General features: G+C 45.3%; 3 protein-coding genes across 3 annotated transcripts; 1 reads left to right on the top strand and 2 right to left on the bottom strand.

Annotated features, from left to right (window-relative positions):
* Positions 1-13,226: 13,226 nt before the first annotated feature.
* Dkk4 (dickkopf WNT signaling pathway inhibitor 4) lies at positions 13,227-15,906 on the top strand. The gene is made up of 4 exons (XM_038324628.1): positions 13,227-13,337; positions 14,296-14,446; positions 14,898-15,050; positions 15,656-15,906. Exons 1-4 carry the CDS (start codon positions 13,227-13,229, stop codon positions 15,904-15,906), a joined length of 666 nt encoding a protein of 221 aa, XP_038180556.1.
* A 1,159-nt stretch (positions 15,907-17,065) lies between these two features.
* Polb (DNA polymerase beta) lies at positions 17,066-44,372 on the bottom strand. The gene is made up of 14 exons (XM_038325989.1): positions 43,705-44,372; positions 43,463-43,520; positions 39,050-39,116; positions 35,051-35,125; positions 34,158-34,216; positions 32,385-32,434; positions 29,636-29,687; positions 27,221-27,275; positions 27,068-27,140; positions 26,700-26,770; positions 24,295-24,381; positions 19,871-19,935; positions 18,874-19,013; positions 17,066-17,208 (listed from the first exon to the last, which is right to left on the bottom strand). Exons 1-14 carry the CDS (start codon positions 43,763-43,765, stop codon positions 17,114-17,116), a joined length of 1,008 nt encoding a protein of 335 aa, XP_038181917.1. The 5' UTR covers positions 43,766-44,372; the 3' UTR covers positions 17,066-17,113.
* Positions 44,373-51,036: 6,664 nt separating this feature from the next.
* Positions 51,037-98,717, bottom strand: Ikbkb (inhibitor of nuclear factor kappa B kinase subunit beta). The gene is made up of 22 exons (XM_038326907.2): positions 98,604-98,717; positions 98,219-98,341; positions 88,812-88,906; positions 87,487-87,604; positions 84,627-84,696; positions 78,309-78,397; positions 77,206-77,295; positions 74,056-74,180; positions 69,899-70,006; positions 67,127-67,256; positions 66,446-66,640; positions 65,780-65,894; positions 64,387-64,510; positions 63,705-63,856; positions 63,470-63,531; positions 62,013-62,122; positions 60,789-60,838; positions 60,593-60,692; positions 60,295-60,442; positions 56,393-56,520; positions 53,308-53,398; positions 51,037-52,369 (listed from the first exon to the last, which is right to left on the bottom strand). Exons 2-22 carry the CDS (start codon positions 98,321-98,323, stop codon positions 52,301-52,303), a joined length of 2,274 nt encoding a protein of 757 aa, XP_038182835.1. The 5' UTR covers positions 98,324-98,341; positions 98,604-98,717; the 3' UTR covers positions 51,037-52,300.
* Between the last annotated feature and the right edge of the window lie 23,179 nt (positions 98,718-121,896).

The following is a 121,896-nucleotide window of genomic DNA, read 5'->3' as shown; positions in this document are numbered from 1 at the left end:
AGTGCTGGAATTCAAGGAGTGCGCCACCATGCCTGGGTAATCTCAATTATTAATGCTAACTCTTAAATCGTGTATCACACAGTAAATATGTCCATATATCATATACATTATGTGGTTTTCGGAATGAATACAAGTTGAGGCTGCAGCAAAGTTCAGGTTTCATGAGGAGGTGGTGAAAGATGCTCCGCTGAGAAGATAGTGAGCTGGACCAGTGCTGGGAGGGAGGGAGCTGCTGGGGTCAGGCTTGAGAGCAAAGCAGTAGACAGCTGAGCTGAAGCTCAGACCAGGAGACCACAGATTCTGCTCTACGAGTGAATAGGTGGATGGGCAGACAGACAGAATCAACCACAGGAAGCCATGTTAGTTGAAGCTCCAGGGACCACAGGGGTGTTCACGGCTACCACAAGCCAGGTGTCAGACAGTAGATTGGTGTGAGGCCATACCATGTCAAGGTTGGGTCTCCATCACTTTATGGGGTCCATTCAAGGGATCTATAAGGCTTTCCTTGCTCCAGTGTGTGTGGTGTCAATGCAAAAACACAGGGAATAAGGAATTCTGGAGCTGAAAAATGGAGTGACCATGGCCCATAAACATAGATTTAGGTCTCACCCAAATACAATGTTCCAACATGGAAACAGTTTAGCAGAGTTTTTATGGTAACAGAACAAAGAAAGTAATCAAAGCCTTCTTAAAATACGTTGGTGGAGACATCAGAGAGGTGGGTACTGCAGGTGGGGAAATCTTAGATCTAGGTCTCAGATGTTACTCATAGTATTCTTAGCCCTTCCAATTGGTGGAAGATTTAGCTATGTTAATACTTCCAAAGGTTTTTTTTTTTAAAATAGTTTTTAATGAGCTATATATTTTTCTCTGCTCCCTTCCCTTTCTCTCCTCTCCCTTATATTCCAAAGGTTTTTACTATGTGTATCGAGATGTTAGATCTGGCACATGGCTCTTTGCAGAACCAAAGATAGTCCAAGAGAAATTGTAATCAGGCTTCCAGGCCTACGGTAACATTCCAAATTCTGCACAATCGTGGACGTTCCAATTAGACCTTGTAGACACAGCTTCTGTTCAGGTTCTTGTCCACACTGGTATATTCTTAGGTCTGATCTCCTTGGTATGGTTTTAACATACCCACGTGGTCCTACCGTCTCAGTATACAATATATTTCTATGGTGGCTTCCTCTCTACTCCCAGGAATAAATCATTTACCAGCCTGTGCTGAACAGACTGGATGGGACTAGACAGGTGGCGTGGTTATGAGGCCACTAGAGAGCCATGTTTATCCTCCTCCCTCAAATGGGCTCAAAAGCTGCTTGTAAAACGGAGCCTCCTAGGGCAAGGGACAGTCTTAAAAACTATTGTTTGGGGGCTGGAGAGATGGCTCAGCGGTTAAGAGCACTGCCTGCTCTTCCAAAGGTCCTGAGTTCAATTCCCGGCAACCACATGGTGGTTCACAACCATCTGTAATGAGGTCTGGTGCCCTCTTCTGGCCTGCAGACAGACACACAGACAGAATATTGTATGCACAATAAAGAAATAAATGTTAAAAAAAATATTTAAAAAAAAAACTATTGTTTGATACAATATGAAGTAACTCAGGGTAGGGCACTGTCTAGCGGCTATACCAATCCTGGCTGTCCTGCTTGTGAAACCCACTCTCCCAACAAAGCTTGTTAGATAACAGCCAACTCCTTGTTAGTGCTTCCCCAAACTCCTGTCTCTTTGTCCTTAATAGGAGCACTGTCAAATTATAGAGAACAAGCTGGGTGTGGTGGATCACACCTTGAATCCCAGCACTCAGATGGCAGAGGCAAGCAGACTTGTGAGGCCAGCCTGATCTACATAGTAAGTTACAGGCTGTAAGACCTTGTCTCAAAATAAATTTAAAATATGCACACATATATACATACATATTTCAAGAGGATATAAGAAAAATAAGAGAATAAAGAGAAATAAGATAAAAGAGAGGGGACTGGAGAGATGGCTCAGAGGTCCTGAGTTCAATTCCCAGCAACCACATGGTGGCTCACAAACTTCTGTAATGAGATCTGGCGCCCTCTTCTGGCCTTCAGGTATATATGCAGGCAGAACACTCTACACACAATAAATACATTTTAAAAAGATAACAGAGAAAGGCTCAAATGATGGAAACAAATATGGGAGATGAAGTCATGAGCGCAAGACAATGATAGAGAATAAGCAGGAACTCCGAGTTGTGTGGCTTCTGTCCTTCCAGTCCCCTCTCCTTCCTGCGTGGTGTTTATATTCTTAACATACAGGAGGTGAGGGATATAAGGTCGCCAGTGCTATAGAGGACCCTAGGGCACATTGAGACTACAGTTTTACTTAACACCAGAGAAAGCATCAGGACTATAGAGAAAGGATAGGATTTCAGATCACCCAAAATGAGTAAAGACGCCTACTGTGACGCTTTGGGGAAGGGAAGGAGGAAGAGAGGAGGGGACCTTGCTCACGTGCGGCTTAGAGGATGGGAGGGGAGCTGTGGAGGATTGCCGCACACTATGCCCTTTCCTCCCCCCCCCCCCCCCCCCGTGTCTGCGTTCGGTGCGCTGGCACCCAGTTCGCGAGATTTGGGCAAGGGGCTGGAGGTTAAAATACACAGACACACAGACAGAGAGACAACGACACGGGTCATCCTTAAATTTCCCAAGAATGCCCCCTTTATTGTGTTCAAGGGCAGATTATATAGAGATAGCCACGCCCAGCCAAACCCACCAGAAACCACTCTTCTGCCATCAGGAACTCCTGAAGGTCTCGTGCTCAGAGCAGCTGTAGGCACTCAGATCAGGGGATTACATGAAATTCAGGATCTGGGGTCTCACTGCTCCCAACATCTCCCCCCTAAATTTTTTATAACATCCCCCCCCCCCTAAATTTTTTATAAAACAGAAGACCCTCCTGACCACACAGCCTTTTGGTTACTTTGATTAAACCTGTACTCAGGAGAGAGTAACATCTCAGGAGAATACTGGCTTTTAGGGAACACAAGAGAGCAACTTAAGCCTGTAAGACAGGTAGATTCAAGTATCCCAGAGACTGTTGGTTCCTCATACTATTTCCCACACACCCTCTTCCCCTCAAGTGAACAGAGGTGTGTGACCATATCAGACTAGGGACTTTAGGAGTGGCTTTGCCATGACCCCAGGAGCAGTCAGAAACTACTGCTCCTTCAGCAGTCCCCTAAATAACATACCCCAGCTGCCATACCCCCATGGCACTTGTCAGCTGAGTGCATGGAAGATACCTTCTCGCTCGTGCACCTTTTTGGCTTCCCTAGCAACCCAGCTGATCCTGCTTCTGCTAAGTGACCATATGCTGCATTCTCATGGGTTGTCTGATATTACATAGGATTTAAAGATGAATGCCCATGGCAACAGGCCTTAAGATTGCCAGCAGTAGGGTCCCAGTCACCACTGGACCCAACCTCCCATTTGGGCTATGGTCTTCAACCATCCCTTTGGCTAAACGGTACAATCTGGTGTGCTAATTGTAACATTTCAAAGGCTATTCAAGTAGCCATTGAGTTGTTTCACCACATAAGAGGTGTTAGCAATATTAACAGACGTCACACAAATGGAATGATAAGTGTAAGTCCACCTGCTCCTACAATAGGGCAGTCTCTTGATTTAAATTCTCTCTGCTGCAGACTCTTCAGCGTGCAGAGCCTAGAACTGCCACTCCCTTTTCCTTGCCAGCTGCTGCATTCTCGGGCAGCCCAGTGGGGTCTGTGCTCCAGCTTGTCTCAGCTCCAGCACTTCTTGTTGCTCCTGGCACTGCTGTGGCATCCGCCAGGCTAGGCACCGACTGGGCTGAAACAATGTGCCTTCCACCACAGCCACCTAGCAAAGCTCTGCTCCAGCTGCCTTCTAGCCCCAGCTGCATTCGTTCTGGGTCCAAACTGGTGCATGGAGTGGAGCGGAACTCAGGAAAGCAGGCTTGCTGCTCTGCAACCACTGAAGGGGCCCCACTTAGGGAATTTGGGCGTTGTCAATCTGTCTGGCTACTTCCTGCTGAGCAGGGACGCTGCATTCTTGGGGGTATTTACTACAACATTTCAGGAGGTCTTGGTGAATCAAACCACATAAATCTCAAATAAATCCTCAGGTTCTCATCGTCTGTGGAGACAAAAACAGAACCTCCTATCCAAAACATCAAATTCTTAAGGCCATATTTTAAAGTCAAGATACCTTTCTTAGCAGTTCCTAGAATCAAATGTCTTTCTCCAGTCCAGAGCACAAAAGACAACACAGTCAACATATCATACATCTGTACACATTTATTTTTTAAAGCTATATACATTCTATCTTTTCCCAGTATATACGTCCCCTCCGGCCAGGGACAACCCTGTTCCTTTACCCCTCTTTCTCCGTTGGAGTTCCACTTGCTGCCAAACCTAGCGAAAGACGTCAGTATTAACACATATACCCCAATCCACCCTCACCTTCTGAGGGCGACCCCTCAGCATTCCCTAGTTCCTGATATCTCGGCTGGGACCTCCAATTGCCGAAATCTTGTGGAGACCTCCAATTGCCGCGCACCGCGCCCCCGTGTCTGCGTTCGATGCGCTTTTACCCAGTTACCGAGCTTCGGGCAAGGGGCCGGAGGTTAAAATACACAGACACACACAGACAGAGAGACAGCTCCCCCGCGGGACTTGGGAAGCCTGTTGGAGGAGGACAGATTCACAGGCAGGCTCTCAGTGTCTTTTCTCGCCAGTGAGGTCGGAGGCCGAGGGGATTCCTGCAGCCTGGTGAGGCCCGATTGGCCCCTAGCCTACGTCCTAAATCTAACGAATCAAGGGACCATGAAGATGTCTCCTACGAGGATCTCAGAAGACTGAGAGGTCCTCGAGGACTCAGGCATGGGGCAGAGCACGGGGTCGCAGGCCTCAACCATAGTCCTTGGGAGGCAGAGACGGTGAAATGCAAACCCAGAAATGTCCTGGACTTCAAGGCCAAACAGTTGTTAGGATTCAGGATTATACTGGTCTTCCCTGTCATCTGGCGGGATGTACCCAGGCAGGGTCCTAGTCTGTACTCAGGTGCAAAGGTCCCCTTAAAAGACAAGCTCCGCCCACTCCCTTCTCTCTTCCTTTCGGCTGTTCTCTCTCTACCCCCTACCCTCATCTCCTCTCAATCAAGTCCACACTCAAGCTCTGTCTGCAGGGCGTATTCTGTCACCAGCGGAGGTTTGGACCCACCTGCATGGGACACCACGAAGATCCCAGCTCATGCTGTATCTTCACAACAGTGAGGTGCTGTCTCAAAATAATAATAAAAACAACAACAATAATTGAAGAGGAAGAGAGGAGACAAAGAAGACACCGTGGGTTACTCTTGAAACATTTTTTTTTTTTTTCTGGGATGCATGGTGACATTGGTAACAGGACACTAGAGAAAGAGCCAGGTAACAGTCCATTCAGATGAACAATATCCCTGTCTCAAGTCTGGCCTTTCACCAACCAAAAGAGAATTGTTGAGATATGGCCAGTTTCATTTTTCTCTTTTCTTACCTTTCCTAGGGTCTGTTGTCACCTTTGCAGGTACTTGGTACAGTGTGTGTCACTGTGGCCCGGCATGGCCCAGAAGAGCCAGACAGGAGAGAGTGTCCATGATGAGGGAGGGGCAGGTGAGGCTCAGAGAAATCTAGAAATGGTAAGAAATAGCATTGGGCGTTTTATATCAGAACAGAAGAGAGTAGGAAGGAAGGTGCAGGGAACCCAGTGCTACTGACCGTGGACCCCTGTGTGAAGACAGGCAGCTTAGCATTGTCTGCTGGAAGAGGGGGGCCCTTAGCAACACCCCTTTATTTCATAAGTCCAAAATCATTGTCTACCAAGAGCGTGAACTGGACAGTGTCTGCTAGAGCTGGCCACTGGAGAGCCAGGGCAAACATGCCGTGATACCACAGAAGATGGGTGTGAGGAGCCTGGGGCTCAAGAGGAAGTGAGGTTGAGCGGTAGCCAGACTTCCCTATTACCACTTAACCTGAGGAAGGAGCTGTCCTTGGATGCTGTGCTCTCCGGTCCACAATGGCCGGCCACACCACACTCAGCTGTGGCTTGCCGGCCAGCTCCTCCTCAGCGTTCTCTGGAGCCAGCTTTCCTTTCTCACCAACTAGCCGACCAGGGACACTAGAACCGCTCACGTTTTGACTGTACCATCAATCTTGCTTGCCGCCCCCCGCCCCCGCCCCCCGCCCAGCATGCCTTTTCTCATCTCTGATTTTACTGAGCATTTCCTGTGAGATGCTGCCAAAGGCTTGCCCACTTCAGTTCCTTTGATTTTCTTTTGAGAAAAGCAAAATTTATGGCAGTAAAACTGGCTTCGACACAGGAACCATAACAAAGATCCTCATTCGTAACTGAACATAAATCATGCATCCACACGCTGCCTTCAGTCTGAACTTCCGAGGCTCGAATTTGGGAGAATACAGGTGTCGGCATAAATCTGCAGTTCTCCCCGGGTGAGGAACGATCAGGCCTGAAGTGCCGAAAGAGGAACCTTTGGAAATTTCTCCGGGGAATTCTCCTTTCCCCTCAGCTTACTCAACAGCATTTCACAGGAGAGTTCTTTGGATGCAGGTGTTTACTACAAACTAAGAGGGATAGCTTGATCTTTTCAATTAAACCGTAATCCTTGCCTTGGGGCATGACAATGACAGCGTCTCAGGCCAGCTGCGCAAAAGGCTTGCTTTGTTCTGCAGCTAGCGGGTCCTGTGTAGTGACTCTTCAAAAGACTAAGTTAGGGAGGTGCTTGCTGTTCAAGGTCCCGGCAGGGCCATGCAAGGATTTGACTGCTGTAGGCCTCATGTGATCTTCAGTGGACTGACCAAGGACAGGAAGGCTCCTTTGTTCTTGCAACAAAATACGGGGCCAGAAAACACTCAAGGGGAAGGTCTATTTTTGCTGGCAGCTTCAGGAGACAGAGCGCATCACGACGTGGTGCACCGTGGCTTGCGACACTGGGAGTTCACACCGCCTGGCCACCCTGTGGCTCAAACTGCAAGCTGGGTGGGCTCTACCTCCAAGATTTGTCCCAAGTGAGCCACCGTTGCGTTGCGAGTCACACTGAGGCAAAAGAGAAAGATAGGGAATGATAGCGACCCAGGGAGAACAGGCTGGGAGAGGAAGGGGGGTCTGTACCCCAGACCTGATGTATTTTTACCGCTGACATAGTCAGGAGATCTCCGGCTACACTGATAAGAGCCTAAGGCTGGGTTGGTGAGGTGTCTCTGCGAGTACAGCCACTGTTGACACTGGCACCCACAGTGGTGGAAGAAGACACAGGTGTGGCCCCTCGCCCACCCTAGTAAATAACTAAATGTAAGCCTCTCTCTCTATATATATAAAACCTAATGGCTCACAGAGAAGAATGCGTTTTCCCAAAGGCATCTTGTCAAAGATCATTAATAAATTGTGCTCACTTAGGGCCAGATGCTTCATTCTCAAAGACACCTCCGCCTAGACTATCAAGGGCAGTAACTAGACTGTACTCACTTGTGGCCAAAATGAAGCGCAGCCTTGAGTTTTTAGGATCTTTCCCCTAAAATACAATCAGTGCCTCTCCTAAATGCACTTTATAATCCCGTTTACTCAGAAAAATTCTTTAGCTTCTAGCATCACTACAAATTACCCTCTGCAGGCAAAGCCAGAAGGCAGAGGTCAGAAATGTTCCCCAGAAACCATTAGAGAGGCAACCTGGGAGCCAGAAGCATCCACTGTAGAGGAACTCACCCTCTGTGAGGCAGGGGGTGGCTCAGTGGGTAGAGGGGGTTGCTGCTAAGGCTGATGACCTAAGTTCAAGCCCTGGGAGCTACATCACAGAAGAAGAAAATCTACACATGGAAAGTTTCCTTTGACCTCTACACCCAAGTAATGGTGTGAGGCACCATGTGCCCCCCCCCATTCGTGCGCATAAATGTAACTTAATTTTTTTTGAAAAGCCCAGATATATTGGTGCACACCTTTAATTCTAGCACTTGGGAGGCAGAGGCAGAAGGACTCTGTGACTTTGAGGCTAGCCTGGTCTACACAGAGAGTTCCAGGACAGCCAGGACTACGTAGACAGACCATATTTCAAACAACAACTAACAATTAAACCCAACTTGCTTCCTATTTGGTTCTCCCAGAGATTCATTTCTTTGTGGTAGCCATGAGTCTTGGTTTGGCCTGGGTGGAGGTCTCAAGATGAACTTACTCCTTAAGCAACCATTGGTGTGGCGTGGAGCCCTTGGCTGGTGACAACGTCCTCCCTGTGGAAGCCCCACAGCCACCGCTCTCTGTTGACCAAGCGTCCAGCTCCACGAGCCTTTGAGTCTATTTCAGATCTGAACTATAAGACAGCAGGCCCTTTTAAATCTTTTCTTGCTCTCTTTCCTGTCTTCTCCCCACTGCTCCATTTCTAATCCTTACGTGGTTGAGACGGTCTCCCAGATGAGGAGCACCGTGGTTTACTGAAGGGCAAATGGCCTTGGCAGATTCGAAAATACCCCAAAGTCATTTTCCAAATCACCCTGCCCTCAGATTTCCCCTCTTCTGACTTTTCAGAGCCAGAAATGGGAGCCTTGTTAGAAAATGAGGCCTGAGATCTGCTAACTGCATCGAGCTTAGTAAAGCACAGTGCTTACTAGCTGCTGGAGTTTACTAGGTGGTATGAAGCAGTGGCCTGGGAAGTGGGGAGCCGAGGCATTTCTTATCAGCGTGACCCATTTTCACTTGGTGAGAAGCAACTTAAAAGAGGGAGGGAAGGTTTGTTTGTGCTTTAAGGATAGATAGAGTCCACCACAGTGGGGAAGGCACAGTGAAAGAGCATGCAGTGGCTTGTCACATTCTGTCCACAGTCAGGAAGCTGAGACTGGGCAAGACACAGGGCCATGCTACCAAACGTAAAAGTCCATCTCCAGTGGTTCACTTCCTCCGGCAAGGCTCCATCCACCTCCACAGTTTTCCAGAATAACACAACCAACTAGGGGCCAAGTGTTAAAACACACGAACCTGTGGAAGACACTTAACAGTCAAAACCACCGTTTGAGGGATGCAGGTATGATGGTTTGAATCAGAACTATCCCCCACGATCTCAGGCATTTGAGATTTTGGTTCCCAGTTGGTGTTGCTCTTTCGAGAGGGTTGTGTGGCCTCTCTGGAGGAAGTGTGTCTCTGGAGGCAAGCATTGAAACTGGGCACAGACTTCTGGTTTGCTCTGTGTCGGGCCTGTGGCTGAAGATGTGAGGTCTAAGTTTTCTCTTCCTGGCTGCCAGGCCTGCTGCCTGCTGCCAGGCTGTCCCTGCCATCAGGGACTCAAGGAGCCCTAAACCAAAATAAACTCATTCTTCTGGAAGTTGCCTTGGCAACATGCTACATCAAAAAGATCACATAGATCTATTTATTTCTGCAATTGTGTGCCACATAAAAAGTCTCAGAGCTTTGTCAAGTGCAGTGGTTCATACTTGCAGATCCCAAGCGAAGGAGGCTGAAGATGCCAGTTCCCAGGGCAGCCTGGACTGTTGTGCAAAATCCTGTGTCGATTTGCTTTTGAGCTTTTATTATGTGCTTAGTATTCGAATCTAAGGATCCAAAGATCGATTAGCCTGACCCTCTCAGGGCTCGCCACCTAGGTGAAAACCTAAGGAAGTAGCCAAGCAGAGGTGAGTTTTCTGAGTGCTGTTTGGAGGAACAGAAAGTGGAGCCGGGAAGCCAGGGTGGTGACCAAATTGGGTCTGTCTGACCCTGAAGCCAGCATTTGTTCAGTTGTGTGTGTGTGTGTGTGTGTGTGTGTGTGTGTGTGTGTGTGTAGACAGAGACAGAGATGAGACAGAGAGACATGGAATGACAGACAGAGACACTTTCCAGTGTTGGTCTGGCACCACAACCTCTCCATCCAGGAGAGTGGAGGGTGTTTTTCATGGGAAGCATAGTTAATCTCACATCTTGATATTAGACATCCTACCAAGGTGGAGAGCTTTCCCTGAATCAAATCGTTATCCTGATGCCCCTATCTCCTTTCCAGCCTAGAGTACTTATATCCAGAACCAGAACCCATCATCCATCACTACTGTGAGCCTTTCATTCCGTTTTGTTTTTTCAGACAGGGTTTCTCTGTAGACCAGGCTGGCCTTGAACTCACGTAGATCTGCCTGCTGGGACTAAAGGCGCGCCACCACTCCCTGACTGCCATGTGCCTCTGCTATATCCCACAGAAATCAGCTCAAATATTAGTTGCCTGATGTGGGAGTCCCCTCTGTGTGCTGTGATTACTATTAGTGAATCAAGAAACTGCTTTGGACCTATAGCAAGGCAGCACTTATGTAGGCAGAGAAAGCTAAGCTAGGCTGAATGCTGGGAGAAAGGAGGCGGAGTCAGGGGAATGCCATGGAGCCACTGCCACAGTAAGACATGCCAAAACTTTGCCGGTAAGCCACAGCCACGTGGCGATACACAGATTAATGGAGATGGGTTAAATTAAGATGTAAGAGTTAGCTAATAAGAAGCTAGAGCTAATGGGCAAAGCAGTGATTTAATTAATACAGTTTCTGTGTGACTATTTCGGGTCTAAGCTAGCCGGGCGCCTGGGAGCCAACAAGTACCGTACTCCAACAGTTGTCCTGAGAACCTTTTTCTTTAGAAGGTCTATATGGTGTCCCCTCTGAAGTTACGCCCACACTAGACTTCAGTGCTTGTCATAATGAAAGGACACTACCCCTCCATCCGAGGCTCCTTCTCTGGACTCCACATCCCTGTTTTGTAGTTTATTTCCGACAGTCAGTCGCAAGAACTTGGCGTTCCAGGATCTCCTTTCTATCTGTCTTTCATGTGTGGGTACCCTAAAGCCTTGTGTTCCCCCACACTCTCTGCAGTTCAGGCAGGGGCAAGAAGCAGAACCGCCACCCAGAAAGCAGCTGGAGTTCTTTCGCGGCTCATATTGTTCTACCTTCAAAATGGGCTCTGTAACTCCCCTACACCCCATGCTTATTGAATTGCCTAAGGGTTTTGATGTTCAGCAGTGCCAGAACAAAACGGGGAAGAGAACGCCCAGTGCATACATAGGAGCATCGCTGAGCTACCTGGAAGGGGGATGGACAGAAAGTCCTTCCCTCCTCCCTACTCCCTTCATAACCCCACCCCATGTAGCTTGAGAGCAGAGCCCTGCTCGGGAGCTCTCAGCTGAGAGTGTCCAGTGTCCTCAGCATCTCAGTGTGTCACAGGGGTCCCTGGCAGGGTGGGTGCACTGCAGGAAGACCCAGCAAAGCCACGGAGTCCTCCCCACTTAACAGAAAATATTTATCTTGTTAGATTTTATCTATGTTTTAAAGACTTTATTGCCTTAACGTCCAAGTGGTTTGCCTGTGTCTATGTTTGAGCACCACGTGTGTGCCTGGTACCTGAAGAGGGGGCATCCAATTCCCTGGTCTGATTCCCTGGTACCGGAGTTACAGATGGCTGTGAGCCTCCCTGTGGGTGCTGGGAATTGAACCCAAGGTCCTCTGTAAGAGCAGCCAGTGCTCTTAACGGCAACTCTCCAGCCCTCTGACTTGGTAGGTTTTAGACAGTCCTAGGCTGAGTTCACCCTGAAAAGAATGACAGCCATGTGAAGGACTAAAAGGCCTTTCCCTCCCACATCGAGTTTGCTTCTCTTTAAAGTGTTCAGAAACGGGGAGAAGCACACACTTCAATTACCCCATTCACTTCTCTGGCAGCCCCAGGTGGTACTTTGGTCCTTGCTACTCCGAGGTGGAGGCAGAGAGACGCTTGAGCCAGGAGTCTGAGGGCAGCCTGCAACACAGCAAGACTCCATTTCAAAAATAAAATTTTTATCTGTGAGAAAGGGCAAAAGCAGATATTTAAAAAATTCCATTTTGGAAGCCAGGCAGTGGTGGCACACACCTTTAATCCTAGGACTCGAGGAGGTGGAGGCAGGAGGATCTCTGTGAGTTCAAAACTAGCCTGGTCTACAGAGTAGGTTCTACAGGGCTACCCAGAGAAACTATGTCTTAAAAAACTAAAACAGAACAAAATGAAAAATAACTCAATTTAGGGTTTGGAGAGATGACTGGGTAATGAAAAACACCCATATTTAGGCAGCCTACCTCCTGTTCACCTCTCTCACGCCCTCTTCTGGCCTCTCCTAGGCACTGCACCACATTCAAAACCCCTCCCCAACGTGTGTGCATAATTAAAAATAAAATCTTAAAAATCGTTATTATTTTTTGTTACAGAGTCAAACTTGCTATGTAGCCAAGACTGACCTTGAACTCTGGATCCTTTTGCCTCCACTTCCCAAGCGCTGGAAGTGTAGGTGCCAATTTATGCTTTTCTGTATTTAAACTTAAAAAGGAGTTAAGACGTTTGAAAATAAAATCAGATATTTATGTACCCCATTAGTTTCCTAGGAAAACAACTCTGACTTCAAACCGCTCAGCTTTCATTGTAAGAAGAGTGATTCCCCAAGTGACACTTGTCTTAACAGGGCAGGTGATGGATGCCACAGTCACAATTCGGAAGCTGTCGGGACATTTGAGGGCAGACGTCAGGGCTAAGGAAAAGGCACCCTTCTCTATTTTAGACTTCAGGGTAGATTCAGTGATTCATTAGTTTTATTTTATTCCTCTTAAGCCTCTACAGCATGTGGGCTAATGTGAGTCATTCTTTTTTTCTTTGAGTACAGCTAGCTGTGAAAACACATCTTAGTCTGCCCCTCCCCCCAAAGGTTTGAGGGTCGGAAATGCAGGTGATTATCAAGGACTGCCTTTGATATCGACGTCCTTCTCTCCCGGGAGCCCTTTGAACTGACTTTGATATGCATGCGATAATTAAGAGGGATTCCTGCCTGGAGGAGCAGCCACTGTGGCCCTGCCTCTGGTCTCCTTCCACTGAGTCCTTGTTTTGAACTATTGATCAAAGATTTGAAGGGATCTGTTGTAGCCTGTGTGGGGTAAAGAGGAAGGAAACGAGTGGGCTGGAAGGGAGAAGAGGGGCCGCATCTGGCTATAAATAGTTTCGGAAAAGCGTGCTGGTCACACCCGGCCTGTCTCATTTAACACACAGTCCTTGGGCAGAATCGCTTCTCTTTCGCGACTTGCCGATTGCACCCCGCGTCTGGCAGTTTGCCCGGCAGGACCACTCAGCTCCGGGTTTGCAGTAGCCCAGCCTCAGAAGACGCAAGGGGTCCTGGGAACTTCCGAGAGACCTGACTGTCTGAAGGATGGTACTGGTGGCCTTGCTCGGACTCAGCTGGTTCTGTTCACCCCTGGGAGCGCTGGTTCTGGATTTCAACAACATCAAGAGCTCTACTGACCTGCAAGGCACTGGGAAGGTAAGTTCGGCTAGAGCAAGGCAACACTGAGACCTGCAGTAACCAGGACGTGTGTCAGGCAGGACACCCTCACCTCTAAGTCAACTGAGCTTGCACGTGAAACCCAGTTCTCTCAGGTGCCATTGACTTTGACAAGAGAAACCCGCAATCCCATCACTTGGGAGGCAGGGAAGGCAGAATAAGGAGCTGACAGTGAGTCAGAGGCCAGTCTGGACTGCAGACGAAATCTTTCAAAAAGCCAGGAAAACCAAAAGGCCATAGAGTGGTTTTCAGGCCAGGGCTCTGTCTTTGCCTACCAGTCAGTGTCTAATGAAAGCGGTACCACAGGCTAGGCCTTTAGTCATTTGCCTTCCTCACATCTCGAGACAGGCACAGCTTTCTATTTAGCAATGAGGAAGACAGGAATTCGGACCAAGGCTACAAAGCATGTACATAGGAGTTAGGGCTTAAAAGCATCAGGACACGACACATTATTGCAATAATCTACTTTACAGAATTGTTTAGGGGTCATTATCATTCATGTATACTATACATCATACTCTATTCTACATGGTGTGCACACTGCATACAGAATGAAGGATAATTCGGGGGGAGCTGGCACAGCGGACTTACAATTATATCTGTCATCTCTAAGACACACAAGAAAAACTGATTCTCCACGGAGAGTATAAAAACATTAAATTCTGAGTTTTGAAGTAAAACGGGTTGGAGGTTGGCTGGTCCATAATTGATTAAAGACAAGTTTTCAAACACAAGCAACCAAGGTCTTCTCACGGGGAGTTTGATGTATTCTTTTCTGGGAGAAAACCAATCATGCTGAAAAATTGAGATGGTGCCCAAAGCTCACCACAACATCTCAACAGCATCCTCCTCCCCACTCTACCCCAACCCATGCGTTGGGTGAAGACCTCTTCCGTCTCACTGAATTTCCTAGCCTGTGACAAGCCTGTCTTTGCAGGGCTCACAGTGTGCATCAGACAAGGACTGCAGTGTAGGAAAATTCTGCTTCACGCTGCACGACGATAGGTCGCTCTGTGCCACGTGCCGCAGAGCTCGGAGGAGGTGCCAGAGGAGCGCCATGTGCTGCCCAGGAACCATCTGTGTGAACGGTGAGTGACCCTGGGGCTCCAAGCTGTGGGGGCTGCCGTTGAAGGCACCCTGGGAGTCACACAGGCTAAGGCAGTTTGCGGGAGGCAGGCCCTAGGGTGTTCTTGGGGCTGGATGAAGGAGATCTGTGTAGCTGTCTGTGTTGAGGAAACAAATTATTACCTGTGGACACCTTTTACCGGTGGCATGGGTAATAAAATGATTCTGAAGGAGAGAGAGTCAAAGTAGGCTGGTTTGGATCTTCCCATTTACACTTGGGTCTTTATTGATTACTTTATTTGCTGTATGTGAACATATAAGCATGCTTACATGTGTGTGTGTACATGTGTGAGATACAGTGTATGCATCAGAAATATAAAATAGCAGGTAGAAGAGCTACAAATCTTTAACAATACAGTAACCGCACACCTGTGCTTGTCTTAGTAACACTGACTAAAGCTGGCTATCCCCCAGATGTTTGCACCGCTGTGGAAGACACAAGGCCAGTGATGGGCAGAAACGCTGATGACCAAGAAGGCACCTATGCAGAAGGAACCGCCAGACGGCCCACAGAGGAAAACAGACCGCAGGGGAAGCCCAGTGTTAAGAAATCACAGAGCAGTAAGGGTAAGGACATCATTCTGAGCACATTTTATTTGAAAAACAATTTTCTTGCTTCCAGCCTCACAGGCTGACACTAACTTCCTTCTCCATGTCTGTGAACTCTTGGAACAACTCAAAAGACTCTGCTGGCCAGGGCAGGACAAGACCCTTGTAATAAGTGCTTAGGAAAAAAATTTTCCAGTGTTCAATTACACACACGCATCCGTGCGCACACACACACACACACACACACACACACACACACACACACCCCTTTCACGATGTTGGGGTGTAACAAGTGCCATTTTCCCTTTCTCTAGCCTCAGCATACACAGATCAAAGTAAATGCATTCACTCCAACCTTGTACAAAATACAAAATGGATTTTTGTTGTTGTTTTGAGTTAGGGTCTGTGCAGCCTTAAATAAGACAAACAATAAACCCTATTAGGAAGGCTAGAGTTTTCCCTCATTGTGTGAGACCCATGGGTCCTGGTGGCTGTTGCTATTTTTAGGTTGTAGCCTTCATTCCTAGATCCATTAGAACAACACACACCCCCTTAACCCTTCTGCTGCCACAAGTAATGAATGCTGCCCACCTGCCACTAAAGTCGTGTCTAACCTGTTACAGGACAGGAAGGAGAAAGCTGTCTGAGAACTTCCGACTGTGACCCTGGACTTTGCTGTGCTCGCCATTTTTGGACAAAAATTTGCAAGCCAGTTTTACTAGAGGGACAAGTCTGCTCCAGGAGAGGGCATAAGGACACTGCCCAAGCCCCAGAAATCTTCCAGCGTTGCGACTGTGGTCCTGGACTAGTGTGTCGAAGTCAGGTGACTGGAAACCGGCAACAGACACGGCTAAGGGTATGCCAGAGACTATGACTGTAACACGGTTGTAAACCCGGGACTCACAGCCAGGCACTAATTTTATTATTGTTATTTTTTATTTTGTTTTTTTGAGATGGGGCTTCACTGTGTAGCCCCGGCTGGGCTGGAACTTGCTGTCAACCTGTCTATCTTGAACTCATAGAGATCCGCCTGCTTCTGCCTTTTGGGTACTTCTTTGGGTAGAGGGAGGAGTTCTCAGACAGGGTCTCAAAGTAAGCTATGTAGCCCAGGCTGTCCTCAAACTCACTGTCTTCTTACCTCAAGCTCCAGGTTGGGATAACCAACGAGCACTATACCCAGCATAAATATAGAACCAAACCTAGCAACTGAAATACACAGTAACCAGAGTACTATGAGATGCTTTTTGTCTCCTGTCTAGAATACTGACATGATTCTACAATAAAACGATTCTGATACAGCCAATTCAATCTGTCCAAATAAATCTTTTCTAAAAATTGAAATCGTATGTGGGTGTACCATGTGATCTTTTGTATACAGTGAACTGCCAAGCAGACAAATATGAATGTGCCCATCCCATAATTCAAGTGTCATTTCAGGTGAGGGGCTGCTACTTCCGAGAAAAAGCACACGCCTGTTCTTCTAGGTATTAGTATGTATTGCAAGCAGAAAACGGGTCAAAGAAAAAGTTTACATTGATGAAGTCACCTCGTTTTTTTCTTTTCTATCTTTAGACAGGGTCTCACTATGCAGCTCTGGTGGGCTGGTGTTCTGGAACTGACTCTGTAGACTGGTTTTGAACTCAGAGACCTGCCCATCTCTGCCTCCCGAGCCTGGCAGTCCCTAATCCCTAGAACACACTGCACCAGCATGCGGGGCAGCCCCTGGGAGACCCGAGTGACTTGCAGAGTAAACAGGAGACAGTAAGAGGAGGACAGGGCCGCAGTGCAGGGCAGAAACAGAATCCCCATTAACCTTTCCCCCATCCCAGCTTGCACTTATGTCTGCTAAACCCACGGTGAACTGTGCTCATAAATGCCACACTAAATTAAGTACACCTAAGAAAATAAGTATTCAATAGTTCAAGAGCTTTATTGACTACAGTACATAGTAAGCCTGGAGAAGAAGCAATCACTTAAAAACACCAAAACCCTTACATAGCAAAGGTTAAGAAATAAATTAGGACTCCTAGTGGGAAAAGCTGGGGTGGGAGGGTGGGGAGGTTGGGGGGCTGGGGCTGGCGTCATTCGCTTCTATCCTTGGGCTCCCGGTAGCTCCACTGGATGTAATCAAAAATGTCCTGCTCACTGTCCACAGGAAGGGGCTCCCCAGCAACTCCTGCAGGTGAGAGCAAAAAGAAACAGTTTGGGAAGTTAATTACCGCAGATTGCGAGCTGGTTCCCTTTCCAACACAGGGGAGAGGAACTTAGCCACTTGGAAGTTCCTGCCTGCCTGCCTCACTTTCTGATAGAAGCCTGCATGCGTGTTTTGTCACATGTTACCAGTATGACAGACCCTGGGTACCCCAACTGTGGCCAGGAAAGCCGCCCTAATTCATGATTTTCTCTCTCTCTCTCTCTCTCTCTCTCTCTCTCTCTCTCTCTCTCTCTCTCTCTCTCTCTCTCTCTCTCTCTCTCTCTCTCTCTCTCTCTCCTGGATCTCTATTGTACCCATCATAAACTATTTTTGAGTTTTTCTGCAACTCAGACTGTGGCTCTTAAGCTAGCTGTTAGGACATCACTTAGAAGTCAGGTGTGGCGGTACATGACTAGGTCAGCCTGGGCTGCAGAATCAAATTCAGATGCTTGAGTGCCCATGAAATTAGAAACCACGTTTAATGAGGACCCAAGTGAACTGTATGATGTTTATTTTATTTTAATTTTTATTTTTTGGTTTTTCGAGACAGGGTTTCTCTGCAGCTTTAGAGCCTGTCCTGGAGCTAGCTCTTGTAGACCAGGCTGGTCTTGAACTCACAGAGATCCGCCTGCCTCTGCCTCCTGAGTGCTGGGATTAAAGGCGTGCGCCACCACCGCCCAGCTGATGTTTAAATTGGAAAAGCATGCTCCAGTCTTCGTGAGACAGAAGTCCTGCTTTATGCAACACGTAGGGACAAAATGGCAAAGCTTCATTCTCCCCATTGACACTTCCAGTAAACTATGCAGCAGGTTGTGAAATCTTAAACAAGATCTCTATTGGTTTCATGTGCGGTGTAAACATGCGCATGTCTACATGTGGTATGTGTTGCCACAGGAGGTACACATGGAAGATAAAGGATTTCAGGGATCAATTCTTCTACCACATAGGTCCCAGGAATCAAATCTGCTGTGGGAAGGGCCCCTACCTGCCGGGCCATCTCACCTTACTCTTTAAATCTTAAAGCATGAAGTGAGAATAATTACCCAGGAATTATTTTGTAATTTTTGTTTTATTCTCCCCTGTGAAGGTGGGGTGGTGGGGCAGCACCTGGTCTTATTACATGCTAAGAACATGCTAAGAACATGCTCTGTCGCTGCCTCAGGCATCAGTTGTCAGCGACACTGGAAGAAATGACACCCAAGCTCTTCACAAGTCTCAGAGACAGCCAAACAGAACCTCGTCCGTCAGTGTGACCTTTTAATGAGCATACTAAGCTAGGAAGGGTTTCACCTTTCCTCCTGCTCTGCGGGGTCAAACCCAGGGCCTTGAGTGTGCAGGCAGGCACGGTACCAGTCAAGCTATGTCTATTCTCACAGAGCTGGAAATCACTTTCGCCTGTGCACCATCAACTGAGGCCTTAAAGACAGCTTTAATTCCCGCGGGATTAACATGGAAGAGCTACAGTTAAATGGCGGGACCACTAAAAAGTCTTCTAAGAAGCTTTATTATATTAAAATGCCTATTTTTTGGGAGGGGGCTCACGTAGCCTAGGCTGCCCTCAGACTTGCCGAGTAGCCCAGGCTGACCCAAGGCCAGCTGAGCACCTCTGGAAAGCACTTCCTCTGCTGAGGCAGTCAGGATACTCACCAGTGACCCCCAGGGGGCGGATGGTGTACTCATTGATCGTGAAGCCCTTTTCTAGGGCGTGCGCTCTCATATTCTTATTAAAGATGTCGCTCCCAGTGAAGTAGAGAACACCGCAGTAATACTGATCTTTGGGGATCAACCTTAGGGGAAAGAATTTTAACCACATATTTCAAGTTTAGCCAAGGTTTTCCAAAATCAGTAAAATCAGAATACCTAAAGTAAGTCTACGTGGTCTCATATCCTAAGAAAGCAGGTCATTAAGTTGCAACTGGTCACTCGGCTGCTACCAGCTGCTGCTTTTGTTAACTTCCACTACTCAACTAAAGCGGGCTTGCCCCTAACCTTCCCCTAACCTCCTGGGTCACCTGGGGTTCCAGAATGGGGGACCCTCAAATAGTGCAGGTCATCCTTCTGTCAAGGGCAAATTACTCGTGAGGCTGAGGCTGCACTCACGAAGTGACCATCTCTCAAGAACACAGGGACCAGTTTGCAGGACAGAGCAGACAGTGCGGGGTCTGGGGTCACCCTTTCCAGAGCTGCCCACTGCACGCCTCACCTTAGCTCTGCTCTAAGTCTTCCCTCTTAAGTCGGGGATGTCAGCAGCTGTTATCTGTCCTTCCCAGTGCAGACCCATGGAACCCATCTCTGAGCTTCTTACCAATTCTTGTCTTTATCTGACGTATGAGGACAGGCAAGTCCGGCCTCCAGAGCCCAGGCTTTTGCCTCCAAGCTCCAGCTACACACGCAGTGAGGAACGCACGAGTGGAAAGGTGCCCCGCTCACGACAGCACGGCAGACCACGGCATGTCTACATGTGCTATGTGCTATGGCTGCTGCTCTACTGAGGGGCAAATCTGGAGAAACTGACACCTGGGGACATTCACCATCTGTGCGCAGCTCAGCCAACCCCATATTCATAGAAATTTATCATCCCCACATGTCTGCAGCCTCAAGGACAGGAGTGGAAAGGATTCAGCAAACACAATTTGAATCATACCTGATATCAATTCTTCTGTGTGGATACTCCTTTCCATCATCTTTACTGGGAAGCTGGCACACACCCTACATGGATATTTTAGACAATGTTTAGATGGCGTACACACTCCAGGCTTATTTCTCATCAAACGTTAAAGGTGAAGCGGCGGCGCGAGGCCTCTGAGCACTTTCATCGTAGCAGCTCTAAGCTCTGCATGGAGACCAGGGGCGTCCTGTGCAGGCGCTGCGCTGCTCTGCGCTGCTCTACGCTGTGTGTGGCTTTTGGACGCCTTGCCCAGGGTGACTCCGTGTTATAGCCGCATTTGGCTCCATGCTGAGTACAAATGCAGAGGTGGCACAGCTGTGCTCCGCTGTGCACTGAGAGACCACCCACCTGCCCAGCACCACCTGCGAGGGACAGACCAAAAACTCCTGCAGGTGAAAAGTGTCATTTGTAAACCTATCAAAGGAGACTGGAAAACTTAATCAACCTGAAGCCCCCATTTAAAAGGAACATTGAACACTGTGCAGTCCAGAGTCCCAGGGACTTGTTGCGTCTCTACTGGGCATGTGTTGATCACTGAAGGAAGTGAGGACAGGACCTCAGACAGGGTAGGATAGGGTACTGAGTCTTAGGAATGTGCTGAGAGCTCCTCACATGGAAAAGGAGGAGGCAGGGGAGAAGGAAGAGTAATGGGGTGGGTTGTGACGAGTTTCTAAGTGGAAGGATGGCTGGGCCTAGAGAAGCCAGAGGTTGAGCGGGAACTGGAGTGTGTGTGATGGGAAGGTCATTAAGGATGTCATCTAAGGGCTAAGTTTAGGGGAGACGGACACTACTGTAGGAGGACCTAGAAAGGTACATGTGATGTCTTTTCACAGTGTGGGATCCTGCTAACAGCCATGAACATTTGGATGTACAGTAGAGACTGACTGTAGGATGCAGGAGCTCACTGTGCCATGAGGCACCCAGAGCTCTTAACCTGGGGTGGTTGTAAGAGACTGCTTTCGTTACAAAGGGGAAAAAAGCTTTTTTGGTTTTGTTTGTTTTTTAATTGTGAGGATCAAATTGAGAAGATCACTGAGGAGACATCAGTGTGTCAGGAGTAGAAGTGTGACGCACTCACAAGGGCAGTGTTCTCCCAGAAGGTGTCCCTTGAAGGCAACAGACCTGCTGTTGTCAGGAGTGACACCCAGTTTCACTGCACTGACTCAATGGATGTATGCTCTAGCATGGATGTCCCCAAGAATGGAGTCCATGTGACTCTCAGGTAAAACCTAGTTTCATTCTAGAATCAAAGCTGACCAGTTGGTCAGAAAAAGTTTTACAAACCAAAACTGTCTGTGTCTTTGTTAGAAGGGATTTATTTTCCTGAAGAAAGCAAAAACTTGGCTACTTTTAGGTCTCTCAGATCAGGAATTCTGGCTAGGAGGGGAAAGGGCAGGCACGGAGACTGCCAGCACTCGCACGTGTGGTCTTGGGTGTGCCGCCGCCGCTGCTTGTACCACGCATGGAGAGTGAGGTGGCTCATAGAGGGAGAAAAATGGTCTTTTACCCACGTAGACTACCGTGGGATGACTGCCTTTTTCCATTGCCTTCAGGTCCCCTACCAGAGTATAGCCTTGGCCAGAGCCCTTCATTTCCATGAGAGCCTGACAGGAACTCCCTAGCTCGTACTTTGCGGAGTCACAGCCTTTGGATCTCACTGGAGAGGCTTCTCAGCCAGATCCCGTTGGTTGTCAGTGGTCCAGGCAGCTGGCCACAGCACCAGAGTGAAGACGAGCCAAAGAGGAAAGGGTGACATCAGGGCCACCAAAATGTCACGCTGGGTACTGTAGTGACCAGCCTGAGTTATAGAGGTAAACATGTTTACGAGTCCGGGACAGTTTGTTTCCATTCAAGTGACAGTACAAGATATTTTGACTTCTCTGAGGACATGAAAGGGTTTTTTTTTAGGCACTTGGCATGAAACCAAAATCTATGCAATCTAAGAATTTTACAGCAACACAGGAATTCTTCAACATTAGCACATCAGAAAATAAAACTAGCTTTGAGGAAAAGAGCAAAAGCAGTTGAAACCCATTTCTACAACAGACGACAAGCCTGTGAATCCAGGCACCTTAGCTGCCACTGAGCACCTCGTGATAATTCCAGCTGGAAACTTGCTGATGCCAGGGAAGGTATGTTTCATATTATGAAGATGAGTGTTTCATTAAGCTTCCAGCTAGAAGAACAGTTAAGGAAAATACCCACTTTAGATCAGACTTTTCTGTCTTGCTGAGACAGCATGACTTTTAGTAACACATAAGCTTGTACGTTAGATCCACGTGTTGTTAGAATATGACAGGAGGCACTTGTAATTGACGTATGGTGGTGTGGGGCTGGAGATGGCTCAGCACTGTTCTTCCAGAGGACCTGAGTTCAATTCCCAGCACCTATATTAGGTGGCTCACAATTTACCTATGACTCCAACTCCACGGGGCCCAACACCTCTAGCCTCTCTGTGCCTGTACACAACACAAAAATATCTTTTGTTAATTTTAAAGTGATATAGTGAAGTGTGGTCGAGTTGTCCAATGCAGTTCCACTGGAGAGCACTGACTTCCCCTTTCCCTGCAAAGAGCTCCTCTCCTGGGGGTGGGGCTTTGTGCCTGTCCACTCCCCCTTCTCTGTGCTGGGATGTGTATGGTCTGAACCCGTGCAGATATCGTGTGTGCTGTCACATTCTCTGTGAGTTCATGTATGTTATATGTTATATCTGGAAGACATGTTTTTATGTTTTAAATGTTTCTTAATGTAAATTACATTCTGGGTGAAAATCAAACTAAAGATTTAGAGAATGATCCTTATGCAAACCCTATTTCTATTTACTTTAAACTATTTTATTTATTGTGGTATGTGTGTGTATACAAGCACACTGGTGGGGGAGTATGGAAGCCAGAGGAGAACTTTTGGGAGCCGGTTCTCCGCACACCTTTACGTGGATTCCAGGAATCAAACTCAGATCATAGGCTTTCAGAGCAAGCACCTCTGACTGCTGTACCTAGGTATGTACATGTGACTGGTCCCCAAACCCTACTTTCAATGCCATATCACATGTGCATATACTTCTGGACACAGTAAGTTCTCAAAATCTGACACATTTAAGATCCTTGTTTTCAAGTAGTTTATAGTTAACTGACAAGCACGTTTTAATATATTTCTCAAAGTTCTTTAGAAAATACTGTGGCTAACTTAAGCAATACATGGTCATAGCCCATTAAAATCACCATAGTTAATGACACATTGTGTTGTGGTTAAATATACGTAGCAAAAAAGTTCTTAGGCCTGGGGACTTTACACTCTGTGCAGCCACCACCCGTGTCTACATACAGTGTTTCGATTGTCATCTCTCCTAAACTATGTAACTAAACAAGGCTTCTCCTCTCCTGGGCTCGAAACCAAATCACCGTTCTGTCTTTCTCAGTCATCATCCTGTGCTTCAGCTAACATCCCTGTCAGATCCCAGTGTCAGGCTCTTACAAAGTTTAGAATGCTCGTGCTCAAAAGGAATGCTTTCCTTTCAGTCATGTGACATGGGAAAAATGCAGCACGGAGAAAAAGAGACCACACGAAGTAAACAGCGTAAAGATAAGTCAAGAAAACACAGCAAGAATATTGGACCTAGATTTCCATTAGCATTCCTGTTTTCTTATTCAGAGATATACACCTGTTTCTAGTATATTTGCTATAGCTTGCTTTTTTTTTTTCCCCCAATAAGGTCTCACATTGTAGCCTGGTGTGGCCTGTAATTCACTATGTAGCCTACGCAGGACTTGAACTCATGTCAATCTTCCTGCCTCAGCCTGAGTACTGGGTTAACATCTCGATCCAAAGTCCACCGAATTTTGACAGCTCAGCATGGTGAATCTTAGAAATCTTTCTCCCAGTGTCCCTTCTACCTACTCCTTGCGCATGGTTCTTCTCCAGTGTGTCCTATGATAAACCTGGATTCCCTTTCTCCCCCCACTGCTGGAACAGATTACTAATAGGCAATTCTGGCCTCTCTCAAAAATCTTCTGAGAGAATATGAAATCACTTACTATTTTAAGAAAGTACTGCGTGCCAGTCATTATGAATATTTTTAAAGAGCAAATTCTGCATAATATTTATTTTGAAGATTCAAATTATTGACAAAGAGTTTACAAGAAAAATCCTGATATTACTTTTACCAAGCTCTCAGAGTTATGCTATTTGTTTTTTATTCTTGTTTTGAGGCAGCATCTCTCTAGGTATGGAGCCCTGGCTGTCCTGGAGCTTTCTATGTAGACCAGGCTGGCCTCAAACTCACAGGTATCTTCCTGCCTCTGCCTCCGGAGTGCAGAATTAGAGGCGTGCAGCTCCACACCCTGTAGCTGTCTGTGATGGTAACAGAAAACTACAAGTCACAGATAAATTTGAACACTTACCATGAACTTTGTTTCGCCCTTTGACAGAGTGTCTGTAATGAAATGGACTTTCTGTAACTGCTCCACAACACGATGTAACAGCTTCGGCTGTATAGTTACAGTCAAGAAATAAAAAAGAATACTGTTACAACAAGAAAACTTTCTTTGGTGTTGGAGACTTAACCCAGGGCCTTAATCTCTGCCACTAAGCCATGTCCCCAAGTCCCTAATCTGTTTCTGTTTTTCCTTTTCTTTTCTTCCTTTATTTGAGAAGGTCTATCAAGTCTGTGTTAGAAATATGTAGACCAGCTGGGCAGTGGTGATACATGCCTTTAATCCCAGCACTTAGAAGGCAGAGACAGGTGGATCTCTGTGAGTTCTAGGCCAGCCTGGTCTACAGAGTGAGTTCCAGGACAGCCATCTATACACAAAGAAACACTGCCTCAAAATAAGTAAGTAAATAAATAAATTAAGGAAGGAAGAAAGAGAGAAAGAAAAAGAAATACATATATCAAGATAATCTGGCTGCTGTACCATCATGGCTGTTTTATGTTGTGCTAGGGATCAAGGCCCCTTTGAATTCTACAAATTCAAACATTCTACCTACCAAGTTCCATCCGCAGTCCATGCTGTTTCTTTTAAAAAGATATTATTTGGAGTTGGAAAGATGGCTCAGTGGTTAAGAACACTTGTCGTTCCTCCAGAGAACCCCAGTTAAATTTCTAGCATTCATATCACGTGGTTTACGACTGTCTGTCACTACAGTTCTAGGGGATCCAACACCCCTGGTCTCTGAGGGCACCTATGCACGTATATACACATAATTACAGACATCAGTCTCCAAAATTACTTATTTATATGTGTGAGTACCAACGCATGCACGCTGCAGTGTTAATACCAGGGAAGAGCACTTCAGAGCTGTTGTCTCCTTTCATTCTATTGGGGGCTCTTGGCTCTGCTCAGCGTTTTTTAGGATAGGTGGCCTGCAATCTTCTGCTGATTGTTCTGTCTCTACTGTCCATCTTCCCATGGGAGTGCGGGGCTTCCAGATGCATGCCCCAGCCACATCTGGCTTTTAAAGGGTGTTTTAGGCATTCAGCTCAGGCTGTCAGGCCTATGCCATCTTCCAGGGCCCTGTTCCGAATGTGGAGTACATTTGCCCTCTAGTAGAAAACTCACCAAATTGAACTCTTTTGCTTTTTCTTTCTTTTCTTTTCCTTCTTTCTCTTGGAGGCAAGATCTTGCTACACAACCCTGATGGGTCTGGAGCTAACACTGAACTCAGGATGAACTTCTTGCCTCTACCTCCAAATGCTGGAACTATAAGCAGATGTCACCAACTCTGACCATCAAATGAAATAATCTTTGTTTCTTAGAAACCACTTATGCTTCCAATGATAATAATCATAATCTGGTTTCACAAAATCAAAGAATTAGCTCTATTTTTAAAAAGCACAATATTCTAAAATTTAATGTATTTGCCTTTATACATTTTTCAATGAGTAAAGTTTCACAACGGTTTATTTGCATTTATTTATCTAGTGTGTACATGTGTACACACATGCCACTGTACACATGTGGTGCTCAGAGAACAACTTGAGAGAATTGGTTTTCTCCCCCAACCATGTGGGATCCAGGAATTGAACTCAAGCAGTCAAATTTGGTGTCAATCATCTTTACCTGCTGAGCTATTTCTCTGGCCCTACTGTAACAGAAAAAATAGATTTCATGCTAAGTATTTCTGAAATCAACAGTAAATAATTCTGAAAATATCTTAAATTTCATCTTGTTCAAATGTAAGGATATGCTCAAGAAACTGTGAATCTTTCTTTCTAACTCATTTTGCCGCTCACAGAACTCGATCAGTTTAAGGGACAATCAGGTGACAGTTAGTGGACACCAGTGTACCCACTGAGAAGGACAGGGACCCTTCCATTGCAGGAACCTCCAGTGTCCCAGCTTATGCAACATCAGAGACGGGGGTGTGGGGGTGGGGTGGGGGGGCAGATTCTGTACTACAGGACCAGCGGCTCACAGTAAGTGTGGTAAAGAATAAACAGGTGTTCACATCTCAAGAGTGGAATCCCGGCCCAGGCCTACTCGCTATGTAGGAGCTCCTCCACCCTAGTTCTTTGCTTTACACAGTGTGGAGAGCATTAGCAGACTCTGCCCCAGTGACTCATTCATTCACTCACCCACTTATGTGTATTTAATAGTAACTGCTTACATATATGATATTTCATAGAAAAATTAAACTTAAGGGTTAGGGTTACACTTAGTGGTAGAGCCCTTGCTTAGCATGAAGGAGGCCCCAAGTTCAATCCCCAGCACCATCAACAAGCATGGTGAAAATATCAACTATCAATTAGGAAATGATACTCCCTCACTGTAAGATGGATCACATCTGCTTAGATATTCTGAGGTACCTGTTTGCTTGACTCTGAGGTGAAGTTTGGGTGGGTCAGAAGAACATCCATGTCTCCGCTGGACTCTGCCCCTATGATAACAAAGAACAAAGACCTACTAACTAGGCCAAGCTAGAATGAAATAGAAGACACACATACACAGGCCTTACTTCCAACTCATATCTACTCAGGTGTACTGACAGAAACAACAGAATATGGGATAAACAATAGTTTTACATATTTCCATTCATGAATAAGCAGACTTAACTAATACTATGGGTTTTAGTCCACAAAGTGACACAAATTACATATTTTTAATTCACATTGTCACATATACTAGCGACTTTACCATCCAGTCACGAATAACTCAAGACTATGAAGTATGTTACCTCGTCTGAAACTGCCACAGACTGTAGCAATGTATTCGGGATCCACTCTTTTAACTTCGCCAAGTACAATATCCTAACAGGAGAAAAGCTAGGTCAGTGCTCCAAAACCAGCAGGCACCCACACGCAAATGGAGAACACATAAGGAGCCGTACTTGCATCTGCAGCATCTCTTCACGAGGAATTCTTTTTTCAAAGTCCTCAAAATATCTAGGAAGACAGAGCAAGTGGAGAGAGATTTCTGTATAATTTTAATTTCTTTAAAAATTGCCCCCATATAAACATAGAAGCAGATCATACTCAGATATCAAGACTAGAATTCACTGAAAAGAAAGCCAGGGCAGGTGTGGAGAAGGCCTCTATTCCTGTCTATTCTATCAGTTTAAGTCCTGAACAGAATCATTTGTAAATTTCAGACTTTGCAATCACACAGCAGGAGTGAAGAAATGGGGCTGAGAACGCAACTTAGTTGGTAGACTTTTTGCTTAGTATGCACAAAGCCCTGGTTCAGACCTGAGTTCCCAGGTCTGCATGAACTAGGTGTGGTGGCACATGCCTGCAATTACAGCATTTTAGGAGGTAGTCATTGCTCTCTGGCTTGTTACAAAGCAATTTCAAGGCCAGTTCAGAAGACACGAGATCCAGTCTAAACAAAGCTAAACAAACAACACAAACTACAGTAATTATATATAAATTATTGCTTCATGCTTCCAAAGTAGACTACTCTCTGCTGGTAAGATAAAGGTTTAAAGGTCAAAGTACCTAAAAACTAAAAACATGACTAAGGCTCTGATGTGCTCCTGCCCTGAGGGTAGCTAGATGCTAAAGAATCTATGTGTGGTTTTATGTACTTTCTAAATAATGATAACACACAGCATCAAAAAGTTAGAATGTATTTTGAATGTTTACAACATGTAAAAGATAAATGTTTAGGATATGGGTATATTTACCCTGATTTAAAATATTATACAATGTAAACATGTAACAAAAGATGTTGTAACAAAATGTTATGCAATATACACATGTAATAAAACATGATATCCCATAAGTATGTGCAACTTTTGTTTTTAGCCCCATAAATATGTGCAATTTTTTTGGTCAGTTTAACGTCTTGATTTTTTTCTTTTCTTTTTTTTTTTTAAAAACAAAATCTTTATTCATTTTACATACCAACCCCAGTCCTCTCTCCCTCCCTGTAATTTTGTTTTTATACATCAGTTGAAAGTTATACCAATAGTTTTCAAAATTTTTGTATTTTAAATGGTATCCCACAACATGGATGAACCTAAGACAATAAGATGCTGAGTGAATAAGTCAGTCATGAAAGACTGGTGTGAACCACCCAGAACAGGAAAAGTTGTAGAGGTAGAAAGACTACTGGTTCCAGAGCTTGGAGAGAAGTGTGTGAGGGTCAAATGGGGAAGAACATACTAGGCTCCTTTAGGGTAAGAAAGACGTCCTAAAACTGACTGGAATAGCGCTTGCACAACCCTGTAAATATATTAAAAGTTATCCAACTGTGTACTTTACACAGGTTTACTGCATAACATATAAACTGTATCTGAGGAAGGCCAATAGGATGGTATTTTAGCTTGAAATAGTGTCTACACACATGCCTAAGAATGACTGTGCATGTGTCCAGAACAGTTCTGGGTTCCCAGGCTCTTCAAAATACCTCAAAAATCCCCTAACTCTCAGGTTCTCCATAGAACTACACAAATGCAAGGAATCCAAAGGCATCAACAAGAAAAAATGCAATTTGGAACAAATCAAAATTATAAATCACCAGAGACATAAACACAGTGCTAGTATACTAACACTGTAAGCAACACCTGCTACACAAAACCATTATGATGCTGACATACTACACTTTCATTCGTATTTGAAATCTTTCTTATATTCATGTAAACATGCCTAGTGTTCTTCTCAGACTGTGAGTAAGCTCCTGAAGAGTGGTTACCTGAGCTGGATGCAGCTCTAATGCTTGCAATCTCAGGTCTGGGTAGTCTGAGGCAAGGGAACCCCAAGTCTGAGACCAGCCTGGGACACAAATAACAACTCCCCCCCCCCACACACACACAGAGCCACACCTCACCACTTGACAATTTTTCCCTAGACCCGGCTTTGCATGATGTAAACAGGAAGTGAACACCCACAGGCTATCTGATGCACTCAGATCTCAGCTCTCCATATTTAAAAGGAAGCTCCCCAATTAGAGTTGAGAGAATGAAAGGAATTCTCAAAGTAAAAAAGAAAAAAGCTAGAATATAATAATAAAATATATGAACATAAGCAAAAACTTTACAAGACTTTGCAACAAATTTTAGCATTTCTGAATAGAAAAATGGTTGACTTTAGCTACATCTAAAGATTATGACAGAATGTCTACACATGAATATGTAATATCTGTTGAAAAAAGAGGCTAGGAATTCGAAAGAGAGCAAGGTGAGGTTTGTGTGAAGGAGGGAGGAAAGGAAATGGAGAAATGCTAATATCTTATAATCTCAAAAAGTAAAATACAATGTCTCTGAAAGTTTTTACATCTCAAGTATCAAAATTAGCTATCTTACTTTAGCCCAATTCGTTGATGATGGTTCAATTTATCTTCATTTTTCCTGAGATCTGAACAGAAGATAAAGTTGAGGTGCTTAGTTTGAATACATTTTAGAAAAGATATTAAACCTCATTACCTTTTCTACAAAGAACTACGCTAAAGAAAAAGATATTGAAATGGTTTTCAAAACATGATGGAAAAACCCCACAGACACTAAGAACTAAACCCCACAGACACGGAGAACTAAACCCCACGGACACTGAGAACTAAACCCCACAGACACTGAGAACTAAACCCCACGGACACGGAGAACTAAACCCCACGGACACGGAGAACTAAACCCCACGGACACTGAGAACTAAACCCCACAGACACTGAGAACTAAACCCCACAGACACTGAGAACTAAACCCCACAGACACTGAGAACTAAACCCCATAGACACTGAGAACTAGTGATAACACTTTTCAAATCAATGCTGCAAACAGCTGGTTTTAAGATCATTTTTTATGTAATACGTCAAAATTTCAACTTGAAATTCATGAAAGAATATACAAAGCAAACAAGGGATAAGAGGCAATCTTACTGGCTATAGTTAAAACATGGCAAATAGATCTAACATTGCTTACTATAGCAGCAACAGTAACCACAGTTTCTTAAGGTTTATAATTGACTTTTTTTTTTTTTTTTTTTTGAGACTGAGTCTCATAATTAGTTCTGGCTAGCCTTGAACTCAGAGATCAGCCTGCCTTTGCCTTTCCAAGAGTTAGGTTTAAAGTCCGGTCTACACTCAGTCTTCTTAAACGTGCTGGCTCCCTTATTCAGCTAGCACTGAGATGAATTTGTGAAGACACGTGCTAAAACTCCTAAAGGAGAGAGGGGCATTATCTTTATCTTTTACTCAGCAAATGCTGTCATATTAATGTAAATGGCATGAATGTAGTAGCAGCTCTTGTTAGAGAAAGTTTCAAATATAATTTGTTTAATCACTAGTATATTGATACATAAGTTCCCTCGGAAGAAATGGAGAATATTTATGACACATGAACATATACTACCTCCCAGAGAAAATACTTCCAAATATATCTGACATGCAATGGAAAGGATTACAAGTCTGTACACAGTCACCATTATATTACACATCACATGTGAATTATGAAATATAAAAACTAGGAGATTCTAGACTTTACTAGGTGGATAACTTTGTCCAACGCACAAGTTCTTGATCCTTTTGAACAATCATCTCACTGACTGACAAACAGTTTATGTTACAAGCGAAAAAGTACAAAATCCTCCTGAGACATACAGGCAGTTTATTTTCTGACTATTTGGCTCACAAGTAGTATCACTAACATAAAATTCCCACAAGTATGTTACCATCCTTAAGTGTTTACTACTCACCAAACACTCTAAGGGCTTTTACCTTGTTATGATGTCGAACCTATGAGTCAGAAACACCTACCACATGGTCCAGAAACGGAAGAACTAATTCACTCACTGAATTGATGTATCAGAAGTGGCATTCAAACCTCCATCAGTTTCCAAAATCTGTCCACCTAACCTATCTGCATAGCTTAAAAGTAGCCAAACCCACAAATATTTCATCCCGTGCTAAGGGTGGCACAGTAAACATCCCACAGGTGTGCTAATGATCCACTCGTACTCTCAGGAAAGCACGAGGAGATAAGTTACATTTAAAGGATGCTTACATTAGGCTAGAAAAATGTACTGAATTGTCTGGTTTAGGCTCTAATCCCCCCCTTTTGAAAGCAAACATTCCTCCAACAGCACTATGCATCTCCAAAAGAAACACTGTCAACATATAAAATCTAGCTTTTAGTCTAAGATGTCACTGTCTAAACACTGTTTAGAAGCAAGCAATTTAGAACTTCTAAAAATTGTCAAATAATCACTACTTAGTTGTCTTTAAGCTGAGAAGTCTGTCACGTGCTGTTACCAAGAAGCTAACTTTCAAAGCAGGGATGTTTCCCCTTCCCCTGGTCCCTCCATTTCAGACCAAAGCACATGCATCTCAAAGAGTCCTTCAAGGCCCTCTTAACTCTGTGACAAGGGGCAAAACAGCCTGAGAGTAAGAATACAGCCCTGATAGGCAGATCGCTGCTAACACAGGTCACTGTCCCTTATCCCTGACATAAAAGCACCTGCAGTGGGAGCGAGAAGCTGGAGGTTCAGCCATGGGAAGCTCATCCATGCAGAAAAGGCTCCCCCAGGAACTCCAACTGACTGCTTCAACTTCTTCAGCAGACTCTGCGGCTACTGTGAGGCACCAATCTGATGATGTCATTTGTTGCTTGCTAGATTTGTTCTTTTACTCAGAAGACTCCCTAGACGGGACACTGTTCTCTTCAGGACTCTCTCTGCTGGGGACTTCACCTGGCTGCCTTAAAAGGGCTTCTCCAGCTGATTTGGGCTACATGTGCTAAGCTGGGGTTGGATAATGTTTTATCTATCTGCTACTTATCGTTTTTCTTTGGCTTGCTATTATATTTGCTGATTCAAAACACAGATATGGCTTTAGAACTCATTTTCCAGCTCGTACAGCACAAAGCAACTTCCCACTTGTCTCAGATTTTTGTCGCAAACCTAAAAAAGCCTAAGACAAGAAGGTGGATGTCACCCTAGCTCTGCTCTCTACTGTGCGGTGATGACCAATTCCTTTATTTGCATTTGTTGACCGAGAATGGGACTTTCCAGGTGACCTTGTTGGAGATTGGAATTGGACTTAGTGACGTGTGTGATACTTACCGTCTAATGTTTTAATTCCTTCATCTACAAACTTCCTTGCAGCAGATGGCCTACAACAACAAAACACCATCTCAATATCAACAAAACTCAAGGTCTTTATGATAATCAATTATGCCTTTTATTGTCAGGTACAGAGCTATTATTAAGGTAAACAAGACTTGCTAAATGCTACACGGTTTCTTTGCTAATGTTCATCTTACCCAAAGACTTTTGGATCTTATGTCAATTGATGGACAACCATGATCTTGAACATAAAAAGATACCAAAGCAGCCAGCTATCATAATGGTCACACAAAAATATGTGGGCCCTTGAACACTCATTAACTCAACTGAGTCCCACACACACTGCTGGAAACACTGCGTAAACAAGACAAATAACAGCGCCAACATTTACCCACTTGTATGCCAGCAGGTAGATATAAATATAAACAAGAAAAATGTCAGGCAGATGAACACAGCATGACGTGACAGAGCAGAGCATCTCAATGTAGACTGGATAGGAAGTCCAGACTCTGAGACGCTGAGCTGACACATGGATGACAAAAAGCCAGACGTTTGGGAGAGCAAAGGGAAAAAACTCAGATGAAGAAACAATTCATGAGAGCCCCACAGGTAAGCATGAGCTTGGCTTGCTCAAGAAGGAAATTAGTACAGCCGAATGACACAGGATGATTCGAAATACCAGCAACCACTACGCAGGGGTCGCCCGCGATAGCACTCCATAAACCATGGTGGTAAGTTTGGGTCTTCCTGTGAGCACAATGAATAGCTTTTAGAAACGAGGAAAAGCCAGCCATAAAACCTATTTTAGGTTTATAGATTATCACCGCAATAACTGGGCTCACCAATAAAGTGATGTGTTATGGTAAACTATTTAGCTGGCAGTGGCAACAGGAGCAACACCTCTATCTCCCAACCCTCTTACACTGTGTCAAGTTTTGGTATTATAAAGTAAGAGAAAAGAAAAGGAGAAATGTGCACGTGCGCACACACGTATCAAGCACACTGGTCTGGAAGACTCTGCAAACATCGCACGTGGTGCAGAAACTGACACTGGCGTTAGGAGGCACTGTGACGAAGACGACAGAACTGAACAGCGAGCCAGAAAACAGTTTTTAACTCTGGCTTTGCAAAAGCTGCTTACTTCCTATGTGTGTTCCAGTTTTCTTTCCTGAAAAAGAAGGTAACATACCAAATGTTCCCTAAATTACCTTCAAATAGACATTTTTAAAGTAGCCTCAGATCTCTGAGGAGTCACGCTGATTTTCAGTTTATTATGAACTTGAATAAAGGTCAGTTAATGAGGCAATTATTACACAGCTAAAGGATGTCTTGATTCACAAGGATGAAAGAATAAAGTACCACAGGCCTAATATTCCATGCTAAGCTTTCATGTGTTCAGTGTTCAAGAAGTTCTCTTTGTTGCTAGCCCCAAATTAATTTTAAGATGAAACCCTTAAGATAAACATGCAGCAGACACAGTCTACATTAAAAAGACTCAGAAGCAAGTGCTGGGTTGGGGGAAGAAAGCACTGTCTGGGAACCAGGCTGGTTCGGGAAGGTGCCAACAGCACCTGCCCCGGGTGGGCTGACAGAACAGCAGCTCGAGGACCAGCTGCAGGTCCCTGCGTTCTGCAAGGACGAACTGAATGGGCAAAGGCCGAAGGCAGGTGGAGAAGTGCAAGTTCTGAAGGAAGAAGCATGTACTTGAGTTTGGGTGATATCATAGTAAGACTGATCTACAGCTCTGACTGCTTAGGAATGAGTTCTTACCCAATGCCAGTAACCCGAGTCAGGAAATTGATGGACGAACTTGTATCATCCTGACGAATCTTTAAGAAAAACAATCTATTACTGGCTTAGCAATGCTCTGTGAACTGAAATGATCTTATTGGAAATACACCAAGATGCAAAAAGCAACGCACAAAATCATTGCATTTGCAGAAAACACATGTGACCTGAGTAGCTTGTGGGTGACAACAGAGTAGCAAAGACATCTCATCTCTAATTTATTCAACACACAGTATTTGGTTTTGGTTTTATACATGTGTTGTAGAATGATAAGATCTAGTGAATTACAAACGCTACCTTGCGTAGTTACTTTTGTACTGTGAACATTTAATACCCACTGCACTTTCAGTTTTCAATTTTCTAATACTTTTAAAAGGACTAGTCATAAAAGACAAAAAAATATATCATAAAAACAAACAAAAACCATTAAAAATGCTCAGAAGAATTCAGGCATAGACTGAATAAATGAGTGATAATGCTTCTTTTCATCAAGACATATCACTTTGAATGGTACAATGAGAGGCAACTCTACTAGACAGTCTCTCAAGGGCCACATACGCTAATGGGAGAAGAGGTTCTTTTTTCTTTTGAGACAGTCTTACCATGCTGCCCAGGCCGGTCTCAAACTCGTAAGATCAAGATCCCTTCTTTGCCTCAGCCTGCCCACCAGTCCTGCCGGTGCCACAGGCATGCTCCACCAGTCCTGCCCACCGAGTGTTTCAGAAGCAACACTTGGGCATTTTTAAAACAGGATGTTTAACGCCAATTATCACTTTTGCTTCTGGGTCTCACTAAGGTGAATTACGTCAATTATTCTGGTCCGTGCCATAAGGGGGGATACTGTGATCAAACAAAGAATTAAATTAAAATGTTACCTTTTCAAGTTTACGCAGTTTTCCAGTTGCCAAAAATTCATCGATCTTTTCAGCAATTTTTGTTCCTACTCCCGGCTATACAGAAAATTAAAAATAAAGAAGTCATAAAAATATAACATCTAACAAATTACTAAAAGATAATGCTGAGGAGTAAGGAGCAAGGGGTTGTTGGACAATTTTGAAGCAGAAGGTATGGAAAAGTAGTCATTGGGAAGAAACTCCCCAGAATAAATTGCTTAAAAGACTGACAGAGAAAGACTAGTAAACAACTCTCAATGACTCTTGTTTATATAGAATTGACTTCTGGGGGCGGGAAATGCAGGTTGGTGGGAAAGTGGTTGCTTGGCTCATGAGAGGACCTGGACGTGCTCCGAGTACCACACAAGCACCCTACTTTTACTATGAAAAACTGGGAAAACAGGGCTGGCAAGACGGCTCTGTGGATAAGGGCACCTGCTGTCAAGACGGCTCTGTGGGTAAGGGCACTTGCTGTCAAGCCTGACGACCTGAGCTTAACCCGTGGAACCCACATGGTGGAAGAAGGGAACAAGTTGTCCTCCGACCTCCACGTGTGCACCGCTGCACACATATTCACACACACAACCAAATAAACTAATGCAAACAATTTTTTTTAAAAAAGAGAGGGAAATGTGAAAATAAAGTTACATACAGTGTTAAGATTGCTTATTAATCTCATGGCCCTGAAAATTAAGTGGGGGGAAAAATCACCTGTATGCCCATCCTTTAACATTCATTTGTACTATTTATTTAACTGAGACTCTCCTAGAATAGGGTTGCTCATGGTACCATTATAATTTTGTCAAATATTTGAAAACCAATCTAAGGTTCACAAGTAGGATATTTGTTAAATAAATTCATAAAATGAACTAATATACAGCCACAAAACTGCAGTATTTATTGGTAAAATAAATCTGTTTAAGTGTATTAAGAGAAAGTAGATATATTGGGTCTAGAGAGATGGTTCAACAGCTAAGAGCATTTACTGCTGTTGCAGAAGATCAGGTTCAGTTCCCAGTACCTACAGAGTGGCTCACAACTGTAAGTAACTTTAGTTCCAGGGACTCCTATGTCCTTTTCTGGCCTCCATAGGCTCCTGTATGCACATGGTGCACATAAACCCACATAACTACATACACATAACAAAATTTTCTTTTTAATTAAAAAAAAAAGCTGGATAGTGGTGGTACACACCTTCAACTCCAGCACTTAGGAGGCAGAGGCAGAGGCAGGCCAATCTGAGTTTGTGGTCAGCCTGGTCTACAGGGAGTGTTTCAGGACAGCCAGGGCTACAGAGAAACCCTATCTTGAAAAACCATCACCACCACCAACAAAAAAGCAAATACACTATTAAAACACAGAATACCAGGTCTCACCCTAGAGTTTCTGATTTGCTATGTCTTAGGTAGGTAGAAAGACCAGCAACCTGCACGACTACGTTGCCACAGAGCACTGAGGCTACTGCTCTAGGACTCCCCCAGTGAGAACCACATCCAGACTGACACATCCACGAGGTCTTGCTAGTATTACACTAGTCACATGACAATTTAACTGTAATTGAGACTTTGTGCTCTTCAGCTCCAGTAACCGCATTTCAAGAATTCAAGGGCCAGAGGAGGCTCATGGTTGCCATACTAGACAGCAGTCATCTCAAACGTTAACCATGAAATAATAAAGATCCCGTCTTTTTACTGCATTTCCCCAGTGCTTATGCATGTACTTGCTCAAGGTTAAGAACTAATGAATTCTTGTTACTTATTAGCTCCATTAGGACAAAGTCTTTGAAGTGAACATCCTGGTCAAAATACACACATTTCATGGAGCCACCTTTAATGCCAGTTCTGCCAAGGCTGAAGCAGGGGATCTTTGGGAGTTCCAGGCCAGTCAAGGCTACATGAGATCTTGTCTCAAAAATGGGGGGAAAAGATATATACACTCTGTCAAGTGATGCATCAGAAAGACTGTACCTTAAGCAGTAAACACTTCTGTCCACATGTCATATCACACTTGGTAATCTGATAGGCACAACATCGCATCTTGTCTCAATCTAACTTTATTAATGAAGTTTTGTGATTACTGGTGAGAGTGTAAACACACACAACACAATGTGCACGTAGAGGTCAGAGGGCAAACTGCTAGAGTCCCTTCTCTCCTTCTACTATGTGGTCCCAAGGACTAAATTCAGGTTCAGCAGGCTTGGCAGCAAGCACCTTTATCTACTGATCCATCTGGCCAGCCCTGTTTAAACCTTCAGTATGCACAATAATATGGCATGACTCAGTTTCTTGCTTTCTCCCCCGCACTCCCCAAAACTCAGAGTTCACTACCGAGTTCTGACTGACCTGGAGCTCACTATGTAGACCAAACTGGTCTTGGGTTCATTAAGATTGGCCTGCGCCTGTGTCCTGTGTGCTGGGATTAAAGGCATGTGCCATAACGTCTGCCCCTACATCCACCTTTTTATGTTCTGTATTTATTTGATAATTTATAAAAGCCTCAAAAACTACTGAGAGCATATTAAACTTCTGAAAGGAACACTTACCAAGAAGTGTAAAAAAGATTTAGGAAGATTAGATATAAGAAATTACTCAGGCTTCTCATTTTCTAAACTGGGTAGTAAAAAGAAATTGTTATCAGACAGTAATGAAATAATTTTACTCAGTAGCATACTGGCCACCAGCAATTCAGAGCCTGGCTATTTCTATACCTAACATGACAGAATAAAAGGCAAACAACTCAATTTGGAAATCTCAGATTTCTAGAATTATTCAGAAGCATCCACAGGAGCCAGACAGCAGATAGATCTGAGATTGCTAGATAGCAGATAGATCTGAGATTGCTAGATAAAATCATAAGAAATAATAGTATTTTTATGTTAAGTTCAGTCATAAAAGTTTTAGATTATTTTTATTGCTTTGGAGGCTATATTCAGATTGGAATAACCTATATCATGTTTTCAAGAATCATTATAAAAATCACTGGGCTATTTGCAACAATGACCTACAAAGATTTGTCAGTGGTGATAAATGGACAAAAGGAAACAGGAGTGACTGTTTAGATTTACATCAAAACAGAGACAAAGAACAAGAACTAAAGTCTAGTGCATTTATAACATGGTTGCTTACTGTATTTAGAAAAGATCTCCTGATGCTGAAAACAGCTTACAGCACAAAGGATTTAAAACCCACACACTGGAGCATTGTTACTGAGTAACAAATTCAAGGTTAAGATGTGACATGTGACTGCTGTGAAGTTTCTCATTCAGCTATAAGAGCATTTACGGTAACACCGAACAACGAAAATATAAGGACAGAGATGGTTCATAATCCCAAGGCTCTTGCGAGAACGTCAAGGACAACCACATCACAGTAGCTCAAGTCCAGAGAGCTTTGTGAAACATAAATAAACGATGGGGAGAGGCAACACTCTCAGTACCCGAACCATTCAAAGATCATGTCAGCTTGGCCTCGTCAACAAAAGAGAACAGCTTACTTTTGAGGCTTGGATGAGAAAGAACATCAATAGGCAGATGCCCCGGATATTCTCCATGAGATCACAAATCACCAAGACATGTGGCTCTCTAGGAACCATGACACTACTGGCTTCACAGAAATTAGAGAACAGTGCTACCCTAACACAGGGTGTTGTTGGCTGGCTGGTGAGTTCTACTAGAGAGTACTAACCCACACAAATTCCTGGGAATCACAGGATGGCTGAGGGACTCCGAGAACTAGACTAACAGCATTCCCTGTGACCACGGTCGTCTGAAGGACTCACATTTAAGGTGAGCTTCAGCTTGAGAATGAGTGTGTGTATGTATGGCAAAGTACAGAAAGGAAACAGACTGCATAATGTCTTCTTTCCAAATAAAAGTATTTGAGCTCAGAAAAACCAGGAGCAGTGAAATTGGTCTGTGGTGGTCAAAGGCACTTCAGATGTTTACACGTATGAACTCTTCAACTACATACTCATTAAGCTTACCAATTTCTTAGCTTCTGCTCCACTCTTGATTTTGTGTGGGTACTTTGCTATAACAGATGCTGCTTTTCTATACAAAAAAAGGGGGGGGGGGAGAAAAAAAAGAAAAATGATTGAAAATCCAGCAAACAATTTTTTTTTCTTAACTGAAATAAATACACAAATACCCATTTTTTAAAAAAACAAATATAGCTGGTTTTCTACTATGTAAAAACTTAAAACTTAATCACTGGATGTTCAAAGACTTGTGAGAAAAGGATCTGGGGAAGAAGATGGAGGCTACGCGTGGGCTGACAACATGGACCGCCATGGCTGACCTGGCTACAGCCGCTCGTGAGTGCCAGGTGTGCCAACAGCAGAGACCAACACTGAGCCCCAGACACGGCACCATTTCCTAGAGTGATCTGCCACAGACCTGGTGGCGGGCTGACTACACTGGACCACTCCTTCATGGAAAAGACAACACTTTGCCTTACTGGAGTAGATACTTGTTAAGTTTACAAATTTGCCTTTCCTGAACGCAATGCTTCTGCCAAAACTACCATCCATGGGCTTACAGAATGCTTTATCACAGTATTCCACACAGCATTGCCTCTGTGACAGTGGGCCCACATCCACGGAATCCACTGGTCTTACCGTGTTCCCTACCATCCTGAAGCAGCTGGCCTGACAGCAAGACAGAATGGCGATTTGAAGACACAGTTACAGCATCAATTAGATGGCAGCAGCCTGAAGGCTCTCCAGAAGGTGGTGTAAGCTTTGAATCAGCATCCACCATATGGTTCAGATTCAGAAAGCATCCTCAGCCAATGCTGCTGGGAGAGCTGGATGTCCACAAGCAGCAGAAGGAAAACAGATGCAACTATCACCCCGAACAAAACTAACTCCAAATAGAGCAAAGACCTAAGCCTGAAGTCGGAAACCCTAAAACTTCTAGAAGAAAACATAGGCAGTCCCCTCCAGGATAAACGTGTAGGAAAGGAATTTCTGAGTAAGAATCCATCTGAAGCCGGGCGGTGGTGGCGCACGCCTTTAATCCCAGTACTCGGGAGGCAGAGGCAGGCGGATCTCTGTGAGTTCGAGACCAGCCTGGTCTACAAGAGCTAGTTCCAGGACAGGCTCCAAAGCCGCAGAGAAACCCTGTCTCGAAAAACCAAAAAAAAAAAAAAGAATCCATCTGAACAAGAATTAAGGCCAACAGCTGACAAGTGGGACTTCATAAAACTAAAACTTCTGTGCAGCTAAAGAAACAATCAGGTGAAGAGGAAGCCATGGAATGGGAGAGAATCTTTGCCAGCTATACATCTGACAGAGGATTAATACAAACAAAAAAAGAAAAAAAAAGAAATAATAATAATACTAATAAACCAACCTAATGAACACAACAAAACAAACCAATAAGTTATTCAAAAAATGGGCCAGGGATCTGAACAGAGAGCTCAAACAAAGATAAAAATGGCTAAGAAATATCTCAAAAATGTTCATTATCTCGAGAAATTAGGAAAATAAAAAACAACTTTGAAATTTCATCTTAACCCAGTCAGAATGGCAAAGGTCAACAAAACAACCAACAACAAATGCTGGAGAAAGTGAGGGGAGACGGGAACCTTGCTCACTGTTGGTGGAACTGCAAACTGGTGCAGCCACTCAGGGAAGTAACCTGGAAATTTCTCAAAAAGCTAAAAAGGAACCTACCATATGACCCAGCTACACCACTCCTCGGTACATGCCAAAGAACACTTCCCCAGTCATGTTCACTGCTGCTCTATTTACAATAGCAAGGGAACGGAAGCAACCTAAATGTTCTTCAGTGAACAAATAATGAAATTGTAGAATGCTATTCAGCTACAAAAATGATTAGCTGGATGTGGTGGCACACACCTTTAATCCTAGCACTTGGGAGGCAGACACAGGAGGATCTCTGTGAGTTTGAGGCCAGCCTGGTCTACATAATGAGTTCCAGCACAGTCAAAGGTATATAGAGAGAGACCCTGCCTAAAACAACAACAACAAAACAAACAACAAAATAAAATAAAAATGAAACCACTAACTTTTCAAGTAAATGGATGTAACTAGAAAAGGTCATACTGAGTAACCCAGACCCAGAAAGGTAACTATCACATGTCGTTTCTCACTGGAGGCTCCTAGCTCCAAAGCTTCAGATGTGAGTGCACACCCTGGAGTAACTACAAACCAGGAGGACAGAGGCTTTGGGGAGCAGTAGGAGGGGAAGAGCAAGGCGTAAGTGATGACAGGTGAGGAGCGAGAGAAAGGTGGGGCTCGAATTAGTGGGGAGAGAAATACAGAAGGAGGATAAAATAACAGCGCATGTCTGAAAGTGCCATAAGGAATCGTATTATTAATATGTTTCTAAAAAACACCCACAATAAATGTAAGTCTGTGCATAAATATACACACATAGTTTAAAATCTGGGCAGACAATACCCCCTCCAAGTGCCAAAACACACCTAACAAAAACCCAAGGCCAGGCACGAGAAGCTCTCTTTTGAGTTTTTGGCCAGGGCTGTCCTAGAGACTCCCCAAACATACAGGCTATTGCTATTGCCTTTGGCGGCACCCCAGAGGTAGAAGGAAAGTCCCTATTGCTGAAGACACCATGCACTTCAGACACAGGCCTCTGAGCTGGAACTAACGTGAATGTCCCTTCTCTGAAGACTAGCTTTCCTGGTCCCAGAAGGCAACCAGGCAAGCTCCCCACACAGCTATGACACCTACAAACCACAACGACTACCTGCATGGCAGGACAACCCTAAGGGTGCAGCAGAGACACACATATCTTAGTGCTAACCAGCAGCTCTCTAATTGGACGTAAGAGTCACTCATCAAGAGGGAAACCATGCCTGGTACTGGAAACATAGTCAACTACCCAGGGCTAGCGAAGACCCTACAACCACCACCTTCCTAAAGCAGCATAATTCCCACCTATACCCACATCCTTATGTTCATCCTTATACCCACAGCTAAGTGTAGTCTTTTCCCCTCTCTTTGCAATAGACAGAGACCATTAGAAAAAAAAACACAACCAATTAAAATGCAGAGTTATGGAGCCAAGTCCTAATGGATTTGCCAACAAAACAACTCCTAAACCCAAGGCTCAGGGAATGTTGTGGATTTGCCAACAAAACAACTCCTAAACCCAAGGTTCAGGGAACGTTGTGGAAGAGGAAATGGAGAGACTGGGAGAGCAGGAGGATCAGGAAGTTTGCTATGAGATTTATTGCATAATAATATCAGGAGCTACACCCATAAAGTCTCACTAACATGACTGCCTAAACATGAGCTGAAAAAGGATGAAAATAATAGACACGCCAATGTGGCCAAGACCTCAGCCCTACACAGGAAATGAAGGAACGTTGAGAGCAGAGAAATAGTCTTCCCCGGAGAAGAGTACACCAATCGGTTATTCAAGACCAAATGGTCAGCCCTAAAACCATACATACAAATAACATTATATAGACCGAATAGGTTATATTTATGTATTTAGAAATATATATGTATATACAAATATGTACAGTTATAACAATAATTAATAAAGAAGGAGGCCATGGATTTGAAAGAGATCAGGTTTACCTATGGAAGGCTTTGGAGGGAGAAAAGGGAAAGAGAAATGATGTAATTATAATCTCAAAAGTAAAATGAATAGCAAATATAATAATAATAAAGAATGACTCTAGAGTAAATTCAGGCATGGGGTAGACTATTAGAGCACAATAATTGTAAGGTGGTAAAAGAGCTAGCTTGGGAAAATGAAGATGGTTTGTTTTGAAAGCCAAGGGCTTTGGGCATGTTTATAGGCTAAGTAGCTGACATGGGAGAAGTAGATGACTGGGGATACAGGCTAGGCACCTCACAGGGTGCCTGCTGAGGTCTGTGGTGATGGCAATGCTTTTCAGAAGGTGACAGGATCAGTCATAGTCCAAACAGAACAAAACGTGATTTCTTGAACCACAGCTATTTCTTTTTTGTTTTGTTTTGTTTGAGACAGTGTTTTCCCGCGTAGCCCTGGCTGTCCTGGAACTAGCTCTGTAGACCGAGACGGCCTCGAACTCAGAGATCCGACTGCCTCTGCCTCCCTAGTGCTAGCCACAACTATTCCATAAGACAGATCTCATCTGCTGCTGTTCATTGTTTTAAAGACACATTGTATGTCCAGTCATTGAAGATAAAGGTGAGAACATACGTATCAGACTATATCTACTTTCAGTCCAAATTGCAAACTCACTTGAAGTAACTCTATAAGGCTCAGTCAAAATTCTGTACATGTTAAACAAAGTTGCCATTCGGTTTTTCCTTTTTTAAACCCTCCCTCTGATCGTCCAAAAAGTCCCCTGGACACCCGTCCCCCCATCCCGGCTAAATGACTACCTCAACCAGCAGCCCGAGCTAACAACCTACCTGTACGCGTTGTACTTGTGGATTGCCTGGCTCACGTTCTTCTCAAAGTTTGCGAGTTCTAGAAAAGACAACAAAGAGCTCGAGTAAACAGGCGCACAGCCGGGAACGGCGGTCCCGGGAAGGGGATGTGGGTGGGTTCTTCCCGGGACGGACGTGGCTGGCACGGACGCTGAGGCTGCGACCAGGGAGACAGCAGCGAGGCCCGGCTGAGGAGAGGCACTGGAGGGCGGCCCGGGACTCACCCACGAGCATGTCTGTGATGCCGCCGTTGAGGGTCTCCTGCGGCGCCTTGCGTTTGCTCATGGCGCCGGGAACCCGCACCTGGGAGCCACCGGTGGGACAATGGCGGCTCCTGACAGAGCGCAGCGCGGTGACGTCACGCGCCAGGCGCCGGGGCGGGGCGGGGCTTAGCGGGCGCCCGGGCAGAAGCTGGGAATCCGTCGGCGGCGGGAGTGGGGAGGTCAGAGTTAGCCTTTTAGTGGGTTAACCTGAGATCAAATCTGCTCTCCGGCCACGAGAGCGGTCCGCTTTAGAGCCGGAGGTGCAGAAGGCGGTGGACGTCGGCCGCTGTGGGCAACAACCGTGGAAGGCGTGGCCTGTACTTTATGTGTGGAGTACCAGCACCAGGTCGGCTGTCAGGATCCAAGAGATGCTCTGTGCTCTTGGGCACCGGGTAAAACAGGGAATGAAATATGCCAACCAAAACTTGGTCAACCAATGGCTGGAGATGTTTTTTGTCTTATTAAATACCCATGCATTTTGTGGGAGGCGCTAAAGTTACGAAAAGACCACAGGAAGTGTCTGACCTGGATGATCAGCAACGGAACCCTCGTACTGTACAGCTTATATGCGAAAACCTTACAATTTGCTAGAATTGAAATATAGCACCTGCGCTATATTTGTAAGTGTACCTCATGGGGTTCATAGTAACTGCAATTGCAGCGAGTGATTTGAGCACAAAGTTAAAATTGTTATGGTACATACTTGTGTAAGTAAGTCTGAAAAGAGAAGGAAAGGAAAATTAAAATCAATTGTCCTCTAGCTTAGCCATTATTAGCATTTTGGAACATACACTTTTATTTTCTGCCCCAATCCTAACTTTAAAATTTCCATAATTGTTGTTGTGGCTTGTTTAGTTTTAGTTTTTATTTTGTCCTAAGATGGGATGTCTCTATGGAGTCCAGACTGCAACTATGTAGCTCACTCAGGTTGGCCTCGAACTCACAGAAATCCCCCTGCCTCAGTCTCGTGGATGCTGGGATAAGTATGCACCACCAGGCCCATCAACTCATCATTATTATTTTCATAATACAGAAATGCTTTAGATAAACGACTTACTTTTATTACGAAGGACAGGGCACTGCTTTGGGTGTGGGATACACAGTAATGGCAAATCAAGTCGTGAGCACTTTCCATGATAGGGAATGATGACGTGGCCTGAAAACGGGTCAAGAATATGAGTGATTCACTGTGAGAGTGCATGCTTAGCAGAAATGAGGTCCTCAACACTGCGCACCCACAACACTGCAGGAATAAACAAAACCAAGCAAGGAAATAGGACAGCCCTTGGGAAGAGAGAGATAGGGTCTCGTTAGAACACTGGTTCTCAACCTGGGGGCCAAACATTTTCACAGGGGTTGCCGAAGACCATTGGAAGACACAGACACTTACATTGCAATTAATTAAATCACTGCTTGGCCCATTAGCTCTAGCTTCTTATTGGCTAACTCTTAATATTAATTTAACCCATTTCTATTAATCTGTGTATTGCCACGAGGCTGTGGCTTACCGGGAAAAGTTCTGGTGTCTATCTCTGGCAGGGCTACATGGCTTCTCCTTCTTTCTTTCTCCCAGCATTCAGTTTAGTTTTCCTTGCCAATAGGTCCAAAGCAGTTTCTTTATTCATTAATGGTAATCACAGCATACAGAGGGAAATCCCATATCAACAGAGTTTCTCTGTATAACAGCCCTGGCTGTCCTGGAACTCACTCTGTAGAGCAAGCTGGCCTCGAACTCACAGAGATAATCCCAGCACTCAGGAGGCAAGGGCAGGCAGATCTCTCAGTTTGAGGCCAGCCTGGTCTACAGAGTGAGTTCCAGGACAGCCAGGGCTACACAAAGAAACTCTTGAGGGGAAAAAAGTACAAAGCCAATATTCTTAAAAGTGTTCAATATCCCTAGTCATCAGGGAAATGTAACTAAAACTGCTTTGAGACCCGCCTCACCCCAGTCAGAACGGCAAGCATCGGGAAGTCTTATAACAAGTGCTGAAGAGGATGCGGTGAAAGAGGAACCCTTATTCATGGCTGGAAGGGTGCAAACTAACACAGCCATCATGGAAATCAGAGGTTCCTCAAAGATTAAAACTGGAACTATATGACACAGCATTTCAGGCCTAGGCTTATACTCAAAGACTCCTACACTCTACCCTTGAGATATTTGCATGCCCATTTTTGTTGCTGCTCCATTTACTATAGCAAGGAAATGGAACAAACCCAGATGTCTATGGACAGATGAACGGATAATAAAAATCTGGTAAATATATAAACTGGGATATTATTCCCCGCTATAGAAAAATGAAATCACAAGCTTCAAGAAAATGGATGGATTTAGAACGTGTAATATTAAGGGAGGATATATAACCTCAAAAGGAAAACAGGCTGCATGTTCTACTTGATGTGTATTCTGGCCTCTAAATCATCTGGATATACAAATGTACACATGGGAATAGTGCAACATTTAGAAAGGAAAGCAAGAAAGATATTAAGCAATGAGGGTGTAATGCAGGAAAAAGACAGATAAGTCAGGGGAGAGGATGGATAGAAAGCAACTTGCTGTTCTGGTTTTACCACCCACACTGTCTGTCCTGCCAATCCTCACATCTCTGTCCCAGTGAACTTGTTCCAGTTTGTGCAGAACTTTGTGGTTGATGCTTTGGGGTGGGCTTTTCTGCTTCTACAGGGACTCCACCCCAATTGTCATGCCCCCTTTGTCTTCACCGTGGCTCTGCATGGTCCTTTTTATGAGAGAGATGTTTTTAAACATTCTCTCTAAATCAGGGGTTCCCAGTCTTCCCAATTCTGTGACCCTCTACTAGTTCCTCATGTTGTGGGTTAAATTAAGATGTAAGAGTTAGCCAATAAGAAGCTAGAGCTAATGGGCCAAGCAGTGATTTAATTCATACAGTTTCTGTGTGATTATTTTGGGGTTGGGCAGCCGGGAACCAACAAGCGGCCTCCTCCAACACCCTGTTTCAAAAAAAAAAAAAGGAGGAGGACTTTGCACTTTGAAAAAACTGTTCATCCAGTTCATTAGACCATTTGTTGAATGTAAGTTTTATTTCCTTGGTATTTAGTGTCTTTTTAGATTTTGGATATTAGCCCTCATCTGAAGTATAACTGGTAAAGAATTTCTCCCTTCTGTAGGCCATTAGCTTTACTGATAGTTTCTCTTGCCATGTCAAAACATTTTGATTTCATGTAGTTCCATCTGTTGACACCTGGGTCTAGTTCCTATGCTATTAAAGCTCTGTTCAGAAAGTCCTTGCCTACCCCAGTATCTTTTTTTTTGAAACAGGGTAACAGTCCTAGTTGTTCTGGAACTCATTTTGTAGACCAGACTGGCCTCAAACTCACAGAGATCTGCCTGCCTCTGTCTCCCAAAAAGTATATAAAGAGTGTTCCCTAGGTTTTCATCCATCAGTTCCAACATCTTAGGTTTAAATTAACGACTTTCATCCATCTTGAATTTTTTTCTGTACGAGATGAGAGTCTAATTTCATTCTTCTTCGAGTGGAACAGACTCTCATTTTTCCATTGCATTGATTAAGAAACAAGATTCAGGCCAAGGCATTGTGGCACACGACTTTAAACCCAGCACCTGGGAGGCAAAGATTACAAAACTGATGCTGTTATGGTCCAAGGAGGCAAGAGTCCATCCCAAGCTGGCATCCAGATTTGGAGTTGTTGTGCGTGTGGTGGTGGTTTTGGAGACAAAGACAGTGCCAGATTTGATTGAGGGGATCACAGACTGTTTCTCCATGGTTTCAGAAGGCCGTAGAGGCCAGGTAATGTGTAGCAGGGTTGGTGTCCACAGGGGCATTGCATAGAGTTATAAAGGAGAAGTCTGGGTTGTGTTGACGACCCCAAGATGCTAAGAGATTTCAGAGCCATGACTTGCCAATGAGAACTGCATCATACATGGAGTGGAACAAACCTGTGCGAGCAATGTCTATACAGAAAGCAAAGTTGGAGGGGTCAAGCCATGTAAGCCCTTAGAAATCCAAGCCCCAGAAAACAGACATGGAACCACAGGAACTGGATGCTTGCCTTCCTGGGATTCAGTCTTGTTTTGGTTCAACCTTTCCACAGTGTGCCCCTAGTCTTTCCCTTTTGCAATAGAAATGTATATTCTGTGATACTGTATGTTTTAAGTATGTAATTTGCTGTTTAATTTTACTGGGGGCACAGTTAAGAGATTGCTTTGAGTTACAGAGAGGCTAGAATTTTGAAGTATTGAGACTTTTAAAGACTATGGGAGATTTTGAAGTTGGTCTAACTGCATTTTACACCATGAGTGCCCGTGAGTCTTGAGGTAGGAGCCTGAATGTGGTAGTTTGGATGAGAAATGTTCCCCAAAAATGTGTGTATTTAAATACTTGGTCCTAGGTTGGTGCCGCAGTTGTGTGTGTGTGTGTGTGTTTGTGTGTGTGTAACCTTTAGAGAGTGCTCTTGCTAGAGAGGTGGGGTGTGAAGGTTTATAGTCTTCCCCATTTCCTTCCTGATCTCCTCCTACTCTGCTTCCTGTGTGTGGAAGAAAAATGTAATCACGCAGCCCCCAGCTCCTGCCATCAGGCCATGCCTTCCCTGCCATTATGGAGTCTAACCCCCTGGGACAAAATAAAGGCAAAATACACCTTTTATAATTGAGGTTACTGCTGGTTAGTGTTTTACCAAAACAACAGAAAAAGTAACTAACACAGAAGGCAAACACAGGATTCTACCCCAAAGGACACTGGAAGGCCAAGTTGTGCCTTACGGCACATGCACTCAAAACTAGCTCAGCCCAGATGGACCTTCTGTTCCTCAGACCTGGATACACTGGGAACAACATACCTGAATAAATGCTTATTATAACAAACATCTATATTTGTTACTGGGGCGGGGAAATTCATACTATTTTTCAGAGAAGGGAGAACACATAGCCTGATGCAAGCCAGGGGGAGGAGGGGCTTTGAGGCTAGGTGTCCTCTTAGGAGAGGGTCGTGTGCTTTGTACACACACCGGTGAAGAGACTAGGCTGCAAAGTAATGGCAGGGTCTCTCTATAGCTCTGGGAAAGTACATTATTAAACGTGTGTGGCGTACAACCCCAAAGCCAAATGGGGGTACCAAGCTAAACTTTTATGCCTCTCTGCCTCATCTCTATGGATGGAGTCATAGCCTAAGCAATTAGTATAGGCAGGGGACTATGGTTTGCTTAGAGCTGATGCAAAAGTCTGCTGGATAGCCATGAATCTTGTAGACAAGAGTCTCAAACCAGGTGATTATCTACGGAATTTGGCAGCTACTCGAACTTTGGAAGGAGAACATCCATCGTGCTTTTTTGAATCATAGTGCCTGGAGCAGGTGATTTGTGTTCTAGGTTCAAAGACAGGAAATCTTTTTTTTTTTTTAAGTACTTGTATTTATGTGTATGGGTGTATTGCTTGCATTCATGTATGTCTGTATCACATGCATGCCTGGTGCCAGCAGAGGCTAGGAGAGGGCATCTGAACCTCTGGAAGTGGATGGGTCTGAGCTGCCATGTGGGTGCTGGTATTCAAACACAGGTGTGTTAAAAGAGTAGCCAGTGCTCTGAGGGCTGAGTTCTCTCCCCAGGCCCAAGGCAGTGGAATTGTGTTCACACGTGATTGAGATGATGCCATTTAGGACTTTTGAGCAGCCGGCCATTCAGATGAGATTTTGGTCTCAGGGTTGATGGTGCACTGCTTCAGCAGTAAGACTTTGAGAAGTGGGTATGTAGGAAAAGTCTTGTTGGGGCCGGAGGTTAGACTGGATTGGTAGTGGCACTAGGTTATGTCTACACCCTAATTTCTAGAACCTTGAATGTCACCTTATATGGCAAAATGCACGACTGTATTCACGTCTTGAGAGGAGGTACTTACCCTAGATTTTCCAGACTGGCTCCAAATCAAATAATATTTCTATGAATCATGCAAGGGTAAATTACGGGTTAGTGTGAACTATCCTCCACAGCTCCTATTTGAACATGGCATCTATTTGGTGGTGCTGTTTGGGATGGTAGTAGAACTTTTGGGTCAGGGTGCCTAGGTTAGGGCCACAGAAATGGGTCAGAGGTCATCTTCACTTCCCACTCCCACCTCTGCTGTCTCAGCCAGGGGCCAGTCCTTTGCCACAACAGAACACACCTTTAGCTACAAGAAAAGTAGGTGATCCAATGACCCCTAAGAAGAGACACTATCCCGAGCTGAGGCTTATCTGGAAATAATTACTGAAATGGGACGAGGACGGCAAAGGTTCCCTTCTCAAACCTTTAGGGGAAGTACAGTCTTGCTGAAATCTAGATTTTAATTTCTTGCCTTACATGCTAAGAATAAATTTATTTTAGCTATGTCATTTGTTATAGTTGGAGAAAGAAAGTTTTCTCCCTGCATGGGTTTTTTTTGGGGGGGGAGAGTCCACTAGTTGGCTTAGAACAGGCCCCCCAGGAACTTGTTGTCAGTGTCAGTACTCAGATCCCGGCATAGTCTGCCCTCTCTCTGATTCATTTAGTGCAATGTTCCAGAATTTTACCTGTACTCAGAAGGGGAAAAAATGCATTTATTTTATGGTGCTGGCTAGCTAACTTAACTTAAGCTAGAGTTATCTGAACATAGGGAACCTCAATTGAGAAGATGCCTCCATAAGATCAGGTTGTAGGACATTTTCTTAAATAGTGATTGACAGAAGAGGGACCAGCTCATTGTGGGTGGGGCCAGCCCTGGGTAGCTGATCCTGGGTTCTATAAGAAAGCAGGCTGAGTAAGTCCTGGGGAAGAAGCCAGTAATGAACACCCCTCCATGGCCTCTGCAACAGCTCCTGCCTCCAGATTCCTGCCCTGACTTCCTTTGATGATGAACTGGGATGTAGAATCATAAGGCAAATAAACTCTTTCCTCCCCTGCTTGCTCTTTGATCTGGTGTTTCGTCACAGCAATGGAAACACAAACTAAGACATTCGTCTTTTGTGGAAACAAAAATAACCCTTGAATTTTACCTTGTTATAAACTACGAAGGTCTAGTGACAAACTTTCCAAATTAGTGCTTTGGGTTAATGTCATTTTCTTGCATAAAGTTTTCCTGTGACTCCCAACTGTTTATTAAACCACAGCTCTTAGCCCAACATTCATTCCCTTCCCAATCTCATCCCATACTTTCTGGTCTTATTCCCACTATGCCCTTTCCAGGATTCCTAAAATCATGTTTTCTTGACTCTAGTACTTTTGGATGTTAGTAGACCTTGAACATCCAGGAGAGGCGGGGCTCAAATGACATTACTCAAGGATCAGTTTACATTAAGTTTAAGCCTGGGTCTTTATTATGAGTTTTTAGATAGTTTACCAGTGTACAGTTTGACTCTCTAAGAAGCAATCAAAGTACGAAGTCCCTTCTGAACACTTGATCATTGAGGCTTCATGCCGACTCTGTGGTGGCCACTTTGAAATTCCTCTGTTCCCAGTTTGTTTCTTTTCTAACCAAATATACCTGTTTATGATAACCTGAGCCTGTTTTGCTTTTATACATGCATGTACACACACACACACACACGCACACGCACACACACACACACACACACACAGATAAAGACATACAAGTTTTGTTGAAATGGCTCATGATCTAGACATACTCCATTCAATTTTACAGAATTTTCTATGGTGTTGAGTTTTGAGCTCACAAGAACTAGTGATGGTATACTGTAGAAATACACATTTGATCCTAGAATATATATCTGAGTAATGTTACAAAATATAGAAACTATTTATAAAATAAATCATTTTAATGATGCTCCTAGCTAATGTAAGGAAGGCAGCAACATCCCATCCTAAACACGCACATGCACACTCATGCACACACACCTGACAGGTACAGAGGAGTGGCAGAGTATTCAGTAGGGTAGCAGAAGGCACAAACCCTTCGTCTGCCTTTCTTCTTCATGACAACTGATTTCGGGTAATCTTTGGGACTCAAGAGAAGGTAGCTGCATTTCCAGTCTGCCTGGCTCTGTAAGTGGCACACTCTGTGGCTTGGAGGACCAGAGACAGCAGGGATCTTGGCATCACTACAACTTGGTTAGAGATCAGTTGCCACAATGAGCAGCACAGAAAGCAGAAATGATATTTACCAGTGGGGAGGTGAAGAGGAAGAAAGTCAGGACCGTTAAACTTATGATTTGATCTTCTGGATCCAGAGGAAGCCCGAGCTGTGGGGTGAGGAAGGATGGGCAGGGCAGGTCTCTCTCCCTGCAGTGGTCCAAAGGGGACAGCTTGGCTGCTGCCTGGAAACAGTCAAGACAGACATTTGCCATATGCTCTGGGTGGCAAACTACTGAACGCTTTCTTCTTAATGACAGAGGAAGCAGCTACGAAGCGTCGATGCTGTGGATGCCCATAACTGGTACTTCCTGTGCCTCTGCGGTAGAGGACGTCCAGTGTGCAGACGGGGCCAGCAGGCTACTGAGGGCAAACGTCACAGCTGCTGGGAGAGTGAGATCTCCAGCTGGGTGCTGGAGACACCAGAGCATCATCACACCCAGAGCCATGGGGTCAGTCCATAGGACCCTCAGTCACAGGCCTGCTCCAGGCTACCCCTTTCATCGTTCTCCGTCTGTAACCAGCTCCAGTTTAGACTCTGAAAGTTAACAGGCACATTAAATACTCAGCAGCCATGGACATCTTTCCTCTTCAGGAGGCAAGAAACACAATCTAAAAGGATGTTCCTACATTATCAGCATCAGTCCTGGTACTACAGGACACCTGTAAGCCTAGTGAGTTCTATATTCAAACGTGCAGATGATCTTTGGACTAGCTGGAGTTCCTGGAACTCAGTGCCTGTGGAGTGTGGAGGTCACACAGAGAGCTCACTCACACACCCTCTGCAGGAAGGTGGTACTCAGCTATGTTTCCATGCCAATGGATGAGGCTTCCCCTTTCTCTGGTTAAAGTGCAAGCAAGTAGTGAAATGGAAGAAACAGTACTGGGAGGTAAAAAGCAGCAGGAGTTAGGGAGGCTGGCATGTGACAGACACGTGAGCAGATGAGAGACGATGGCAACTGGCAGCAGGGTTTCTTCTGATTCCCCCACGTTAGAAGTTAGAAGCAGGGAGTAGACAATTGCGTTAGCCATGTAGACACCGACCATCATTTATGCTTTGTCTGAAAGCACTTGAATCACAGCTAGATTTTCTTCAGGTCAGTTCCTCTGACACTGCCTGTGGCTAAACCGTGAGTCCCTGAGCCTCAAGGCTATGTATGACAGGTTCCTCTTTTGTCACATAGCTCAGTACTGTGCCTAACACAAACAGATGCTTTGCAGTGGTCCCAAAGATAGGGAAGGGACTTCTGGGAACTCCACTGCCTTCTGATTGGGATTAATTCTCATAAGGAATAAGATAACAGATGCACATGACATTTCTAAGCATGAAATAATTACAAAAAAACTTAAAATGTATGAGACAGTCGTGAGTCTCTGCTGGGCCAAGGCTGACACCGAGTCGCTTTCCCTCCTCCTCTCCTCTTTTGCTACAGAAAGGAAGAGAGCAGGCGATCTGGGGTCCCCGAGGGTTGTTACCGTGAAGCTGCGGTCTTGCTCCTTCATGGTGTCTTGCAGCGTGCTCTCTAGCCGGGTGCGGAGGGCATGGGCTTCAGCCACCAGTTCCTCACTGAAGACAAGGGTCAGATTACCAGAACAAGGTCATCACGATCTCACCAGAGCAAACATCCTGCTTTCAAACATGCTAAGGAACTGGCGCACTGCTCTAAGAACAATGTAGGAAGCACTCATGTCTTAGAGCACAGGGTTGCTGGCCGGTGATTTCATGGGTCTAGTTAACCCCTTCTCAGATGCTTACATCCCATGAGTAACAGTAAACACAGATGAACAGTAAACAGATCTTCGTATAAAAAAAAAGGCAAAAGACTTTTTAAAGGGTTTGTTTTTGTTTTATGTGCTTAGGCATTTGCCTGCATGTATGTCTGTGCACAGTGCACATGCAGTGCCCATGGAGGCCAAAAGAGGCCATTGGATCCCCTGGAATGGGGTTGCAGATGCTTGTGAATTGCCATGTGGGTGCTGGGAACTCACTCAGGTCCTCTGCAATAGCAGCCAGTGCTTTTACGTGTTGTGCTGTCTTGGCTGTTTTAGCCCCAAGACTTCTTTTTGATTTATGTATCACTGAATTTCTCTCCATAGTGCCAAAATCTAAAAATGTTCCCCATCAACTGTGTTCTGAGGGGTTTTTTTTGGGGGGGGGTGGAAGAGCAACCAGGAATTGAAGACATCCTAGTCAAGGGCTCTGTCACTGTGATATAGCCCAGCTCACAGGTTTGGAAAGGGATAACGAGTGTACACACTGCAGAGGTCTGGGAAGGCACATCTAGACTGAATAACTGGTCTCCTATCATGGGTTGTCTTCATGACATGGGGGCAAGTCAAACAAACTATGTTTCCTTTTCCAGCCACAGCCTGTGACACAGGGAGATAAGGCAGTCACCCTACCCCTGCCCCTGTTCATAATCACCCCTGCCCCTGCCCCTGTTCATAGTCACCCTGCCCCTGCCCCTGTTCATAGTCACCCTGCCCCTGCCCCTGTTCATAGTCACCCCTGCCCCTGCCCCTGTTCATAGTCACCCCTGCCCCTGCCCCTGTTCATAGCCTGACCATTCTGAGCGCTGTGGGTATCGCTGGAGGAAAAGTACCAAGACAGAGCCCCAGACTTCCCTTCTCCTTTAAACGTGACATTCTGTGTGGGAAAGAAGAGCATAGCCACAGAGCTCCTAGCCAGGCTAAAGGCTCAAGTCAGCTCCAGAGATAGCTGAGAGTCCATGACCCCGTGTCTGACCCCCAGAAGCTTCTAAGAGATGGAAGCATTAATTAAGACTCCGTAGTAACATACAATGAAACACCAAAGACTATATACTCCCTAGGATCAAGAATAGGAGTTTTCCAAACATCTTTATTGTCATGTGATTTATGTTATAAAGCTTGCCTGTTCACATTGTGACAACTCATGGCTTCAGCATATGCAGAGCTGCACAACCATCACTACTGACAGCTACTTACAGGAAGTTTTTATCATCCCCCAAATAAACCTTATACCCTCTACCAGTCAGCTCATTCCTCCCCACAGTCACTGTAGGCCATCACCCACCTCCTTCCTATGCCTAAGACAACTAGAGCAACAGGAACTAGACCAACAAGCACTGCATAAGCACCTGTCGTGCAAGAGGCCCAGTATGCAGAAGAAATGAGCAGTGTCAGTGGAGCTGAACAAAGCAGCCCCCAAGTCGGGGCCGTGAGTGGGTGTGCAGGACGGGAAGCGGCATGCCTTGCAGAAGAAACCACCACAAGGGACATCTGAGGAAGAAGGGTCTGTCTTGTCAGTAAGCAAATCTTTGTACTCCAGTGTGTAGCAGAACCGGTTAGAAAGAACTGCTGGGTACCACCCCAATTCAGAGGGTCTCCAGTAGGACCCCAGAGCCTGTATTGTTATTGTTGCTGCTGCTGCTTCAGGGTGAACTAGACTAGAGCAAGCCATTTGTAAGAGACAGCAGACTAACCCAAGAACCACACTGAGGTGTTCGCAAATGCTTTAAAGAGTTTGAAGCTCGTCTAGAATGGAGAAAAAACTCACTATTGGTTACTGATCAAATAACTTGGTCAGAATGTCACCCCAGCTAAACAGAGGACTTGGTTAAAAGTTAGGAAGCAGGGGGCTGGAGAGATGGCTCAATGGTTAAGAGCACCACCTGCTCTTCCAAAGGTCCTGAGTTCAATTCCCAGCAACCACATGATGGCTCACAACCATCTGTAATGAGATCTGGTGCCCTCTTCTGGCCTACAGGCAGACTACTGAGAATACTGTATACATAATAAATAAATAAAAAATAGAACGTTTACCTTTTAAAAAAAAAAAGTTAGGAAGCAGGAAGCAAAAGAGAAGCTAAAAGTCTTGCCAGGGAGGGGTTATAGTGTCTGCCAGGAAAGAGAAAAGGCCTATGGTGCCAGGGAGGGGTTATAGTGTCTGCCAGGAAAGAGAAAAGGCCTATGGGATGGCTCAGCAGGTAAAGGTACTTGTGGCCAAGTCTGGTGACTTGAGTCCAATCCCTAGGGTTCACATGGGGGGAGAAGGGAACCAGCTTCCACAAATGGCCCTCTGACCCTGGCGGTGTGCCTTGGCACATCCTCCCACATACAGAAATAGAAAATAAACCAAAAATTTATTTTTTAAAAAAGGAAAAGAAAAGAAAGGCTGAAAAGCAGGATGAAGGGAGATGCTGGGTGGGAACAGCAGTCCGGTCACTCCAGATAGAGGGGCCTGAAAGGGACAGGGACAGGGACCCAGGTGTGACAAAGAGGGCACACCTGAAGTGGTTTTTAAAGAACAATTAGCATCGATGTACAGTCTAACAATTTCAAAATTATCATTAAACAATATGAAATCCAACTCTTGGAAAGGGAAACTAGTTAGCAAGTGACAAGGGACTATAGGAACAGAATTTAAAAAGCATGCCTGTGTCCATAGGACCCGGCAGACACGGAAACGAGAAGCATACAAGATCCTCAGGCGGAAGTGATTGGGGACAAGCATGCTTGTCCAGGCCTGGTCTCCCCGTGTGCCCTTCAACATTACACTTGGCACTGTTACATAGCTTACCTTTTCTTGGCTGAGTCAGGCAAGCTGTCACAGGTACTGGATGGCTGGGACATTAGCTGACCAGGGTGACTAAGCCGAGACACATTCATGCTATCCGGGCTCCCACTGACTGGACCTCGGACTTTGCTCTGAATGACAATAAAAAAAGACAGTCAATAAAATTATAGAGTCAGTGGACTGAGGTAGCTAAGTGACTACTCAGGTTCTTGTAGAGAATCTGGGTTTGAATGCTAGCACCCACACTGGCTCACAAATGTCTCTGACTCCAATCCCTGGGGGATCCAATCCTCTGGCTCCTCAAACATCTGTACAATACCCACATGCAGACACATTCACATGCACACAATTAAAAATAAAATAAATCTAAGAGAAGAGAAAGGAGCCGAGCGGTGGTGGTACACACCTTTAATCCCAGCACCTGGGAGGCACAGGAAGACAGCTCTGAGTTCAAGGCCAGCCTGGTTTACAGAGCAAGTTCCAGTTGAGCCTCTGGCCATAGTTGGCCAGATATCTGCTCCCTCCATTTCTACCCTAAGCAATTCGGCGTGGAAGGTCATTCCATGTGGACCAGCTCCCACAGCTGGGGTAGCCTACTCCCCACTGGAACCCTTAGCTCCTCTCACTGCAAGGCCTGTCTCTTAGTGCTGAGACCCAACAGAGGGTCGCAGCATTCGGTCACTAGCTACCACCTGAGTGATTTCATTAGGAAGGGGAAGGGTGAATCCTTGAGGGTTTTCCCTTATGCTATAAGAATAAGGGGTGTCCCACACAAGCCAGTGTTAGTCGTGTCCAGTCTCACTCTCAACGGAACCCTAGAGCCACTGCTCCAAGTCACTCTCACCATCCAGACAGCACGCACCCTTCTGGAATGTGCTCATCACACGTAACTCCAAGCTCCCCCACTTCCGAGAAAGCTGGGGTTCCTGCCCTGAATTCACAGGCCGCCACCCTGACACTCCAGCGTTGTACACTTCTTTACTCAGTCTAGAGTGTTCTCTTTTGAGTCCTTGTCTGCAGCCCTCACCAGCCTAGAGTGAATGCCATACTCAGCCCCCGCATAGCTCTGCTTCCACAGTGCTGGGCACTCAGTGAACGCAGGCGGCAGACCACGGCAGCATGCATTATCTCAGATTTCCCCTCCCCTCTCCGTTCTTACAGGAGGAACTATATCCCCCAGCTCCCATCCCCGGGGAAATCTGCCGGTAATGCTCCTGACTGGGGCTCCTTCAGTTCTCAGCAGTGACAGTGAACTGTGCCTTGCCACTGTGACTTCCCCAGTACACCGTCTCCCCACTTGGCCTACAGGGAGGCTCCAGTCAAGAATCCTTACAAAGGGGCGGGAGAGATGGCTCAGTGGTTAAGAGCACTGGCTGTTCTTCCATAGGACACAGGTTCCATTCCCAGCACCCACAAGATGGTTCACACCTGTCCATCTCCAGGGCTTCTGACACCCTCACACAAACATACATGCAGGCAAAACACGAATGAAGATAAAATAAAAATTAAAAAAAATATTTACACGGCACCATTTTGTATCTTGGTTCCATAGTAAGTCGCCTCCCTTTCTTTGCCCTTTTGGGTTGTTTTGTTACCCGAGGCAGGGTCTTACTATGTCGTCCCAGCTAGCCTTGAACTTCCTGCTCCAGACTCCCAGGTGCTGGGATGTGTGCGCCACCATGCTAGGTGCTCTTTGTTCTTGAAGTTACTAATAATTGAATTTTTCTTTCGCCATCTTCTCTTACTTCCTGGTATATAACAGGTCCCTCTCCTAGCAGCTCCTGTATTCCAAGGCATGCTATTATAACTTGGTTCTTTCCCTTTGCTGATGTTTCTTCCTTCTGTTTTACTTTTTCTCCTTGAGTACCACCATAGCTGCGTTAAGCCGGGTGGTGGTGGTGGTGGTGCACGCCTTTAATCCCAGCATTTAGGAGGCAGAGGCAGGGGATCTTTGTGAGTTCAAGGCCAGCCTGGTCGACAAGAGCTAGTTCCAGGACAGGCTCCAAAACTACAGAGAAACCCTGTCTCGAAGACACAAAAACAAATCATGAGGGGAAAGGCAGTCTCTTCAACCAATGGTCCTGGGAGAACTAGAGATCTGTATGTAAAAAATAAAACAGGGTCCCTGTGTTGCATTCTGCACACACACACAAATCAACTCCAATGGATCAAAATCTCAATTTAAGATCTGAAATGATTAGAGGACAGGATAAGGAAAATATTTCACAGGCACGGACAAGGATATTTTGCAAAGTTCCAAGCACTCAGGAGATAACAGCAAGGAGTAGGTGCATGGCTTTACAGGGAACTAGAAAGTTTCAACACAGCAAAAGAAGCACCCCTCTTCTGACAGTTAAAATCTAGGATATGCAAAATTGAAGACCAAGAAAACCACAATCCAATGGGCTAGTGAAATAAACAGACAGCTCTCAAAAGATAAAAATAACAAATGGCCAATAAACATAGGAAGAAATGTTCCACATTACTAACTACTAGAAAAATCAAATTAACACTACCTTGAGATTCCAACTATCCTAGTAACAGTGGCAGTCATCAAGAAAACAAGGAACATCAAATGCTGGCAAGGACACATACAAAAGGGGACATTTACACTCTGTGGTAGAAATATGAAATGGTGTTGACTACCATGAAAATCAGTGTAGTGGCTCCTCAAAGAAACACGATAGACCTACTGTAAGATCCAGTATACCACTCCTCAGTATTTACCAAAGGCTCCAAATGAACACACGAAAGAGACACTTACATATTAGTGGTATAGGACTAGTCACAATAACAGTTATGGAAACAGCCTAGGTGTCCGACAACAGAGAAATGGACAAAGAAGATGTGGTCCACAGACACAATGGGATTTATTACGGCCACAAAGGAGAATGAAATTATGTTTGCAGAAAAATGGGGCTGGACACAATCTTATTAAATTAAGCCATTAGAAAGACAAGTATCCCATTTGCTCTCATTTGTGAAGCCTGGAGTCTATATAAATACCCACACATGACGTAACAGCAGAGGGAATGAAGGAAAGCAGGAGAGCGAATGGTTAAGAAGGAGTAGTAGTGGACTATGGAGGAGGAGGTCAAAACACATCATGTATTTGTGTGCACCTGTCTCCACGAAACCCAATTATTATGTACAATAAATATACACTAACTGAAAATCAGAAGTTGTGCATAAGAAGGTCTGGCTACAGTGCCAACAGCAGTAGAGACCTGGGTGAGGGCCAGCCAGTGCTGAACAAGAGATGTCCATGTTCTAATTCCTGGAACCTACAAATGGGGTCTTCCAGATATAATTCTGGGCCCTGACATCATCGGGTGTTTTCAAGCCAGCGACACCTCTTCGTCCGCCCCTAACACATTGACAGGATTCACAACATAGCTTCGGCTGGCCTCAGCTCACCATCCTTCTGTCTCAGTAAGTGCTGGGATTATAGGTGTGCTACGGGTGTGCTACGGGTATGCATGTGTGTGTGTGTGTGGTGTGTGTGGTGTGTGTGTGTGCGTGCACGTGTGTGTTTTGCTAGGGACTAAACCCGGGGCAGCTGGGGTAGGGGGCCTTGGTCCTTTTTTTGGTTTTGTTTTTTGATTTTTTGAGACACGGTTTCTCTGTGTAGTCCTGACTGTCGTCCGCCTGGCGGATTAAGGGCAGGTGCCACCACTGCCCAGCAACAGCTGGATTCTTAACTTCTGGCCTCTGACACTCTGAAAGAACAATGCCATTTGGAGCGCCTCTACTTGTGGTAGTTACAGTAGCCACATGGGTAAACAGAATCACCTCACATAAACCTTCCCTTCAAAGAAGACTTCCTGCCCACTCCACGTGCCTCTTCAGAGAGCAGTGGCAGCACAGTGGGTGGGACCTGAGCGGTTGGAGCAAAGGCCACTCACACAGGCAATCTTCAGAAGGTTCCAGAGCTCCTTCTGCCGCTTCTCCTGGAGCCGGACCACGGTCTTCTCGTCCTCATTCATAAGGCTCACCACCTCTTCCACCTTGGGCAGCAACTCCAGTGCCTTCTGCTTACAGACCACAGTTTTACTGTGAAGAAGAAACGAGCCACACTCTGTGAGATCTGGGAGGGCACAGCGTTGCTCCCGACTATTAGGGATCCTACCAGCAATCAGGCTGTTTCTTCACTGTGTAGGCTAATTCCACATCCTGTCCCGCAGCAAGAGAGGGAGCACCTACCTGAGCTGTGTGTAAATCACTCGTACTTTTTTCTCGAAGCTTTGGATTGCCTGGAGTAGGAGCCGTACCATTTCCTGACTGTCACCGTCTGTCCTCTGGTCTGCAGAGGAGAGGGGCATAGTTCTTCCTCCTGGCCTCTGGGGGAGACCAGTGTCTCAAAGGCAAGACACAATGGGCCAGGGCCACAACCACCTACCTCTTGGCTTCTCCCTTAGTCGTCTATAGAGCTCCCTCGCTTGCTCCTCTCTGGAAGAGAGAAGAGGCTAGACTCAAGGTCCACCAATGACATTTAAAGCACTGGTCTGCTAATTCTTACCAGCAGAATATCTATCTTTTAGACAATTGGTCATACATTCTCAATGGGGAAAAAAAACCGCCAGTTTTGGTACTATTTAGAAAATCCAAATGCTCCAAACAAGAACAAACTTAAGGATTATATTCCTTCTCTGCTTGGCTACAAGTGTGATTCAAGGCGCCATTTCTGAACTCTACTAAGAAAATACTTGCCTTCAAAACTGTAAGTACAAGACTAGATATAAACTCCTGTCTCTTCCCTGATACAGGAAAATGAGCTGACCCTGGCTCCACACACATAACCCGAGTACCCAGGAAGCTGAAGTAGTGTCTTCCTGTGAATTTGAGGCAAGTCTTTCTTGGCTCTCTAGCAAATACTGGATCAGCCAATATATAGTAATACTCTGTTTTGGAACAAACAACACACATATGCACACACACACACACACACACACACACACATGCTGAAAGAGAGAGAGAAAGAAAGAGAGGGAGAGGGAGGGAGGGAAGGAGGAGGGAGAAGATTCTTATTTGGAAACTTGAAGAGAGTAAAGGGTTAAAAAATAAAATACAATGGAGAAAAAATAATTGGTTGTTTTTAGGTTTCTCACCCTAGAAATTCTAGTAAGAGCACCAGGGGACACTGATCACTCAGGTGACAGAGCCCTTGACAAGCTGAACTCCCTGCCTGGAACCCCTCTGCCAGCACACAGGGCTGCACGCTAGGTTCTCCAGGTAGGTGGATCTGTGTGGATGCATTGACCCCTCTTGGACACAATGCCAAACTTCAGAACTCAGTTTTACTACCTGCTCTGGGAGCCACACCTAGACAAGGGTGGCTGGATGAGCAAAGACGCCTGCTGCCATAGGGAAGGTCTGCATGCTTGCGTGAGTGAGTGTATGCATGTGTGTGTGTGTGTGTGTGTGTATTTCGCATAGTCTGAAAGGTGCCTTACACTCCGTGAGGTCACTTTTCCTTGTCATTTGACAGACTGAATGCCAAGGTGATACACCAGGAGACATGCCCCATAGAAGGAACCTCCTGAGGCAATCCTCCCACATCAGAAACTGTACAGGGTGTCGGTGCGTTCTGGGGTACAGTGCAGTCCTCCCTGGTGGTACTCACAGGTCGTCCAGTGTGCCCCCCTGCTTCCGACCCATGGGGCTCCTCTGTAGGTCCACGATATCAGTCTGCAGGGCCATCATCCGCTCTACCAGATGCTTCACGTCGTCTTCCTGATGGGAAAGCTGTGCTCATGCCAGCTGATGTAACCAGGGCATCCTGAGATGGCCGGGGAGGGCCCTGCTAACTCACAGGAGACTTTCCACTGACTGACTAGAAGGAATGTGGGCTCACAAGGAAGATGGTCTGAAGCTGGATCTTCCTCGTTGTGAGACCCTCGGCAGTCACTTAACCGTAAGCCACAGTTTCCTTCCATAAAACAAACCTCTAGCAGGGCCTAACTACAGGGTTAAAAGCAGGAGTAAGCACAGTATCTGGCGGAACAGATACCCAGCATGCATCACTTCATCTTTTCTTACAGAGGCAGGTGCTAGGGCTGAGTGTCAAATTGGTGAGGATCAGTCAAGGAACCATGAGTAGAACACACACTTTTAATTCTTTTTTTTTTTTTGGAAGATTTATTTCTGCATGTGTGCATGCTGGAATGCGTGTGCCACAGTGCCTATGTGTGTAGAGGCTAGAGGACACTTTCAGGAGTGGGTTCTCTCATTCTGCTGTCCGTGTTGGTTCTGATTGTGTATTCCAGGCTAACACTTGGCCCGTGCGCTTCCAGGCAGTTCTCTGGTCTCTGCCTCTCAGTTTGCTATAGAAGTGCAGAGATTACAGATGTGTGTTATTACCAGCTTTTAAAAAGTGTGTTCTGGACATCAAACTCAAGCCAGTAGGCTTACTGCAGCAAGCCCCTCTGCCCTCTGAGCCATTCTGCTGGCCTCATGTCCATGTACCTTTAAGTATACATTAACCTGTTAGGTCTCACTCAAAAGTCATCCACAAAGTGGCACAGGCGAAGTCCCCTGGCCAGCACACAGGGAGTGAAGACAGGAAAAAGCTCTGGCAGGCAGGGTCTTGGATCTGTGCATGATGCACCAAGCTACACTTCCTTCTCTGGCCTTACGAAGAGCGGTTTCCAGTGACATCTAAAGTACACTGTGCTGAGCTTTTCCGTTTAAACCCTTCTTCCTTACAGATTTCATGTTTCAGTGAATTCATGCGGAAACCTCTGTGAAGAGGGGGCACTGATCTCCCATCCATTGCCCCTTTAATTTAATTTAATATTAATTTAATATCAGGCAGCTTTGGTTTTCCCAAGGGAATCTGATATTTTGCTTTTTTTCTTAAATGTGGACAAACTCTGCCCATCTCTCAAGCCTGGTATCTCAGGGCTCCCCGCAGCTACCACTTCTGTTCCCTTCCAGCAAGTCTGGTTAAGGTCAAAGGATGTGGTGAGGAAACCTTCAATTTTGACAAAGCAGCTCAAACCAGTATTGGACGAGAAAGCGGAAAATGGCAGAACAAAGCTCCAGACACCACAGTACGGAACCCTAGGGTGGGTCTCCTACCCGCCCACACTGCTCCACAGCCTGCTCCATCTCCTTCCAGGCCAGCAGCAGCTTCTCTGATGCTAGAAAAAAAAATATGAAAAACAAAACATCATAAAACTGAAAACAGAAGTTAAAAACTGAATTAAAAAAGGCCAGAGAAACGCCAGGAAGAAAGGAAGAGAGGGGGAAGAGAAGGGAAGAGAAGGGAAGAGAAGGGAAGAGAAGCGTCCAGCTCACTGCGGGGCACACTCACTGATCCCGAACTCAGTCTGCTCTCGGTACTTCTCCAGGTCAATCTGGATGCTGGTTTTGAAGAAATCCAACTTGGCCTTGAGTTGCTGGGCCATGGAGGCCATGGCGTTCTTCATCTTGGAAAGGCAGCTGTTGTTCCGAAGGAGATTCATCCTGCGGGGATGGTAAGAAGCAGAAACAGAACCTTGGGACACACTTGGCAGCTGGGAACACTTCCTACATAGTAACAAAACCCTCTGCCAAGAGAGGCTTGGCTGTAAGCACTCACAGTCACCGAATCACAAGGACAACTTCCTAGCCTGCACCAACACATAAAGGTCTATGCCAAAGATGGAATTAGCTGAGGTACTACACACAGCCCAGTACATTCATCCTAATTGGAGACTCCATCAGCAAGTCCCTTGCACACCAGCCAGGGATCACTAAGCTTCTCCAAGTTCCAGACTGCACACGGATGAGCTGCCCAGGCCTAAGTTCTGCACGCCTGCCCCATTTACCAACCCCTGACCTTAGGAAGTCCAAGGGCCTCCTTCCAGTCAGCCCACTCAACCACTCCCTTTCATCCAAACCAGAGTCTCCTCCTGTCCCACCTAAGGGTTGCTTCTGGATCCCTGCCTCAGCCACCTCTCTAGAGCCAAAGCCACCAGGCAATTTAAAATACATTCAGTAAAGCAGCACCGTACATGGCGGCTCGCTGTCCCTGCTGCAGCCGGTTGCAGTCCTCCTTCAGCGTCTGGATGCTGTGCCAGACTTGACCCCACACTTTCCTCAGCTGGAAGAAAGAGAGGTTCCGCTTGGGCTCCTGAACTGGAAACAAATAGCTGTCAGAGAGTACCTCAGCTCCAGGGAACCACATCCTGCCCCACGGCATCGCATCGCTGGTGTTTCTAGAGTTATATAATCACTATACTGTTACATAATTCTGCAGGCATTGTGGTTCATTATTAGTTTAAACATTTCGGTGTTCCATTAATCGTATAGAGGGCCAACTAAAAGCTACTGCCAATTCGATTTGAAGAAATCCAATGAGTCAAGCATGGTGACACACACCTACAATCCCAGCACTTGGATGGCTGAGGCAGGGTGTGTTTGCTGGGAGTTTGATGCTAGCCTGGGTTATTTTCAGTGGATGCTCTTGTCGTCACCACACTTAAGGATGTATGAAATTTTCATGAAAACACACCATCAGGTGAGATGGCTCAGTGGGTAACAGTTCTTGCCACACAAGCCTGTTGACCTGAGTTCAATCTTGGTACACACATAAAGGTAGGAGAGATCTGATCCCACAAAGTTTTCTTCTAATCTCTACATGTGTGCTGTGGCACAGATGCCCTGCCCCCAATAATAAAGAAATAGATGCAGCATTAGCCAGATGTTCTACAAATGTTTAATCAAGAAGTCCGGGAGCTCTGTAAGAGAGTCGATCTTTGATCTGTTTATTCTAAGTATGTATCTGTGAGACAGGGGCCCAAAATGTCCACTAAACAGTCATGCAATAAAATACTTTACGGTCATTCAGAACAAAGCAGTTCTGTGGTTCCCAATATGAGGAAGATGAAGAGAACATATGAGTGGAAAGGGGGGTACAGAGCACAACATTTTTTTGAGGGAGATGTCCAAGTATTTGATAACAACAGTTTTGCTGGTAGGCGAGCTTACTGGCTGGAGACCAGAGCCAAAGTGCTTTTCTTCATTGTATATTCTTTGGGGTATCTTTTGTGGTTTTGTGCTCTGTTTTTGTATCAGGTACCTTCATTAATTTTTTTTTAAAGAGTCTCATGTAGCCTAGGCTAGTCTTCAACTTGCTATAAAGTTAAACTCCTGATCCCCTCACCTTTCACCTCAACCACACATTTGTTATTTATATATATCAGTGCAACTTCAACAACACATCCCAGGAGCAGGTGGTGGTCCTCTGGGTAGCACTCTAGTGGGAGCGCCTGGACTATTCTCTGCATATCTCAAATACAGAAGGCTACCGAACCCCAGAACCAGCAGAACGTTTCCTTCCCGTCTCCCCCTCCAGCATTACCCTAAATATCACAGCTGGTGGATTTTAATAAACGATGCACTTACGGATACAGCTGACGCTCTCAGGTTGGGGTCTGGGGGTGATCTGAGTCTCATAGGTGATTTTACTGTTGTCAAAGAGAAAAACAAGGTCCATGTCCGATGTGAGGCCCTCATTTGGCTGCAAAGGGACAAGAACAGAATGAGACCTGGCGGTTCCACCCTTCCTTCCCAGCTACACAGGGACAGTCAGAGTACTGCCAACTGCCTACCAAGGATGCCACTGAGGCCTGGGAAGCCATGTGGCTCAGCCTGCTTTCCTCCCTGATCTCTTTATCTGAACCTGCCCCTCACGTCAGGTTCTATTTATGCTGATTGCTTTTCCTGTGCAGGAGTTCCCTGTACATCCCACAGTTCCCTGCGCAAAGTCTGGTTCTCATATGCTAACGTGAGCTCCGTCCGCTACTCCATTAGCACATTGGGGCAAGCGCCGTGTCACACACTGATGGATGAGCTGAGCACAGGTGCCCTGTACAGCTGTGTGGTCACTAATAGCTTGGTTGACCGGAAGGACAGAACATGACTGTAGCAACAGAGGCACAAGAAAGCACTAGAGGTCTGACCCATCAAGCAAGTTGTACACTGTACAATTAACTGCTTGTCATGCTGATGGTCTCCTAGGAGACCAAGTCAGAGGGAAACAGGGTAAGGTGCAGGAAACCAGGAACTCACCTTGCTGTCTGAGATGCACTGGGTAGCGGGCTTGTCTGGGAGCAGCACCAGCCCCGCCTCTTGCAGCAGCTCCTGGTCTTTCTCCAGGATTCCCGTGTCTTCCCGGATTCTGGTTTTCAGGCTCTGTAGACTCTCATCCTCTGTCACAGGGTATGTGTGAATGGTGCCTGTGACCATGTTCAAGATATGAACCAGCTGCAACACAACCCAGACGGTATTGGAAAACAATTTTCTTAACACATATGTGCCTTCTCTGTCTGTGTACTGGGAGGGGGCGGGGAAGCACATGTACATGTCACAGTGCATGCATGGAGACTGGAAGACAGTTTGAAGGAGCTGGTTCTCTCCTTTCACTATGCAGGTTGTAAGGGTTGAACTCGGGTTGTCAGGCTTGGTCGCAAGCATCTTTGCCTGATGAACCATCTCACTAACCCAGAAAGCAAATTTCTTTACAAACAAACCCATGTATTTGCCAAGATCCTCTGCTGCCCCCAGTGCTTGCCAGTGAAGTGCTACTCTAAGTCCCATCTTCCTCAGTAGTGAGCTGGTGGCAATGTCGGTCAGCTCCGCTTTCCTGTCCTCTATTTTAGCCCAAAGACTTGGAGCCTGAATTTCCTGCCAAAGCCAAGTGTCCCTGCTATGTCCCACTGGGGACCACAGCGGCCTTGACTCTACTCTCACCTTCAAGTTTAGGATGTCATCCAAGGCTCTGAAGCAACCATTGGGACCATACTGGGGGTCCGTGCCCCTTTGTCGAGGGTGCCACATGAGCATGAGCTGCAGCCACTTCTCTAGACGTTCCACCAGGACACTGCGGGCAGCAAAGGTAAGAGAGGCCTGAGCTAGGTGCCTTCGTGTGCAGATTCCAAAGCACAGTCTCTGGCTGACAGCTCATACTGAGTGAGGCATTTGCTTTGCAAACACAAGGACCTAAGTTTGATCCCAGATCCCATGTAAGAAAAAAGCTTATATCAGACAAGTGAATCCTTAGAGAATCAGCCAGCTTAGCTTGTTTGTTGAATTCCAGAACAATGAGAGACTCTGTCTCCAAAAAAAAAAAAAAAAAAAAAAAAGAGGTGTACAGGCCCTGAGGTTGTCTTCTGGCTTTCAGAGAACACACACACAAACACACATACATAAACATGTTGTGGGATATTAGTTGAAGATGTTACATTTGTTTATGCTGTGGAATATTTGTTTAATGTGACAAAGATGTGTTGCATTCTTTTATGTTACTTTTGTTTAACTCTGTGAAGCTGTGTTACTTTGCCTGTCTAAAACACTTGATTGGTCTAATAAAAAAGCTAAACGGCCAATAGCTAGGCAGGAGAAAGGATAGGCAGGGATGGCAGGCAAAGAGAATAAATAGGAGGAGAAATATAGGAAGAGAATAGAAGAGCTAGAGAAGGAGAAGAGGAGGACGCTGGGGGCCAGCCACCCAGCCATACAGCCAGACACAGAATAAGAAGGAAAGAAAAGATACACAAAAAATAGAGAAAGACGCTGGGCGGTGGTGGCGCACGCCTTTAATCCCAGTACTCAGGACAGGCTCCAAAGCCAGAGAGAAACCCTGTCTTGAAAAACCAAAAAAAAAAAAAAAAAAAAAAAGAGAAAGGTAAAAGTCCAGAGGCAAAAGGTAGATGAGATATTTTAAGTTAATAAAAGCTGGCTAAAAAAAGCTAAGCTAAGTCTGAACATTCATAAGTAAGACTAAGACTCCATGTGATTATTTGGGAGCTGGGTGGTGGGCACCCCAAAGAGCCAATGAGTAAAAAAAACAACAACAACAATATAAACACATACAAACACATTTTTTAAAAGCATGAGACAGGGTAGTATTCAGTCATGGATGCTGGCTGTCCTAAAACTCACTCTGTAGACCAGGCTGGCCTTGAACTCACAGAGATCCACCTGCCTCTGTCTCCCCAGTGCTGGGATTAAAGATGTGTGCCACTATTTTGGGCTCTGAGTGGAAGTTTTAAGCAGCCTTGGTCTGGAACCTGAGCTGCTGATTTGAGAGCATCTGATGGATGTACATACCAATGCTCAAAGTCCTCCTGCTGCCCACACTGCTCCCCTAGGCTCCTGCTGCCCACACTGCCCCCACCCTAGGCTCCTGCTGCCCACACTGCCCCCACCATAGGCTCCTGCTGCCCACACTGCCCCCACCCTAGGCTCCTGCTGCCCACACTGCCCCCACCCTAGGCTCCTGCTGTTCACACTGCCCCCTAGGCTCCTGCAGCCCCACACTGCTCCCCTAGGCTCCTCCTGACCACACTGCCCCCACCCTAAGCTCCTGCTGCCCCACACTGCCCCTAGGCTCCTGCTGCCCCACACTGCCCCCTAGGCTCCTGCAGCCCCACACTGCCCCTAGGCTCCTGCTGCCCCACACTGCCCCCTCAGGGCCAAGCCCACGTGTCTCTCATCTTTCCAGTCAAACCTCCTCCTTCTTCATCGGCCCATGTCTTCTCAACTCCCCTCCCCCAAGTCCCCAACTATAGCACACCTGGTGTCGCTCCACACTGCTCCTTCTCTGTCCCCGAATATGTGAGCGGTCATCAACCTGGAGCTTTCTTCTGTATTATGACCCAATTCTGATGCACTAATTAACCCTTGTATTCTAGCTCTAAGACTAGACCACAGTGCCATTCAAACCTCAAAGCTTTATTTGTTTGGGCCTGACAAGGAACACAAAGAGGGATAAAGTATAACCCCTGCCCTTAAATGACTTCCTGTGGAGTAACAGACAAAGACTGTGCTGAAATGAATATATTTCAAAGTAGAGACATGTCATAGTCATGTCATAGTCAGCTTCAGCTGTCAATGTCAGACCCGGAGTCAGCTGGGAAAAGGGAACCTCAAATGAATTGGCAGGGTTCTGCTCCAATCTCTACTCTGGGTCCCTGCTTTGAGTCCTTGTCTTGGCTTCCCTCAAAAACAATACGATATACAAATAAATTGTTATGTGAACTGAGCAAAGAGATGGTTTGGGAGCTGGTGGAGAGCTTGCTTTGCATGAACAAAGACAGGGATTTTACCTCCACCATAGCAAAAACCAACCAACCAATTAATAACAACAACAACAGCAGCAACAAAGAAGATTTTTAAGGGAGACGAGACACGAGAATCCATCCTTTGTCTAATGCTGAGAAGGACCGTCAAGTTCTCAGTCACAGGACAGTATTTTGCTATCCATCCAAAAGCCCAGAGGGTCTGGAGATGGCTCACGGTCAAGAGCACTGGATGCTCTTGCATAGAACCTAGGTTTGGTTCCCAGGATCCACATGACAGCACACAACTGTCTGAAACTCCAGTTCCAGGGGACCTGACCCGTCTTCTGGCTTCCACAGGTACCAGTCACTTAAACATATATTATGAAAATAAACAGACAAATGTATCAGACCTGTGTTCTATAGAGAGGAATACACACGCAATGAACGCCCGCGGCCTTACCTGTTCAGATTGTTGGGGAAGGGCAAAGAGCTGGAGAACTTCACAACTCCGTTCACGTCTTCACTGACAACAATGTCCACCTCGCTCTTCTGCCGGACTTTGGAATGCCTGCAGATGCCATTGTAAGATGCCCTTTACAGCACTCACGGCAAACACCCAGTTTACACTTGTATCTAACCTCAGTACAACTGCATACCTGAAATAATGCTCCGTATGCTGACAGGTTTATGGGTTTAGCTCAGGGGCAGTGAGTCCTTAGCGTGGGGAGACTCTGCTTCAGCATTAAACAAAACACGACAAACTAGCAAAATGTGGGCAGTGCTGTGCAAACTGAGGGTGAAGGACAACGTCCAGCAAGGGGCTCATGACCTCCGTCCTGCATGCTACAGGAAGCGCTGCTGACCTCTGTCTCATCCTTGATTATTTTAGTTTTTTTTTTAAAAAAATATTTATTTATTTATTATGTATACAATATTTTTGTCTACATGTATTCCTGCAGGCCAGAAGAGGGCTCCAGACCTCATTACAGATGGTTGTGAGCCACCATGTGGTTGCTGGGAATTGAACTCAGGATCTTTGGAAGAGCAGGCAATGCTCTTAACCGCTGAGCCATCTCTCCAGCCCGATTCTTTTAGTTTTTCTACCCTTCATTTATCAAACACAAGCTCTCATTTTTCTTTTCTTTTTTTTCTTTTTTTTCTTTTTTTGGTTTTTCGAGACAGGGTTTCTCTGCAGCTTTTTTAGAGCCTGTCCTGGAAGTAGCTCTTGTAGACCAGGCTGGCCTCGAACTCACAGAGATCCGCCTGCCTCTGCCTCCCGAGTGCTGGGATTAAAGGCGTGCGCCACCACCGCCCGGCTAAGCTCTCATTTTTAAAAAGACTTTATTTTCCATTATACATATATGTGTGTGGACAAGTGACCCCTGTGAGCTGCCTGATGTGGGTGCTGGGGATCAAACCCAGGTCCTCTGGATGAGCAGCCGGCTCTCTTACCCGCTGAGCCATCTCTCCAGCCCAGCTCTCATGTTTTGGTCGAGGATAAAATCAGAGTCTGAGCCACAGTCATCGCACGCACATCACAGTAATTTGAGATGTAAAGTATGCACATGTACATAGCTACATTTTAATTACACTTATCTATTTGTGCGAGGATTCAAGTGTGTGCATGTATGCTCATGTACATGAATGCACACATTCACCATGGCATGCATGGGGCGTCAGGGGACAACTTAAGGGAACTGATTCTCTCCTTCCGCCACTGGGGCTCCAGAGACGGAATTCAGGTTGTCGGGCTTGGTGACGTGTGCCTTCACCCACTTAGCTACCGAGTAAGGGAAGGAAAGCCCGTATTTCCCTTCACAAGTATGTGGCTAAGCATATTCTAGGAGAAATGAACTTTCATATTTCCCAGAGTGGGGAACTTCCAAAGGTATCCGAGGCGGTTCAGGACAGGGAAAAATTAAACCCAAGTGGCTTCCAGTCCTCTTGGTAATGAGGACAACTTAAGTTGAAATACCATTTTATAAACAACCTAGTACTCTGCCAGAGTTCCTTTGGTTTCAGTGGCAATCCTGTGTGGTGACATTATTTTTAGTCTGCCACTTAGTGGTAAGAAAATGAGTAGGTGTTGTTCAATATTAGACAGAACAAAGGACTCAAATTCTGCTATAATTTCTAGCGTATAAAATTCCAGATGCGTCTTTCTCTTAAATAGGATGATCCAAATGAAAAAGAAAATGCTTCAGCCTTTCACAGTTACCATTGGCAAACAGCAAGCTGGCCTCTCCAGGGCGAACGGGAAGCAGGAGAAGGTGGGACATGCACGGCAGAGGCTGCTGGCATGCAGCTCCAGTAAAGCTGAGAAGTGGGGGGCTTCAAACTAAAATGGGGTGCTCTCCTCCAGAAAACAGAGTCTTTCAATAGGAAACTAGACACAGATACACTAGGCAGAGCACGGACTGCCTGGGCTGTGCGTCTTGTCACTTGAGGGCAGATGACTCTAGAGGCAGAGGCAACAAGGTCTTCTCACAAACAATCCACAGCAATCGGGTTTCAGTGACACTGACTCCTCCTATCTGACTACCAACCAGGACTGACCCTGCTTAGCTTCTGAGATATGACGAGATTGGGCGCATTCAGGGTGGTATGGCCGTAGACCAGTGAAACTGACTTCTAAGGAGCCAATAGTGCGGCCTGTTCCAGGGAAGAGATTTTTGTGGACAGTAGACATCCTGTGAAGATGCCGAGCCATCAAGGGCGTTTTCAAATAGCATTTTTTTCCAGCTCTAACTTATCTTGTTAAATGCAAAGGAAGTTCAACGTTTGTGATGTTTTCCTCCGCTCTAGAGATGGAACCTACCAACTTTGAAAAAGTGAACATTTGAATTGAAAACAAAACAACCAATCACTTGGTTAACTAAAACCAACATAGTACAAATAATTTAAAGCTACTTTACTTTATGGTTAAATTATAATGTGTGACTATAGGCTACGTAGCTAATTCTCCTATATCCCAGAACCCACGGGCTGAGAGACCAAAGCCTGGTTGTAAGTAATTATCGTAGGACAGTGGGCTTTCTTGGATGTTTTCTGCCTCTGCACTGCCACCATGTAGCTCTAAATGTGGAACTGATTTCTGTTGCCACCACCCAAACTTTTCTTCTAGAACTGCCTTCAAAGGTCATGGTTTGTTTTGTATCAGAAGATATTTTTAAGAAGTTGTGGCTCGGTTGGTCAAGTGTTTGTCTTAGCAAGCAAGGAAGTTTTGGGTTCCATCCCCAGCACTGAGTTAAACTGTGTGTAGCACATGCCTGTGATTCCAGCTTTTGGGAGCTGGAGGCAGGAGGACCAGAAATTAAGGCCATTTTCTGTTAGAAAGTTTTCCTTGGATAAGCACTTGTCCTTTGAAAAGTTACTGTTTTTTACTAATCTTCAAGGTACTTAGGAAAATGAAGACCTTGGTGTTAAGAACGGCATAGGGAAACGGTGAGATTGGTGTACCCCTGCAGAAGTGTGGTTTTGTATAGCCTTTTCTGGCAGCTGGCATAAGACACCTCAAAGCCTTTAAAATGTGTGTACTTTGTAAATCTGTTGATTCTATTCATAGGAATGTATAAATAACCAGATAAATAGCTGTGTATGAGTGACGGCTTACCTACAAGGATGTTATTTGTGGTATTATTTTAAGAAGTACCAATTATGAACCACTCAATCTTCCAACAACCAACTGCACTACAGTGATTGAGTAGAACACCAAACAGCACTTTTAGGTGCTAGACAAGGATTCTCTCTCTCTCTCTCTCTCTCTCTCTCTCTCTCTCTCTCTCTCTCTCTCCCTCTCTCTCTCTCTCTCTCTCCCCTCTCTCTCTCTCTCTCTCTCTCCCTCTCTCTCTCTCTCTCTCTCTCTCTCCCCCTCTCTCTCTCTCTCTCTCTCTCTCTCTCTCTCTCTCTCTCTCTCTCTCTCTCTTTCTCTCTCTCTCTCTGTGTGTGTGTGTAATACATTGCTCTGAAGGGAATTCTGGTGTAAAAGGCTTTCAGAGCACACACAGAGGAATGCTCAATTATGGTTCCACTCGAGTACAACGAGGATAGGGCAAGGAAGGGCGGGAAGGGCACAGGCATCCATAAAGGACACTAAACTGTGGCTATCACATCCGGGAGGGAGACCAGAAGGTATGGAGACTTTCATGAGACAATCTTTTACACTATATATATATTTTATACTTTTGAAGTTTCAAGCATTTATTACGACTACAGAAACTACTTTAAGGAAAAACTCTGCATGAAGACGCACACTGATGAATTTTACTGCACATGTAAACAGTCCTTCGCTACCGGTCATGTGGGAACCTCTGTTCTTGTCACTAATGACCTGCTAACACTTCACTGTCAATGCAGTGGGGCAGCGGTCTAGGGTGGACCACCTTGTCGAGGCTGACCACGTTAGGACCAATGCTCCATAGACAGGTGCTGCCAGCAGCTATTCTTTCGTTCGAGGTTGAGAAGCTTAACCTGCCACTGCTAGGCCCTAAGGGAGAACAGACCACAGACCATTTGGGCCTAACCTGGGGCCCAGAAAAGGACTGGGCGACAAGACACGGAGCCAGGACAAGACGTCTCCCCTCAGGCTAACTCTCCACCAGGACCAGGTGCACTCACCACTGCACGGGCTGCCAGTTGGGAAGAAAGGGCCGGAAGCCGGTGATGCACTCGAAGGCCAGGGTTCCGAAGCTCCAGTAGTCGACGGTCACGGTGTACTTCTGCTGCTCCAGCAGCTCTGGGGCCTGAAACACACGGCGGCTGTGCTGCCCTCTTCCTGCTTGGAAGAGCCCCAGCTCACAGAACCTGCCTCCGCCTTCACCACCAGGCCAGAGTTTGTCCACTCAGGAGACAGAAAAGGAGCACCCAACAGGTTCAGCTGTGGGTACGTAAGATTTTCTTGTGCTTCATATATTTTGTTTGTTTTTGTTTTTCAAGACAGGGTTTCCCTGGCTATCCTGGAACTCACTCTGTAGACCAGGCTGGTCTCAAACTCAAAAGATCCACCTGCCTCTGCCTCCTGAGTGCTGGGATTAACAGCACGTGCCACCACGGCCTGGCTCTGTACTTCAAATTCTTAATGAGACTGTGTTAATGAGAACTGTTGGCAGGAGAGCTGAGGGGGTCAGGATCCTGAGGAAATCACTTCAAAGCAGACCAGAGTAAATCTATTTTGCATTACACAGTTATTTAATTTTTCCCTATCTAAAAATGAGGGTGGTAGGGGCTGGAAAGATGGCTCAGTGGTTAAGAGCACTGGTTGCTCTTCCAGAGGACTGGGGTTCAGTTCCCAACACACATAGGACGGCTTATAACTGTCTGTCCTAGAGGACTCCGTCAACCACCAATGTATATAAAAAATGAGGGTTATAGTATGCCAAGGACTTGTTGAAGATCACATGCAGGCCCCAGTCCCCAGGAGACAGAGAGATAAGCTATGCCCAACAGACAAACGACATCAGCTTGTACACGCCAAATGCAAAAGCACATATATTAAACCAAGTAACCCCGAATCAAGTAACATACAGTCATACAGAGAGGCGGGATATTTATAATCAAACAGAAAAAGCCAAGATGCACGATTGCTGCCTAAGTTAAGAGTGTGGCCCATGAATGTGATGAGGCCCAGGAGTGTGACTAAGCCCAGACAGGCCACGTACTGGGCTCAGAAGGCTTGAAGGAAACACACCGAAGAAACATCCCAGGAAGGACTACCACCAGCAGAGGCTCAATGACAGGGCCATGACCTACGTGGACATGGGAGACTTACAGAAGGGTCAGGGAGTCAACACCAGGAGGAATTAGGGTTAAAATATGATTAGTTCAATCTTCAGGTGTGGCTATGGGTGCACACTTTAATTCACGTACGTAAACAGCTCCGTTAGCACCTTGTGTGGGAAGCAGAGGGGGCCTTGGGTGAATGACGTGTGCTGGTGACGTGGACACCACCATGGCAAAGGCTACAGTCTCAGACCCGTGGGGAAACGGCGAAGCCTTCTCCACCAGAGTGAGGGTCCCAGAGAAGGCCAACATTTCCTAGGGGGTCCGGGTATGAATGTTGACGGTGTGTGCAGAAACTGTCCACCATAGCTCTCCCTACCTCCAACATCTTTGGCTTGAAGATTGCTCCTAACTAAACCCACCGCCTCAACCCACCTCCGTGACCAACTATAACCTTGCCTCTCTGTTATAACACAATGAGCTTCCAAGGTGCCATCGTTTCTCCACCAGAGAGCTCAGTCCACTCAATCCTGGCGTTTCTGCCAGTCACTGCTTCATTCCCTTGCTACCTCTAGTCAGGTCAAGTTCCTGGAGCCATACAAGCAGTTACCAATCATGGCCAGAGCATGGGCCCGCCTCGCTCAATTGTTGCTGAGCTACTGGGGACTTGAGAGGGTACTTTGTGGAATGTGTATAATCACAACACCACATGGACGCACTGCCTGAATTACATCCCACAGTCCCCATGGGGAAGGCTGCGCTCTGTACAGCGGAGGAGAAACGGGGTCCCTGGACTCTAACTGGTAGGCTAGATAGGAAACATTAACAAATTCAGGAAAACAAGACACAATTTCTTTCTTAAGAGATAGGATGTTTATGCTCTTTCAGCCCTGAGACCCGCAACCTTTTTGTTTATTGAACTCAGATTCCATTATTCAACCACAATCTGAAGGCCGCTATCACCAGTAATGAATCTATCACTAAGTCTTCCCTAGTGTCTGTTATCTACCCCATCCCTGCTCTATTTAAGATAGGCGCTTGCCGCTTAGTCCAGGCTGGCCCCAAACTCACTCTTGTCTTGTCTCCGCCAGCCCAGTGCTTAGATTATGGGCAAGAGCTGATTACAGCTATGCCAAGCAGTGTCCCAGTAGAGTAAACACTTCTTGCATTTACTCATTCGGTGCCTCCCTGCTCTACTTGCACAGCTGGGAATGTGTCTAGTCCAGCAGCCACCTTAGTCATTCTTCCGCGCTGTTCCAGAGGTTTTACGATATGGTTTAAAACCCGTAGAGTCAGTAAAAGGATAACAGTTTGTCCCTTCCTTCTTCCTCCCCAGCGCCTGGACCACACTATTGTGCTTCCACTGTGCTACGCTTTTGCCGGTTTCTCCTCTCTCCATCCTTGCACTGCCTCCCCCCTACTTTGGCCCTTCACCGTTAGGCCCAGACTTAGCTAGGCCCTCTTCACACACAACACATCCTCAGACACTGTTCTTTCACCAGTGACGCTCATGACAATGGTGGTTTCTGAGTTCTGGATACCACGGTGACTAACGCCTGCTTTCTTCTTGAATGGTAAGCTCTCAATGAGCAGCAAAATGCTTATCTCTTTTCTCACTGTACTGCCAGCTCCGAGCACAAGGTCTGGCGCACAACATTCCTGAAGAATGAGTTGATCAAATATCACTCCAGTATTCAGATCGCATAGCACACAGGAGAGAAGTCACGGCCCCACCTCTTCCTCACTGGTTCCTGCGACCCTCCAGGAAACTCGGCCTCTGCAGATAATCAGATAGAACGCTGGCACAGGGAGGTTCCGGGATCTGGGTAAAGGCCCACAGCACAGCCCTTCTCACACCAGGGCAGAGACTAAATCTTTCCAGAGGGCACAACAACACTCACATGTGTGAACTAGCGTTTACGCGCTCACACAAAAATTCTAGACGTCCACGGAGCCAGCAAGCCTGAGATGCAGGCAGGAAGGACAGACAGACCCACAAACATGAACATCACAGGGACTGAGAAGAAAGCCCGTGGGCTCATTTCTTACCAGGTACTGCAGGGTCCCCACAAAGGAAGTGCACAGACTGCCCTGATCGAGTTCCTTGGCATATCCTAGATCAATAATTTTGTGTATTAACTGGAAAAAAAAAGGGTGGGGTGAGGAGAAGACTCTGTAGGCTGCAAGAAGACCGTCTCCTTAGCAACGTGAGTCGGTCTGCCATTAGAACAAAGATATTCCTGCACTCCCCAAGGTGGTGGTTCCTGAACATCTTCGAGCCACTATAGTCACAGGAGAATGTCCTCAACCAGGTACCTTTTGGGAACTATAAAAATGTTGGGCAGATGTTTTTCTTGGTTTGCCACTAATCAATTAAGAACCTACATATCAGACCTCAGGATCACTAAGCCTGGGTTTGTAATGTGAGAGGCCAGGCTAGGCCCTGCTCAGAAAATAGGCAGAGTTACTGGAAGAATGAGTGTTTGATGAGTCTGCCACAGTCATGGGCTGGGCTAGGAATTGTGAGGGAAGCCGTTTCAGGAGGGATGGGCGACCCCTGGTTGAACGGAGTTGGGAGACAACAGTATCTAAGCCCGTGAGGAGGTTACCATCGCACTCGAACAGGGCAGCCATTGGCAGAGGCCACAAGTAGCTTGTGTGTAACGGCAAGCTGGACCATGCTCACGATGGGCTGATGCCACCTTTGCCCGTCTCTTCTCAACCACATCCACAACCAACTTCATCTCATTTTAATATCCAAAGATGAGGCTCACAAAACAAGTGAAAAAGAAAAAGTCTGTCTCAAAGAGGTGTTTGGTTGAGGGCAGAGGTGGAATAATAAACATTTTCCTTATCAGATTCCTGCAACTTGGGCAATTAACAATGTAATACACTCAGTACTGGAGAAAAAAATAATAAAAAAATAAAATGCCAATGTGATATAGCCAAGCTTGCCTCAATCTGCCAGCAAGAACAGTTTGCACTGTTGTTCCAAAAACGGAAAGAAATCCCAAAAGAAGAAATCCTTACGAGAACCAGAGGGTGACTCGAGGAAATCCAGAAACAAACAACTTACAATGCTGAGTGCTCCCTTGCCAAAGCCGTCTCCCAGCAGCCCCGGAGACTCCCTAAGTCCCAGGGAGGCCACTCACCCGTTGCTCTCCTTGCTGCAGAACGATGTTTTCTGGTTTCAGATCTCGGTGGATGATTCTGTTTTCATGGAGGTATCTAAGTGCTGATGCTGAGGGAGTGTAAAGAGGAACGATATTTTATTATGTCTAGAAAGTGCTTTTTTCCTTCAGAATTTGCTAGTCTGTAAAAGACAATATAGTGCTGTCTTGACACATTTTCTGACTTCTGTCACATAAACTCAGTAGACAGAAGCAGCAGCCTGGGGCTGACACTGCTCAGGCCAGGTGAAGGGGGCCAAGCCAAGAGAGCAGAATTTTAACTGTGAGATGTGTTTCCCCAGCATCTGTGAGGCGCTGAAGTACCGCATAAAAAGACTAGCCACGGTGGTGTATGGGAGCAGCTGGGAGGTGGAGGCAAGATCAGCAGTCTGAGGTCGGCCTCTAGGAAGCCGGCAGCCCAGCCCAGGCCGCAGGAGCCCTGATTAACAAAGGGGACGTAGACAAAATACATTTGGAAAATTCATGGTCAAAGACGGCACAAACAAAGCTCAGGCAAAGGGCCTCAGACTCAGGTGTCTTCCTCCATTCTTTCCTAGCCTGTCCCCGCCCACTTTATTTTTCTTCCAAATAGGGTTTCTGAACCTGGAGCTCAGCAACTCATGTGGACTGGTTTCCCAGCAGCCCCAGGGATCCTTCTACCTCTGCCCCCACCCCGGGATGGGATCACAGGTGCAGGCTTCACCCTTCTCCCTCGGGGTGCTGTGCGGGTAACTGAACTCGGGTCCTCACGCTTGCACAGAGTGCTGGCTGGTTTCACATCACCTTGAAACAAGCTGGCATTGTGTAAGAGGGGACTTCAACTGAGAAAATGCCTCCAGCAGATTGGCCTGTGGGCAAGCCTGTAAGATATTTTCTTGACTGATGACGAGTGGGGAGGGCCCAGCTCACTGTGGATGGTGCCATCCCTGGGCTGCTGGCCCTGAGTGCTTTCAGAAAGCAGGCTGAGCAAGCCACGAGAAGCAAGCCAGTAAGCGGCTCATCTTCCCCACATTGCTTTTCCTCATGGTATTTCATTGAAGCGATAGAAACCTACCAAAGACACATGCCAGCACTTCACCAACTGAGCCATCTCTCCAGCTATAATAGGCAACTTCTTTAAAACAATTTAGGTGCACAGCTGTTGACTTAAAAGGATGCTGATGATGCACTGACAAGAGGACAGTATCAGACCCCACCACTTTTTTTAAAGTAAAAGTTGGCATATGCCTATTACCTTGGCACGAAGATGATCATGAGGTGAGGCAGAGGTCACCTAATCTAAATGTCGAGTTCTAAGCCACCCTGGTCTACATACAGACCCTGTCTCAAAAGGGGCAGGGGATAAAAAAAATCAGTAACGACACTGATTTAATAATACCAAGCCCTTTCTGTGACACATCACAAGTGTACAAGCATATCCACATACTAATCTATACCTATACATAAACATACAACACACAGATACCGCACCTATCAGGATGGGCTGAGTCATGTGGAATATCTGGCAAACTGAGGAGGAGGTGGTCAGTCCAGGAGGCAGGGAGTGATGGGTACCTTGGCCTGCTGTCATATGGATTCTGCAGAGAGATTCAGGTGCAGTACCCGAAGCAGGCAAAGAGCATCACTGTGATTCTTGTCAGGGTGGTACCCACATCTACGCCCAGGATCTCCCTGGGCTTACAGGAAGAATACGACCTCAATTCTAAATCATATTCTTCATGTGATAAACTTAGAAAACAGACAAAAACAGCCAGGCTTCCAGGTAGGAAAGAGGTTTGGGAGGGGCGTGCCCATGAAATCCCGATATTCATACAAGTCTTAAGAGTCTGGTAAGCTCTTTTCAGGACAGTTGTTTGAGATATGTTCCACTGGGAAGACAATGGACAAGAAGATTCGAGGAGGGTAGAGATCAGAAGGAAAAGAGACAGCGAAAAGCAGGTAGGGGGAGGGGTGTGTCTTAGTGGTGGACTGTTTGGCGGTGAGGCAGAAGGAAGAAGAAAAGAGAGGGAAGGATGGAGGGAGGCCAACCAACGGGTGGTCCAAGTTGCCACTGAGTAATAAAGTAAGAGATGTCTGTGCTCTTAATTAAAGTGCCGAGCCTACTAGGAGCTGCCCAGTTTGCTGCCGGACTTTCCAGGCAAAACAGACTTAGCCTGGCTCAAGGTCTCTGGGCTAAAATGGGTTCTGTGACTAACAAGCAGGGCGGAAAGCAGCAAGACCAGATGTTAGGACGAAAGTGCAGAACCACTCTCTCACTTGCTCAGCAACCATGAAGAGCAGGAGAATTCTGTGAGGGAAATCAAGAGTGACGGGCAAAGTCCGAGGCTAACAGACGGGAAGGCTGAGGGTCCTGGATGAGGTACAGGGACAGTACCCCCAGGGGAAGGAAGGACACAGCGAGCAGGGGAATGGAGGAACAGGTTATAGGAATCCCGAGTGCAGTAGGCTAGCGACCTCAGTTGTTCCTACTCCCCGACCCTCACCCCCAGAACTGGGACACATGCCACCATGTCCAGTTTATGAGTCACTGGGCATCATACACGCGAGGCAAGCATTCTACCAGCTGAGCCACATGCCCAGCTCAACCTGGACAGTGTTTTTCTGTCCTTTAGTCCTTCCAGCCAGGCAGAGTAAGAAAAGAATAAAGGGAGATTTAAAGATTTATTTCTTTTTATTTCATGTATATGAATGCTGTGTCTGCGTGCATGTGTACTATGTACATGTCTGGTGCCCAGGGAGGCCAGAAGAGGTTTTTTAGATCCCTTGGATTGAGAGCCACCATATGGGGACTAGGAACCAATCTGGATCCCGCATAAGGGTAGCAAATACTCTTAACCACTGACCCAAAAGATAAGATTTAAACTTGGCACTCACGTCTGGATATGCAGAAAGACAGGTCCAGTGAAAAGGAAGGTATCACAAAGGGATGGAGTCAAAACAAGTTTAGGGTTCAATTTGGAAGTGACTTTGGGAGAAATATTCTGCAGACATGGATCCAGAGCTCAGGCTAGAGCACAGACTCAGGGAAGGTACAGTTGGTAGAGATGCCACAAGACACGAGACGGACAGCCAGCAATACGGTAAAGCAGAGCGCGGCTGGTCCAGGAGAGGAAGGTGAAGGGGAGGGGGCGAGAATGAAGAGAAGCAAGGAGAAGACAACATGGAAGATGAGATGTGGTCTGGGCATGTACAATTCTAATGTTCAGGAAGCCAGTGACAGCCTGGGTCACTGACCCCCTCTGACCTGACTGTTTGGGACTTCGCTGCTTCGCTGGCAAGAAGCAACACTCTTACGTTTTCTAAAGGAGACTTAGTGTAACTGTGACTCCCGTGGGCTATTTTGGGGTCATGTGATGGGGAGGTTCATACTGTTACCACTGCCTCTGTCTATCCCAGGATGGTTTGCCAGGATAAGGCCATGGTGGGACAGGCTAGCTCTAGGAGGCTGCCAGGCATCTACCTGTTTTCTCATGTCTACTCTCCTTAGAGCTGCTGGAGCTGCATTTAGCAACTTAAAACCCACTGGAAGAATCCTGCTTGTTACCTGATGATGTGCTGTGCGGGGCCCCTAAGAAATCAGGACCCAGATATTAGGGGCAAATAGATTTAACCCAAATGAGAAGGCAATGAATGTGGACTCTGACCGGCAGCATGGCTCAGCTAATTAACTGGAATCAACCAGGCAGGGAACAGCGGTGACTCCAGCAAAGAGAATATTGCACTTGGGATGAAATATACTCAGGCACTGTTTCAGAAGACAAAATGGTTATGCGTCACTCTAAGAAAAGCTTCTGAGCTGACTTAGTCGTGAGACTAAATTTGATGGTTTCATACACAAATCAAAAATGGGGCAGGGTATGCAAATAAAACATAAATCTATCAGCAACTTCAACCAGAGTTAAAGGATAGGAATGCATACCAGCAATGGCTGGGTTCGAAATGGGTCTGGGGAAGATCAGGCATTTCCAGGAAGGGCATCTCACAAGACTCCCACCTATGGGATTTGCTGGCTCCAACCTCATTAATAATCCATAGTAGCGACAGAGGGTTTTAGGGTCTGCAGGGAGGGAAAGGGAAGGGGACCATACTGGTTTACTGTACAGCATTCTAGGAAGAGCACTGTGCCAAGAGCTATGTACAGCATCTCATTTTATGTTCAAGGATTCTAACGAGGTGAGCAATGTTCTCACTTACAGCTAATGAGTCAACGCTCTGAGAATGAGTAACACACTTCAGGCCACTTGGCTACTGAGTGGAAGGGCTGGTTTATAAGCTGGGTATTAATACAGGGATGTCCAGATTCTCTTATTAAAGAATGAGTCATTATGTATTTTAATTCCTTTCGGGGCATTTGATCCTATAGATACCCACAGACAAGGCGCCATATACCAGCTACTACTTCTCTAGATGCTGAAGACAAAGCAGTGACCAAAGGCTCTGGTTTTAAGCAGTTTGGTTCAAGATTTGGGTAGAGCTCATGGTAGGATGCTTGCATGTTTGAGCCCACTGCTCCACCCGCACCAAGGAGGCCCTAGAGTAGATAATACTAAAGTTACCGCACCCAAGGAAGTAAAAGGGCATAGCAGTAATTCAGTTAGCATACATGGACCAGTCATTTAAAGAGCTTTTTATTTTTGTTCCTTTGAGACAGGGTTTCCATTGTAGCCCAGGCTATCCTCAAATTCGCAGCAATATTCTTGCTTCTATCTTCCAAAAACTAAGACTACAGGCATGAGCCACCAGTCTCCATGTAGAGGCTTTTACTACCTATATGACAGATGTATAAATAATCTAATGAGTAGAAGAAAAATATTTGAGAGAATGACATCAAAGAAAAAGCGGTGACCAAAGGAAGCAAATGTCACCCAGGGAGAACTAAAGAACCTCCTGCCTCCCTCCCTCCTCCCCACCCCCTGCCTACCAGCCTGCCTTCAACCCAATCCAACAGGAACAAATCAGTAATTTGGCTGCTGGTTTTAAAAGACAGAATCAGGTGAACATCTAAGCAAAACATGGGTGGGTGGGACAGGAAGTATGGTGTCGGGAGAACACGTGAAAGTCTAGACCTCTGGAGTAGACCCCACACGTATATAGACAGGGCCCCTCCCGAAGACACACAGGAAAATCTGAGGCCAAGAGGTGGCTGCGGCTTACCCATGAGGTAAGACTGTAAGTAACGTCACCTAGGCCTCCATAGGCACCATTGCAAAGGAAACAGTAGGATGCTCAGGAAGGTGGATGCTGTACATATCAGACTGCCTGGATCTCAGCCTTAAACACATGGACGCTCAACTGCACTCCCCACCCCTCCACCACCCCTTGGCCTCCGCTCTACCCAAAGAAGCAGAATAAGAGGCAGCAGACCCGCACTGGCAACGTTCCTGAAAGACGAGAGGCCCCTGGACTGCAAAGTTAGAGAATACAGCTGTATAAGTGGGGTAAATGCTAATGGCTGGAGAACCCAAGAAAAGGACGCGTGACTGCACGTCAAACTTTCTGTACAACTGGAAAAAAAAACTTGGAGTGAACAAGTCATCCATGTATGGGTTGAAAGGATGAAGCAGGGGAGGGCTGAAAATAGGCCATTCTCCAAAAACGGGACACAATTCAAGGATGAACTCTAGATAACTCTAGAACCCAAACTATCAGTTTGTACCAGCCTTGGATGATGGCATCACCATCATCACCATCATCATCATCATCATCTTTAAAGCCCTGAGCAAGCTCTGTGGCACTTCTCATATCTGCTTCTCTAGGCTGACCGTGAGAGCCCCACTTCTGTAGGTGGGAGGCAGAGCTGACGGTCAGAGCCCCACTTCTAGGAGACACCACATACAGGTGTCTGCAGGCCCACGTGACTCTCCTCCCTGATGCCAGCCTTCTCAGAGTGCCACAAGCTCCGGCATCGAAGGACACTCACAGTACCCATGTATTAAAGAGCGGGCTTTTCTATGCCCATGGTTGGCCAACACCTGCTGCTGTGAGAGTAGAGAACCTCCCTACCAGAGGGCAGCGCTGTTCAGACGACCCTAGCTCACCCGCCCCTAGCTCACCCGCCGTTCCAGGAAAGTAGGGAGTGGAGCCCTTTGGTGGGAAGGGAAACCTCTTCTTGGGAACAGTCATTCGCACCATGACTTAGGAAGGAAGGAACTCTATCTGAGCCCTGGCTGAACTCCTCACTCACTCCACAAGGTTCTCTCCACATCTCACCACACCCTCTGCAGAGGCAATTCCCTAGGTGCCTGACTGGACTCACGTCTACCCTGCAGGGCCTGGCTTTGTTTCTAGGGCGGGACTTACCAATGTCACTCAGCAGGGTAAGGATGGCTCCTTCCCGCAGGCCACAGCAGTTTTCGAACTGGTTCAAGTACTAAGGAGAAGATGAAAGGCGGGGTCAGTCTGGGTGGTCAGAGACCCCTGAAAAGCCCTCCAGTGTCTTCTGCCAGTCAGACCGCTGAGTGCTGGTACTATCCCAGGGTTCAGGGGGGCTGGCTGGAGGCAGCTGGGGCAGTAGGACTTGCTCCAGGGTCAAAGCGAGGCAGCAGCCTGCAGTTATCCATGTATTCACCTCCCTGGCCCTGGCAGGAAGTATCTGAATCAACTTCACTACTGCTGCAAGTCTGAAGAGAGCGGCTGGGGTCTAATGTCAATAGCAACTGAGTTTGCTCTCGAGATTCCTGCAAAAGGGGCTGGCAGAGAGTGACTCACCAAAAGCCACCCTCTAGCTGCTCTGCTAACAGGGTCTTCCCTGGACAATCTAATGTGGGGGAATGTGCACTTGCTACATACCTGGCAATGCACCTAGTACTTCATGGTGAATTCAGCAGACTCTCCCTGCTCCACCCAGCATCACTGCCCTGAGTCCCACGGCTCCCTCTACAGGAAGAGAAGCTGAAATCTCCATGTCAGAGGTGAAGAAACTGAGACCGGGGAGTCTAATATCAGCGGGAGCTGGGCTTTGAATGGCTCTAAGTTTACCAAGTGGCTCCACGTGCTGCTATGAGTCAGCTTGTGGTCATCCACATTCGATTCATGACCATCCCCGACTGGTTATCGATACGCCATATAGTTCATTCTTTTCATGGTTTAGGTTTTTGTTTGTTTTTGAGGCTATGCATTTTTTTTTTTTTTTGGACAGAGTCTCACCATACTTTGTAAGTTGATCTCAAATTCTTGAAAAAAGAGTCTCCTGTCTTCGCTACAGGGTCTCTCTGTGTAGCCTTGGAGGAACTCACTCTGTAGACCAGACTGTCCTCAAACCCACAGAGATCTGCCTGCCTCTGCCTCCCCAGTGCTGGGATTAAAGGCGTGCGTAACCACTGCCTGACAAGTCTCCTGTCTTAAATTTCCCCCTAGCTGGACTACAGGTACAAAGCAAGCATGGTAGACATAAGTCTTGAAATTAACTCTGAATCTGAAATTTGCTATCCGCTATTCAAGCTTAGCACTCTAGGACAGTGGTTCTCAACCTGTGGGTCACAACCTCTTTGGGGGGCATTAAACCATCCTTTTACAGGGGTCACCTAAGACCATCAGGAAACACAGATATGTATATTATGATTCACAACCGTAGCAAAATTATAGTTATGAAATGGCAGCACAAATAATTTTGTGGTGGGGGTCACCACAGCATGAGGAACTGTGTTATAAGGCCGCAGCACTAGGAAGGTTGAGAACCACTGTTCTAAGAGATAATATAGATTTCACCCACTCTTTTTTTTTAACTTTTAAAGAGAAGGAAAAGACAGGTTACCTTATTTAGGAAATGAAGAGAACAAGATCACAAAAGCTCTAGGCAGCAAGACCCTCCTCCCCCAGAGCCATTTCAAGTGACAGCAAGGACAGAGGTCCTTTTAAGCAACCACATCCCACCTCTCCCTAGATCACCCCGAAGCCCAGGCCAAGAGGCATCCTGAGATCTCCATCCCCTTTCCCTCGTCTTACGGGGTCTCTGCTGCCTGATGGGGCAAGTGTTCATCTCCACTGTGCTTCTGGTCACACCACCCACTTCTCTCTCCAGCCTGACCAGCTTGTCACTTGATTCTGACAGCTTACAACAGCATGGCTGCCTTCCCACCCAAGGTCAGGAAACAGGAGCATCACGGTGTTGTCACCCTATGTATGGGAACAGGTCATATCCTGTGCCCTAGCTACACCTCCGTCAGGACTTCCCACCCCTAACGGGAGACTCGCTCACAGAAACTTTTCTTTTATGAAGGGGAAAGGGCCCCGCAGAACAAAGGCCACAGCACATGACGTATGTCAGGGGAACTGCTATGTAAAAGGAGCCCTGAAAGAGCGCTTGGGCCCCATGCTGTGAGTCTTTATAGTAAGGAGCTGAATGGAGTTATAGTCGGAGTACATTTGAAAACAACTCACTTGGAGCTTTTATTTTTTTTTTTCCCACACTAAATGACATGACCCAGGTTCACAGACAGGGAGTTCCACCACAGCCATGGTAGGCAGCTGGTGATTTATCTAAGTAACGTCTCTAGACCATGGCATCTACCTGCAGTGCAGGAATTCTATCTAGGTACCAATATGTTGAAACCATAAACCAGGCACCCTATAAAAGCATAGTGTCTGGGTGGCACACAACTGTCCCTGTGACCCGGGAGAACTGCCACTGCCCTCTGTCCAGTGTGGCTTTGGAGCGGAGAAGGCAAGACAGCGAGCAGGAAAGTGGAAAGGCCGCAGGTTGAGTCGGGAGGACCTGGAACTGCGGCCCTGACTCCCTCCCACCCTCCGCAGTTCTGTGCAACGCTGTCACATCTGTGAAAAAAGTCTCTCCCCATCGGACAGCAGTGACACTGACCCCAAAAGCATGCAGTGGCCCTCACATGCCGAAGGGGGAGGAATCTGTGTTGCGGCTTCCCTCTTGCTTCCCTGGTCCAGGTCTGATGGCAAGTTTTCCTTGTCACATCAGTGATCACGTGACACGGCCCATCTTCGGCTTTCTTGCAGGCATTTTTGACTAAGCCTTCTGATTTACACTTATGGAAACCACCCCAAAGAAGGCACAGAAGAGGGTCTTGGCATAGGTGAGGTTAGTCCACTGACTGCTTGGGCTTGCTGGATGATGGTGAATGGTCTCTCCATTTGTCCCCTCCCAGCGTCCCAGACTACATGGACCTAAACCCTACAACCCTGGAAGACTCACCCTTCGGAGATCTCCTCCTTGGCAGTACTCCATGGCCAACAGAGGCAAATCGTTGGGTGCCAAGTTCTGCATCCCCTCGGGGACATCCCGCGCAGCCACCACATTGGGATGGTTCAGCCTAGAAAGAGGGGAAACCAATAAACATTTGAGCTTCAGCTCAAATCCATCCCCCTTGTTCCATATCTCAGCTGCCAACAAAGGCACAGAATAACCAGTCCTCTTGGGAACGAAACAGAAGTAGTCTACAAAGTTAACAAAGTTAACATGTTAACTCAGCCTTCCTCAGCCCTGGAAACTCAAATACCCTGCAAGCATATCATGTATCATTTCATTGTTCTTAAAGTGTCTGATTCAAGTTTTCATTGTGCTGCAAGGCTGCTTCTAACAGTGACCTTACGCCATTTAAGGGGACCGGTGATGAGAGCATGCGTGTGGATATTCAACGAGGGAGCAACTGCTCTCTCTCTCTCTCTCTCTCTCTCTGCTTTTTAAGAAAGGAGCAGAGGACTGGAGAGATGAATCAGCAGTTGAGACTGGGCTCTTCCAGAGGACCTGGGCTTGAGTCCCAGCACCCGCGTGTTGGAGCACAACTGTCAACCGGCTTGGAACTCCAGTCCCAGAAGGTCCAACTCCACTTTTGGCCTCCTCAGCACCAAGCATGCATGTGGTACCCAAATGCAGGCAAGACTCATACATGTAAAAATTAAATCATTTAAAGAAACGAAAGAAGTGAGCGGAGGGAGCATCTTCTTGGTTACTTCAAGCTAACTCTTATAGCGCTTACTTAGAGATCTCAGCAGTGGGAGGAGAGCATCCACCCAGGACAGAAAGATCCTGTCCCCACACTGTGTAGGTATCCACAGAGGGCAAACAGCAGCAGAGGGTCACATGCCACTCTAGAATTAGAAGCATAGGGAAGACAAGGATATTTTTGCTGAAAAATAAAAACTTATCACGATTGACTTATATAATTTTTGACAGGGTCTCATGTTGCCTATGCTGGTCTCAAATTCCTGGGCTCAGCTATTCCTCCTGTCTCCAGCCTCCCAAGTTGCTGGGCCTATAGGAGCACACCACCATGTTTAGCTGTGATGGCTATCTTAAATTTAATGTAACAGGCCTGACCACAAACTCAACGTAGTGTTTAAGCACTACTCCTTTAGAAGCCCTGAGGACAGTCGCCTCTCTGGATAGCCTGGGCAGTGTCCTGATGGAAGAGACTGAGGGTTCTTTTCTAGTATGACAGGGAAATCGTGCTGTGGTTTTCATTCCGGCATCACAGGGCTGTGGAAGTGGCTTCCCCAGATATGGGCGCAGGTCCTCACCTTCTCATGATCTGGATCTCCAGGCACCAGCGATCTCTGTTCTTCGGGCTGAGCTCCTGTCGGCACTGCTTGATGGCAATCTGTTCACCTGTCGCCTACAGAAAGGGCACACTGGGCATCAGAACAATTAATGACCAAAGAGACGACCCCCCACAGAGCCCTACCAGCCACGTAGGTAGCCTAAAGAGCACCTGGACTGTCTGGCTGCTCTCCCCACATTGCTCATCTCCTGTGTCTCTGCTCATCTAGGGAACACAGATCCTTCAAGCCTTGCTCTGTCCTTCTGTCCTCCACAAAAGCTCTATAGCAAATTCCTGTCCAGGGACGACATCTCTCTCCATACCCCAACCGTTGCCATATTAGGTTAAGCCATACAGCACTGTTGGTCACATGTGATTCAACTTGACATTGGCACAGTGGCTATCCCCATGGTTTCATGCAAGAGTCTCTCTCTTCAGAGACGAGTATAGGGTAGTCAGTGGGTCACAGGACAGCTCAAACTCCACTTCTTTCACCAGCTATGCAGAGATTGTGTCTTTACTTAAGAAAAAGGAGTACTAGCCTGCCACAATTCAAAGCTGAAATGAAGATGAGGGTGGAGCAATGCCGACCCACAGAGTGTATCCGCCAACTCTACAGGAGGACGCATGTACTCTTCAGAAGCTCGGCTTCATTGTTAATTGACTCCGCCAACTCTACAGGAGGACGCATGTACTCTTCAGAAGCTCGGCTTCATTGTTAATTGACTCCACCAACTCTACAGGAGGACGCATGTACTCTTCAGAAGCTCGGCTTCATTGTTAATTGACTCCGCCAACTCTACAGGAGGACGCATGTACTCTTCAGAAGCTCGGCTTCATTGTTAATTGACTCCGCCAACTCTACAGGAGGACGCATGTACTCTTCAGAAGCTCGGCTTCATTGTTAATTGACACACTTCTTTACTTTAGAATGATCTAGTGAAGCCAAGGCTGGACTGATAATCACTATGGCTACAAGGATGTCATCGGATTTCTGATCCTCCTGGTCCCCCCCCACCCCAAGTGCTGGGATTACAGGTGTACATGTACCTCTGCGCCAAGTTTATATGTGCTGGGGATCAAACCTAGGGCTTTGTGAACCTAGGGCTTTGTGAACACCAGGCAAGCATTCCACCAATTGAACTACATTCTGTAGCACAAATAATAAAAACACAGAGACAGATATTGGGGTTTGAGAAGGAGATCAGAAAAGCAAAGCAGTCAACCCCTAGAGACCTTTTACTGCAACCAAATCTTCAGACCAAAGGGTGAGATCCTGTCTCCACAAATCCTCAGACTAAAGACTCCAGTGAGTTTCTATCTCTTCCCCTTTATATTCCTCTGTCCAGCCATATCGCTTCTGTCTCCATCTCCCTAGTGCTGGGATTAAAGCTGTGTGACTTGCAAACACTGGGATGAAAGGTGTGAGCCACAACCATCTGGATCTTTTTCTGGATCTTGTGTAGCCCAGGGTAGCCTTGAACCCATAGAGATCCATCTGCATTCGTCCCCCAAGTCCCTGGCCTCTAGGGGCTTAGTTTTGCATTCTGATCTTCAGGCAAGCTTATTAAAATACAAATAAAATATCACTATAATATTCTTAACCTCACTGTGGTTTCTTCAATGGAAAAATCAGTATTTTGTGACTTAGCTAGGTGACTAATTCCTGAGGCTAACAGATATCTCTTTGCTATATACAGTCCAGGAGAACATGAAGGATGGAGGAGCTCTGAGCCTGTGGTTTTGGCGGCAGCGGCAGCGGCAGCGGCAGCGGCAGTGGCAGCAGCAGCAACAGGGAGAAGCCCTGGTGTGAAGTGTCCCAGAGTCAAACGTGGCAGCCTCAAGCAAGGCTGAAGGACAGTAGTTATTTGACTCCCTATTCACAGTGACACCGGCCAATTCACTGAGAATAGCTACAGAGAGAAATCCTTTCTGACTCTCTAGTCTATTGCTCAGTATAAAAACGCCTACAGTGGGGGCAGGAAGGCAGAAGTTTATCCTGCCTGGAAATCTCTCATCTGGGAACCCTAGCATGACAGTTTCAGCAGGGGCTTTCCCAGTGGATGTCTGAGGGTTGATGTAAGCAGCTACCTGAAGATGCTTTACTATGCTCTGCCAAGGACCACTCCGGAATGCTCTCTCTGAACGTTCTAAGCGCCCAATTTGATGGCGCTCTGCTATCTACCTCTATGTTATTTCTATTTGTTCTTTCATTTTTGCTTGCTACACACATTAAAAACCTCACTCATTCAACACTGATGGTGGGCTATTTTCCATACAGAACAAGATTTCTGCTTCTACATATAGAAGGTGAAGGACTGAAACCTCTAAAGACCTTCAAAATCAGCCACGGTCAACATAGCTAAGACTGCTGGCCCTGTGAAGGATGTCCTAGAGACCCCAGAGACCATTCTCCTCACTTGTACACTTTATGAAAAGGATTCTGTATCTTCTAAGTGTGAAATTCACACAGTAATGAGTGTGGGATTGGAAATGACAAGAAGACTGTAGCAAGACTTCCCAGTGCCCAAGTCCTTAGGAGACAACTTGCCTCATATTTACCCAAATGCCCAAAACTCCTGCAAGGGCCTGGGACTACCTGGTAATGGAAGGAAAATGGAAATCTCCAAACACAACGGGCAGTCATCTAATGTGATCACGAATCAATAAATCAACCCTAAAACTGTGGTTATGGCTGAAAACTTCAGAAATGGGATTGGTCATAACCACTTTGATGCCAGAGCACAAATATTACAAAACGTCTAAAACAGTCTCAGATCTATTTTGACTCTAAAACTAGGGCTTATCATGTCCAAGATGCAATTATTACTTGCATGCCTAGTTTTCTGGTATGTTCTAAGTATACAACCAAAGTCACAACTAATGCTGGAGCAGGGTCCCCACTTACAAAACCCACGCCACTATAGGAGTCACTTCCCATCTTGCCCAGAGTCCCTCTACCCCCTAGACAAGACCAATCTCTTTTCTGCCTGTATGGATTTCATAATTTGACATTTCATGTAAACCGACTCACACATGTATAACTGTAGACAGACTTTCTCAAAGGTCTTTAAGACTTCTTAAAGAAGTGAGATGCATTTCGTAGTGCATTTGTGCTGCAGCTACGTAGCCACTTGGGTGATGTCAACAGCCCCTCCGGCCGGCCCACGGGAGGAGGGGTCATTAACTGCCCCTGCATCCCTCTTTCCTTTTCTTCGTTAAAGATCCTGATTTTAAGCATGGATTCTGAGGCTCTCTCTGAAGAGCTGACTTCTTTTATATATTGTAGCTCCTACTGATGCTGAATCAATCACCGTGGCTACACAGTTGAACCAAGGGTGAAGTCCAGCTATGGTCTTCAGGAGTGAGAGGCCATGTTAGAAAAGCATTTCTCTGGTTGGTGTACATTCTCAGAAGCCACAGCTTGGACAAGCCATACCTCGAGATCATGAACCCCCAATTTGTCTCAAACTGACTGGAACTTAGTTTTCAGTTTCACTTCCTATTAGTGTTTAGATTCTAATTTCTTCTGTTTTGTCAATTTGATGTAAGCTTGAGTCATCTGGGAACCTAACTGAAAAATTTCCCCCACCTAATTGCCTACAGCGAAGCTGTGGGATATTTTCTTGATTAATGATTGATGTGGGAGGGCCCGCCCACTGTGGATGGTGTTGCCCCACAGAAAGGTGGTCTTGGGCTTTATGGAAAAGCTGAGCAAGCTACGGAAAGCAAGACAGTAAGCAGTGTTTCTCCGTGGTCTCTGCTTCAGTTCCTGCCTCCAGGTTCCTGCCTTGGCTTCTTTTCATGAAGGGCCTGAAAGCCAAATAAACCCTTTCTTCCCCAAGTTGGTTTTGCTCATATGGCTATCATAGCAACGGAAACCTAGTTAGGAATTTCTCCAACTTGCTAGTAAGCAGACTCATTAAATAGAATACAATTTAAAAATTGTCAATATTCTCAATAAAAGGGAAAGGGCCAATCGCATTGGCTATATCGAACATAGCTGATTTCTGAAGGTCTGTTTTTTGCCTTTTACACAAAACACAAACCTTGTGTATGGCCGTGTATTATAAAGTTTGAAGAGGATGGGGGGTAAGGAGAGACATGTTCAGGAAGCTGGCAGCCACCAGAAGGGGACTGCACAAAGGGCACTAGAAGGCCAGTCTATAAAGAAACAGAAGGGTCACCCAGCGCCCTGTAGTTAGCTTCCTAACAATCCAGGGGAAACTCACAGAAAGTGCAGAACTTCCCTTAGAACTTCATTCCAGGGAGCCCAATCACTTACAACCACCCAAGTAGCAACAGCATGATAAGGATATAGTCGGAAGCCAGATCCTGCCCAAGATCAATGTTTCAGGAGGGAAAAGGTGTGAAATTGAGCCCAGAAAGAGCCCATGGATGGTACCTAGCCTGGAGAGTCAGAAGGTATGAAGGCACTAGCTACCACGTGTCCTGGAGACCCAGAGTGGTGTACTGGGTGTTGTTCAACCCTCATCAGAGAAGTTTTCACATGCAGTGGATGGCAGTTAACACAAAGGTCCACAGCTGATCAACGTCAAGAGCCTGGAATGCTCAGCCCTAAACGAGACACCGACATCACATACCTTTTCCCTAAACTCAGGAGTCATCCTGGAAAGACTGTAAGAGCCAGAGACTACAACAAAAGAGTATTTTCAGGACCAAGGAGGGCCATTTCATGTATGAACTCACAGCAGTATGAAGCACGCACAGGACAAGAAGGGTGTTCATGTATGGACTCACAGCAGTAAGAAGCACACACAGGCTCAAGCCAGGGAACATCCAAGCACGGAGAGGGAGGTAGGCAGAAAGTCCCACCCCTAGTTATTGGCAGTGTATAGATGCTGAGAGAGGCAGAATGGGTTCTCTGTAAGGGTGTGTTCTGTGGCAGCACCCCACCTCAGTAAGACACAGCACACGTTAGACTGGAAGGTTTAAAAAGACACAAAGCTGGATTGTTAGGGAAGTGGGAGAGAGCTGGGGGGAGTCAGAAGAGAGGAGTTGAATATGATCAAAATACATTGCACAAATTCTCAAATAAGCACTGGAAAGCAGAGGCCTGGGATACATCTAACAGCTCCTGTACCTAAGGCTCGGGGATCATTCAGAAGAGGGGGAAAGCCTGTAAGAGGCAGAACAGGGGGCTTGCTACGAGACTCATCGCACAATAATATCAGGAGCTACACCCACAAAGTCTCACTAACACGACTGCTTAAACGTGAGCTGAACAAGGACAAAAACAACAGACATGCTAACGTGGACAGGGAGAACCCTAGGAGGCTTCAAGCCCACGTAAATGACTCAATAACTACAGGCAACAAAGGAACACTGAGAGTGGGCGCAAGTGTCTTCCCCAGGGGGAAAACACTGATTGTCCAATACCAATGGTTAGCCCTGAAGACACATATATATATAACACATTATACAGACTGAGCAGGTTGTATTTATAAACACCTATGTATGTCAATATGCATGTAGGTGTATAACAATAATAATGATAAAGGGGGCCATGGATTTGAAAGACAGTAAGAGGAGTATATGGGAGGGTTTGGTGGGAGGAAAGGAAAGGAAATGGAAATGATATAATTATAAGACTTGCCAAGTGGCACAGACACCTTTCCCTGTGATAAAGGGCCACAACTCCTTCAGTCTTCCCGCAAGGCAGACACAAAGCCACACAGACCTCCAATCTCTCCCACAGATGTCAGGAACAGACTCAGGGGACAAATGCATTATCGCCTCCTTGAGCAAGTAAATACTCGGCACTGAGTCCGTCAGACCTCTGGCTCTTTATCCACAGATGAGAAAAAACTTGACCCTTTCAGGGATGCCAATTAAAATGAAATGCAGGGTGCGATCCTCAGACAGCCTTGAGCAGAGTATGAAACTATCATTTCCTTAGATGATGCTCTACCCACATAATCTCTTTTCCTGACAAGCCAGCTAAAGTCCACTTCCTCTCAAGAACTTGATGAAGTTCCATTTCCTCAAAGTCTTCCCTTGTTACCAAGCAAGAGAATATGGACACACAACCTGGCGCAGCTAGCACGGCTTGTTTTGTTTTTAGATAGTGTCTCACTGTATAGCTCTGGCTGTGCTGGAACTCACTGTGTAAGCCAGGCTGGCCTCGAACTTACAAAGATCCGCCTGCCTCTGTCCCTTGTGTTGTGAGTGCTGGGGTTAACGATGTGTGCCACCACGCCTGGTCAGCAAATGACATTCTTGATAAGCAGTAGTGGTTATTACTTTCACACGTGAGACTTTTTTAAAAATATTTTTTTATTATGTATACAATATTCTGTCTGTGTGTATGCCTGCAGGCTAGAAGAGGGTATTACAGATAGTTGTGAGCCACCATGTGGTTGCTGGGAATTGAACTCAGGACCTTTGGAAGAGCAGGCAATGCTCTTAACCTCTGAGCCATCTCTCCAGCCCGTGAGACTTAAATCTAGACTCAGTCATATTTCTAAGAATTCATTCAGTGTAAGTAAAGACTAACTAAGGACGTGTCTTCTCTTTATTTGCCTGCAGGAGCTCAGGGCCACGCCCATTAAGGACCTGAGTTCCAAGATCACACATTAAAACACAAAGGCAGATGGAAGTGATCTTAGCCTTATCAGTAAAGGCTAGCACTGCTTTATAGGAAGAATAACTGATAACACTTTGCCTTCTGGCCAGCCAGCCTGTTCACTACTTCCTGTAACCTTTACACGGGTCCCCCAGACTTGCGAGCCTCCTTCCCTGAAAGCCTACAGAGCCTACGGACAATGTAACATTTGCAAAGGACCCTGCAACATTTCCACACAGCATTTGCCTCATGTCTTTGCAGTCAGGCTGAGGATCCCTAATGCACACCAGAGGCTGTGCCAAGTGAGTCAGAATTCCAACCAACCTCTGTGTGAAGATGAGAATGTGTGGCTCCTTCCCCTGCCTACCCTCAAAAGGAACTGCAGGCTGAGGTCCCTGGAGTTGGATCTTTTCACACTCTCTCTATACATCTCAAGGTCTTGGGAAAACAATAGCCTACCTGAACCAACACAGTTTGTGCTGGGCCCTGAGCTGGAGATTTAGGAACATTCCCATGCAGCAAAAACTGTCAAGCTCACACTGTGGGGAATCCAGCAATCAAGGGAATTGGGGGAGGGGCATTGCTACACTGGTCTTTTTCAATGGGGAATACAGATTTGGGTATCCCTTGTTTTTTCCTTAGTACTTCAGAACTGTTTGGATTGATTGTAAAGAACCAACTAGTATCTCCGAAATAACTAGGAATATGCTGGGCGTGTCCTAAACTCTAGTTTCAACCTGCAGAAGCCCCCATGGAATATATGGTCTGGATCTAAATAAATGTACATGTTAATAGTATATCCTCTTTCGGGATATTACCTAACTCCCCAGCGCTTCTGTTTCCTGGGCTACGAAATGGAATTAGAGCTGTTGACCCTGGATGTAAAGCATGTCAGATAAGGTACACAGCTCAGAGTAATGCAAACAAAACCCGCATGGAAGACACCTGGCTTGAGGCTGGCAGGCAATAGGTCTGCAGCCATGACCCTGGTCCTTAGGCAGCACTTCTCGGTGATAGCTACATGCATTCTCTTGTGTATAGACAGGAGAAAGCCTATGAAGTAGCAAGAAGATGCCTGGTGCCAAGTGCGGCTACCACATCTTAGATGCATTCTTCAAGAGGCTTCGGACAGAGGTGCATCCACCGGAAAACATGCTGCATCTTCTGATCTCAGATATGGACCAAAGATCGCGTCTGCGCATCCAAAGCAGCCCCCGGCTTTTCCTGTGGATCAGCCCATGAAGACGGCAGAGGACTGTAGACTACACAGGCAGGTCCTTCGGACAGCACCACTTCAGCTGGGCTCCTCCCCAACTCTGACCCCACCCAGTCCTGTCCATGCTACTCCTAGATCGCCCTTACGTCTGCACACTTCTCCCTGTCATCACCACCATCGGCCAGGCTAGTGTCTCACCTGGACTGCTCAATTGCCAGTCAAGACTTTAATTATAGCTGTTCAGGAAGGATTGATTCCCTAGAAAGGTGGCTTTTAATTTTAGTTATATTTCTCAAGGGTTGCCCAAGACTGGAATCCTAAAAAAAATAAAAATACACTTCTGGAGAGCCCCTCCAGGATCTATCAGAAGGTCCTGTAACTGTCCAGGAAGAAATGAAGATATAAATGACAGAGACATCTCCAAACACCGAACCCCAAAGAGATGGGAATTTCCCCAGGAATTTCAGGTTGGGAGAAGAAAAGGTACCACCCAGAAGGGGAATTTGTCTTCTGGAGAAAGATTTGTAAGGAACTCTCAGAGATCTTAGAGGATGACAACATGGGTCAGTGGTAAGCTGGGCCACCGGGCTGCTCTGATGCACACAGCCTTGACCTTCTGTTTAAACCCTAATCCCAGTCAGGATCCTGAAGACAGACTTGTGTGTTTGCTGGGTCTCTCTGTCCCTCCTCCCAATGTGACTACACTGACTCTCCACTATTAATTTGACTCTTTTAATTGGCTTATTGAAGATGGGTGGCAGCACCTGGCTTAGGGTACAGGCTGTGACCCCCAAGTATGACATTACACACCCTGTCTGTTACTCAGCAACCCTGAGGTAAGTAAGTGATCTACTGCAGAAGGAGGGATGGAGCTACAGAAATATCACAGGTGACATGTACTTTTCAGGCATTACGATGAACTAACTATCCAAAATGCATAAAATAACTCTCATACAGTAAATTAAAGAGTCCTGCAAAGAATTCCAGTGTACTTAAACCACTAGCCCAAACCAAAATATTTGGAAGAACAAAAACTTTTAACATGAGAAACTTGCGTCAAACACATACGGACTAAAATAATGAGAATATAATCAGATCCAAAAAGAAATCAATCCAAATCGCTCAGCGGCCTATGCACTGCACATTTTCACCCATCATCCTTAACTCTGTGCTTTGTACAGACCGTACAAAAGGCCACGGAACTATCAACTATTTAAACATATTTTAAAATTTAAATTTATTTAAAACATTTTATTGCTCTCATCTTTTAACACTATACTGTATTCTACAACATTCACCAGTGTGTACTGTATTACATGTCAGTCTAATTTTAGTAAGAATATTATTTGAAATACCTAGAATGACAGCTTACTCTTTTGTTTCTTCTTATTTAAGTGGCATGGTTAAGACGGTTTTTGAGAGTCAACGTTTTGCAGCTCTCAGACCCCTTTGCGCAGACCATTTTCTTAACTCTCCCACGCCGCCCCATTAGCCAAGAATAGGAGGGAGCCCACCCATTCACGCTGGCCCTGACAGAAGCAGCACCAAGAAATCCCACCCACTCTCCCCGGGGCCAGGACCCTACCTGATTGTGCCATCGGATGACGTTTCCAAATCCCCCGGTCCCGAGACGTTCTTTCATTTCCCAGGCCCCACAGGTCTGGGTTGGGAGGGATGGTGACCAGCTCATATCGATGCCCTGCTAACTCTAGAAGCAAGCAGGAGGAGAGGACAAGTTCAGAGAGATGGGGAAAAGGAGCTCACGAAGCACTGTGGGTCAGCAGCGGCTGCTGCCCTTCCAGGTGAGGGAAGCACTCCGGTTTAGTTAATAAATAAAAGTTGCTGCTGCGGCCCGGCCCGCTGGCGGGTCGCGTCCCCACCGATCGCAGCCACAGACCCCGGGAAGAGGAGGAGCGCGCGTCCACTCGAGCCCTTCCACGCGCCGCGAGCCGCCCTCGCCTGGGACTCACCTGCCCCGGGGGCCGCGGGGCCGCCAGCGACACCCACAGAGGACATGAAAACTCAGGGTCCCCACGCAGCCAGCACAGCGCCACTTCCTCAAACACTTCCTGCCCTGACGTCACGGCAACTTGGCGGCCCTTAAAGGAGACGTGCGAGCGGCTCTCTGGGATGGAGAGCAACAGCCTGCCGCGGGGTTCTGGGCTTGGCGGCTCGGAGAGTTCTATGTCCTGGCGCTTTTCAGGCTGAGCTTGATCCGACCAGCTAGGCAGTTCGTACGTGTGTGTGTGTGTGTGGGGGGACCTCCTGAGTCCCCACTGGGACTGACTTAGGTGCTGATAAGAATTGTCTTCCTGTCTCCCACTGCCGTTCATCGAGTCTGAATGCTCCGGGTTCAGTGCTAAGAATGATAAACCACACTGATGCTCCTCAAGAAGTAACAAACCACCATCCGCCTCAAAACAAACAAAAACACAAAACAAACAGAGGTAAGAGTACAAAAACAAAGCAAAACAAAAACTAGTAGTGTCTACCTAAGCTGGAGTTGCCGCGCTGGTAACAATGGGAGCATCGTGAAATTGCTAGTTATTAGGTCAAGGACCTGGACACTGCCCCTGCCTGTGCCCACTCCACCCCCCAGCCCCAATCCCGGCCCCCTCATCTTCTCCTCGAACAAGTTGGGTTCACTCACTCAGAAGCCTAATTCCTGACACAATGAAAAGCTGAAAAGGAGGTTTATTCAATGCGACAATATTGAGGAAAGACAGAAAGAGGCCCGGTCACTCCCACCCAAACCTCTGCCAACCCAAGTCCAATTCTGGGTCCTGACATGAGGTTTGGGTTTCAGTGGAAGGCCAGAGACATGCATAACTAAGCAGTCCTGCAAAAGGTGTGTTCAGGTCCACCATCCTTGTCTAGACTTCAGTCTCTCGCGTAGGGTGACGTCAGAACCGTGTGAAACTCTGCCTGATGTCTGGCCTTTTATACCCCACTGGGAAGCAGTCCCCGCGAGACTAAATTTCAGTGGATGAAGAGATGTGCCAAAGATCTTTATTGGATAACCAGGGGACTCCCAGCGTTTGAAACCAAGAGTCTTGCTCATAAAGCTCTTCTCGCTCCTTTATTATTAAAGCAAGCAAAACATGAGGCGATATTTAGAGTAAGCTTAAGCAATACAAGGAGAACGAGGGAATACACGTGGTGCTATGTCTTATCATCTTCGGTCCTGTGAGAAGAGCCAAGAATGTTCCTCCTAGGCCTTTGCCAACAGAGATAATGTGGACAGCCCAGTGCGTTCCCTTCATGTCCTGGCTTTCAAGTACATCCACTTATCAGGGTTTATGCAATTCTTTCTAGAAGGCCACCTCGTGGGAAGAAGTCCACACTCTGCACTATCCATAGTTCACAGTAAAGTCCCAGCTTTCTGTCACAGGCTCCCACAAGGCCTCAGCACCTAAGCTAGGGTGTTGGGAGCAGCGAGACCTCAGATCCTGAATTTCTTGTAATCCCCTGATCTGAGTGCCTACAGCTGCTCTGAGCACAAGACCTTCAGGAGTTCCTGATGGCAGGAAAGTGGTTTCTGGTGGGTTTGGCTGGGGCGTGGCTATCTCTATATAATCTGCCCCTGAACACAATAAAGGGGGCATTCTTGGGGAATTTAAGGATGACCCGTGTCGCTGTCTCTCTGTCTGTGTGTGTCTGTGTATTTTAACCTCCAGCCCCTTGCCCGAAGCTCGGTAACTGGGTAATAGCGCACCGAGTGCAGACACGGGGGGGGGGGGGGGGGGCGGTGCGCAGCACTTGGGGCCTGTTCTTTCTATAGTTTAAGAGGCAAAAAGAGGGGCTCAAAAAAAAAAAGGTCTTATTAGAATCTTTTCATTGCTGCTAGGACAATTGTACATCCCTCTTGTTTTTTTTTTTCCACTTCAGTCTTGAGATAAAAGACTCCTGTGTCTGAAACAAATATACATAGAATAGAAGTAGGAATCAAGGATGGCCTATGTCATCAAAAGAAACAGCTTTCACCTCAAAGGATTAGAAAATGTAGTTTCTTCTGAAGCAACTATGGATGATTATGGCCCAGGAATCTACATTTAGGTCTCCCCAAATGTAATGTTCCAATGTAGAAGCAGTTTTGAGACGTTTTATATTTTATAGACCCAAGGAAATAATTAAGCAAGGCAAGTCTGAAATGCATCCGTGGGTCCGTCAGAGAGGGGATTGCAGCGGGGGTGAGGGAGATTTTCTATGAATCATCAGTTGTTACTTGATGACATTCTTAGCTTTTGGGTTGGTGGAAGATACTAGCCCATGAAGTTAATAGATTTCAAAAGTTTAGCTTTTTAATCCATTAGTCACAGAATGTTAGTTCTGACACAAAGAGGGGTAATGAATGGATGTTCCAGGGACTGAGGGACAGAAAACCACACACAAGAACCATTTCTCCACAATCTCTTGGTTTGAATTATTTTTGGAAGAGCTGGCACAAGCAACTCCATTTATATATATCGATGTATTCTAGGAAGCTTCCACATTAGTAGATTTCTATAAGGCTTTTCCAAAGGCCTTTAGGGTTAGTTATCCCTTCCCATATCCTGGCTTCGACCCTGCCGTCTCCTTCCCCTCCCCATTAAATCCTCTTATTCTAATGTCTTCTTTATGACACTATGTTTGTTCTATTTACCCTTTCTTGGATGTCTTCTTCAATTTCTGTTCTGAAGATACAGTTTCTTTTTGGACTCTTTGTTAAAAATCAGGTGTCTGTAGACATTTGGAGTTATATCTGGGTCTTCAGTTCTATTCCACCAGCATGCCTGTTTTTATGCCAATACCACGCTAGCTTTTATTATTATAGCTAAATACTATAATTTGAAATCTGGGAAGCTAATACCTCCAGCAGTTCTTTTTTCTTCATAATTGTTTCAGATATTCCATTTGTGAATGTGTGTTTCAATATGAAATTTAAGATGTTTCTTAACTTCTATGAAGAACTATGTTGGAATTTTGATGAGAATTTCAATGAAGGTTTCTTTTGGTAGGAAGGCCATTTTCACAATATTAAGCCTGCTGATCCACCACACCAATATGCACACACACCTACTTGAACACGCACGCACACACACACACACACACACACACACAACAATTTAATGAATGAGAAATCTGTAGCTTGGTGTCCATGAGTTTGCATACTTTCTGCTATTTCTATGGTTTTGGATGTCCAGCAATTTCTATTGTTGTGGATGTAAAGCCCATGATAGTCAGAGCACATGCAGGATCTCATCTCATTTTCTTGTATCTGCTAAGACTTTCTTTGTGTTCTAATATGTGGTCAATTTTGGAGACAGTAACATAGGCTGCTGAGGAGAAAGTCTTTTCTCTGGGGTTTGGCTGCACTGTTCTGTTGATGTCTCTTAGGTCCTTTTTTATCTGTGATGTTAAGCAATGCCAGAGTTTCCCTGTTTACCTTTGTCAGGATGGCCTCTCAGTGGGCTATGAAGTCACACACTATCACTGGGTGTTGGGGGTCAACACAAGATTTCAGAGGTAGTAAACTACATCTAAATTTATGGAACTGCAACCCTTGCATTTGGTGCTGAAATGATTAGAGCTGGCAATACCTTCTGGTGGATTGTTCTGTAAATGAGGATGTAGCGCCCTTACCATTTCTTCTGAAAGGTTTTTGTTTGAGGTCTGTTTTGTCAGGTATTGAAATGATCATGCCGTTTTGCTGCTCAGTTCCCTTTGTTTGGAATACCTTTTGCCACCCTTGTTCTTCTGTGATGGATGCCTGTTCTTGATGGCAAGGTGTGCTTCTTGGAGACAGCAGAAAGATGGATGCTGTTTTCTGAGCTAAAGCATTCACTCTGATCTAACAGGTTGTGAACCTGTAGATCGATGCCTGGTTGTCAGTCTTGGGCTACCCTTGGAGAAAGTTCTGTGGTCAGTAGGATGTCACCAAGGAAAGAGGTCGTCTGGAAGGAATGGCTGGGGAGGGTGGTAAGGGAGAACGAGGTGACCATAGAAGAATGGCTACAACACAGATATACTCCATAGAGGACCAATGATCAATGCCTTCTCATTATGAGGAGAAGCTGCTTGGTATTAGATCATGACCTTTGCTTAAAGAGAATACTCACCATACAATTAGGGACACATAAACACAGACCTGGAAAAGATCAGGACCCCTAATAAATCTATTTTGGAGGACACATCTTGGTAAAGTTTTCTTTGCCTTTTAGGAGTCTTATATAATACATCAAATACATAAATTATATAAAGGACCCTGCAAAAATTATGCATCATCACAGAAAAACTATACAGAAGTCATCTATGCATTAACTCAGGTTCTACTTGTGAAGAAAACTTTAGATTTTTTGAGTCAGTGGGAAAATAAGTCTTTTGATTGACAAAGTCAGAACATTAGACTTGTTACAAATTTAGTACTAGTGAGCTGGAGAGAGAGCATAGCAGTTAAGAAAGCTTACTGCTCTGGCAGAAGTTTTGGGTTCAATTCCCAGTACCTTTACGATGGCTCACGACTGACTGTAGCTCCAGTCCTAAAGGATCCCATGACCTCTTCTCACTTCTGAGGGCTTCTGCACACACGTGGTACACATACACACATTTAAGCACACACATAAACTTATTAAATAAATACCTTTAAAAAATTTGGTGCTAGTGACCATCATCATTTATATTTTGGTGTATAAGTGCATGCCATATATACAAAATAGTCAAGGGAATAGATGTAGACCAGGACTTTAGATGGCAGGACTGCCCAAATGACATATTTTTTCATATGAATAGTATTGATTAAAAACAGTATAAATGCCAAATTAATTTCACTGGCCATCTTACATGTTGCATTTCGATATGACTCTGTGTGTAGCATGAATCCTAATGAGTTTTAATAGTAAAAACCCAGAGTCAAATATTAGGGAGTGAAAGCTGAAGGCTCAGAGAAGCAGTGCAGCCAGTTGCTAGAGAGACCTTTACCTCTATGGAATCCTCAGAATGAAAGGGTGAGCCTATCTTCAGACTGCCTTCTCAGACTGTGCCCTCTGACTGCATCCTCAGACTGCTGCCCCAGACTCCGCTTTATATTCCTCTCTCTGCCCGGTCATACCACTCCTGTCTCCACCTCCCTAGTGCTGGGATTAAAGCCATGTGATCCTAAGTGCTGGGATCAGCTTTGTGTGAGCTCTGTTTCTCTGTTAGACTGGATCATTTTTATGTAGCCCAGGGTGACCTTGAACTAATAGAGATCCATCTGCCCCTGTCTCCTAGTGTGTGCCACCACCACCCGGCTCTATGGTTAACTAGTGGCTTAGCTCTGCACTATGATCTTCAGGCAAGCTTTATTTGTCACAGCACAAACAAAATATCACCATACATGTATTTAACACGGAGTACTTACTGGTCACTTTGAATAGGTTACGTTTATATGCTTTAGCTCTCAAGATTTTGCATGCATCATATATATATATATATATATATATATATATATATATATATATATACTTCTACACCTTTCTAGTCACAGATACATTAAATGTACACTGGGCATTAAATGTACTAAAATCACTTTAAAATGTTAACTTATAAGATAGTCATTAAAAGTATTTTGGCATGAATAAAGACTTAAATGAAACTTGACCTTGTGATTTTTTCCCCCGGTATTGGAGATTAAAACTGAAGTTTTGAGCATGCCAGGCAGTTGTTCTGCTACTGTAGTGGTTAAATGCTATCAACTTAACAAGATCTAGAATTACCTAGGAGACAGCCTGAATAATGTCACGAAGGAATTCCCCTATCACTTCTCACGATGCCCGATCTTATTAACTTGACACATATGGAAAGAGGAACCTCAACTAAAGAGCTGCCTCCATCCGACTGGCCTGTGTACATGTTGGGGGTATTTTCTTGATTGCTGTTTGTTACGGAAGGAACCAGGCCACCATGGGAGATGCCAACTCCAGTCAGGTGATCCTGAATTGGCTAAGAGAGCTGGGTGAGCTCAAACTGGAGGGAGCGGGCCAGTAAGCAGTGTTTCTCCACAGTCCCTGCTTCCGTTCCTGCCTCCAGCTTCCTGCCCTGGCACCGCTCAATGAAGGACTGTAACCTACAAACTGAACTAAATACCTTAATTCTCAGCAAAGTGGGATACCTGCAATCAAAACATCCACATGTGCTGAAAGTATGAGTAACACATGTCTAACCTTTTACACTGCAACACACACTGACATCTACAAACTCCATGCTCAATAATTGCTCCCGACTAATTACAAAAAAGTCACAAAACATCTCATAATGTTTTAAGTAAGTTTATCATTTTGTGTTGAGCCACATTCATAGAAATCCTGCCAAATGCCAAACTTACAACAAAGCCTTTTGAGAGTTTTCATTTTTCTCAGCTCAAAATAATTTTTGCTTTCAACTAACCATAGTCTGATAAAGTTAGATATTAAATAGTTTTAATGATTGCTTTGGAACATTTGTTGAAGATATGTTACATTTGTGTATGCTGTGGAATATTTGTTTAATGACACAAATGTGTGTTGCATTTTTTTATGTTGCATTTGTTTAACTCTATGAAGCTGAGTTACTTTGCCTGTCTAAAACACCTGATTGGTCTAATAAAGAGTTGAATGGCCAATAGCTAGGCAGGATAGGGATAGGTGGGGCTGCCAGACAGAGAGAATAAAGAGAAGAAGAGAAGAGGGAGAGAGGAAAGAGAAAAGGAGAGAATGATGATGGGGCTAACCACCCAACCAGACTTGAAAGAAAAGATACGCAGAAATAGAAAAAAAGGTATAAGCCCAGAGGCAAAAGGTAGACAGGATAATTTAAGTTAAGAAAAGCTGGCTAGAAACAAGCCAAGCTAAGGCCGTGCATTTGTAAAGTAAGAATAAGACTCCATGTGATCATTTGGGAGCTGAGTGGTAGCCCCTCAAAGAACAAAGAGTAAAGACTTTTTAAAAACAGCTAAAAATGATGGCCCTGAATGGGGCTGCAGATTTTTGTCATGTCCTAAGATATTTATTAGCTTAAGCCCTACTTTCCCTCCCAGAAAAGGCCGGGACCAGATCCTCAGCTGATCTCCGCCTCACTCTGCAGATGTGAACAGCCCATTTGCAGGTCATTATTCAATGTGTAGGCTCAAGACTGAAAGCCGTGAAGAACTACTGGACAGCCCAGCAGGGCCACAGGCATCATTGATTTCAGGGGATCAAAGGAACATAGCTTGCTTCAGGGATGCTTAGAATCTTCTGAGGGACATAACATCCAGAGAGAGCCACGGAACGGCGACAAAATGTTGTAGGTAACATAGATTCAGGTTCTAGTTCTGTGATGAGGCATGTTGACAGAGGTTTTCCTGCCCGGTTCCTCAGCCATTCAGTCCCAAAGAAACACACAGAGGCTTATTTATGTTAATTATAAACTGGTTGGCCTATTAGCTCAGGCTTCTTATTAACTAATTCTTACATCGCAACCCATAATCCTTGTCTGTGTTAGCCACATGGCTTGATACCTTTTATCAGTGAGACATTCTCATCTTGCTTCCTCTGTGTCTGGGTGACAACTGCAGACTGAGCCTTCCCTCTTCCCAGAATTCTCCTGTTCTAGTCGTACTGCCTATACTTGCCTGGCCACTGACCAATCAGTATTTTATTAAACCAGTACAAGTGACGAACAGAGTACAAGACCATTGTCCCACCACAGGAGTGATGAGAATAATTTCCTTACATTGTTGATTTTACTATAAAAATGCTGTTCTCAGACAAAGTCACAGATACTATTCTTGGTCGTTTTCTGCCACCAATTAAGTCAACTCTGCTTACCCATCTAATAACAGCAGACAAGCCACCCTGAGCTCCTCTGGGTGAGAAAAACACACACTTTCTACACAGCAGGAGAAGCTGGAAAACAATAAATCAGAGCTCTTAGGATGGGAGGAAGCCCAGGCTCAGTGATTCGGCCATTCCTTCCTTATCTGCCAACGTTTGTTTGAGGTCAGCCTTCAGAAAGAGGGTCAGGTGAGACAGGTCTGCCCTGCCAACAAATAGCCCTATGTCAGACAAGTTGGGAAAGAACTCATTTAGATGAACACATGAAGAAATCTGTCTTTTGTTGGTAAAAGGGAGTGAGCTGGTGAAAAGAATAAGCCTTGACTAGAGCGTTGTGACCCAGTAGTGAGAAGTCTACAGAATGAGGGGGGTAGGGGATTGGCCAGATTCAATGAGTATACTCGAGAAATGGCTAAACTCCCAACTCATCAGACCACACAGTGCACAGGCTTCAGGGGAACTACTGAGAATCTGAAGATCCCAGTTCCCTTCTCTGAAGGAACAGTGTCTTATAAGCAGAAACCCTTCATTAAGTACTCTTGACTTTACCCACCTATGCGTCTAGTTCTCTAAGTCCAAATGAAAGACGTCACAAAAGACCTGTTCATGGGCTGTGGTGGCAGGGACACTGGATATGAAGGATGCATACCTGGTTGCTAATCTTAGCTCATCTCCAAGTGCCTGTTTTTACCCTGTCCAAGGGTCCAAGACTTTATTTACTGTAACATCCTTGCTCCTTGGTACTCCACTGGTGCCCAATAAAAATTTTACTGGCCGGCTGGGGATGACTCAGCAGTTAAGAGCACTGGCCTCTCAGATGAGCTGGGTTAAATCCATGATGTTAATCCCACTGGAAGAGAGTAGGACCACGACAATAATTTTTGAGTCAAATTTAAATCAAGATTCATTACGTACTGGCCAGGACGAAGGGCACTGGCCAGGTCCGTACCGGGGACTCCTAGAATAATGCACCAAATTACATTAGTTAGAGGCTTATAAAGGCAAAACCCACAAGGCTGTATACATCCCTACCTTTGTCCACTCAGGGCACGCGTACATCCTGACACTTCCTGCCTGCACATGACCAAGCACGTCCTGTTCAGTGGGGCATCCAAGCTTGCTTGTGGAAGTGAAAGCAGGGTGGCTTGTAATCTCACAGAGATGACCTGGCTTTGGGCAAGTGGGGCTTACAGGTTAGAGGCATTTTTTGTTTGTTTTATGGATCTCTTAATTTAAACTTAAAACATTACTTTAGCCGGCATACCAGCCCCTACCTTGTGGCTCACAACCAACTGTCACTCCAGTTGCAGGGGATCTCCTGCTCCCTTCTAGTCTCCTCAGGCACTAGGCACTCCTGTGGTGTAGACATACATGCAGGCCGAACACCTAGACACAGAAAAATTAGACAAAACAAAAAATGTTTTCATAACCATGGATTTTGGTGGTTAGAGTCTTACCGAGAAGGTTCCAGGCTCTGGGTTCTAGCTTCAACACTACCAAAAACCATTTCATTCAGCATCCATCCATTGAAAACTCCATCCTTTTTGAAAATTCAAGGTCATCAAGGTCTTACCCTTCCATCCGGGTCTTGGTGTCAGAGAGGATGGTTTGTGTGGCGCTGTGGTAGGTGGAATGCTTTGTATTTGCCCCTGGTTCTAACTATCCACTTCTGCAACTTTTCTAGTGTCCTTGTCTTTGTTTCCTCTTATCGAAAATAGATTTTATACAATATATGCAGATTACAGTTTCTTCTCTCCCTATTCCTACCAATTTCATTCTCACTTGCCCTCCCATCCAGATTCATATCCTTTCTGTCTCTCCTTAGAAATAAACATGCATTTAAGGAATAATCCTCTCTTGAACATAATGGCACCTTCTACTGAACCTTTTACAAGCCTGATTAATTAGAACTTCAAATGATGAGAACAGGAGATAAAAGTGGGCCAGGTAGGGCAGAAACCCCAAAAGTTTTCAGGTTGGGCTGGGGGTGGAGGGCAGCCCAGCTCAGGGATTAAGAGCATTGATTGCTCTTCCTGAAGAAATAGTTTGATTCTCAGCAACCTCCTGGCTGCTACCAACCATCTGTAATGCCAGTTCCAGAGGATCTGATGCCCTCTTTTGGCCTCTGTGAGCTCTGCACACACATGGTACACAGACATACAAACAGGCAAAACACCCATATGCATAAAATAAAAATAAATATTATTTAAGAATTGTACTAGGAGTGCATAGACAGTGATAAAATAATAGAAGCAGAGACACATTGTGGAAGAAGAGGAAAGCTTTACTGAGAAAAGCTGGAGAGCTGGGACAGGGTTGATGCTCAAAAGCTCCCACATCACGACCCTCACAGGTCATTTACACGGCACTTCTTTTTCTGGTGTTTGGAGAGTGCAGGCATTTTTGGACATGCTTTATTTTACTGCCTCTTAGGTAGTTAAGGGCTCCAGTCTCCCTCTGGTTTATTTCATATGTCAATCTTGATGCATCTTTCACATCCTCAGGGTTGGTTTTCCCACACCTACATCTGCAGGGCTAGCTGCACTGTGTTGCCCAGGAGAGAGGTTCAGGGGCTGCTCTCCAAAGTGCTGCAGTTGGTGAGGGGCAGGGACAGCTCTCCTGCTCTTATGACCTCTTCCACTGGCTACAGGTAGCGAGGGGGAGGGGTGGGAGTGGGTAGGCATCTCTGCTTGCCCACACCACCATAAAGCAGATGAGTAATGGGAACAGCTCTCCCTTGCACACAACATCGGAGCAGGTTCATCCCCATCTCCACCAGCAGGGTCAACTCTACTGTGCTGCCCAGGTAAGGAGCAGGGTCTACTTTCCTGAGTGCTGCAGCTTGTAAAGTCAACTCCTTCACCCACCGCAGGTATCAGGGGCAATAGGGCATCTTTCCCTTGCCCTCACTACCACATGGCAGATGAGGAGGGTGTAGCCAGTAACGCCATTCTCACACCCTCAGGGCCAGCTCATCTGTGCTTCTGCCACCAGGGTCCGCTCTACTATGCTGCTCAGACAAGGAGCAGGGCTCACTTTCCTGAGTGCTATGGCTGGTAAGGGAAGGGTCACCTCTCTTGTCTGTCACAGGTGGTGAGGATCAAGGGGTAAGGGGGCATCTCTCTCGCACTCACACTGCTGCACAATGGACAAGTAGCTGGGAAAGCTCTTCCACACTCTCAGCGTTGGAGCTGGCTCACCGACACCTTTGCCAACAGGGTTGGCATTTTTGTGCTGCCCAGGTGAGGTGCAGGGCCTGCTGGCCCAAGTGCCGCAGCTGGTGTGGGGCAGGAGCAGCTCTCCCACTCTGACGACCTCAGGGACAGCTCTCTTGCTTGCGTCAGACGTTGAGGGAGGGAGGGCATCTCTCTCTCGACCATGTCAGCATATGACAGATGGGGAGCAGAACCAGGTCTCCCATGCTCACATTCTCAGGGCCACCTGTGTCCCTTTCAACAGGGCCAGCTCTGTTGTGCTGCCCAGGGGAGGTGTAGGATCCTCTCTCCAGAGTTCTTCAGCTGTGCAGGGCAGAACCAGTGAGATGCAGGGCCAACTCTGTACAGCCACATCCTCTCTGCCTTTGGTAGTATCAGGAGCCTCAGATATCAACACAGACTGTGGCTGCTTCTGAGCCCGAACCTAGACAGGGACCACAGTAGAAGCCTGGGCCCAGATATCACCATGGTCCTGGGTGACAATCAAGACACTCACCTCAGCCCACTCCTCACCTGTCTGCTTGGCCTATGTTTTTTCCTCGAAGCCTAGGGAGAGTCTGCATGTGGGTCTCTTGGCCCCACTCAACCCATCATGATGCTTGCCATCATTACGTTTTATCTGTCATAAATATTTTGCGACTTAATTGAACCTTTTTAATATGCTCAAGCTTTCTGAATTTGCTTTAAGTTTTTCAATTTAAAATAAAAAAGATTATTTGGGTCTGGGCAGCCAGGAAATGAGCGAGCAGTCTCCGATTACAAAATGGCACCCAAATGTTCAGCAGCATACATCCACATAAAGCCTAAGAAAGTATAAAAAGGGGCTTCTAGACACATAAAAACAAGAGTCAACTGGAGCTTCTTGGTAGCCACATTTGTTTTTCAGATAGGCTCTGTTTGATGGCTGCAAGCAGAGGCACGGCTCCTTTAAGAAACAGCTTCCTGGTTTGTATTGGCAGCATGAACAGTTCTGGCTCTTTTGGGAGGTCTGGCTATGGAGCACTTAAATGGGGTTTGTGAGCAGAGTGCTATAAATTTCTTAATGGCAACATAGACCCTCTATGTCCCTGGAGCTGGAGTGATGAGCATGACTCGCAGGGGTGGTGAACATAACTTTGCCATGTTAGACTGGGCACAGCAAGCAGGCAGGGCTGCCGAGTTGGTCCTAGTCACACCTGCTTAGCACTTAGAGGGATAAAAGGTGCTTCTGATCAGAAAATGATTACAGATACACCATAAAGACAAATTCAGATGAAAAAGACCTCTGACTGGCTCACAGTGTTGGATAAATGTACATAGGCTAGGGAGAGAGAAGAAAAAGAGTATAGGCAGTTATAGAACAGTAAAAGTAATAGAGAACAGATAGTTATAGATGAAAGGATTAAAGATTAAAAGTGTAATAGAGTAAAAGAAAAGCTACATGAAGATGGACAGGCTGCTAAGCTAAACCAACATATATATTTTAAAGGTATCATGACTTCAGAATTTGAGTCTAAGGATATGTTACTTTGGAAAAGAAATTCTGTTTGTGTTTCCACAGAGTATGGAATCCTGTGGATTACTTCCCAGGCTAATGTGGTTTGATGGAATAAGATTCCCCCAAAAGGTCTCCATGAACCCTAAAAATACTTTGCTCAACAAAAAGCAGGAAGCAGCCGGGCGGTGGTGGCGCACGCCTTTAATCCCAGCACTTGGGAGGCAGAGGCAGGCGGATCTCTGTGAGTTCGAGACCAGCCTGGTCTACAAGAGCTAGCTCCAGGACAGGCTCTAAAGCTGCAGAGAAACCCTGTCTCAAAAAACCAAAAAAAAAAAAAAAAAAAAAGCAGGAAGCAGTTTGGCAAAAACAGCACCCAAATTCCCAAAATGATTGTTTATAAATGTTTGTTTTAATTTAAAGGAGGATATGATATAGAGATGAATACTTTGCATTGGTATGGACTTTGAACAATTGATATAAATTTAAGGTCAATCTGCTACACTTCGTATATGTATTTCCGCTCTTGTTTAAGATATTATGTTTACATAGCTCATTTAAAGTATAATGAATAATTAAAATTACAGATTACTAGTCATTTATAATAGTCAAACTAGTAATCACGTTAGGTTGTCTAGATATACAGAGATATATTTCAGTTAGATAATCTTCAACATTTCAAAGACTAACAGAATATGGCATTTAAAATATCTTAAGAACTTAGACTTTTCATGAGAATGAGACACATCTGGTCCTGGCAGCACCAATCTACTTCAAGAGGATGATGGGCATCAAAGAGACTCCTTATGGAATTTGTAGCCATTTGGGCAAGAAAATGCTCTTACCTGGACTCCTTGATGGTATGTTGTTTGAAGTGGACATGCAGGACCCACAGAACAATGACTGCTGAATTTGCATAATGAAGGTGAGACAGTCTTTCAGGGTTTCTACTTAACAACAACAACAACAACAACAACAACAACAACAAAAAAAAAAACCCTTCCAGACATTCTGCAGGGCACAGAAGACAGCAACTAATGAACTTTGTCATTATAAGGCAGAAAAGATCTTCAAATTTCCTGCTTCATGGAAAAGTCTGATGGATACTATGAATCTGCAGGCTGAACATGGAAACCCCAATGATACAGAAGAACTCTGGGTGACTGTCCCAGCAGCAAGATGTCTCTGTCAATTCTAGAACTTTGGAAGTTGCTTACAATGTACTTCCTATTTACTTAGGTAATATTACATCTTTCTAGAATCTTTGAAGAGTTGAAGACTAGATAGTTATAGTTTCCCTTATTTATGATAAATGATAAATCAGATATAAATATTGTAACTGTAATTCTTGTCTGATACCTGTTTTGTTATATGTAATTTTACTGTGGTAAAGTTAAAATCTTCCTTTTTAATTAGACAGAAAAGGGGAGATAATGTGGGATGTTCTTCTGTATATGTGTTACTTTTTTTGGTTGATGAATAAAGTTGTTTGAGCCAATGGCTTAGCAGAGCAAAGCCAGGTGGGAAATCTGAACAGAGATATAAAGAGAGAGAAGGCAGAGTTACAGATATGCCAAATAGCTGCTGAAGAAGTAACATGCCTGCACTGATAAACCAAAGCCTCATGGCGATACACAGATTGATAGAAATGGCTTAATTTAAGATTGTAAGAACTAGCTAGGAACATGCCTAAGCTATTGGCCAAACAGTGTTGTAATTAATGTAGTTTTGTGTGATTATTTTGGTCTAGGCAGCTGGGAAACAAATGAGCAGTCTCCAATTACTACCACTCTGTTTCTATGACAAATTAGTGTGACTACTGGGATTAATGGTGTGTGTCATCACTGCCTGGTCTGTAAGGCTGGCCAGGACAGTTGTTTTACTCTCTGATCTTCAGGCAAGTTTTATTTATTAAGATACAAATGAAATATTACTACAGGGGGAGAGAGAGAATTAACTAAATTGATATAAAAAGATTGGACAAGAGAGGGCAGATAAAGAATTTCACATTTAAACTACATAAAATTAAGTGAATGGGCTGGTTAATCTTATGTCAGCTTCACACACAATCTAGAGGGAATCTGAAAAGAGGCAACCTCAGTTGAGAAAACAAGACCCTGCTGTAAGGAATTTTCTTAATTAGTAGTTGATGCAACAGGGCCCAATCCATTGTGGGTGGTGCCATCCCTGGGCTGGTGGTCCTGGGATCTATAAGAAAGCAGGCTGAGAAAGCCGCGGTGAGCAAGCCAGTAAGCAGCACCCCTCCATGGCCTCTGCATCAGCTCCTACGTTCAGGTTCCTGCCCTGTTTGAGTTCCTGCTCTAACTCCCTTCAGTGATGAACAATGATATGGAAGGGTAAGCCAAATTAACCATTTCCTCCCTAAATTGCTTTTTGGTTATGGTGTTTCATTGCAATAGAAACCCCTAACTAAGTTAATTTGTTACAAAGTCTCAAAAACACACTGGGGTATAGCTTAGTGGTAAAGAGCTTGTCTGTTACATACAAGGCTCTTGGTTCTACTCCTAGCATTAAGCAGGGGAGGGGAGAAGCTCTCTTAAAAGTGAGATTTAATATAAAAACACTGCAAAACCAAACCTTGGTATTCTCTGTTACAGGATCAGTTGCTCTTGACGCAGTATTGAGGAGGCTACCTTCTCACTCGGCAAGTCATGTGACTAGAAAGCTAGACTCTTTCCAGAAGGGCTTACTGCCCTCTCCTGCCTTGGTTGAGAGAGATATGAATATTCCAAGTTGAAGTCAGTCCTTTCTCAAGCAAATCAAAATATATTTTTAAAACTTTTTAAAAAATTATACTTTATGTCTTTCACATCATACATTTCCTCCATTCACTTCTCATCCCTTCGTACCCACCTTCAACCCTTGTAACACTTTTATCAGGTCTTTTGGTTAGTTAGGAAATCCAAGTCTTCTCTATTGCTAGCATTTGAATTTGGCTTCTGTTGCTATGACAACACTATGACCATATATGTCATCTGGGGAGAGGGTTTATTCCTTCTTACAGGTTTCAGTCCATCACTGAGGAAAGTCTGAGTAGAAACTCAAGCAGGGCAGGAGCTTGAAACAGAAGCCATGGAGAATTGCACTTACCGGCTTGCCCCCAGGTGCCATGTTCAGCTGCCATTCTCATACATCCCTGGTCCACCAACCTGGGAATAGTACAGCTCACCATGGACCGGGACTTCCAGTATCAACTGGCAATCAGGAAAAAGTCCCCACAAACATTCCCAAAGGCCAACAATTGAGGGTCCCTCTATGCGGGTGTCAAGTTGATAATTGACCTAGGTTCTTGGTTTACTTGCTTCTTATCACAGCTATATATTTTTCTGTATTTGTGCTTGAAGTCTTTTGTTACTTCAGTTAACTGAATAAATGATCCCTGTTGCATTTAATCAAGAGTTTAAAAACTTTCTGAAAGCTTTTGGACAAATATCCTCAAATCAAAATCTGAATCAAGGGCTAGAGAGGTGGGTTAGTGGTTAAGACTACTGGCTGCTCTTCCAGAGGTCCTGAGTTCAATTCCCAGCAACCAAATGGTGACTCACAACCATCTATAATGAGATCTGGTGTCCTCTTCTGGTCTGTAGGTGTACATGCAGGCAGAATATTGCATGCATAATAAATATATATATATATACATATATATATATATATATATTTGGTTTTTCGAGACAGGGTTTCCCTGTAGTTTCTAGAGCCGGGGATATTTTAAAAATCTGAATCAAAGTTTTTGGCATCCAACAAACCGGGATCTTCCAGAAAGCTGTCAAACTAATTTAGTTCATTGTTTAATTCATGGGAAAGACTGTGAAAAAATGCTTAGATTTGGTTATATTTACATAAATATGTGATACTAATGTTCTGGAAATATATGAAACTCCTAGTTAGTCTTATATATCATAGCAGATGGGAGAAATAATTATCCCCTTACTGCGTTAATGTCTTTATCCTTCCCAGAAAGCCTTAACCCACAGAGCTGCTCCTGGAGCCTCTACCACGTACCCTCCCCTCTTACCTGTGACTTCCTGCTTCCTTCCCTCAAATCTTTTGCAGACCCATGGGACTTCTCCCTCCTTCTCTGAAGTTTCCCACTCACTCTTGCCATGCGCCTCCTTGCTGACCTCCATTGCAAATGCATGGTTTTCCTTCTCCTCCATCCTCGCCTCTGGGAGACTGACTGTTGTTTGTCTGCCCTGCTCTCAATCTTCCTCCTTTGTCCATTTCTGAATTAGTTTATGATCGTGGCTAAAACTCCAAAAGAGGGAACCCAGATTTTTCTGGAAGCACTAGTAAAGCAGACCTTTTAAACGGAATTAGAAACTAACTACCTCTTGGACTCCATCTCCTTCAGAATTCAGGAACTTCTTGAGTATTGTTATTTTGTGGCAATGTAGTTATGTGACTGAGTTCAACAAGACACTGTTTATTGTGAATGAAAATAACTGGAAACATTACAAAGGCAAACAGACAGAGTCACCTGTGAGACTGTTACACATCAGCCAGTTTTTTTTTTTTTCAAAACAGAGTTTCTCTAAGTAACAACCATAGCTGTCCTGGAACTTGTTCTGCAGAACAAGCTGACTTTGAATTCACAGAGATCTGCCTGCCTCAGCCTCCCGAGTGCTGGAAGACCCAATCGGATGTTTTAAGGAAATCATTTTGACACGATGAAGTGACTAAAATCTCCCAAAATAACTGTTGTGGGGTATCCACCGGAGAAGACTACATAGACATGAGTTCAAGCCAATGGAAAGTCTTCCTAAGTCAACCAGTGACTACCATGGGTGTTCAGGATCCCCATGTAGCACCGAGCCTATATCAGGGTGAGATAAGCATGAAACCCACATCCTGTGTTGACATATTCAGTTAGCAAGAACAGTTAGCCAGAAGTCAGAAATCAAAGTTGTTATATTATGAGACTTTCCCAGAACTGTGGACTTTGATGGATCAAGTTTTTGTTTCAGTTTTGGCAGGTGGTCCTGCCTATGTGCTGAGTTTCATGGCTTGAATGGCACTTCCATCATGAAGTCACTTATGCTAAGGTCCACGGGCATGTTATAAAAATTGACCTTAGACTTGCCTTAAAGGCATTCCCCGTCTATAGACAATCAAGAAATATCTTTCTGAAAGGCTTCCGACTGTCAGGATGAGGCAGCATGGACATTCAGAAAACTAAGGGGATCTGGGAAGGAAAAAAAAAGAGAAATTCTTCATCCTGAGATCTAGTTCGTGTTTCTTGGTGCCTGATAGCCAGACATTTAATGCAAGTGATGAAATTAAAATTGGTTACAGGATCAATGCTCATTTTCCAAAAGATACTAAAATTGACAGGCTGCTCTCAATTAGAGCCAGGCTCTTTGTGACTTTTGAATATAGGCAGATCATCCTTCCTTCTCCATAAACTTCAACTCTGCACCTCATGAACTGTCTTGCAATTTCATCTACAAAAGGAGACTCAGGAAGGGTGTTCTGAGTATACCAGAATTACAGGCTTGGATCTGAGTCCAAAGAACACCTGCTGATTTTCAAGTTCTTGTCTCCCTTGGACAAAGAATTATAAAGAATTATAAAGTAGCAGAAATAGAGATTCTTGGCCAGGTGGTGGTGGCGCACGCCTTTAATCCCAGTACTCGGGAGGCAGAGGCAGGCGGATCTCTGTGAGTTTGAGATCAGCCTGGTCTACAAGAGCTAGTTCCAGGACAGGCTCCAAAGCTACAGAGAAACCCTATCTCAAAAAACCAAAAAAAAAAATTAGAGGTATTTATTAATAAAAGCAGACAGAGACTATAAAGAAAGAGAACGAATCTCAGAAAGTAGAAATGGGCTAGAGCAATCCTGCCCCTCACATATAGCAGAACTTCAGGATCAGAATGGAGGATAGGAATCCCAGGGACCTGTTAGGAAAGGACTCACATGGCGAAGTCCCAAGGCTAAGGCTGTGGAGACCAAAGGATGGCTCCCTCTCTCCCCTCCACCACACAACACAGTGTGGAATCTCCTAGAGCAATGGTTCTCAGGCTGGGGTCACGACCCCTTTAATTCACCCACCTTGATTTTTTTTTTCTTTTCCCAATTGATCTAATACTTAATCCTTTTCCTTATCCACTTTACTAACCCCTCTCTTATATAAACTACACTCAAACTATAAAGCCGGAGTAAACTGGTTGATTGTCCTCCAATAGTTATTGAAGTTATAGAAGTCACTGCTAATGACTGGCAATAACAGCAGTTTAGTAGTGTGACAACACCAAGCGCCTGTGGCTGCTCTCTCAGTTGACTACCTACTCTAGGAGGTAAATAAAGTTTTTATCAGGCAGACTGAACACCTGGCCTGATGTTTTCTGAACTATACATCCAATTCTACTGTATCCAAACCCCACATGAACACTACAAATGTTTCAACTGAAAGAACATGGGCGATAAAAAGTAAACAAAGGGTTGGGGGAGTTAGAGAGATGGCTCAGAGGTTAAGAGCACTGGCTGCTCTTCCAGAGGTCCTGAGTTCAATTCCCAGCAACCACATGGTGCCTCACAACCATCTATAATGAGATATGACACCCTCTTCTGGCCTGTAGGGATATATGCAGCACAGAATATTGTATACATAATAAATAAATAAATCCTTCACAAAAAAATAAAGAGATAGATAATATGAAAGAAGCACTCAACAAAGGGATAAATGATGAAGAAAAACTAATCTGAAATGTTGGAAATAAAAACCATAGTGAGTGGAATAGAGTTCTGTGGGAAGTTTCAAGGAGACAGACTATGTGAGTCTGAAAACACATGGAAGAAATAAGACGAAGTCATAAGCAAGTAGCAGTGGGAATTACAATATATACACGACATTGTGTTGTAGGTATAGAAGAAGATTCTTGTTCTAAAGGCATAAATATTTTCAAAAGGTTAACAACAGAAAATTTCCCAGAGTTCGGAAAAGACATCATTCTACATGCAGGAGACGTTTAGGATGTCAAACAGACAAGACCTCATCATAACACAGTTAAAACACTAAATGTATAGAACACAGAGAGAATGTTGAAAGCATCAAAGGAGAAACACTTCTTTATATACAAAGGTAGGCCCATCAGAATAACATCATATTATTCAACTGAAACTTTAAGTCCAGAAAAGCTTGGAATGATGTATTTCAAGTTCTGAGAGACAGCTGCCAGCCTTGGCTACTATACCCAGCAAAACCATGTGTCATAATTGAAGGAAAAATAAAAACTTTCCATGATAAAAATAAACTAAAGGAATTTATGACCACTAAGCCGGCTCTGCAGAAAATACTAGAGAAATCTTCCAGCCTGAAGAGAAAAACAAATCTACCCTCAAGGCCACAGGAAATAATAAACCTTACTTAGAGTAATAGTTAAGCAAAAGAAGAAGAAGGGAAAAAACCCAAACACCACAAAGCCAACAATGGTGGAAATTAATAAAAAAAAAAAACTTTTAATAAAAATACTGAATATTGGGCTGGAGAGCTGGCTCAGCGGTTAAGAGCACTGACTGCTCTTCCAGAGGACCCGGGTTCAATTCCCAGCACCCGCATGGCAGCTCACAACTGTCTGAAAATGCAGTTCCATGAGATCTGACACCTTCACACCAGTGTACATAAAATTAAATAAATCATAAATAAATTAAAAAATACTGAATATTAATGGTCTCAATTACCCAATCAAAAGACACGTTCTAGTAGACAGAATCTAAGAGCAGAGCCACCTACTTGTTGCCCCCATGAAATGCCCTTCTCTGCAAAAGACGGATGTTACCTCAGAGTGAAAGGAAGAAGAGTTGGGATTTGAAGAAAATGGACCCAGGAACTAAGCAGGTATATCTGGAAAAACAGGCTTCAAAACAAAACTAACAAGACAAGATAAAGATGATCACTTTCTACCGACTAATGGAGCAATCTGCTAAGGGGACAGAGATGCCCAAACACAGGCACATCCCATTTCAGAAGACAAGTGTGGCGTGTGGCTACAGTCAAAGCCACAGATTAGTTCCAGCACCGTAGGATTAGGTTATCTCTATACCTACTCTTGACAGCTGACAGACTATCCTGACAAACATAAAGAGAAACACCTGGATTAAATGTCACCATCGATCAAACGAATTTAAGAGACGTCCATAAACCATCCCATCCAAACACGACTGAGCACACATTTTTCTCAGCAGTTGACAGAAGCCAAATAAAATGGTGAAAGTCTCAGGAAAACAGACAGAACTGGAAAAGGTTACACTGAGTGAGGTGACTTAGGCCCCCAAGGACACACACCATGTGTGGATCCTACCTATGAACCTTTAGGTTTATGTGTCTGACTTGGACTGTCTATAGAGTTCAGGAAGCTAGAAAAGACCCCTGAGAGGAGGAGCGAAGAGGTCTCAGAGGGTGAGGGTTAGTACGATACATGTGCTAGGAAAATAGAGAGGAATGGGGATGAGTTACACAAAACTAAGGATGTGTGAAAAAACATTACAGAAACTGTGTTAGGTACTTTTCTATGGCTGCGATGAAAGACGACTTAGAGAAGACTTAGAGAAGGAGAAGCTCATTTTGGCTTCCAGTTCCAGAGGAAGAAGCGTCAGGGAGGAATGGCTGTAGCCAGTCAGGGCACCAGAGCAGGAAGCCGAGCAATAACATCTGTAACGACAAACAAGAAAAGAGAGAAAACTGGACAAACAAGAAAAGAGAGAAAACTTTTTGTTCATATCTTCATGGGAATACAGTCACACAGTGGGGCGGCGGGGGGGGGGGGAGAATGTAAGAGCCAGAGGATGTAAGAATGTAAGAGGGGAGGAGTATTGTGCTGTCTTCTGGATAGGAAAAGGCAGTTGCATCCATGAACTCACAGTAGCTATGGGTACCTGTGTACGAGATCAAGCTGACAAGATCAATCAACATTCCCACAAAGCAACACTAATTGCACTCAGTGACCCCTTGAAAAGAAAGGAGAGAACATGAATGTGGGTGGGGACCATGGGGGTGCCTGAGGGAGTTAGAGTTTATAGTTAGCAGTGGATAGGTTATAAATACATTAATTATATGTATGAAATGTTAAAGAATAGATAAAATATTATACTAAGAGAGGGAGGAGTCAGGGGTAGGCAGACCCCTGCAAGTTTTAGGCAAGCCTGGTATACATAGCAAGCTCTGGGACTACAAAAGAGATCTTGTCTCAAAAAAAGGAAAGAAAATGAAAGGGGTAGCAGAGCAAGACAGAAGACAGAAGTACTCATGTTCACCACGAAATACTGGTAGTCTGACTTTGTTCTCCAGAACTCACATAAGAAAACTAGATGTAGTACCATACCTCCCTTCCTGTACCTCTTCTGAATTCTCCCTTTGATAGTACTCCCAAACTCTTGCTGCTAATGCCATCCATGACAGTTAGCCCCACCTATCCCGTTGAAAGCCTTGGTCCTCTATCTTTTTTGGCAAGGAGCCTACATTGCTCCCACTAACTATACCCATCCCCAACAATTCCACACATCCCTGGTGTTCACGGGTGTTCCACAAACTCTGAGAGACCACGGATGCCAACCCAGACTGCTATACCCAGCAAAACTATCAACCACATAGAGGAAGTAAAACATTCTATGATAAAACCAATTTAAGCAGTGTCCATCTACCTATCAAGCTCTATAGAAGGCACTAGAAAGAACCTGAAGAGAATAACCATACCCAAGAAAACACAAGGAAAAAATAATTCCAGACCAGAAAATCAAAAGATGGGAGAAAGTTCAAACCATAGCAACAACAATAAATAGGAATCTATAAACACTGCTCATTGATAACTCTCACTATTAATAGCCCCAAATCACCAATAAAAAGACAGACTAACAGACTGGATTAGAAAGTAAGATCCATTTTTTCAACACACATTATCATCAAGGATAGACATCACCTCACAAGGGGTAAAAGAATGAAAAAGATATTTCAGGTAAATGGACCCAAGAAGCAAGCAGGTTTTGCAATTTTAATACCCAAAAATATAGACTACAAACCAAAACTAATTGGAAGAGATAGGGAAGGACACTACAAGCTTATCAGAGAAAAATCCACCAGAAGCCTATTGCAACTCTAAACATTTATGCACAAAACACAAGGGCACCCTAGTTCATAACAGAAACATTAGCTCAGCTAAAGTCACATTGACTCTAACACAATGATAGTGAATTCACTACCTCACTCTCCTGAATAGACAGGTTATCCAGACAAAAGCTAAACAGAGAAAGGCTGGAGGAACTAAAGAATATCATAAATTCAAATGGACCTAGCAGATATTTACAGAACATTCTACCCAAACACAAAAGAATACATCTCTTCTCAGCAACTCACCTAGTAAGACAATCACGTGATATTTGTCTTTTCGTCTGTTCACGTAGTGGATTACGTTTGTTGATTTATGTTTGTTGAACCATTTCTGTATCTCAAGAATAAAATTGAGTTGATCATAGTTGATAATTTTTTATGTATTCTTTCAAACATTTTTATTATTTCTGTATATGGATGTTTTACCTGAATGTACGTCTATGCATCATATGCTAGATAGTCTTATGTCAACTTGACACAAGCTAAAGATCTCTGGAGAAGAGAACCTCAAGTGAGAAAATGCCTCCATAAGATGGGGCTATATGAAAACCTGTGGGGCATTTGCTTAATTAGTGATTGATGGTGAAGGGCCAGCCCCTTGTAGGTGGGATCATCCCTGGGCTGGTGGTCCTGGATTCTATAAGA

Source organism: Arvicola amphibius, chromosome 4, assembly GCF_903992535.2.
Source record: "Arvicola amphibius chromosome 4, mArvAmp1.2, whole genome shotgun sequence".
NCBI classification, from domain to species: domain Eukaryota; kingdom Metazoa; phylum Chordata; class Mammalia; order Rodentia; family Cricetidae; genus Arvicola; species Arvicola amphibius.
The sequence above is the reverse complement of the archived record's forward strand: the minus strand, read 5'-3'. Positions and strand labels throughout refer to the sequence as shown.

What these genes read in the sequence shown, in the direction of transcription:
- Polb (XM_038325989.1), bottom strand. Translation starts at nt 43,765, where the DNA reads ATGAGCAAACGCAAGGCGCCGCAGGAGACCCTCAACGGCGGCATCACA. An exon ending in CATCAACGAATTGGGCTAAA is followed by an intron (nt 27,276 to 29,635) that starts GTAAGATAGCTA and finishes CTGTCTTCCTAG; the next exon opens with ATATTTTGAGGACTTTGAAA. An exon ending in AAGAGATGCTGCAGATGCAA is followed by an intron (nt 27,141 to 27,220) that starts GTACGGCTCCTT and finishes TTCTCCTGTTAG; the next exon opens with GATATTGTACTTGGCGAAGT.
- Dkk4 (XM_038324628.1), top strand. Translation starts at nt 13,227, where the DNA reads ATGGTACTGGTGGCCTTGCTCGGACTCAGCTGGTTCTGTTCACCCCTG. An exon ending in AGGAACCATCTGTGTGAACG is followed by an intron (nt 14,447 to 14,897) that starts GTGAGTGACCCT and finishes GCTATCCCCCAG; the next exon opens with ATGTTTGCACCGCTGTGGAA. An exon ending in GAAATCACAGAGCAGTAAGG is followed by an intron (nt 15,051 to 15,655) that starts GTAAGGACATCA and finishes AACCTGTTACAG; the next exon opens with GACAGGAAGGAGAAAGCTGT.
- Ikbkb (XM_038326907.2), bottom strand. Translation starts at nt 98,323, where the DNA reads ATGAGCTGGTCACCATCCCTCCCAACCCAGACCTGTGGGGCCTGGGAA. An exon ending in AAGGAGGAGATCTCCGAAGG is followed by an intron (nt 84,697 to 87,486) that starts GTGAGTCTTCCA and finishes TCTTCTCCTTAG; the next exon opens with TACTTGAACCAGTTCGAAAA. An exon ending in CCTGACTCAGCCAAGAAAAG is followed by an intron (nt 53,399 to 56,392) that starts GTAAGCTATGTA and finishes CCTTGTCTTCAG; the next exon opens with TGAGGAACTGGTGGCTGAAG.